Here is a 144,179-nt window from a genome sequence, read left to right on the forward strand (position 1 = left end):
CAGAATGCTGGATGGTGGCAGGTTACAGTGAGAAGGCAGCAGGCAGGGTCCGATGGTGGTTCCCCGACGCTGGGATGGCAGGGATGGGACACAGGCGGCGATCGTCCTTCTCGTCCGAACTCCGCGGGGGAAATGGGCCGAGGCCCAGCCTTCCGCTTCCTCTTCTGGCTGTTTGAATCTCGCGGGGCTTTACCTCTTCCCTCACGTCCCCTCCCCCTTGTCACCAGGGCCCAGTCAACAGGTATCTTAGCATGACAATGGGGAAAATTCCACAGAGGAAAAAAGGGAGAGAACCAACCCCCAACATTATCCACCCCGAATTTTCCCCTACCATCTTGCTAAATCAAATTAAAATCTTCAAATTATAGACATCCATACAGTTACAGATACAGGCACAGTATCATAGGTAGTTCACCCTAAAACAAGGTCTCCTTGGGGTATGCATCGGGTCTTTCCATCCCTTTGCATCACCCGCCAGGTACAACCTGGCCCTTGAGCAAAAACCACCCCCGGAATTGGATTGTCTTTGCTGGAGGCAGGGTTCACCCAAACAGTTTTTCCTAGCATGCCTCTCATATGCACCACTGGAACCTTGTCCCCATCTGGTGTTCTCAAGGACTCAGACTGGGCAGGGCCTGCTTGATTAGTGGAACCTCGGGTGTTCACTAACCATGTGGCCTTTGGTAGATTAATCTCCCAGTTCTTGAAAGTCCCCCCACCCAGTGCCTTTAAGGTGGTTTTAAGCAGCCCATTGCACCGTTCCACTTTCCCAGCCGCTGGTGCGTGATAAGGAATGTGGTACACCCACTTGATGCCGTGTTCTCTGGCCCAGGTGTTTATGAGGCTGTTCTTGAAATGAGTCCCATTGTCTGACTCAATTCTCTCAGGGGTACCATGTCTCCAAAGCACTTGTTTTTCCAGGCCCAGGATGGTGTTGCGGGCAGTGGCATGAGGCACAGGGTAGGTCTCCAACCATCCAGTGGTGACTTCCACCATGGTCAGCACGTAGCGCTTGCCTTGGCGTGTCTGAGGCAGTGTGATGTAGTCAATCTGCCAGGCCTCCCCATACTTTTATTGGACCACCGCCCCCCATACCAGAGGGGCTTCACTCGCTTGGCTTGCTTGATGGCAGCACACGTCTCACAGTGATGGATAACCTGGGAAATACTGTCCATGGTGAGATCCACCGCTTGGTCTCATGCCCACTTATAGGTAGCATCTCTGCCTTGGTGACCTGAGGCATCGTGGGCCCATCGAGCCAGGAACAACTCTCCCTTGTGTTGCCAGTCTAAGTCTATCTGTGACACCTCTATCCTTGCAGCCTGATCTACTTGCTCATTGTGTTGGTGCTCCTCATTAGCCCGACTCTTGGGGACATGGGCATCTACATGACGGACCTTTACGGGTAGCTTCTCTACCCAACTGGCAATGTCTTTCCACTCATCAGCAGCCCAGATTGGTTTTCCCCTACGTTGCCAGTTAGCTTTTTTCCATCTTTCCAGCCAGCCCCACAGAGCATTGGCTACCATCCACGAATCACTGTAAAGGTAAAGCTTTGGCCACTTCTCTCTTTCAGCAATGTCCAGGGCCAGCTGAACGGCTTTGAGTTCAGCAAATTGACTTGATCCACCTTCTCCTTCAGTAGCTTGTGCAACCTGTCGTGTGGGGCTCCATACGGCTGCTTTCCACTTCCGGTTCATCCCCACGATGCTACAGGAACCGTCAGTGAAAAGAGCGTAGCGAGTTTCATCTGCTGGCAGTTGGTTGTATGGCGGGGCTTCATCAGCCCGGGTCACTTGTTCTTGCTCCTCTTCATCGGCAAGACCAAAATTTTCACCTTCTGGCCAGTTTGTAATTATTTCCAAAATCCCAGGGCGATTTGGGTTTCCGATACGGGCGCGCTGTGTGATGAGGGCAATCCACTTGCTCCATGTGGCATCGGTGGCGTGGTGGGTAGAGGGGACCTTCCCTTTAAACATCCACCCCAGCACTGGTAGTCGGGGTGCCAGAAGGAGCTGTGCTTCTGTGCCAATCACTTCTGAGGCAGCTTGAACTCCTTCATAAGCAGCCAAGATCTCCTTCTCTGTTGGGGTGTAGTTGGCTTCAGACCCTCTGTAACTTCGGCTCCAGAATCCCAGAGGTCGGCCTCGGGTCTCACCAGGTACCTTCTGCCAAAGGCTCCAGGACAGGCCCTTGTTCCCGGCTGCAGAGTAGAGCACATTCTTCACCTCTGGTCCCATCCTGACTGGGCCGAGGGCTACAGCATGAGCGATCTCCTGCTTGATCTGGGCAAAGGCTTGCTGCTGCTCAGGGCCCCAGTGGAATTCGTTCTTCTTCCGGGTGACCAGGTAGAGAGGGCTGACGATCTGGCTGTACTCAGGAATGTGCATTCTCCAAAAGCCTATGGCACCTAGGAAAGCTTGTGTTTCCTTCTTGTTGGTTGGTGGAGACATCGCGGTGATCTTATTGATGACCTCAGTGGGGATTTGGTGCCTCCCGTCTTGCCACTTTACTCCCAGGAACTGGATCTCTCGGGCAGGACCTTTGACTGTGCTCCCCATGATGGGATGGCAGGGATGGGGCTGAGGCGGCGATCGTCCTTCTCGTCCGAACTCCGCGGGGGAAATGGGCCAAGGCCCAGCCTTCTGCTTCCTCTTCTGGCTGTTTGAATCTCGCGGGGCTTTACCTCTCCCCTCCCGTCCCCTCCCCCTTGTCACCAGGGCCCAGTCAACAGGTATCTTAGCATGACAATGGGGAAAATTCCACAGAGGGAAAAAAGGGAGAGAACCAACCCCCAACAGGTTTTTATTTTAAGGATTACAATGACAATTTTGGCTTTCATTAAATCAATGTCAAAACTCCTCTTGGCTGCAATAGACTGAGGGCTTCTCCCATATTCTTTTTCTTCTGTTTTCTGCTATCTTTTTACACTTAAAGGTGTTGGTGCAGCTGCCTAAAGTTCTCTGCTGTTACAAGCTTGAATGGTGTTTGAGAGGTCTCTAGTTTCCATGTGTTCCTGTGGTGGTTCTGTAGAGCTGAGTATCTTTTTTAGCCATGCATGTGTAAATCTAAGTAAGGTAATGGCTGGTTGGTCTCAATAAGCACCCTTTGACTTTAAAAATTGTTTTCTCTACAAGTCCAACAGAATCAACACAGTGTGAGCTTGAGGCAGGACCTTCCCCTGCATCTACCTGAGAAACAAGCTGTGGCCAGGGTGTGTGTTTACTTGCTGCAATGATGAAGTGAAAAATCCTTCCCCTTGCTTTGATTAATAAGGTACTGAACTATCTGAGGTTCACATGGACCCTGGAAGCATGCTTAAGCATACCTACACAAAGAAATGAAGCTCTCTCTGTTATAGTTTCCCAAATTTGTGAGGATACAGATAACCTTATTAAAGCAAGGAAAGAGTTGGCAAAAGAACACTGTTAAAAGAATGAACCTGTGAAAATTATGTCAAAGACATCTAGCAGCTGGGTTGTCAAGAGTCTGGCCCTACTGGATCCATGCTCTCACAGCTGCCTTGTATTTGGTGTACTTGGCCACTTTTCCGAAGATGAGGCACCAGTGTGACTTATCTGCTTTGGTTTTTTGGTATCTAGAGGATAAGCTTAAATTTTATGTTTAGAAATGTAGAAGAAACAGTTGGGATATGTTTCCAGTTTTAGTGCTGGAACAAACTCAGACCCAGCATCGTTCTGTAGAAGAGCAGTGTTCTCATTTCAGGTGGTGTGTATACTGTAATCCATTTCTGTTGATTTTGCTCTTTTGTACTGACATGTGAGTTATGATAGGGCTTAACTACTTAATTTTAAATGCCAGTAACTGCAGTTTTAGTTTCTTTGTGCTTTAGTAGTAAGTCAGTGCCAGAGTTTTTTTGCAGACTTGAGAAGGTGCTTTGGTCATGCCTTGCAGAATGTGTTGTGAAGTAGTGGAGAAGCCCTTCTCTCACATTTGGTGAGAGTGGTGCTGTGCAAATGAGTTTTGTAAGTGTGAATTTCTCATTAAACTCCAAGACAAGTGTTTCATTGTTGTTTATGAAAACCATTTAATTGCTGTAATAGTTAAGTGGATATGCTTTGATTGAAAACCTGGATTGAATGCTTTAACTCTGCCGAGAAGCAGTGCTTTTACAAAAGAGATGTCATCTCCCAAGAAAGTCAGGGGAAGCCTTGTGAAGTAGACAGATATTTCTTTGGTGGAGGACTAAATTACTGCATCTCATTGCAAGATCCAGCTCACTTTCCTCTTGCTTGTGTGCCTTGTTAGGAAAGGAGGAGGAATATGGGACCTGGAATTGCTCCCACTCCTGTGTCTCTGAGTTGTCTGTGGTGGAAAGAAAGGTCTGTTCAGGTAGCTCCTGCTGCAGCCTGCTCCTGGGGCTGGACCAACCTTGCCTGAAGGAGTCAGGCTATAAATACTTCTTCAGGGATTTGTATAAAAATTGAATTACTTTCTCAAAGTATTTTTCTGCATGTAAGTGTTCTAGAATGGATTGCAAGATCTTTGTAGGAAAAGAAGTAATTAAATAGGTCCTGTAATATATTTGGCTTCACACAGTGACAATTTTAAAGTAAACTGATACATGGTTTAGTAGCAAAACAGCAAGAAGAAATGTGTTGAAATGGAGCAACATGAAACAAGAATATCTGAAGGCAGGATAGGACTCTGGAGATTAATGATAGGATCTGGTGTGAAATAACTGTTTCTGATGTCAGGTGTGATAACTTTACAGCATCAAAAATAATATTCCACTATTACTTTCTGTGTTATCTCCTAATCATCTACTGTAATACAGAGTTTAATGCTCTTTTTGGATAATTTGAGATTTTCCAGTTGAATCACTTAATTGTTTGGGCAGATACAAGCTAGCTGCCAATTTGCCTTCCTTTTGTAAAATCTTTGCTTAAATGACCATGACTTTAATTTTCTAGAGTGTTTTAAGGCGTGAGCTGTATATTTTTTTATTATTATTATTATGTACACATGGGCTTTCCACTGTCTTTTTCCTTCTAGACAAGGACTTGTGAAATTCTCTCTTGTGCTTTTATATTATATAATGCAATTAGTTTAAGATGTTTCTCTGTCCTTAGTGAACCCAAGTTAACATTTTTTAGAAAGGAGGAGTATGGCTACAGTTTAGCTTGACCTTTTTCCCCCAAACAGCAGCTGATTAAGTGAGAAACATTTCCACAGAATATCTCCCTTGTTTTGCGTAGTTAGGGCAAAGAAAACATGAAAGCTGTGTGGCTGTATACTTTCTCTGACTCAGGGGTCCAGAGGGCATAGAGATGGTTTGGGAGTTGTGGCCCCAAGTGCCCATGTGAAAGAAATTGTTCTGTGCTCTTGTGCACCAGGCAGGTGTCAGCTAAGAACCCATTGGAACAGAATGTGGTGGTCTTCAGAGACTTACCCTATTCCTATCTCCCCAGAATAGCCATCAACTGATTACTCAACAGAACAAAGGGCTTTGCACAAGTACAATAATTTAAAAAAAATTGTTTTAATAACAACAGTAGAAACACCAACTGCAATAATAATAATAATAATAATAATAATAATAATAATAGTAGTAGTAGTAGTAGTAGTAGTAATAATAATGGTGCTTATAGTAGTGCAAAACCCAAAGAGAAATAGGAGAAAACACTTCACAGCTCTAACACTGCAGGCCACTAAAAACAGGAGTGTTATCAGTGTTTGGGGATGACTGACATGTTTGCTCTTAATACTTAACTCATAACGTTGTTTACATCTGTTCTTACAGGAACAGTCCCATCTGAGGAAGATTTTGTGCTTGAAACCAGCCTTTGCCTCTTAATCCCAGTTCATTAGATTAATCTGCATTGAAGAGGAAAACACATGTAGAATTTGCATTGTTATGAGTGACATGAAAGTTGTCCTTGGGGAAGGCAGGCCAAGATGTGATGTTGTGGTGGGTGGCAGGAGTCACACTGTAGTGAAGTGTTTGGCTTATAATGAACAGGGTAAGGACAGTCAGAGGCATAAGTGTGGTTTTCAGTCACAGAAATATCTGTGCCAATGTTGTGCTTTGTTTTTTACAAGATTTGTTATGGAGCTGGTGGAGTCAGTGGTGTGGTAACTGTTTTGAAGGGAACAGGGAAGGTATCTTTGGAAATATGGCTCAGATATTCTTCTGTAGCATGTTTTCTGCCAGATGTTGGGACAATTCTGCCTTATTTAGAACAACTGTGGCAGTCAGGAATTCTGCTGTAGCACACTGTCCTCCTCCTCAAGGAAATGCAGCTTGGTCTAAATTTCCTCCCTCAGACTTGTCAGACAGTTGTTATTGTTTGCTGCTTCTTAGATCCCTTTCCTGTTATTTTTTGAAGCTATTGTATGACAGGTTTTTCTTGGCTGGTTGCTTTCTATTTACTGTAAAGAAACCTACAGACAGATACCTAGGAACTAGTGTTCTTTGAAATCATTAGTAGAATTGAGTTGGTGCTTCTTTTTGAAAACTAAGTTAAAGGTAACTTAAATCACTTCTTCACTTCTGCTTTTTTTTTTTTTTTTTTAACCAGAACTTGCTTTTGTAAACAAGGAAATTTGTGTTCAGGTTATTCTGATACATTTTAAATAGAAAGCCAATTATATTTGTGTGGGGTAGCATGAAAGGATTTGCTTGAAATACATTATTTAAAAGGCATTTTTAAAAATCAGCTTTGCTTTTGCAGGCATAAAAACGGTGTTATTTCTAAGTGGAAGTGGGAAACTTCAGATTTGTCATTGTATCAGAGCCTCTGTGTAGCAGGGTGATAAAGGTTACAATGAACTTGGACCTGGACTGTATGTCAGTGGGTCTTTTCAAGATGAGAAATTCACTAGATGTTTCAGAATGCACTTTTCATTTTTCAGGGACAGGTGACTATACATGCAAAATTTGACAAAGACATGTACCTCCCAGAGGATGCCGAATTTTACTTTGTTTATGATGGATCCCTGAAGAGACACATAATGTTTGCTGAGCGAGTTAGTGACAACACTCTTCAGTCAATAGCTCCAGGTGAGCCTTAGTTCATGTTTATATTTTTCCACTCTTTACTCTTCCCCAACCCCATTTCAAAGCTGGGCATGACTGGGCAGTTTAATCTAACTGTTTGATGTCTCTGTAATGGAGAAAATGCAGGGATTTAAATGATGGCCTTTAGGATCCAGGCTGGGTTTGTCTCTCCATTGGTGATCCTGCCTTTTGTAGCTATCCATGCCGATACAATATCAAATTAAGCTTTACTGGACTTGCACCACTGGGGGTGCAGTCTTCAGGGATGGCATAATTTTAAATGTGATTTGATTCTATGCCACAACTGTTTGCCTCTGGTAATCCTAATATCTGCAAAAGTCCTGTTTTTTCTGAGCTTTCTGTTGGTGCAGCTGTCAGCCTGTCTTGCAAGGCCCTCCTGCTTGTGGTGCTCGGAGCTCTGCTGGATCTGCACATGGGAAAGAAGTGTCTGGGAAACTTCAGGGTTCCTCACTGCAAACAAGGCACATACATGTTTTCTCCCAGCTGGCTCTCTGCCTTGGGCTTCTCTCCCTCATGGATGTAACATAAACCCTGCTTGTCACCTTTACTGTGTGACCTTTTTATTTATGTGAGTAGGAGGCTAGAAGACATGGTGTACCTGTGCAATAGGATCTCCTTGTTTTCTCTATTGTTCTAAAAGGGATTTAGAGTCTGAAAATAAGTGCAGAGTATGAAAAAGAGAAGTTAATTGCTGTTACAGGGTGGCTTCTGTGAACCCATAAATGCTAAATAATCATCAAGGATTACAACTGGAGAAAATTAAATTCTAGGCTGGTTCCAAGTTGGTTTTAATTTTATTTTAAGATCTTAGCATATTCTGTAACACTATTAAATGGTTGCTTCTGGGGTAATAACAAAATCAGAAGGCAACATTTAATCATGACAAAAGGTATGAACATATGAAAATAAAATGTGAAGTTAAACTATATCCCTGTTGATGTTAGTGCTATTTTATGGTAGCTAAATTACACATGAGGGGACACAGAGCACTTTAAAAACAACTACAGCTGTGGTAAGTACATGCTGCCTTCTGCAGCTACTAGATTGCACATATACTTGTAGCTTTTCAGAGCACATTGGAAAATTTCGACTTGCGCACCTAGTTCATCACGGTTAACTCTCCAGTGAGAAGTACAGCTTGCACGCCTTTTAGGCATCTTATTTTAGTCATCCACCCTCCCTTAGATGTCAAAGGAGTAGGAGGGAAAGACCAAGTGTTGAAGAGGTTAAAGGGACAAACTCCCTTGGGACTTTGAGGGTCCCAGCTGTAAGTTAGAGAATTGATACAGCATTTAATTAGGTTTGCCAAGAGCCTGAAGAGTGCATTAGTTAAAGGTTTTTGGGTTTTGGCCTGGGTAAATACAAAATTTGTTTTAATAAATAGATGCATTACTCAGAATTCATTTTTCAGGCCAGAACCCCACTCTTTTCATAAGCATATAATTCTTTTTAATTCTTATCCAAGAATCTTCAATTCTTTCCACTGTGGTGAACCCTCACCTAAAAAGACTGGTTCTAGAATTAATTGAGTTGGTATAATTGGGAGGACTGTCAGTTCAAGTCTAGTTGAATCCAAGTTCATCAGTATAAATGCTTGGTGGATATCCTAAGACACATAAATGTAATGAAAGGGAACAATAAAATAATTCTGAATGAGGAGTCACAGCTCTTAGAGGCGGATGAGAATGAAAAATAACTAATGTATTTTCTGAACATAGATGATGTTAGTGATTAATTTACATTATAATTACAGGCCATGGATACCAAGAAGCAGTTTCTGTATCTGTGTTGATGTACACAGTGGGTTTCTCACCTGTGGTCCTCGGCAGCTGTCCCATCACTTACAGAGAGAATCTGTCATGCAAGTTATCTCGCTTTCTGGTGGATCACGCAGAATGTGTCACTACCACTAGTCACAAGATGTTGCTGGATAAGTTTGGGCTAAGGATCAAAGATCTGCAATCACTGGATAACGAGTTGATGATGGCTGTTGCTTATGAAAAGTTGCCTTCAACCTGGAACATCCTTGGAAGCTGCCCAGCAGGTGGTAGAGTTTTATTGCAGTTACAGAGCTTTTAACAGTGGTTTGGTGCACAGTTCAGGGCAGAATATCTCACTGTTTTGTCCATTTTCTCATGTGCTTTTTTTGTGGTTAATATGAAAAGTTTTTCAAGTGTGAGAGGGGTAATCAGAGATTTGGTTTGTGCCTAGAGACTCAAAAAGTATAATGATGGTTATCGCAAGTGTCTCCTTAGAAGGTTTTTCTGTCTTTACTCGCTGTGAAGGCAGTTCTTTATTTGTAAATAGAGCGGTCTGATTAAAAAAAAACCAAGAACTGTATCATGAGGCTTTGCAGCCATAATTCTAACCAAGTGATATATTTTATCTTGGGAGAAAAAAGTGGTAGTCAGAGAAAAATATTTTACCGTAGGCATTCTGATGTGCAGAGTAGACATAATTTTTAGCATTGTTCTGTCAGTGTTTATCCTTTATTATGACTATGGTCATTCTGTGGGGAAAATATCATTAAACAAGTTTTTAAGTGTTTTTTTTAATTGTAGAGGAAGTGGGATGAAAATACATGTGAAACTTTACATTAGGGTATGCTACTGAAAATCTTCAAAACAAAATCAGGTGAGATTTTCCTAGTTTCAGATTTCATTGCAAACAAGAAGCAGTAGTTAGGGCTTGATGAAGAGTATATATTTTTTGCAGAGTCAGCTGAGTTATAGCTGGGGGTGGAAACTGTGTTATACTTGATAGCTTCACATGTTTTCATTAGAAATTTGGTAGTTTTGGCTGTTTTCCTTTTAGTACTTTAAATTGCTGAAAATTAGAAGACAGGCAGCTTCCATGTGAGCCAAACTGAAAGTGATGCATGCAAGCTCTTGGGAAATAAAACCACATCAGTTAAGCTCATTTCTTTGGGTAAGGGCTTTTTTCACATCTTAAATCTTTCTAATTCTTAATGACAGATAACTTAAAATCTGAAGGATGTTTTTTGTCTGTCTGTTGTAAACAACCCCTTTAACAGGTGTAAAAACAAACACCAAGTCTTATTCAAATATTGGCTAGACAGGAGAGGAAAAAAAGAAGACTGTTACTTGTTTCATTTTGATGTGTTCAACTTCTTGAAAAACTGTTGAATTTTAGAAGTGAAGACCTTGTATCAGAGCCTGAAGAGGTCAGCTGTGGTTTTGTTCACAGGCTTATTTATGCTTTTCACCAGCTGAAACCCAACCCAGAAGCATCAGCAGGATGCCAGAGATACTGAGAAATGTTTGGGCATAGCCAGCTGCGTACCTGCTTGCTTGAAATGTGGGAAAAGGTTATCCTGGGTGTGTTTTAGGTCCAGAGAGTTAGAGATCATCTCAGTTGGTATCAGAGTAAGCTCTGCCAGGGCAACTGTTATCCACATAGCAAAGTTCTTTAATTTTCAGTTGTGCTAATGGCTAATTTTCAGGTCTACTGCAGTGTTTATACAGAAAAATAATATGTTGCCCTTACAAGACTTTTATAGATCTGGTATGTTTTGTTTCTATGTATTTTTCATAGTTTATTCACTTCTCAGATTAAAATACTATACATAAACAAAATTTCAGTGCAGCCAAAAAAGCTGGGATGTGTGTCTCCATTGCCATACAGAGTCTGTGTGAACATTTGAAGTGTTAGACCTCAGTGTACTGTAGTGGGGCTGCCTCATGGGTACTGTTGCTCTTCAAGATGTGACATCTCCTTTTGTACAACAGATTCTGCTCTTAAATGAAACCAGGGTCTTTTTGCCTGATTTCTGAATAAACAAAACAAATTCCTGGGACCTGGTAGCAATGCTCATTTACAGTGGGATCTGTCAGTGCAGTCCTGCTTGGGCAGTGCTTGGGGCCGCCCTCAATAGGAGACTCCTGAAAGCTTTCTGGACAGCTTTTCCTGCAGCCCAAGGGAGGCTAGTCTTCACTTTGTCTCCCTCTGAGGTCCAGGCTTGGGCTGGGCCTGATATCTATTCTGCTCTCTAGGCAGTTTGTACAATTTTTCTTTAACTTCTGTATCCTTTCTCTCTCCTTTCTGAAACTGCAGTTTTGATCCTCTCTCCTGACTCTGAGAAGAGCTGACAGGAATTGCTTCCTTGTGCTGTCCCCATAACTGTGTTTTTGTCCCCAAAGCCAGGAAAACCAAGCAAAGCTGAGGGTTGGCTGTGGCTGAGGGAGGCCTGTCCATGGAGGGGAAGGAGAAGGAGGGAAAAGGGGATGGACTGAGACAGTAGAGATCTTCTGGTCTCTCAGCACATGAGAAGTCCTTCATCTTCAACTGTGAGGTGATCTAGGGTTATCCCTGTACTCTTCTACATAGTCTGAAAGATCAAAATGGGTGAAAAACAGGATTTAGAAATTTATGATTATTTTAGAAGTAGAATGAGAACTTCTTTCTCTACCTGCTGTCCCTACAACTCCTTGTATCAAAGACTGGAGCTGTCTTGACACTTGACATTGTCAAGATGCTCATTTTAATATGAATATTATGAAAAATGTGGGTGCTATCATCCATCACTACTTAGGACTTTATGGTTTTGTAATTCTGTCAGTTTTCAGAGCTGCAGGGATATTTTTGTTGGAAAAAATTGCTTTGGAGTGACATGTTTTTGGAGAAAACAATTGCACCATCTGATGTTTTTTGACCTAATTCGATTTTATGAGGATTTAGAAATGTAAGGGTTGATGGAAAGATAGAAGAATGCACTTCTTCTATGAAGAAAACTTCATAGGAATTTTGGTATTCGGGAAAAATGTTTGTATTCTTTTTATAAGGTTTAAGAAGGATTGGATAAAGAGAGCCAAGAGATTGTCTAGGGAGCATTGCAAATTCAGGAATTTAACACAGTTGTACAGGTCAGGAGTTATTTGCCACATTATAGGAAGTTTCACAAAATAAACAAGAAAGCATGGCCCTTTCAGTAATCCACACTTGTAATAGATGCCTATGTGACAGCTATGACAGGAGCTAGTCACTCCAACAGAGTGGTCAGATGTTGAGATCAGCATCTTGCTGCTAAAGAAAACTGGGGACTCAACAGAAGTGCTATGCTTAAACATTTATTTGTTGGTGGGTTTCAGGAAAGGGAAAGAGGGGTAGGGAGGAGGGATAGAGAGAATCTGATTTTCTTGTTTGTTGCACCTTGATAAAGGATATTTTCCTTCTGAATTGGATTGTTAAATTTATGGAGACAATCAGTATTAACTAATAAACTAAATAAATTGTTAGTGCTGCTAGAAAAAAAGAAGAGAATTTTCCCATAGTATTTTTGTTTACCTAAAAAAGGGGGAAAAAAAAGGGAAAGATGCCAAGAAGGAAGGGAGGAAAGAAAGACTAAAACAGAGGAAAAGAGAGAAAGAAGAAATTAATCTGAATGAGAAAAGTGTTTCCAAATAACTCTGTTTCTTAACACCATCAGGTTATGGCAGCCTTCCAGTACTGGTAATCCCAAGAACCATCAGATTCAGTGTCTTCCCTGCAGCTTTTTTATCCTTGACACACACAGATTTACTTTTCTCAGCTGGTGAATGGGGACATAGGAGGGCACTTTGCAGATAGTGCACTTTATGGACAAGAGGAGGAGGGCATCTCAGTTTCTGGTTGTTTTAGGGGTGCTGCCAAGAGAGTGAGTTCGTGTTGTCTGGGTTACTTAACTTTGCTGGTAAACAAAGAATAACAGTTACTGCCAGCTTTACCACCATTTACAGTTATTTTCAAGAGGAAGATTGCTCTTTTAGGGTTTTTCTATTAAAAGAAGTCATAACCTTACAGCCTGAATTAAGAAAACTAATTGTAGATCACAGAGAAGGAAACTGTGTTTAGTTAGTTTTCGTGAACCAGGAGATTTTCCATTTTATTTCATAAATGCATTGTAATTGTTTTCTAGGAATAGGTCTTGTGGAATGAACTGAGCTACCAAACCATGCTGCTTTATAGCCTGCCTTAGGGGGACACTTTCTATTTTCTGTGTCACTTTTTACTTTATAGCCCTCACCCTGCCCTTTTCTTTGTAATTAACATTAATCTTTTCACTTGGTATTACGCACATTCCTTCTAAAGTGCAAAGGGTCAAACCTGACTGATACATGTCAGGGTTTTGATGTAAATGAAAGAAAATTTTGTCTGTGTCTTCAGCTGGAATTTCATACTACTTTTTTCCTGTGGGAGGAAATGGAGAGGAGTGCAAAGTATCTGCTTTCCTTCACAGAATTAGAAGAACACTGGGAACAGTGGATAAGTGTGTCTAGGTTTGGTCAGATTAGTGGGGAGAGGCAATTGTATTTTGGTCAGAGAATTCAGGGAGTTACAGAAACAGTTAAATCTTTGGCCTAGTTGGAGTTTGTGTACCTGGCAGAGGGAAACTGTGCCTGGCAGAGGGAGGAGGATGCTAGCCTCTGTGTTGTGAAGCAGATGTGTGTCTTCTAGAGCCTGCCACTGACCCAGAAACCTGCATGGGGCAAGATATGGTCAAGCATGTTTAAGCTATAGGTTTCCAGCAAGTGTATGATTCATATCTCCTGGTCAGTGGTAATAATGGCAAAGAGGAGGTATTTGAGATCTCTTTGAACATGAAGGGGCTTTTTGGGAAAAGCACTGAGCACTTAGAAATATGTAGAGTGACAGGAGAATGAGTACTGTAAGAGGTGCAGGAGATAAAGTTTCCTGTTGAAGGCAGTATAAAAGTGGTGGGGCTCTGGGGCCACTCTGCTGCCGAAGAGACCAGATACGAAGCAGTGGTCTGACCCAGACCTCAGCTTTCAATTGGCACTGGGCTGGAGAGCCCTGCTCTTCTCCTGCCTGAAAGGGTGTCCTGGCTGGTATGGTGCACTTGGGTGATGCTCAATAAACAAGTGTCTTACACCAGACAACTTGAGGGAGTGTTTGGCTGCAGTACTGAAGGATGAGGAATATCTCTCCCAGAACAGACACCATCTCCTGCAGTGTTAGCATCATAGTTGGGGTCATCCAGTAAGCAGAGCCAGCTGGAACTTCACCTGAGGTGTAGGTGTGGGTGTGGCACCATGATGCATGGGGCTGGTGGATGGGAACCTTGTCTAACCCTCCTGGTGCTAAAACTGCTGGGGCAAGACTGCCTTTGCTATGGACGTTTACCTTCTCTCATCTCCTTTTCCTCTGTAGCATTGATGGCAGACTCTGGCAGATGGTTCATGTAGGTATGCTCTCAGATGGTCTGTCACACACCTGACTTCATGCATTGAAGCCTGATGTCCCTTCATAAAATCACTTGTGTGGGTTTTTGCAGCAGTGGGGTATACTGAAGACAGCTTTATAAATAATCTCATTCCTAATGGAGAAACAAAAAATATTAGCAGTAATGTATAAAAGTATGAAGCCAGGAAAAAAATGGAATTTTTCAACTAGTTTTGATGTTTCCCCCTGCTTTTCAGTCTTGAGGTTTTTTAGTCTCCTTCCAGGAAATGAATGAAATTCAGAGCCCAGAAAGGGCTTAGTCATTTCTGTCGGAGAGAAATATTTGGTTTTAGTTTGTTTTTTTTGGACATAGGAAGGGATTCAGGTGCAAGGAAGAGCTAAAAGATATTTTTAATGTTTAAAACAGACTGTTTGGCTCAGCTCTGTGTAACCCAAACAGAATGTTTTGGCTGGAGAACTGGGATGCAATGCAAAACAAAGCCTTGATAGTGCATATCATTTACATCACCACCTGCCTTGCAGTAGCTGACCCTGTCTGAATCAGCCAGTAGTGTGTCCTTGAAATAATAGGAGCTGTTTTGTGCATTGATGTGTTTATGCATTGATGGAAAATGGCATTTTATACAATTTTAATTAAATGGTATTTTATGCCATTTAAATATGAATATGTTCAAGCATCTTTGTGTTTCCCTTTTTTTCCTTATTTTGTTCCAGCTTGCTACAGAATACAGTTGAATTATGTTGGTTTTTTTTCCACAATATATGTCTGTGTGTATGTGTGTATGTTTATTTTTGGATAGTTTTCTTTCTGTTATGTTTGCTTTGTGGTTCCCCCCTCCCTGATGTTATGCCACACTTGAATTCTTCCCCAAGGGAATGGGGATATAAAGTGGGAAGTGTGGGAGATTGCCATTTGTTCTGCCACTATGAGGAAGTATAAGAGAAGGGGGTAAAAGAAGTGAACTGAAACTATAAATTATTCTTAAGGGAAAGAATTGCTAACCCCCTGTTGCTTCAGAACTTTACCATCTTTGAATATTTTTTTTTGTGGGCAGGTATGTCTAAAAAAATCTTATTATCAGTCATCTTTCTTTGTTGTTGTTGTCTTTTTTTTTGTTTTGTTTTATTTTGGTATTGCTGATTCTGGAATAGAACAACAACAGGTTTTGGATGTAAGTGTCCCTGGAGGTGACCTGGTCCTGCCCTACACTTGGAGCAGGGCTAGCTTGGGAATTGTTGCTAAGGTTGCTAAGAATCAGGTTTTGATAACCTGCAAGGACAGACCGTTTGTAACCTCTCTGGGCCACCTGTCCCAGTACTTTACTGTCTGTGAGGTAAAAAATCCTTGTACTAAAGAGCATACTTACCTTTCCATTTTTCCTTCTGACTAGACAGTTCAAACCTCATATTTTCCTGTCATGAAGGCATTAGTAATTGCTTTATGTCATCAGTTTCTGTCCACTCCTCAGCAAGACATGTGGGACTACTAAGAAGAGAGTAGCCCAGCAAGCACATCATCTAGAGAGGTAAAGGATGGGGAGGAATGTGAGTGCTGTTTCTAAGTGCGTCAGGGCTGAAAGCAAGCGGTGAACCTGCTGGGTGGTTCAGCTGCCATGTGCATTCAAGTTGGCCATGAACAAATTTAGCATAAGGTTAGATGGAGGTTGTTAGGTTTGACAGATAAAGATCAGTTACTAGACTATTTGTGGTGAGATAGTAGAAGTTATTGTTTTTAGATGGTGGTTTCTGAAGACAAAGATTAATTACTGTTATTTTTAAAACTGCTTTTTTTGCAGCAGGCTTTTTCTGCTTGTTTGTTTGCATTGTTTGTAAGATTTGGCTGCCAGAATAGTAACTTTATTTGCTGCAGTGTCGTAGCAGAGAGGCTATTCCTCACAAGGGAGAGGGCTTCCAAAGGGCTCCCTTTTTATTGAGTGGGCAAGTCTTAATCTTATCATCCTCAGAGCAAGCTTATCTGGCTTTTTTTTTGCATTGTTACAGTATACATTGAACCCTAGTTGCCACAGGCAGACATTCAGAGTAAAGCTTGCCTTTTGTTTCAATGCATTTAATCCGAGGATTGGGGTTGCATCTACAGCTATTTAGTGTGCTGAAAACGGGTTTTGTTTTTTTTTCCTGTTAATGTGTAATGTTTGTTCAGGGTATACATTTTGGACCATGTAATTTCTTGGATATTTAAACTTGAACTCCCTGATATACATACAAACAGTCCAAGCAAGGTGCTCTGCTGGGGTCTGGACAGGTGTCACAGCATTCAGTCTGCTGTCCTTGCTCTCCTTGCAGGGGATACTCTCTGAAGTACATAAATAGCACTGGGGCCAGTGCTGTCCATGCAAAGCACAGATTATGTTATCAATTCTATTCAGAAATACAGCTAGGGAAAAGGAAGATACTGGCACACATTTTCATACTGTGTCTGAATTGTTAGGTCATTCTCTGAGCAAGGGAGAGACCTGGGCTCCAAGCATTGTTTTCCAGTATGATGAAAAAGGCATCCACGTCTAAACAGCAGAGACTTCTCCTAGCTTATTGTTGCATTGTATAGTCAGTCTGCTGTTTTCTTGGTCTTCTGGCCTGCATCCCCTGGATTTCCCTCTGCACCATGCCCTGTTTTCAATTACTCTTAAGTGGAGGAAACTGGGTATGCTTCCATCTGATGAATGATCACAGGAAATTTGAAGCTGTGTGTGTTCAAATTGCATCTGGCTGAGGGGCAAGTTGTGCTGTGGTGTCTAGTTTTTGAAGTAACACATCAGCCACAGATTTTGGGAAGCCTTACCCCTGCTTATTTAAATGTTCCTCCACAGAAGAACATTTAAATGTTCCTCCTCAGATCCAGGCAGACCAAGGTGTTTGATGAATAGTATTTTGATTGGGGTTTGAAACTGAGTTTCAGTCAGACCTTCTGGGCTGAGTTGTTCAAGACCACATTAGATGGTGCTTTGAGAAACTTCCTCTAGTGGAAGCTGCTCCTGTCCATGGCAGGGTCTTTGGACTAGGCAGTCTTTGAAGTTTCCTTCTGATTCAGGCCTTTCTGTGGTTCCATGTTGCTTATGGTTCCATTTAGCAAAGCAGTCTGCAAATGCTTGAGTTGAATTCAGTGACATAAAGGTTGCAGGTGCTTGCAAATTTTGAAACATTCATGCTGTCTCCTTTCACAGATGTGTTAATGCTATAGTTCACATTAATGTTGGTAAGGAAAATGTAGCAATGATCATGGTTTCCAAAGACCTAAATTAGAAATACTTTGTTGACCTTGGAGGAAGAAGACATCCCCTGTGGCCCTGAATCCTACAGGAGATCCTGTGCCTAGATGGACATATATTTTCCCATAATCTGAAATGGGAAGGCCAAAATGTGTGGAGAAAGTTGTTGCATAGGCAGGCTAATGCACCAGGTCACATGTTGGCTAACCACAGTATGATGAAGTTTGAACATGATTTTTTTTACAAATAGTGGTATGACATTTTATATGTGTGTTCCACAAATACTTAGGTACATATTAGGTAAATGTTTAGTGATATTCTGGTCTAAAGAATTTTCCCTGTGTCTTGTTAATGTGTCCACTTTTGTTAGAACTGCAATGAAAATTAGTTTTCAGACACTACATGCAGGTGTGCTGGCTGTTACAGTGCTAGAGTCTGTGTCCTTTTACTCTGATGCCTGGAATTCCTTTCATTTATTAAAGGAAGCATGGTGTGTTTTTCTGGGATTTGACTGTCTGGAAGCTTTGATTCCATTTGAAATGGAAGGGTAAAAAGTCTTGATGGCTTGCCACTAAATACTCAATACCAAATATTCAGACCAAAAGCTGTACCGCCAGTAGAGATCCTACAGTGATTTTCCCTGTCTAGTGATAAGGAAAGTTCCTTAAGTTCCTTGCCATTCTATCTCTATGAGATGTAGAGATAAAAATATTTTTTGGAATATAATAACACTCTTAAGTCCACCATCTTCAAAAGAGACTAATGACTTTTCTCCCTATTGTCCCCAGAGAAGATATTCAGCTTCGTAGAAGGCAACTCTCCTGTTAAAATGGCCAGAGAGGTGTACTTGCCTGAGACATTACACCAGTTATGTAAATTACTGTAATTACTTCAATTATCTAAAAGGAAGCTGTGAAAGGAAAGAAATGGAAATTTCAGTGACATTTCTTAAATCACTTGATACCTAACATATTTTAGCTGATTGTTCTGAAGTCTGTAGAGCAATGGTCCCTAAATACTTGACCCTCATGGAAAAATGCTTATGTTTAAATTTGTACTGAAATATCAGTGTAAGAAACTGGTTGAGTGGCACTTGATAATATTGTATTTATAGCATTCAAATTTCAGAGACTTTTTGTTTGAGAATATATATATTAAGGGAGATAAATTCTTCCCTGAAGACAGGCCAGGGAGTGGTGTGAATGATGATTCAGCATCTAGTGACTAAGTCATGTGTATTCTTTTATTTTAAACTTCGTTCCATTGAACTTGATGATTATGTGCTAGAAAGGGGAGAGGAGAGGAAGGGTTGGCACATGAGGTCACCTTTTGAGAACAGAGAAGCAGGAATTATATGGCATATTCTACATATGTGTATTTCATAGCTTATAAGATTATAGTTTATATGGATCTCTTACTGTCCTGACAAGCAACCCGCCTTGAGAAATCATATCCCCTTTTTTTTTTTCTCTTTTTTTGATTTTTTAGTTTAGATACTTGGCTGTGCTGCTGAGGAAAGGCAAATTTCAGGAAAGTTGCTTTTTAACTATCTTTTTCCCTGGGGCATTTACTAGTTCTGAATGCTATATTACATACAGAGAATGAGAGAAAAAATATGATTATCTAATTCCATTTTCTTTGATGGAAGAAATTAGATATCCTTTAGCTCTGTATATGCAATTAAGTATGTAACTGCTGTTTACAGTGAAAGACCTAAAGTCTGCTGCCAAAAGAATTTTGTAGGTGTGAACCTGAGCTGTGTTATGTCTGCAGATGATAATAAGTGTCTTTTGATGCTTACTACCAAGTAAAATGCTGAAGTTTGCTACTGATGATTTTAATCTGCTTGCTTGTGTTTTTTTAAGAGCCTGACCAAAAAGAAACTCTTCTCCACCTTGTGATGAAGTTGGGCTTGGTTAAACTTTCCCTGTTCTTGGCAGCCCAGCCTGGAGGGTCATCAGCATTAGCATTACCTAATGAGGATGGAGCAACACCGTTAGATTTGGCTTTACAAAATGGGCATTCCAAACTTGTTGAGGTCTTTACAAAGTGAGTATAATGGTTTGGTCTTTTTCTAGGAAAATGTCTTGTCATTTACGGGATGTGGGAAGTTATTTATCTGGAAAGAATTGCCTATTTTGTGCTGGTTTCTGCTGCTATTTGCCAGTATTATAATTTTGAATGGTAAATTTGCATTTACAATTGGAGGAAGTTGATTATTTGTGTCCTTCATTACATCTGAAATCAATTAATAGTCAGTTAAACGATAGAGGACCAGCTGCACTATCAGGTACTACTCCCAACACTATATCAGCTGACACACTAAAAACAAGTAAAGACCAAGAGCTGGCTTCCACAAGACCTCAGCAGACTTTGTGACCCCTCTAAAGCTCAACTTTGAACAAATAAATAAGGGAGAACCAATAATGAAGACAGTGCTGCAGTTGCAACTCTGTTTTGCTGGAGAGCTGCAACACTGACAAATGACTTAAAGAGCAAGTGTTTTCTGGCACCTTTCAGCTGTCTGGACTTCTGTCTGGACAGTCCTGAGAAGCTGCACAGGGTGTATGTATGTGTCTTGGTATACCAAATGGTAAGCACCAGACACCCCTTCTTAGTTTTGGCTTTAAGAATTGGGCTACATTTTTATTTTGGTATGTAGATCTTTCAGTTCCATGCAGTCTGTAGTTTATGTGAGACTTACCCGTATTAGCTTAAAAAAAAAAATACAACATGGGTAAAGTACATTATGTTATGACTGTCTCATTTGTTTGTTATGTCCAAACAATACTGTGTTCCCTTGAGATATGCTCTGTTTTTCACTCTTGTAGAATAACAAATCTGCTAGCTGCCAGTTGTGTCCTACTGCTATATATGGCAACATTGACCGGAAAAGGTACTATTGCTCATTTACAGCAATAAGGAGAAATAGGTATTGTCACAGCTTGCTCGTTCTGGGCTCTTTTAGTAGTGAGTAACTGTCTGGAGCTAATGTTGTTTTTCCCAGTTGATAGCTAGAAGTAGCTCTGTGTTCTTAAGGCTGAAAAGAATCATTGGTACATTTTTGTTTGCCCAGCTGTGTTTTCAGTGGGTTTCTGCCCCTGGTTTTTGCAGTGGGTGCATTGGGGTCTTGACAGGTTGTGCTGACGGCGAGCAGGAACTCTGCAGGTCGCTGTGACCGTGCTTTCATTCTACCTGTGCAGAGACCATCTGCTTTGGCTAAAAGAGTGTGTCATTTCAGCTTCCAGGGCAGTCAGTCGCTTGACATTTCAAGAGCGGAGATCGGCGAGGGTGCCTGCATACAGTTTGTTCATTCATCTGGAGCTCTGACGCTGACATTCAGCCACACTGCGCAGCACTTGCTGGAGTCAGACATTAAGCTCTTCAGAAAATACTTCTGGGACAGACCTCTACTTTACCAGGTACCACAGATTTTTTTCATAGTTTCCAGCAGTAGACTTCTCAGGTTGGATTTGCCTTTAAATTTAAGTTGCTGTGTTACTGATCACCAGCATAATTTCATGATTAGTGTTGTGGTTTCTACTTTGTGTAAATGTAACACATTGTGTGTCTGAAAGTGGAGCATAAGAGGTGTTGAGAATTTTGTCAAAGCTTCTTTTGCCTCCCAAGTTGTTTTTTAATCATTTTGGACTCTAAAGAGAGTATATTTCCCTAAAATCTCTGTGTCTTCAATTACATCGTAATTGTATTCATATTTGTACTTTGAAATATTTAATTTAGTTTCATTCTTCTGGTAGTGTGAAGCCTGGGAGCCTTTTTCAAGAGCCTACCCTGGCCTATTATTTATAGAAGAAGAACAGACTTTTTTTACAGAGTTTAGTTTAGTTTTTCTTATTTTAATGTAAAATGTCTGAAGCACTGTTGTTATATCCTTCAGGACATCTCTTGATTCAATAAAATAAAAACAATGCTTGAATGTATGAGTTCTTTAATAGCAATGCAGATGCTTACCCGTGTGTTTAGACTGAGACTGCACAACATACATAAAACTGGTGAGATAAAAATACACTAAAAGTAGACATTTTTCTGGTAATTCAGCTTTTCTTTTCCATTCTTAGCTTCAGGTTTTATCATTTGTGCACTGATTTTCCTTGCATTACCTTTATTGAATGCTGCATTTTTAACTCAGAAAATTATTTATATGTTTTGTTTAATACAGAAACTTAAGGTGTGGCATACTGTATAGTCCTTATGTATTATCTCATGTAACTATATTGTTGAGATTTTGCTTTGTTTCAATACAAGAAAGTTACTATCTGTAACTTGCAGAATCCCTGCAATCTGTGTGTGGCTTTTCCATTGAGACAATAATGAACTCAAAAGGAAATCCAAGACTATAATCAAGAATGCATTGTTATTTATATGGTTGGCTTTTGCACTCACGAAGTCCTTGTTTTCCATTCAGTCTTTGAAATAGAAAAAGAAAGTGTGGTATGTTAGGTATTCTGAAATACAAAGACTATGAAAGGCTGCAAAATTCTACATTTGGTGTTTTCAGGAAAAAACCTACTGTCCTGGGTTTTTGGTTCCCCTTTTGCCATTCCTCTCTTTGCAGCAGTCTAGGTTCTGTTGTGGGGACCTTATTCCCCTCCTGATCAGGATCAGTGTTGCAGCACTTTCAATCAAGCAGAAATAGACCAGAATAATTGGGAAAAGCACATGATTTATTTAGTTAATTTCTTATACACAAGCTGTTGTTATTAGACTATGTATTATGTCCAAAAGGAAAGGTAAATGTTGCCAATAAGAATTTTGAGCTCTTCAGTTGCATCCAGAGCATTGGGAGACAATTAGGAATCTTTGGTAAGTATTAGAGGTTTCACAGTACATAGTCTTTTTAAAATAGAGATAGAATTCACTGCTGTCCTGGAGTATTCATTTCATCTACAGCACAGTAAGGCTGAACATTTGGTGTCTTTAAACTGTATAAATGACCACATTGCTACGTTATGTTTGAGTCAGAAAGTCATGAACTGAAGAAAGGGAGCTTTGTCTCAGTTATGGTGGCATGTAGTGTTGGATTTGTGGATTTGCATGAAATGATTGCCTCAGACAGCAGCACATCTATTAATGCAAGAAAAGCATAATCTTTCTGAAGTATATTCTTTATTCTTTGCTGTGTTGGTTCTTTCAGTTCCTGTTCTGTTCCTTAGAAGCCTAAGAAAGTAATAGAAAGGTAAAATAAGCTGTCAGTAAGCTAAAGTCACTTGTGTGGGAGCCATGCCTCCAATAAGCATTTCATAAAGTGGAAACTCACAGGTTTTGTGGCCATGCTAGGCAACAGAGGAGGGGGAGATACCTGAAATTACTGAGAAAGAATGTGGTATTGATTAAATTCTCTGTAACCTTCTTGGGGCAGAGATTGCTCTGTGGTAGTGATGCTTGTCAGTGGGATGATGTGGTTGGTTCATTCTGCACCTCCAGTGGAGACCTAGACAGCACAAGAAGATGATCCACGAGGCTGTCTCAGCTGCTGGAGGCAGGACAGCCAGTGCAGGGCAGAGGTCCTCTGTTGAGAGGAAGAGAGATCTGGGGACTGATGGACACATTTTTAATGTGTCAGAGTAATGAAAGAAACCAGAAAGGGCAAGCCAGAATAATCAGCCAAAATGACTAAGATTGTTTATGATCACATAAGTATTTTTTTTTTTTTTTGCCTGGTGATGGACAGATTTAATAGTTTCTCAACTTTCTTTTGACTTTTTCTGCCTGAGGGTGTTGGAGTGGGAAACAGCAAGAGATAAGCAGAGAAAAATGCAACTTGCACCACTGAGGTGGGCCTTCATGGCTTTCAAATTAGTTTGGCTGCAGTATTCAGTCCAGAGTTATCCCTGGCTTTTTCTTTCTTGTTCAGGTTACCACGTCTTTTCTCCATTTGCAGCTCTTGGTAGTTGGCAAATACACAGGCAATCTACTAGAGGGAAAGACAAGAAGTGAGCAGAGTTGTAGCTGAAAGGACACAAAATAATCCATTCTTTCTTCCTCCTACTTTGTTTTTCATTTCTGAAAGTAACTTCTAAAATAGGAGACTGTATCCCAGCCCCCTCTTCCTTTTGAGCAGGAGTGATATAGTTGGTATGTATCTGAGTGAGGGAGCAGCCTGGCCAGGGACCACAAACATGGGGAGTGTCTCCTGGCTTCCAGACTATGTTTATCATGTAGTTAGTGTTTAGTCCTAGTTTTTTTCTCTTTGTATTACCTATTCATCAAAATTGCTTGCCTTACAAGGATGCTTTCAACATAAATTTGTCTTCTGAATAGAGCTGTTGTGCAAAACTGCTGTGCTCCCTTTCTCATAGTGAAGGTTGTAAGCAGTGAAGTGCAAAAGGTAAATCTGTCCCTTTAGATCTTTTGTGTGTTGTAAGCAGGAGGTGATTTCTCTCTGTAGTTAAAAATATTTTGTTGGTTTCCCTCTTGAGTGATTGCTGTCAGTTTCCTCTGGAAGGTAGCCAATAAAATATTTCTTCTGGAATCTCTCAGTCATTTTAGTAATGCTTATAATATAAGTGTTTGCTAGTTTTCAATATTGTTCTTGAGTTTTCAGATAAATGTGATGGGTTTTATGTACAGTTACTATAATTTTGATTTTTTTTTTTAATAGAGTATTAATTCAAATGAAGTTGAGACAGTGGAAGGTCCAAAAATGCCCTGCAGTACAACACATTCTGTAGAAGGTACAGTTTTTTATTCCATAATGTGCAGTCTTTCAAAGCTCTAGAAAGTTGGCACAGATTTGTACACTATTTGCTCATTCAGAAAGACCATGTTTCATATGGTTTTAGAGACCTGTCGGTAGAGAACAGTGGAATAGGTAAGTCATACATTACAAGAGTTTTGTAAGTCATGATGCTCCTTACGGAGTGTCAGTTTTCCAATATCAGACTGAAACCGTTCACAAAATATTACAACGTTTATAGTGCCTGGAAATGCCTTAACCGATTCCATTTTAAGAGCTAGAAAAATGTCAGGTGGTTCCAAGAGAGGGCAGTGTTCAACTGAATAAACTCTCCTGCAAATTCCAGTAAAGCCTAATGAGTTAATAACGGTAGGATAATGATTTGTATGGGTAGTTTTGGGATCCAGCCTAGACTTCTTAATGTGGCAAACTCCTCATTTTTTTCCATTAAACATTCACTATTTTGGTGAGCAGTTTACATCTGCAAGGGTTGTGGGACTGTGCTTTGGGTGAGAAAGCTCTTTCATTACCAAAATACCTCCCTGTGTACCTCCGAACAAGTATGTCTTAGAGCTGAAGAGAAAATCACAAAAAAGGATCATTCTCCAGCATCAGAAGTATGAGGCTTGGGGACTTCTATGTGATTCTTAGGAATGAATTAAAAGTTTATATCACTTGTCCATTTGCTTCTGAGGCTGCCATGCTATGTTTGGATAAAGCAACAAGCTGAAAACTGAGAGCTCTGTGAGAGGCTTGGTCATGATCTTAAGAGTCTGCTGGAGACAACCTTACTTGAGGGCAGCAGAAATGTGAGCACCTGCATGAACTCTTGACAGGACCAGGACCAGAAGCAGGGAAAGGATGGGGACTAGTTCAGGGGGCATCAGCTAGTAACTTCAAGTGAGTGGGTAAAATAGGGACACAGACATGTCTTTAAATGTGTATGCTGCCATTGCTAATGCTGATAAAACAGTTTTATACCCAGCTTTTCTGTTGGTCTTCAGGCAACGGGTGTTATTCTATTAGAAGCTAAATTTGCAGAGAAATAATAAGCAGTTGTTAGCAGTTACAAGCTATATATCTGTTATTGTAAGTGCAAATGAGAATTTATTACATGGAGTTTGTGAATGACTTTGGTGACACAGTGTGAAAATGCATTTACTCTGGGTGTTCACCTGAGTGCTGTACTCTGATCAGGATGACCTTTATGCTGCTCCTTGGGGATAGAAAGTGAATAGCCTTCATTGGCAGCACTATATGTGGCAGTCACTTGGCCAGTGTGACTTGCTGGTGATGATTACTTTGATATTTTTCACAAAAAACAGTTTTAACTTGGTCTTACTTGCACAAGCAAGAATGCAAGCATCAATGGGTATTCTTAGCCCAGAGAGAGTGAGGGACAGTTCAGGACATCTATTCTCATTTTGGATTTTGATAAACAGCAGAGATATTTGGCATAGGCACACCTAGCTATTTGTGTTTTCCATGGAAGCTATATGCCTTTGTGTCTTCATGCATCAGAGTTACTTTTCATCTGTTTCTTAAAAAAAAATAATTTCATTTCAATACCTGGAAGAGCATGTCACATTTTGTAAGTAATCAGGACTAACAGAAACAGGTTGTAGTAAATATACTTGCATGTTTTATGCTCTGTGATACCTACTTGTAGACATGAGAAGTCTGTAACTACTGTTGGTACAGTGTTAGGCAACAAAGCTTTTTTATCTTCTTATGTTTCAATATTCAGTTGGTTATCATATTCCTGTAAGGAAGACAGTTTATTAACCAAGTCAAAAAAAAAGACAAATCACTGAATGGTGGTTACTGGTGGCTAGTGGCTTGTCTTAAAATTTCTATTTGCCAGCATTCAGGAGATCAAAAGAACTTTGTTAGTGATTGAGTTGAAATTGTTGCTGCTGGAAGCAAAAATTATATGAAATGATTGTGCTTTGTACTACATTCTGAGTTCCATGCACTGAACTCCTTTATAAACTGTTTGCTAAGTTCAGGACTTTAGTTTGGCACACTCATATCATGAAAGTATCCCCCTCAGATTTTAAAACTGCTGCCACTCCAAGAAGTAGTAGCAACTCACTTCTAAAGTCAAGATCAACAGACCTTTAAAACCCAGTGCTATCAGAAGCCCTGAGCTGTTAAGGAGAGGTGGTTGATACAGTCGTGTGTTGCCACTTGTTAAATGCCATCATATGAAAGCAGTGGGTCAGTGTTAGGTGATGCTGCTAGTTTGATCTCCTGTAGCAACTTAAATTCAAGTATATGAGTGATACATTATCCTGACAGGATGCAGAGTAAGAAGTGAAAAGGTGGTATTTTGGCTAATTTTATACTTTGTGATTTTCTTTTTTTCTTTTCTGACTTTTAAATTCCATGCTCATGGGTTGACTGAATACTGTTACAGGGAAGATAAGCCAGTTGTTGCTACAGTGCATATCATCTAGAGAAGATGGGGTTTTATTTCTGAGAATTGTGGAACTGAAAAATAATAATGCCGTGTGTATGTCAGTACTGTAAAAAAGTTTCCTCATGGAATCTTTAAAGTAGGTGTCTGCACTTCCAGTTACAGAAGAAATAGTGTATTCCTACTAGCTGAAAGGTGATGTCTGGAATGTTTAGTTTCACAGCACCAGGGATTTTGTGCTCTGATTGCGCTGTATTAGAATGCAAGGGTAGATATGTATGTGAGTGTTGCAGGAGGTTAATTAAAGAAGTGGATTAATTCAAAATGAATTATCATGGTACTGATCAACATGGACCCAGTCCTAAGTCCTGCCAGTGTCCAGTGCTGAGGTCAGTGACAACAGGTTGCAGTGGGCCCATAACTGCATTCCAGAACCTCATGTCCAAGAGACCTGCAGGTCAGGTGGGTTTCTTTTTTGCTGAGGGTTGTGTGATTTACGTAATGGGCAGCTGTCTTTGAATTGGTTTTCCCAAGATGTATTGATACAACCCGTTTTCTAAAAACTTGAGTGTATACTTTGTTCAGTGCCAGTGAAGGTCCCCAAAATCCATATGTCTCAAGGTACCCAGTGCTGACTGTTGGAGCATACTTAGTTTAACTGTTTGCTGGAGCTGGAGAAATGAAGAGGGTATCTGGGAATAGATATGAATCTAGAGTTGAAAGATTCAATATAAGATGAAGCATATTTACCATAATGACTCTGTCTATATAATTTCAGTTTAATTTTATTTAAAAATGTATTTGCTAAATAATAACATTCCTGGAAGCATGAATGATGCTTGTGTTTATTTACACTTCTGTATCCAAATTACTCTTTGCTGTTTCACAGTAGTCCTTCAGGCTCCATTTGGGCAAAACTTGAAAAGTGTGGGAGGTGTATTTTTTTCTGGTTTTTTGGTATTGCTCTGTCCTTCTTCACATCCCTTGGAAGAAAGATAAAATAAAACCCCAAACAAACAAACAAAAAAGAGCAACAGAAGGGAAGATTTTTTTTTACTTTTTTTTTTTTTTACTTTTTGGGTTAAAAATGCAAGGTCAAATGTCAGAAAATGCATGACATCAATGCAAAAGAAAAGCTCTGTGGCATTGGTGTGAGGCACAGTCCTGGAACTGTTGATTTTCTGAGCATGTGAGGGTTAATCAGTGTGAACATAACTGTGACAATAACATAGCACTTGTTGTGCATCCAGCTTGCATGCTGCCCACGGGATCGCTGCTGCAGGGAGATGCATGGGCTGCTCATGTCCATTGTTCTGGCTTGCTTGCCTGCCTGCCTTCTTGCGTCCCCTTTCCTACTTGAAAAAGGAGACAGACCAGCAGCAGAAACCAAAGCAGACCAAAACTGAATTTCCTTGTTATTGAAGGCAGCAATCTTTGCTCTTGCAGGTCCTGTGAGCTTGGCATCTGAAGAGCTGTCCCAGGATAATACAGAGGTACAGATTTCTCCTTTTACCAATAGCTAAGCTTTATTTAGGCTGAGAAGCAGCAATCTCTGCATGCCTATCTTAGCACCTACCAGAGCTAAGAAATAAATTCTAGCCTGCCAGGCAACATTTCTTGCTATTTCTATGCTGCAGGAGTAGTTATGTGTGTAGATGATTATAATTTGAAAGAGCCTATTATGTAGTTGTGGGCTGGAAATCCAGGTTGCAGAAGCAAGCTCTGCTTTTGGACCAGAAACTTCTTGTATTTCTGGTGAAGCTTACTGCTTTTAGGGAGCTTACAGCTGCCAATTTGGGGTTAGCACCACACTTAACATCTAGCATAAGTTTCATCCTTGAGACAGCATGGTTCATTACATCTGAGGAGTTAGTCTCTGAGAGAGACCTCCATTAGACTGCACTAATGGGAATAATGCCTAATGCAAAAAACACTGAAAGTTCCCATTGTCATCTACTTGGAGGTATCTAAACAGCTTTTTGGAGAGACCAAAGTATGTGACAAATACCATTACAACTGCATTTCTCTCAGTTGTATTTGATCTCTAGTCTTACATTCTGCTTTTTATTTATATGTATTTGGTGACAAAATTGGAAAAATCTTTGTTTTGGTATTCCTTAAGCACCTTTTAAAACAGGAGCTTGATTAATACCTCAGTGCGTATGCAGCTAAAATAGTAATTTAGATTGAGAGAAACAATAGCTGGTCAAACCAGGTAAATCTGGTAAAGGTGATATCAATACCAAGTGACTACTGTTTGTTTTGGATTCTTTTAATAAGATTTGAATGTAGTGGAACATTGCTGAGGTGGCACATTAGGTAATTTTTATAAATGTGGTGACCTCTTAAAGCTTTTATTTTGGTTGCTTGTATTTTTAAAATTTTTATTACCAGCTGTGCAGAAGATTGTTTGGAAATCACATGTTGGTACTGTAATCTGACATCTCAGAATTAAATCTTCAGTATGCACACATTTTTGAGTTTATGTTGAAAGTGTGTGTTGAAACAGAGTGTTGCAGCTCATGAGTCTTGCTGGGGGAAAAGATTCTGTTGCTGTATTGACTGTCTGTTGTTTTGATCTAGCAGAAAGGCTATGATGAATCTATAATGACTGAACTGAACTGTGACATTTCTGCAGGTGTGAATAGCTCAGGCATTAGAAATATTTCTAATCTTGGAAAATATTGCTGTTTTGTCCAGAGCACTTTATATTGGCTAGTCAGAGCACAATTAAACTTTGTAAGAGGAAAATAGTCTGAAAACTGAAGTTAGCATGGGAAGTAAGATATGGTTTGGTCTCTTCTTTAGTTACGGTTAGGATTTGAGTCCTTAGGGTTCATTTGCATATAGAAGTAGCATGCCATATCAGTTACATTTATGGGAATGGCAAAATTGCTTGACAGTGCTTGAACTGAATTCTGAAAACCTACAGCATAGTTTGCAACTAAGCATAAACACAACTATTTGTCTTCAGAGATGCAGCTCAATTTTTCTTTTTCTAGCCTTTCCGAGACTTTGGGGTTCCTTCTAAAGAAAATGAAGATTGTGTCTTGTTGGGCATAGGTAAGAAAGAATTAAAAACTTTGATTTCCCAAAAGCTACTGATAGATGGTGTCATGTCAGTTACACAGAAGGCAGTTTCTTTAAAAGAGTTAAAGGTAATTGACATTGCAGAATAATTTGCTGAAAGATCAGCCAGCTGTATCTATGTCAGAGAGGGAACCTCTTTTGTCTCTAGCAGACATAAGTGGTATATCCAACAGTGTTGTGATACCAGAACTTTTCAGTAATGTTTTAGCTGTTGTAGGAACAACTGCCTTGAAAATATCCCCTGAAAGAGCCAACACATGTGACTGAAGCCATGTATGTGACTGAAGGTGGAATGAAATCTGTAGAAATGTTTAAATGTCCCAGTGAATTGTGAGCCTGGTAGGAGAATATAGCCAATTGTGCTACACAGCATATTTAGAGACTGAAACTCCACTGGAGAGGTATTTTCAAGATTTGTGGAAAGCTACAAGAGCAATATGAAAACATGGGCTTGTGGTAAGCACAGCAAGTTGGAAAATGTGATGAGTAGCTAAGCTCTGCAAGTGCTGCTGACTCAGGTAGAGACTGCCAGTCTGACTGACATCACTGGCCTCTGGTCCAGTGCTGTGCTCAAAAGAGCAGCCCCAATGGAGACATTCTGTATGCAGACTTTGGTGCTGCAAAGTGAAGATTCACTTGGACTGTGCAGAAATAAACGGGAGAGATGTGTGTGCATAGAGGGGATATATATTAGAAGGAAATGAGCTGAAATAAACTCAGAAACAGTTCTAAGATAAGATTATTTTATTACCTCCCACTAAATCAGCATCTAGTTATCTATTGTTTTAGTTACTATTATGCCAAATACCTGTATTTCAACTACTTAATGGTGTCTGTTTCACTGTCCCATACAAGGAATGCAAGAGCTCCATAAAGGAATTGGGGCTAGTAGCAAAAACCCTAGTATTCACAGTCATTCGAACTTAAGTATTTTTGGGAATCGGACACTGTAATACTCTTTGCCTCGCTCAAAAATACAAGATATGTGGGATATTAGCGCCCATGTGTTCAAATCTGTTTTGTCAAGCAAGACCAAAGTATTGGACTGTATCTCACTGTAGGAGTGTGTGGAGTCACTGGGGAATGATTATGATTTATTAGTATGAAAGCCACATTTGCTCTGATCTGTGTTCCAGTTATACCATCTGGACAGAACATAAAATAATTTAGAAGCTGCCATAGTAGAAGTTCTCCACGCTGAAATGATAGCTGGTATTTACTTTTCTTACTCCTGAAATGCTTTTTCCTTCTAAGGCTCATTTACACAGCATTGCTTGAGACAGCTGAAATAGAAGGCAGGTCCTCTGGCTTCAGACCTGCTCATTCTCTGATGCTTGATTGGGCAGCTACATCAGATCCTGAGTCCTCTTGGAGGAACAAATGACTTTGGCCATGGTTCCTACTGTTAGGAGTGTTAGTAGTGCAGATTTCTAGAGGAGCTAGGAGGGTGAAAAGAGTGGTGAATTTACATACAGTTTGGACAAGTTTTAAGTGCTTGCTTAGGTGATTTTTCTTAGGCATCTTATTTGCATATAAAGTAAAATTGTAATGGGTAGATATACATATATGTGTGTTCATACATGTGTGGATGTGAAGTGTTTCCTGATCACAGGATCATCTTATATTAAACTAAGAAAAATTCCTTGTTGTGATGCCTATGTGAGAAAAACCAACTCTGTCACCCCCTATATCTTAATTACTTTAGAGCACATTTAAGAAGTTGAGTTCTTTGTGGAAAAGCTGCTGTGAAATCAGTTCTACTTTCTTTAGAAGTGCCTGTGACAGAGAGTTTGGTTGCCCTGTGTAAGGACTGGAACATGGACTTGCTGCTGGCCACACTGTGGGTTGTCTTTGCCCATCTTTAGGTTGTACACTCATGTTTGCTGGAGCACTCAACTCATAGAAATCCAATAGGATTTTGCCGTTGAACTCAGCAGGGCCTGAAAGGCTTCCAGTGAGCACCATGTATGAGATCTGATGGGGCTGAATTGCAGGCAAGGGAATGAGAGGACTGTTGGGTGTGCAATAAAAAGTGGAAGTGGGGAGGAATGAAGAAGTATGAAAATAGAGTTTGGTGACAGCCAGAAATTTGTAAGTTGACCAAAGCTTTGTTTATTGGTTTATTTGAATGTTAAAATCAGCATATGTTCTAACCTGACTCATTTAACCATATTGTTAAATATCATATTTTTCTTACCCTGAATTGTTTTAAACTATTCTAAAAAAAAATATTTGCTTGGCAGTGTTGTTAAATGGCAGTGGTTTTGGCAGGAGAAGCACACAGTGGGGGATAAGAAGAGAAATTCAAATAGTTGTCAGTGGGGGAGAGGGAAACAGCTAAGGGGGATTAAATGAAAAAGAATGAATAGAAACAAGCAAACTCGGGAATCTCACTAGTAGCCGGATGTGTAAATCAAAGAGGACTTGTAAGAGGGAGAATGTGTGTGCTCTTTGAATGGGGGTACAAAGTCCCCCACTACTGCTTCTCACTTCTTTTTCTATGTGGCTCTTACTTTAGAAATCTCTACCAAAAATTGGTGTTGTCATGGAATGGTTTTGATTGGAAGGGACCTCTGAAGTAGCCGTGGCTACTGGAAAGGCTCTCCTGTTCCTGTTCTCTGTGTTTTTCCTCAGATGTCCTTTTCAATTATAATGATGGGTCTTTCTCCACAAAGTTTGGGAAGTGCCTTTGCAAAGTGGTTTCAGCATTTGGTAGGATGCTAAAAGGGCACCAACTGTCTTTCCTCCCTGTTTTCTTCATCTTTGGGTTGGGACTTGGCTGCCTTAGGCACCAGGTCTAGTAGTGAGTCTTGTAGTTTGGTTTTGAGAATTGTAGTTCAATTTTTTTTGTGCAAAATGTTTCTCAGCCTCCAGGATCTCTGGAAAGCTCCAGGGATATCGGTCCAGGGAATGTGATGGGCCAGAAAGAAGCCAAGAAGAGGATGAGTTTTGGGTTTGCACTATTTTAGAATGGAAAGACTAGGATTAAGGTACAACAGGATGCAAGACCATGCTTAACAGGAGGCTGTAGGGAGACACTCCACTGCTAGTCACACCTACTAGTGTTCTTTTTCCTCTTTCTGTCTCCTTTGGGAATTGTTAGAGATCTGATTTATGTTTACATGAGAAAAAGCTGTTAAACTAAACCCAAAGCCAACCAACCAAACACCCGCGCCCCCCATGCTCTTTTAAATATATTTTCATTGAAGGTAAATGTGCTGGAAATATTGAGAGAAAACAAATACTGGTTGGGAAGAACAAATAGAAGAAATAAATGCAAAGCAACATTTTTTTTTTCTTTCAATATTATGCCTGTGTTTTATTGCCAGGCATTCTTATCCTCAGAATCAGCAACACCATCAGTGCCACTACAATCAGTATATTTTGGGAAGAAAATCCAGGAGGTAACAGCTGTATGCTGTTACTGTTGGACATGTAGCAGTGTGAGTGGGGCATGGGTTTTTAAACATTTATGATTTCTTCCTGTTTTGCATAGCTGATTGGGAAAGATATTGTTCACAGGGCCATTTATAAAGCTGCAAAAGTTTCTCTTTTCCATTAAGAAAAGTAACCCAAACACCCAGTTTTTCTTCCAAGGATATACAGCTTTCCCCCCACCCCCCAGACTTCAGGAAAGGATGATGATAATAATTTTTCAAAGTAGTTTTCATTATCTCCTCCTTATATTGCCAGCAACCTAGTGGTGCCTGTCTCTTCTATTCTTTTTGCTCTACCAGTGATGAAAAACTCTTGGAAGCCATATTGTTTTACATTACTGATGCAAAATTTTTGGCAGTTCACTCTGTGACCAGGAAGCTACAAAATATTTTTACTGGAGTCTGCCCTTTGATTTTCATGATTCCACAGAAATCTCATTTAACCACAGATCAGTTTAAGGAACAGAACATAATTGCCATAAGGATCTTCTTTTCTGTAAACCAGTGGGCCTGTACTGAAATCTGCAGAAAAATCTGGTTTCAGAGTTGCTGTTTTGTTCTTTTATTTGATTAAGAAAGACTTAATCAAGTGGTGGGTAAGACTTAAAAGTGGTAGAATTTTTTTTCTTTCAAGATAACAAAAAGCATGGTCCTGCTGTCTGGAGTTCTATCTTTGTGCAGTTTTTGTTATGTCTGTAAAATTATTTTTTTTTTTTTTGTACTTGCTATGGTCATATCTTTTGCTCCTTTTTTGTGTTTGTTTGCCTCTGGCTTTTTTTAGGGTAGTATGTTTGCATTTGGAAGCGTTTGGAGTCAAGAATGTCTTTTGACACTAGAAGTACAGGAAATAATTTTATGGTTACTGATAGGTCAGAGTGGAAGTTATGTGTTAAATGTTGCCTATTTGAGTTACTTACAGGACTCCTCAGATTCAGGCTGTGCAGGTCTTTTCTGTTTGCAGTTATTTTTATATTTTTTTCTGTCAGCTTTCCAATCTATCTTTGCTTTATGTATGGTTTGAGAGGGGAAGAGTGATCCAGCATAGCATTTCTAGTCCAGGGCCTACAGACTTCTGCTTCAGTTTCCCTCCCTAACAGATTTCTAACAAGACTTTGGGCATATTGCTTATCTTTTCTCTGCAACTCATTTTTTCCTGAAAGAAAGAAGACTGTAGAGAGAAAGGTGGTAAGGGGCACTATAGCTGAGGGATGCCAATACTCTGACTGCACCAAATAAGTTGTTTGTGGTAACAGGAGATTTAAAACCCCTAATTTTTAGTCAAAAGGTAGATGATTTGAAAGTTGCAGAGACGAATAAAGAATGAAGAAGACTACACAGTTACCACTGTAGTTAATGATGGTGGCAATTGCATTATGGGATTTTGGGCTGCAGCTTTGACATCTTCCACTTTGCAAAATCTTTGCATAGTTCCTTGCACTAGAGGCATACCTTGGGGTTGGTCTGTCACACTACAGCCAGCAGCAACCTTTAAACAGCATTTAAACATCACAGTAACTTATTTCAGTAGATAAAAGTACTCACATTTGTTTGGAGTGTCTATAAACAATGCAATATTGAAGACTGCAGAATACTTAGGAGCTGCAGAAGATGCAGGAAGTCAAATTTTCCGGGGATGTGAGCCTGAACTGAGTTTAATTAAAAAGCTAGGAAGAAATCTGGAAGAAGCAGCATTAGACATTGTAATAAGCTTTTTCTTGTTGCTTCCACAAGTGGAGTTTCCTCCACTCTTCATTTTCTGAGACATTATAATTCAAGTTAACCTCAAAAGGAAGAAAGAAAGAAACAAAAATCAACAAGCTACAAATATATGTTTTCTGGTGTCCCAGAACTTGTTCTTTTCGTCTGTCTAAAATCCCAAACAAATTTAACAATTTAACAACAAAATAACCCTTCATAAAGGCGCCTTTTAAAATTTTATGTTTAAATAACATTTTTTTCCAGTCTGCCTTCTGCCCAGTTTCATTTCATGCTAACATAAATGGGCAATCTGGGATTTATCTAATGTCAAGCTACTCTTTAAACATGAAATATAACCCAGAAATACACTGTGAAGAAAACAACTGTAGTCTTGAGAGTGCACACAAGAAAACATTTTCTCAGCTTTCTTCCTCCTTAAGAGACAGACTTCCCTTAAAGTCTTCTCTGAAACACAGAAAATCAGATTTTTAGTGAGGTGGGTCTTTGGTGAACTTTGTGGCATCACAGTCTGCCAGTGTGACTGGCAGTGTGAGTGTAGACTCAATAACCAAGTAATTGGCACAATTTCAGTAGAACTGAGGTTCAGGTCAGACATTGGCTTACTTTCACATGAGCCAATATGCACGCTCCTTGTTCCTGCTGTCACTGGCCTCCATGGAGCTGAAAGAAGGAAGACCAATCCCTTAGTCCTCATGCTTTTCCAAACAATCTTATTTTCATCAGGGTGCTTTTCATCAGGATACTGGACAAAAAAGCCATGAACTTTCCACCCACATTTGTTCTGTACTTCCCAGCTAGTCTTTTGATCTGAAAGGATCCTGGACAAGAACATAATTTAGGCAAATTATATATGCTTTGCTTACTGGTTGTTTCAAGAGTCAGGGCATACTGACTCCTGCCATGTGAAAGTAGTATTAATGAGCTTCTTATCCTAAACCTAGCTTGCTCGTTACCCTAGAGTGATCTTGATGTTTTTAAAAAGGATAAAAAAGTAAATACCTACCATCAGTCATGAGCCAGACATCAGAAAGGTCTGATTTGGAGGAATGCTGTGAAATCCTAACAGCATGTGAGTGAACTGGACAACATGAAGAGTTTTAGACAAAACCCAAGATGATACAGAGTGTGTACCCATGGGCACTTTGGAGCTGTGTTGAGTCAGTATTAGGCACAGGTCATGTTCTTACATAAGTTTTGTAAAAATATTGAGCCCTTCTGTGTCCCAGTCTGGTGGGTGTTTTCAAAGGATCTTGGAGTGCTTGTACAGTTTGTGCAAAGCTGTTTCTTTTAAATTTGTGAAGGTACATTGTTTTTCAGTTTATCAAAGAAATAAGCCTGAAGTGCCACCACTTACAAGCAGTTGCTCTTCAAAAGAGGTACCTATGGTTAAGACTTGTTTGTAGGAGAATGCATCATTCAATGAATACCACAAGCATCATATTTTTATAATTTATAACAGTGTTATTCTTGCTGTAGGTGTTCTAAGTGTAGTTGTCACCCTGCTTTCAAAGAGAAAGTTAAAAAAATAGCCTCAGCATGTAATTTAGTAATTCACATTAGAATTAGAAATGTATCTGCTGGGGAATGGTAAGCATTTAAGTAGCATGTTGGCAATTTAGATAGCATGGTCTTCTCTCAGTCTGGATGGTTTGCTGCAACACAGTGATTCCATGTACCTTGTCTGGGAATGATAAAAAGATAGATCCATTTGGAAATAAATGCAGTCAAGCATAAAAATTCTTGAACAGGCAGTCCAGCTTAAAGCAATCCAGAAAGCAATGCACACAAATTTCTTCTGCTTTTCCTGTAGCCTGCCATAATTGCAGAGTGTTTCAGTAAACTTGTTGTGTCTTAGAACAGTGTTTTTGGAGATGGATAGGGTGCTCTGCTGTGCTCAGCAGAGTGTCTGTGAAGGCAGCAGCTGTTCCGTGTTCCTTTTCAGGCTAGTGTCCAAAACTGGCACAAAAAAGTACATGAAAAAATGGACCAAATTTCTAGTACTATATAGTTATCTTATATTTTTCATTATTATTTCTATTATCTGTTTACACAACATCTACAGAAGATCTAATCGTTATGGTAAACAAGGTCCCTATTATGGACAAGTTTTGTCATCAGTCATCAGCTGTTTGAATGAAAGGGTGAAGAACAGACCATGAAGGGGACATGTGAGTGAGAAGTTTGTGGGCTGGGTGTCAGGGCCATTTAATCTCATGTCACAACATGGCTAGTTTTGATACCCAATTCACCTAGGACTGCACTATCCTGGGAGTGCAAATTCTGCTGCTTTAAACTTGTAGTGGAGGAAGAGGCTCTATGAAGCTGAATGGTTATGATCCTTCAGCCTGTTGAAACCTGTGGCTTCATCAGGGTTGAAGCATGGAAAATAGGCATGTACCTCATTAATATGTATAAATTATGAAAGGGTGGCTGTCGAGAGGATGGACCATGCTCTTATCAGTGGTGCCAGGCAACTGGACAAGAGGCAGTGGGGCAGAAACTGATGCAGAGGAATTTCCACCTGAACTTGAGGAAGAACTTTACTGTGTGGATGATTGTGCACCGGAACAGATTGCCTTCACTGGGGATACTCAAGGACCATCTGTGCACAATCCTGTGCCATGTGCTCTGGGCTGACTCTGCCTGAGCCGGGAGATTGGACTGGGTGACCATTGTGGTCCCTCCCAACCTGACCTATCCTGGGGTTCTGTGATTCTGTTTGCAAAAAAGGCATGCAGTGCAAGAAACTGTGTTATTCCTTCCCCTGCCCTGTACCCTCCCTGCCCTTCCCAGCTCTGATCCCCTCTGGGTGATGTAGTGTGGGTAGGCTGCCACAGTGTGCTGGAAAGGGAGATGGAATTTACCAAATAGTGCCATAACATTGGGTAGTGATGATGGACAGTGACTGCCTGCCTGGACCATTTGAAATCCACTGCGGAACAGTTTAAATCCCAAGCTGCTGTGTTACTTGTGGGAGACCTCTGTTTGCAAAATAAGAAAATAATGGGCCAGTTCCTTAAACCAGTTGCCAGAATCTCCCATCAGAAACATAGCAATAAGGAGGATTGTGAAAACAGGTGGAAGAGATTATCAGCTAAGAAATCAAGGATCTGGACTTGGTTCTTTGTTCTTCAGTGATCAGTTCATAAAAGATTTGGGAAAGGGAGAGGGAGAGAATATCAGTGTGGCAAAGATTTTCCAAGGATTCCTGTACAAACTTCCGTAAGAAAGATCCCAGTCTTTAGTAAAAAAAGAGAAATGATAAAATTAATGTCTGTGACAAGTCATCCTTCATGACCTATGAAGATGTTGACAGCCACAGTCTGCATTGCATCATTGTTGTGGGCAAATACAGTGTTACAGTTGGAGAGTACTTGGTGCTTGGCATCTTGTTGGTAATGTTTTCCTTTTAGTTGCCTTTAATTCATATTTCCTGAGTCTTGTTAAGTCTAATGCAGGGTAAAGCAGATAGTTTGACTAGGATCCTCTCTGTGGGAAGATATACTCTAATTAGTATGAACAATGAAATGAAGAAGGTAGGGAAGCCACGTGTGCCTGTGGATCACAGAGACCAGTGGGAAAGATCACCTAACCCTTTCTACACCATTTTATCTTGTCAGATGCTTTGATGTACTTTGGGAAAGGATTGCAGGCTCTGTTGGGCCTAGGGCGGTATCAAGCTGGGGGGAATCAATTTCATTGCTGATATCAGGGGAGACTCTTCCTGGAGCTAAGTGAACAGGATGTTTTTGGTAGAGCTTCTGTTCTGGCAGCTCTCATCCTACCTGTGTCCAAAAGTGACCCATTCCAGCTCTGTTTGTGGAATTATTAACCACATTTTCAATCCCGTATATGTCCCTTCTCCATCAGAGGAGGGGACGGTGGCTCAGAGTTGTCCACTTCTGCTCTGCCTGAGACAGAGAACTGCCATCTGTGGCTTAGCAGTGTTTGGGGAGAGGCAGCCCACCCACTTGGTACCACAATGCTGTTCACTGCGTGTGCGGGGAGGCAACGGTGCTCTTGCATGGAGTCTGTGGATGTGGTGACATTCCTTTGCTTCCTTCCGTCTTGCCTTGAGCCACAGGAATGGTCAGACAATAGACAATACACTGTACTATCTCTGAAAAACATTTAGATTTATGAATGCATTTTGGTAAGCATTGGTTGAAAGAATTTAATTACATTATTTATCAAAAATGTTAACCTTAGATAATATGGATAAACCCCCACAGCTGTTCTTTATCTTCACATCTGTACCTTGGTATATATAATGAAAAATATTTTTTTCAGTGGAAAGTAAGGTTAATATTTTCCAGCTAAAAGCACTATTTATCTCGTAAGCAGCCAGATCTCTGAGGTAGCTGCCTGGAAATGCCACTACTTTGGAAAGTAAGAGTGGCGGGTAAAAAGTGTGTTGAATCATCCTAAAAAGTACAAGAAACAAAATATTTTTAGTCAGAGACTGTAGTGCAAAGCCTTTCTTTGTGGCAAAGAACAGCACCACATCTTTCATGATTGCATAAAGGAGTTTTACAAATAAAAAAAAAGAAGAAGCCTTTCACAAGGCCCAAAAAGAGCAAGTAGTGTGAGTGATATTCAATTAACCCTCCAAAATCAGGGGTTAAGGTTGATAATTTATCTGCACTTTCAGACTGCGATTGACAAATTCCCATGCGAGATACTATTCAGGCAAGGTTGCAGTATGCCAGTGAAAAGCCAAAGACAAAAAAAGAGATGATAAACAGCAGGGATGCATGATCAGGGTTTTATCACTGCAGAAATTTAGTTGCTGGATTCTCTGAGAATTATGTAATAGGGCTGCTGTTGAAAAATTATTTAATCTTAATTGCTTATTTGTGTTAGAATGTTAAATGAATGTGGCTTGTTTAAGGCAGGGAGGACAGGCAATAACTGAGCAGTCAGGGCAAACATTTCTGCAGTGTACAGAGGTCATTCAGGAAAGTAAATGTCTTGGCATGTAAAATATTTTAATGCCATTAAATACATTGGCTGCATTTCCTCATGGTGAATGTTTTGTTCAGCTCTAGTTACCCCTACCTGGACTAAATGGAAGTCCAGGAAGACCAATGAGAGTGAGTTATTTTAGCTGAATCTGTAAGTGAAAAAAGCCAGATTTGCAGAAAAGATGCACAAGTAGAGATATCATAGAAGTAAGCAAAATTTACCATTTCTCATAATATAGAACAAAAGAATAATCAATGAAATTAAGGGTGAGAAATTTTAAAAGAGCTCTCTATATTTAAACTGCTCTTTGTCCATGGAACACTGCCATTTGTGCATATGTGAAATGAAAACTTTTATTCTGGTTGGCATTAAATATATCCAATGAGCCAGCCAGCACAGTTGTGTTGGGAGAATTGCTATGTAGAGGGGAAATCTTCTCTGCTGGAGCAGTTGGGAAGGCTTTCCTTGAAATGCTCTGTCCTTTTCTCAAACCATGGCCATGGTGGGAGGCAGGCAAGTGCCCTGGGTTGTGTGCAGGTGGGAAGGAGTACGTCAGTGCCTGCATTCCTGTATGCCCAGGGGATTTATCAGTGCAACTTGAACCTGACATTCCAGGGAGTGGAGATATTTTGAAGTGGATGATTAAAGCATGGATTTATATCCTCCCTGTATTTTCCATTGTCTGTTGTAATTCCCTGGGGCTGTTAATTATACATATAAATCAAACAAAGTCTCTCTGAGTGTCTAATATTTAAAGTGAAAGTCTAAGGCTTCCCGCGTCTGGGGTGAATTATTCTTTTCAGGCCTAACAAAGCTGGCAGAACTTCAGTTAAGGGAAGGGCAGAACAATGATGTGTTTCAACTGTGTTTTATGTAATTTGTGCATTTTATGAAGGGCTTGTATAATTATTTTATCCCTGAAAATATGATGGATATTTTTCTAATGGGTTTTGAATTAAATTTGCATTTGAATTGCGTTATTTTCTTCAACAAATACATTGTTATCTCTGACTGAAATGTGGATCAAAGAATCACTTGAAACATAATACAGAAGTAGCACTGCAGACCCTAGCAGCCTGAAAAATAATTGAAGTGAACTAAGGAATGTTAACAAGCTCAAATGTCATTATCTTCCAAAACCTGACATTGAAGCTGATCCACATTCCCTCTCCTCCTTTATGTGGAATACAAAACCACATACATTATGGGGTAACTAAAAGAAATGTTTGCTAGAGTTGGTTAAGAAACAGTAGACATACTATTTTTGTATTAGCTCTTGTGTAGCCACATATAAGTCTGTTTGAAAAAAATTTAGTTTGTGTAGCGTAAACATATTGGGGGAAGGGATAATGAGTTCCTACTGAATACTAATTGCCTGTGAGTTGTTCAGGGAGACTGTATAAGAATGGAAGATTTGTTGTAAATTAGTCACTAGCTGTATTGTGCATTGCAGTGAGGTTAGACCAGAGCTGTAAAGGTGCCAGGTCTACAAAATCCTGATGATTCACTGTCTAACTTGGTGACTGTGTTAAGGAGAAATTACTGTGCAGACTAAATATTATTGGAAAAAATGTGCCTCTAATGACACTGTAATCTTTCTTCATGACACTTAAGCTTTAAGCTCATTTGAGCTAGAAAGATGGGAGTGACAGATTTTGACTGGGTTATCACTGCTTTTCCAGCTGCAACATCCCAGGGTCTGCCAAAATTGTAAAACCTGAGAGGAGGGGTATTTCTCTGGAGTGATACAGAGCTCAGCAGATTGATTAGTGCTCATAGCTTGGTGTTCATCTTTGGCTTCTTTAGTTCCAGCATTTTGCCTGACCTTAAATTGAGATCATCTAACCCCCACTTTTAAAATGGAAACTAAGCTTTGCTATAGTTTATTTGCTGTTGAGAAGTATTTTCTCATTCCTTACCCGGCTCCTATTGTTTTCATTTGCATCAAAATGGAAAGGTGAGTTAATGATTCATTGGCACACAGTGACCTTTCAAATAGCTCTGGACCACGATGCAGCAGCTCAGCTCGAAGCTCTCATACTTTAACCTTCTTGCTTCTGCTTTAATATTTGCAGCCTGATCTGTCTACATGCCTGGACGCCTGAAGAGAGCAAACATTTACAGCTTCTCCCTCCCCTGTGTTTAGTGGGCAATTCGATCCTTCTTTGTCCATTCGTTTATTCCACATTACTCTTAGGCTTGCTATTGTGAACAACAAAGAGCATCTTTGGGAATCTGCTCTCTGTTGATTTAGCACAAAAATGGACTCAGACTCTGATTCACCTTTTAATTACTCTTGGCCTTCCTTACCTAAAATGAGGATTCGAAGAAGGGCATCCAAACCAGGTAGAAAAAGCTATCTTCTCTTAAATGATTCTTGCTTTACAGCTCTTCCTCCTTTTCATTTTCTGCTTCTGTGAAGGTGGCTCTATAAACAGCTTGTGTGAGGAAGATTTTCTTTCTATCAAAAGTCCACCTCACTGTTTTTTAGATAATGGAGTTTGAATTCTTTAAGTAAAAAGAAAGTATTTTTTCTCCAGATTATGTACTGTTCTTTGCAATTGTTTTTATTTCTTTACTCTCTTGAGGATTTTTTTTTTCCTTCTTGATGTATGTGTAGCCCTCACTGAACAACTCTGACACCCTGGAGCTGCATGGCAAGGCAGCAGCTGCAAAAGTTCTGCTGGTTGCTGTTGTTTTCATTTAGGGAGATTTTGGCAATTCAACTATGCCTCAACAGCTAACAGGTTTATATTTTTTTTTCAATTGTGAAAAAAATCATACCAGAATGAAGAGAAAAATCTTTTTCTGCAAAAGAAAATGTCTTTGCACAGTTAGACATTATCCTTGTTTGTGGAAAAATCTTTGGGAGGTAGGGATTATAAATGCTGTCAGTATGAGAAAGGGTGGTTTTAAGGAGGCTCAAAGACACTGACTGGTGAGTTTATGTAAGGAAGAATTATGATCAGAAGCTTTAATGAGGAAAGAAAAGTTTTTACTACATATAAAAGCAAAAGAATGAAGACAAGGAATGGCAAAAAAGATATGATTTCTGCTTTCTTTCATAGAATTGGGAATTTATTGTGTTTCAGAAGGAGAAAAAATGAAATCAGAGAAGTAAGATGCATTAGTGTCATTAAATTCAGCAAGCCAAGAAAATAATTTTTACACAGACTGAGACTTTGACCTAGTTTAGAGTAAGAAATGTGAACAGAACAGATGTTTTAATGTGCAAGACACTTCCTCAACTGTTTCCTTCTTTTCATGAGGAAATCCAGTATTTCCCAACTACACAGGAGTTTTTGCAGTCTGTGTGGATGCACATGCAATTTGCAGAGACTAAATGAGTTGCAAGTTGCACAGTATGTGTTTACTCCATCTCAAAAGAGGACTCATCTGTAAATGTTGGAGCTGTGTACCTGTATGTCATTCGCTTTTTTTTAGACAGACTTTTTAAAAATGCTCCACCAGTTGTAAAGCACTGGATACAGACATGGTGTTTGTATGTTACAGTTTTGTGCCTTGTTTTCCATCCCTGCTAGTAGTATACCGACACGTGTGGCTTGTACACACAGCTGACCTGGGGTCAGCCTATTGGTCAGCCCTCCAATACACAGGGTTGTTGGAGCAAGAAGGTGATTTTGGGTACCTGTGCATATTTCAGTGGTAAAGTTCAAGGGTTCTTTTGTGCTTGGGGAATTGTAATTCTGTGTGTTGATGTAGTGGGAGGAGTGCCTTTGCAAGGGGAGAGCAAGCTCGTGATCGAAGGTCATGATCTGTGTTTCTTTCTGCAAGTGATTGAACATGACCAGTTGATCCTGGCATGCAGGTGTGGGGCACCTAGCTCATGGCTGCATTTCTTTCCTAGTGGGATTCAGGTCTCAGTGAAAGAGACTTGAAGTGCCTGGCAGGAAACAGGGTTCTTCCAGCCACTCCACAAATCACGAAATCATGTAACCTGCTCCAGCTGTTCTGGACCATGAAATTTCAACTGCCACCCTTCCCCTCTGAAACATCAGGCTGTTGGTATCCTGACCTAGGGTTGCTCCTCTTGGGAGGCTGGGGAGCTGTGCAGAATGTCCCACTCTTTGGAATGGAGAGTCAAAGTTATCACACACCACTGCCCCCCTTGCACATCAGTGTCTTCACATTTTAAGGCCCAAAGTCAGTCTTCATCACTGCTCAGGAGCCTTTCAGAATGGGTATGCAGTCACTGAACAACTTGAGTCTGCCCGGAGCCAAGTGCAGACTTCCTTTGAGACATTCATTGCAGACTCTCCCCTCCTGCTGGAGCTGCTGGGCTTGGCATTTTAAAAGGGTAATGAGGCTATGCAGAGAATGTGAACATGATTCTGTCTTAGTGAGTGGTCTGGGGAGGGGATCTAGGGTTTTTTCCTTGCTGCAAGACTCCAAAGGTATTTATTATTTTATTTTCTTTTATGTGAAATTGTCACAAGGTACAGTCCTTACTCTCCACAGTCCTACCTGCTCAGAGACAGTGACTCTCTCAGCCTTTTTGGGAGCTTTAAAAACCATCAGGGGTGCTGTGTCTGATGAGTCTGTCCTACTACACTGGGAGCAGGGAGTTACACACTCAGCCCACTCATGCAGAGGTGTGAAGTGAAACCAAACATCCCATATCACAGGAAAATACTCTTTTTTTTGAGTACTGTTCTGTAAAATTAATTACTAACTTATTTCTGTTTGTTTATTCATTTGTTTAGTAGGTAAGGTGCCTTCTTCAAGGGAGGGAGTCAGGACTGTGAATCCCATGTTGAAAACAGATGCTTTCTTACAGCCCACATTTAGGTTACCAAGACCAAAGTCAGACTGACTAGTGCTTTTATTCTTAGTGGCTACTTTAGGACTATATCTTGAATATGTTGGCATTATTTTCCAGTATCTATATGCCTGATCTTCCCTGCTCAGTGTGTAGGTAACACAGTGCTTTTGTTTCCACTTTGTAAATTCAAGACAGTTAGATGTTCATCTATGACAACAGCACTTCAAAGCCTGCATCATTTACTGTCTATGAAAGGTTATTCTCGATTAATACCTCTTAATTTTGTTGTCATGAGTAATTGTGCTGTCTGAGTGAAGACCTAAGACACCTCAATTAAGGGTGCAGTTCTCCCCCTGAAATTGGTTGGATGGTTCATATCTACAGATGTGTGTGTTGTTTCAGTTGGACCCATGCTAGGAACTTCTTTCTTAAAATTCAGGTGGTCTGGGCAGTATATCTGCAGTCCTGCATGACCCATGTGCTTAGCTATCTGTATTTTTCACTGAGTTCCAATTATACATTAACCCCTGCTCAGACTGCTGGGGGTAAATGTGATGAGCTGTCTGGAAACTATTCCTTGTATCTAGAGAAGGGAATTTATAATTTCTTTCCTGGCTCTTGGCTTGCTCATGTTGATGTATTTAACTGCTCTTTTGCTGTGTGTTCTCCCATGAAAAAACAAGTTTTGATTTTTGTGAAAAACCCTGTCAGTGCTGTGTTCTTGACATTTTCTGACACAGGCCATTCAAGGCTATACATTTTCTTACACCAACATAAAACATATTTTTAAATACTGCTATGATGACAATGTGTGGGGTTTTTTTTTAAGATGTAGTATTTGTATAAGCTTTGTGGTTGGTAAAATATGCAGCCCTTGCTGTATAACTTTACAATGTTAGAGAAGATGTAGAAAACTTGTGCCTAGTTGCTCTTTGATCAAGGTCTTTTATTTTAACTTTGTTTGGAGATTATTCTTCCCAGCATGACATTTAAATAACATATAGATTTATCTTGACTGTTTATCAGGCAGATGGCAGAGAGCCACAGGCTCTTCTAAAGGAGGCATGTCTTTATTCTTTTTCTGTGAACCAAAGGGTTTTTGGCAGAAGGATTAGCTTATTGAGCTGTGCTTACTAGGTTGTTTCAGTAGCAAAGCCAATTCTCCTCTGTTCTATTCAAGTTCTTACTTTAGTTAGCATCTTGAAATCCATTTCCACTATGTTACAGAACCTGAACTCTTCTGGGGACACCTTTGCCAGTTTGGTCTGGCAGTCCTGTCTTTTCACAAATGATGCTAAATTTTTGCATCTACGATGTAAATAACCTTTTTGAATGCCTAGATTTTTGAGGCATTTTATTTGAAAATGGAAAGCCTTGCTTCACATTACTGCTGGTACCCAACACAGTGAGTTTTTACTGCTGCCATGTTAACCTGCAGGGAAAGATCTGCTGATAGTCCCTGTAAGACCAAGCCAGGCAGGCTGAAGGCAGTTAATGAAGCTGTAGGAATGAAGTGTGTGATTTGGACATTTGCAATGATTTTGTCACTTTTTAAACTATATGGGCCTTTGCGATGGAAATAAGTTACTAGCACAGTAAATGTGTAATTAATATTGCTCCCCCCACCCCCCCAGCAAGGCTTTAAACTTCTCATGTTACAAAGTTAGTTTGATGTTGTCATTCCTTGACATGCTTGAAATTGAGGGGGGGAGGGGGCAAAATGGAGTCATACTGCCATTGCACTCAATTATCTCAAAGGTCTTTTCCAACGTACATAATTCTATGATTTTATGAAGCCTGAAATAATTTGTTACAATTTAAAATCCCAATGAATATTTATTTAGTCATCTCACACTTACTAACAGACTAACTTGAACATCTCTGGGAAAGCATATGGCATTTAACAGGAATAATCAATAAAGGCTTCTGGACCAAAGATACTTCAGGTAGCATATTCTGCTGTAGTTTGTATTTGCAGCATCTTTCTCCAGAATTTGTTATGTAGGTTGTTACTCTTGTACAGAATTTTAAAATAATCTAACATTTTATTAGAAGAGGGGTTTGGGTTCTTTCTGGTTTGGGATGTGCAGTCCACTAAGTGACTGTGAAGACTCCCATATGACATCCCACTCTGAAGGGGAAGAGATAACCCAAGATGCTCAGAGGTGCTCATAGTCAAAATGAATGGCAAAAGAGAGTCCACAAAAGCTTGCAAAATTTTAGTAGTAAATTGCAACATGGCATAGAAATTGTTAGAAGGTAGTTCCTGATGTCCTCCTCACAACAGTGAGGTTTTGGTTAAAGAGGTGGATTAAAAGGTAAGAGAGAGAGAGGGAGGTGTATTAAAGCGGGAGAGAGAGAAAGAAAGGAAGATTACCAGTCCCAGCTTCAGTGTCAATCCAGATAGTGGGGTATCCAGGGTCCTGGGGCTCATGTACAGCCCAGCTTTGGAGGAGTATGTTTATTTGGATATATTTTTTTCACACCCTGGAGTTAAGTTTCTTGCTTCCCATACAAATGAATTATCATGCACAGTCCATTTTTTTTAGACCATTCTGGAGCTGGGTCAGAGGGCTTTGTTGGTCTTGGGTTGTCTTGACTCCTCCCCTACAGTCTATGCCTACTTCTTGACCTCATTCCTGCACTTGAGCTGTATGGTGTTGTGCTTATCTCCAGGATCTAGAAGAAGGACATTTGCCTCAGAAAAGTGCTGCCCTACCTCTTGAGCCACATCCTGTTCCTTCTCACAGTGTGTCATTACTGACAATGCTTGGCTGGCTCCACAGCTACCTGTCCATCGGTGTTTGAGATGTACACATCAGACTCCTTGATCTTTGAGGTTTCTGCACCCCAGCAGTGGGGACTATTGCTGAAGTAAAGAAACTGACTTCTTAGGCTCAGGTTTACACTGTGATGTGGGAATTCCTAATGCCTGGGCTTTTTTTGGGGGGTATGTGTCGAACCTTTGCCAGCCCAGTACTGGAGATGTACACCACCCTTGCCTGTTGTACCCCACAGGTTTATATACAAGAGGGAGTGCAGGCTGGGGAAAGTAATAAGCATACAAGAAGAAATGAAAAGTCTGACACTTAGTCTTTTGCCTGGTTGTTGGTTTAAGACCAACCCTTGGAAATTTTTATTTGCCAGAAGAAAGTACTGCCAATTTTGCCAGATCACATTTCCATATAATGTGAGCTGCCAGAGTTTGATGAGCTGCTGCAGAAAACAATGCTTTTATGTTATTTATAAACAAAGGCTTTGGGATCTTGTCAGACATAAGGAAATGGTTTGCAGCTTTAGCAGTTCTCGATATGACAGCCACTAAAATCATGTTAAAATTCTTGCAGGATGGAGAAATAAAATGAGATGGGTAAGGATATTTTAATGAGATATAAGGATGTTTTTATGAGATCCCACCAGGGCTGACAGGACTTGAAACCAAATATTCATAGTGTGCCATTTCTGAATGGGAATTTTTATCTTTCTCTTAATATATAGGTTACTGTTCTTAGGCTTTGAGATAGCATTTTAAAATTCTATGAAAGATGTGGTGAATCACTGCAGATTTGGCAGTGGTCTGGGACTTTTTTTTTTTTTGAAACAACAAATTCACCAGACCTTAACAAGTGTTGTTTCTAATCCAGTTGTATTTTTTCATCAGGAATTTTCTTGCAATCTAATGCCTATAAGCATCTTTGATAAACTTTGAGCAACCTGATCTAATGAAAGATGTCCCTGGGCATGGCAGGGGCTGGACTACATAACCTTTAAATATCTCTTTCAACCCAAACCATGCCTTATGGCTCTGTGACCTTCCAAAAGCAGTTATGTTGCTTTATTAATATAGTATGAGGAAAGTCTTTAGTGGTATCTTTTCCTTTACATCTCTGTAGAAAATAAATTTCTGATGCAACATATAAAAGATTTTAAAAATAATATTCAATAACAGATAAATTAAATTTATTGAATGGTCTGATTTTGTATATTTTGTTGGGTGGACTAGTTTCCTCTATCACACCATTCTTGCGCTACTGTGTCTCCATTCACTTCCAATGGCAATGCTTGACTTAGAGCATTTTAAGGAAAACTACATTATGACTGGGGTTTTTTTAGCCCGTTTTCACACAGTCTACAACAAACTTGTTTTATTAAATTTGTCTTGTTTTACCTTCAGAAGATAGCCCAGCTCATATGCTGGACTGGTATGTGGTCTTCATTCATATAGCTGGCTTTAAGAGAAGTGGTCTGCAAGACGGGATTTCTGCTGCTCAGAGGCATAAAATACACAGCCCATCCAGCTTTCTTTAATATTTTTAGTCATGGGTCTACTTTTGAAAACTAAACTCTGGACTTCTGTTAATGATTTCTGCTGAAATTGGTCAAAAGTAGATCAGATGCAGTATTCATCCTAAACATCCTGTTCATGGATCAAGCCTTGCTTGATTGCTGTCACTCTGTAAAGGCAGTATTAGTGGTATTTCATTTATATCCCTTTTACAGTTTTATTGGTTTTTTTTTTTATTTGGTTATTTGTATGTTTGTTTGGTTTTGTTTTAAAAATAGTAATCTGATTTCGTGGGTTAAGATTAGTATTTATGTGGCTGCCAGTGGGTAGAATGCTTTACGAGAATCATTGTTTGACTGCAATTAGCCAGTATTTCATTTATTTAATGTATCAGATATGAGGCATTTAATGTGTAGGCAGAATCATGCATGATTCTTCCCAGCCCATAAATCTTGTTCAGTGTTCTTCTGCAACCACAAATCTCTGCAAAGTTCTATCTTTGGTGGCAAATAGATTTTGCTAAGCAAGACACAGGAACATTTATTTTTTAGTTATATGAATGGTTCTGTGGTACCCTTGAGAGTCTTGTCAGCTATAGGCTTCCTGGAACATATAGCAAATACTGGGCAGTTATGAAATGAGCATGTTTTGGTGCCGTCGCACAAATATTACTCAAATTGTAATGCTAAGATTTGGTGCTTAATGCTTAACTTTGCCATTTTTATGGTAGCTTATGTACATGAGAAAGAAAATCTTAAAAATTTAATGACAATTTCCCCATACTTTTTATTTTCCAGAGCACAGACACTCTACCCTTGATGTTCTTAGGAAATTGAAGTCTCCCCCTACTTTCTTTGCTGCAACCAGGCTTTCTCCCATGCTGAGTGGAAGTGATGAAGTATATGCAAACTGCATGGTAGTAGATCAAGTAAGCTTATATTTGAATTTCTGGGTAATTTTTCTTCATCTTCTGTTATTTTATTGGCATGATAGTAGGATCTTCTGCATCTCTCAGCAGTTGTGTACTGTCGATTAATAAAATTCTAAATTAAAACCAGTAATATCTTACTCTTCTCAGCTATATTTTGTAACCTTTTTATGAGGTCTCTTTTAACAGATTCAGTCAGTTATAATAATTATTCTCTCTAGTCTGCATGAAGAACTCTAAGGCAGGTATTACTATCTCCTCTGTATGTTTGTGAAGTTAAATTATAAGCTCACAAAGAGACTTAGAGGCTCAACAAAAGCAACATGCTGGTAAAAAGGTGAAGTTGATATCCTACAGTTGTCATGGAACATTCTGATATTGGAGATCATGATTAGTATTCCCATTTCTGATTTGTAACCAACACTGGAGATGATCTAAAGTGTCCATACCAAATTATATTTTGTATCCCTGTGTTGAACCTGGAATCTATCCTCCCTGGTAACACTCAGAGACCATAATTCACTCCAGGGGCATGAGTCTGACTAGTCACAACATGGATGTGGTGGCTGGGTCTAGCTAAACAGGTGCCAGATTCTCATGGTGTATAGCTATTTTTCAGTGATGCTTTAAGTGATTTATTTCTTTGTAACCTGCTTTGGACTCTCCCTTGCCTGAAAGTTGGAATATAGGAGTAAGAAATTATCAAATAATGTTAGAAGACTGAGATTTTGCTAGAGGGATTTCCCCCCCTTTCTTTGCCTCCTGCCTGTCCCCTTCCCTGAAACACTTCACCCTCTGCATTCACTGCAGATCCAGTTCATGTGACAGCTGAGATGAAAGTTTAAGTCAGAGGCTATGTGTTCAAAATGCACTTAAGAGATGTAATACGTATTACAAATGAATGTAAGAGATGAATGTATGTAATAATGACCCATGAGTGAGCAGCTGCCAGGGGACTATAAAATGCAGTCTTTGAGCCCTTGAACAATATCAAGGCTGGAGGGATAGAGCTGCAGGACTGCATCTCCATTACAGATGGAGATGTTACACAAGTATATTGCTCAGGGGGCCTTTGTCTTGGATTGGTAACCTTTGCTCAGTATGTGACCACATTCTACTTTTTAAAATTGTTGACTGGGGCCAAATTCTCCTTTAAGCACCACTCAGCAGGAGCCAGAGTGGCTGCTGGAGAAAGTCCCTCTGGTGCTGAGGAGGAACACTGCCCAGACAGGAATATCTTTTCAGGGAGGAACAGCTGCATAAGACCTGGGAAAAGCATTTTACCTTCGTGCATGTCATGTGCACAGTACAACAGAAGTATTTCCAGACTTGCAAGTGCAGTATCTTTGAATGCAAATGTAAGCTGCTGTAAAAATGCCAGCAGTTCTTCCTGTCTTTACTAAAAGAAACATAATTAAGATGGAGGTGAAAGCACATCTGAAGAGGAACTGTAAAAGAGGAAGTCAGCAGTCAGAAAGACCAGGGCTTTGGAGATGCTTGCAATCCTTCCTTTGCTCTTGCTTTTATACAGGTGCTTTTTGGAGATTAAGTGTTTTAACTGGTAATGTGACTTTTCAGTATTGTTCAGTATCTAATTACATGACTGTTGCCTCTTGCTAAAAGACTAACAGTGAACTGTGTTTTAGTATCTTCTGGAGAGTCAACAGGGAATTCAAAGAATTATTTTGTGACTAGAGTCTAAATCCTGATCCCTGTACCTGAGAAAATAGAATTCCCAAATCCATTCCTGTCTTTGTGAAAAGGAGAGGTGTTTCAGTCCCTGAGTTGCTTAATGGCAAAGAATAAGAGTCCTTTCCCTTCCTCCCCTCAAGAAACTCTGTTCCAGGTCATATATATTTATCTCAAAGCTTAGGAAACTGAAACTGGTGCTGAAAAATTAAAAGCACATGATGTGTAGGCTGATTTTTTCCAAATTAAATTGCACAATGTTTGAATTCTCTTCCCTATGTCTCCCACACTAATGTATTATGAATGTTTTTTGCTCAACTCAAGGGTAGTTTTTAGTAAAATATATAAATATTGTATCAGTACATATAATAAAAGGTATAAATATGAATGAGAAATTCTGTAGACTTGGAAATACTAATTCATTGCTGCTATAATTAAGGAAAAAAAGTAATGCCAAGTCTAGCATCTCTTAGTCATGTAAATTGCCTTAAATTCATGTGGTGTAGAAAGTAATAGGAAAAAACCCCACAAAACATGTAGCTATAAATAAAATGGCAAGCTTCTCAGGTCCTTGTATCCTGACAATATGTCTTGTTGTTGCCTCTTACCAGCACTCACTTTTTACCAGCAGGCTGGAGACTTAAAGACTAACTACATTCATGGAGATGGTGTCAGCAGTGAATTGTGTCTGAATACCACCAACTCAATCCTGATGGCTAAGAGCTCTTCATCTCCCTCCCTTGAGGAGAATGATCAGTTTATGGATCTCTCAAATGAAGAAAGTCAAAGGCCAGTAAAAAAAGAAGAAAATGCAGGATTAAGACATAGCATTTCACCTTCTCATCTGTATGTAGCAGATTCATATCTTCCATTCAAGAGCCATGGATTCATGAAGGATCGGGGCCAAATTTATGCTGACATGAAAAGAAGAAGGTATGAAATTGACTTGATGCTATGGCCTTAATAAGGAATATTTATAGCCACCTTTTGTTTAAAAAGGTGAAGAAGAATCTGAAATGATAAATAGTATTACTGGGGTGAAATCTCTGTTTTTCATCCCTAGTATTTATTGCCCTAATAATCTGATTTCATAAAATATCTGTGAAGACATTTTTAACACATCAAAATGTCTTCTCATTAAATGGATACTTCTATACCTTTATTTCTTGTATGCAAATACTCTTTACAAAATAAAAAAAAAAAAAGAATCAGCTCTTCAGTGTCACTGCCATTGGGGCATTTTTGAAAGATAACAGAATTTCACTGTGGTTCTCCTCAGTTATATTTTCCATTAAGAAATTAGTCAAAAATCTGTTGAAGTCTCTGGGAATCTTTCAGGTCTTTAAATATTATTTATTTATTGTTCCTGATTGTGTAGGTATTTATCTTAAAAGATGTAATGCAGAGTTTACCTGCTGTTTATGACATGTTCAGATTGTTTTCTTCTCCATTGCTGGTACACAAGGTTTGCTGCCATTTATCTGAAGACCCTCCTCCAAATAGTTTCAGAAATGCAGAAAGCTTTGAAGATAGAACTGTAGTTTTGCTCATTAAAATTAGATTTTTAACAAATAATTTAAAAATTAAACAATTTAACAATAAATTTTCTTGCTGAAAAGGTTTTATTGGTTCTTTGAATAGATGAGACTCCTCCTTATGCAGGAGGAAATCTGAATCTTGCTCCCACCTTTGAAGGGTATTAGGATTATCTAGAGGTAGAACATCAGATCTCTGTAAAAACTGTAAGGAAGAGAAGGGTCAGCCAGTTATTATTTAAAGTGGGCAATAAAATTTTCCCTATCTTATTTTTAATATCTTATGCAAGTGTGAAGTCTCACTTGGAGGAAGTATATAATAAATGGAGATATTATAATAAGGAGATAATATAATAAATGTCAGACAGAGTTTTTCTTTCACAACCCTTTTTTTTGGTGTTGTTTTTTTGGTGGTGTTTTTGTTTTTTTGGTTTTTTTTTTGTGGGGGGGAGGGTTTTGTTTGTTTGTTTTCTTGCTAACTATAGTGGTGTCATGTAGAATGCTGTGCCTCTAGTCAGATTATCCTATATAAATTTTAGATAGTCCCACCTTTTTAAGATCTTGGTTAGATACCTAAATGAGAACTTTGAGAGTGTATATAAATTTTCAGAGATATGTGATTTGCCTTAATATGTCATATGACATATGTAAGTGATCCAAATATTACACAGCAAATAAGACTAGTAGTATGTAATTCTATTTTTAAAGCAGGTTTTTATGTCAGAAAAGTTCCCTGGAGAAGTTACAACAATAAGTAATGGCTACTTGTCTGCTGACATAGACATGCATTATTTTTCCAATTTTAACATATGACAGTAACTGATAATGCATTAATATACTTGTTTCTTAGATACCATGTGGGCTGTTATTCAGAAACATTGCAAAATGTTGGCTCTAGAATTATAATAAGGAAGTAGTTTCAGACAGTAGCGATAGATTTGTGCTTCTAAAAAGTACTGGTGTGTGAAGGAATTTTTATGCTATTATCCCTGGTAGGAATTCTGGCTATTTAGAAATACCACACATAATTTAAAGTTTTATGTTGTAAGGCTGGAATGTTATTGCAAGCAGTCAACCATTCCTTCCAGTCACTCTGATGAAGAGACCATGAACTTGCTCTTGCAAGTAACAGGACTCATCCTGGGAAACTCTAATACCTCTGAGCAACCTTAGTGCATTCTCCTATTTGGGAACCTTTGCCAATATAATAGGCTCTATGTATTTGACATATTGATTTAGCCAGAGATTTTTCAGTCTGCTTGTGGTCTTCTATGTTTTTAAATGTTTATCTTTTGAGCTGAACCTCATAAATTGTCTCAGGACTCTCCTTAATCTCTTCTTGGTGTTCTTCTCTTCCATCTTCTGTCATGAAGTCACAAGTTGTAGATAAAAATGTCTGCGAACAGCCATGTCATATCTTTCAAATACACACACATAATAAATCTATACCCACATATCTTGATACTGAAATCTGAGGTAGTTCAGTCAGTTACGCTTATTGTATCAGTTATTATCTTCTTTGAAACAAGACAGGTTTATGTGTGGGACAAAAAAAAAATCTCATTTTTCGGGGATACTGAACATGTGTCTAAAAGTCATGATCCAGAGGTGGCTGGTTGTGGTGGGAGTGTGCAGATCATGGGTCATGCAGATATCTGCTGCAGATCCATGAGACTGTGTCAGAGTGGTCCTGGACAGAGAAACTGAGTACCTTGACCAGGTGACAGAAACCCAAGAGAGGCCTCAGTGCATGGTTCACCTAACATAATCATGGTGGTTTGGGCTGCCGTTGTTTGGAGGATTCAGCTCTATCTTTGCTTGCTGCATTAAGGCTGAAGTAAATTGCTATGAGGAATTCAGGGAAATTAAAGACTTTGTTGTCTTCTTCAGTTCAAGTCTCGATGACCTCGAAGTAGACAACGGAAGTGGAGGTATGTCGGACAGATCCCATGTTCACTACCCTCCCCTCAGCTCTTCAGAGGCCATGGCTTCTAGCAGAGATGGATTGGACTTGCCTACCAGACTGCAGCCCAAGGTACTTGATCCTACCTTGGTTTGAACTGTTTTCTTTTTAAGTAAATCACTGAAACTATGCAAGAAACATCTGAACCTGAAGAGGAAAGATAAATTCCCAGTTGGCAGTGCTAGTCCTTTCACAGGCCACTCACACTGAGTTGTAAGGCTGGAGCAAACTGAGTGTGGCAGGGCTGGACAGCAGCCATGGAAAGAAGTGTCCATCAGAGATTTGCCTCAGCTTTAAAAAATACACCATTTACCAGAAGTGTTTCATCAGGTTCAGTGAACTGGCATTTTTAAACCAAAATATATTCAGTGAGAAGATGTTTAACCAGCTCTAGTTATGTGAAAGAGTAATGCTTTGTAAAGTATAAAACTGGCCTGCTACCTCTTTTAAAACAATTTCTAAACTGTTTTGAACTAAAAACTCAGGGAATTCAGTTGGGATGTCCACTGATTGATGTAAATCTCTTCATTATGGTTTTCTGAAGTATCCTGTCTACATCAGTTTTCGTTAGACCATGGTGCCATTTCTGAGATATTCAGACACATACATAGATTTATTTCTTGTTTGCAGAGATTCTTTATGATTTTTTAGATGCACTTGTTGCCATTGTAGAACTTTATCTGATCTTCACCAGATGATTACATGAAGGGAGGAAAGAGTTCAGCGAAACATGAATTCTGGTAGGGCTACTTTAAAAAAACAATAAGGTAAACACTTTACAGGAGTTTTAGGAATAGTCTCCATTGAAGTGTAAATGATGTATCAAAAATTAGGGGGTTTTCTTTCAAGTGTTACTGTTGAGATATTTGGTAACTGGAAGACATTTTCAAATATAATGATGATAAAAATCAAAAAACAACATAGAGAAAAGAGAAAGAGGTCAACTCCTTTCTTTGTAAACTGTCCTAGCAGTAATTACCAAGGCATGGACAAGATCTCCATGGAATGTTCTAGAAGTATTAAAGTACTAAGACTATTGCCTTCCTTGGTAAAAGAAGATTGCTTGGTCATCAGAAATAATGGCCAACAATACTGTGTAGATGTTGCCTGTTGCCAAATTGGAGAAGTATGTAAGCTTTCTTTTAGTCTCTTAGTCTAACTTGCACCCACAACTTATTTCCAGAGGTATACAAAAATTTATCATGGTGGAAGTATGACAGACTTCCTAAGAATTCACATTAAGCTGTCAAAAAGTTGATTTGGAGCCAAGAAAATTTATGCGAGTCATCAGCTGTTCCTGATGTTTTTCAAAGTGACACAAAGTTTCATTTGCTGCAATTTCTCCCAGGAATGCACAGTGTTCGGCATTCGGTCACGCTCCTATTCCTGCTCCTCACCCAAAGGTTTGGTAGGAAGACCTCGCATTCCTCAGAACTTAGCAGTTTCGAAGGATTCAAATGGAGGTCAGTTCTCTGGCTTTGTGTTACTCAATACCTGCTTGCTTCAGTCCCAGTGCTGATGACATTACTTTACAGAGCTCACCAGTGTGTATGTTTGGTAGCCTTCAGGTAGCCCTACCTTCATCCCTCAATTTTGTCCCATCTACAGACCTGTCATGCCTCTGCCATGCCTCCATCATGCCTGTGATACAGCCACTGATCTTGAGAGGGCACAAAAAAGAATGCAGGCAAGGGCAGTAATCCTCTTTTTGGGAGATCCTACTCCTAGCCTCCTGCTAAGCATCTGGCAGAGGCCAGGAGGAAGCTCAGGATGACACAGAAGGGGCATCAAAGTGGACCAATGGTTCCAGCTTCCCACAGATCCTAGGGAATCTCTGAAACACAAGGTGGGCTGTGGTATGTCTACAGGCTGGGAAGCAAAACCCACCCACTTCATCAAGTGGAGTCAGATGTTTCTGCAGGAAGCTTGTAATTTGTAATGACTTGTTTGTGACATGCTTTATTTCTAGACACATAATTTCATATTTAGAAGACAATACACACTTTTCTCAGTGAGGGTATGGGTTATATTTGAAAACCATGCAAAGTGTGAAGTACATATACTGCACTTTTCAAACAGCTCACATCACTTTAAAAGCACCTGCATTTCAAGAGACTTGACCTCTGTCTCTGTAAGCCTGTCCATTGCCATACTCCCAGATTGTTTCTCACTCCAGTATATTTTCAGTTTTTCACTAGCCCAAAACAAGGGACAGGACATGTAAGCCACAGTGAACAAGATGGATTGGGCACCCAAGAGAAGTTGTGGATAATCTGAAGCTGTATCATTGGAAGTGTTCAAGGCCAGATTTCAAGGGGCTTTGAGCAACCTTGTCTAGTGGTGTTATCTCTGCCCATGGCAGTGGGGGTTGGAATGAGATAGAATAATGGAATTAAGGTGGAAAATTACTCCAAGATCATTGAGTCCAGCCTTTGACTGAATACCATCACGTAAACTAAACCACAGCCCTAAATACATCCGGCTGTTCCTTGAACACTTCAGGTGACTCTACCACCAACCTGGGGGGCCCATTCCAATGCTTGACTACCCATTCAATGAGGAAATTCTTCCTGACATCCAACCTGAACTTCCCTTGGAGCAGTTTGAGGCTGTTTTCTCGTGTTCTTGTTGACTGAGAAGAGGCCAACCCCCACATGGCTGCACACTCCTTTCAATCCCCCTGAGCTCCAAGCTAAAAAACCCCTGCTTCCTCAGCCACTCCTCATAGGACTTGCTCTCTAGACCCTTCACCAGCTCTGTTGTCCTTCTCTGGGTATGCTCCAGCACTTCAGTGTCCTTGGAGTGAGGGCCCTAAAACTGGACACAGGATTTGATGTGTGGCCTCACCCATTCTGAGTACAAGGGGACAATCCCTGCCCTGCTCCTGCTGCCCACACTATTGCTGATCCAGCCCAGGATGCCATTGGCCTTCTTGGCCACCTGGGCACACCCTGGCTCATCTTCAGCTGCTGTCACCAGCACCCCCAGGTCCTTTCCAGCCACTCTATCCCAGCTTGTGACAGTGCCTGGGGTTGTTGTGACCCAAGGGCAGGACCCAGCACTGGGGCTTGTTGAATCTCCCACCACTGGCCCTGGGCCATGATCCAGCCTGTCCAGATCCCTCTGCAGAGCCTTCCTGCCCTCCAGCAGATCAGCACTCCAACCCAGCTTGGTGTCATCTGTGAGCTGACTGAGGGTGCATTCAATGTCCTCATTCAGATCAGTTTTAAAGATGAAAACACAACTGGCCTTAATACTGCCCCTGAGGACCAGCATTGGTGACAGACTGAAAACTGGAGGTTTTCATTCACTGCCACTCTCTGGGCCCAGCCATTCAGACAGTTTTTTAACTAGCAGAATGAACCTCTCCAAGCAATAAACTGCCAGCTTCTTCAGGAGATGCTGACTGGGCTTGATGCCCTGGTTGCCCTGTATGTGCTGATCAAGATGATGATGAAGATACTCTATTCCATAACCTTCCCCAGCATTGAGGTCACCAAGGTCAGGCTGACAGGCCATTGTTCCTTCTTCTGACCCTTCATGTAGGTGGGCATCACGCTTGCAAATCTCCAGTTATCTGGGGTGTCCCTGGTTAAACTAGAATGTATAATTGATGCAGAGTGGCTTAGCAAGCTCTTCTGCCAGCTGCCTCAGTACTCAAGTGATCTTTGAGATCCTTTCCAACCCTAACCATTCTGATTCTTTGACATTCAATATGACATTCATATGTAAACATACAAAAATGTGGAAATACTATCATTAACTTTGAAAGTGTTAAACAACTTCAAAAATTGTTGTGAGGATGAGAGATACAATGTCTCCAGGCTTCTTTTTTCCTAAGAAACTGAATTAAACAGTGCAGCAAATAACTTCTTTGATGTTGCTCGAATTCACTGTAAGATTTCATGTCCCCTTGTAAGGAGGAGTAAACATTGCAGCCTGCAGCATGCTGCTTGTTGTATTTTATTCCATCTCCTAAAGTATTTGTAAGCATTTATATTCCACACATCAGGTGAGAAGTCTTTGAAAAAATAAGGCAGAAGAAAAAGCTAGAAGTATGTCACAGAATTAAAACACAACAGAAACTAAAGCCCTGTGTCATGATTAAAGTTAAAATGGAATTCCTCTGACACCACAGCTTGTTGTCCTGGTGTCACAACCCCTTAAGTTTCACCCAGACACCATTACCTGGCCTGGCTTGATGTGGGCTTGGGTGCATTTCCTTTTTATTCTTTCTCCCATTCTGGGGCAGTCACCGTTGGACCTTTACATATCTTGTGTAAAAGGCAGAAACCCATTCTTTTTTAGACTTTAGAAGCAGGGTGTTCTAGGCCTGCACCACAGATGGGGTGTAGTGCTGGGAGGGAGCATTAGTGGTGGTCTGCTGAGCTTCCTGCTGGCATACCCTTCCACCAGCACCTCCTGCAACGTGCCTCTTTTTGCCAGCATTTTGCAAGGATAGGAGCATCTAACACAGCACTTAGCAGCTGGCAGCGGTGATTATTTTGTGAGGTAGGCACACCTGTGCTTGCTTTGAGCAGTTTTATCCGGATCTAGCCCAGGTGCTCAGTCCGAGAAGCTGGCTCAGATAGTTCATCTCGATCTCTGTGGACTGTAGTGGGATTATGTCTGGGCCTGTGTGGGAGTCTGCACATGGAAAACCTGCCCCTTCACCTCTGCCCAGCTGCCAACACTTTGGACATCTTGCTCATGGCTTAGCTGTGCAAGAAGGAGGTGCAGCTAGCCTTGCACACTGCAACAAAATCTAAGCCAGAGCAGATGAATTCAGGATGACAACAGGATGGGTTTTTTCACACAAAATATGAGAAAAAGAGAGGCAAAACACCATCCTTTTCTTGTGGAAACTAAAATATGCTCAGATTTAAAACATACTACCTGCTTTTATTTGAGCAGGTATTACCAGGCTGTAGCAGTAAAGGATTTGTATCTGCTCTGTAGATGTTATGCTCACGAGCAGTGGTCCATTCCTGCTCTAGATCATTACAGTGTCTCTATGTCAGTGTCTCAGCTCCACAGTTCTGTTTTACATGAGATTGTCTTCCTCTCCCATGGATACATGGCTTTGGTTTCTTACAGAATCATCCTGTGGCACAGGTTCTGCCTAACAACTAACTGAAATGCCCTTTTTGTTTTGCTGCCTCTTTGGTAAATATTCTAGCTCTTGCTAACCTGATTTCCACATTTGTCTGAAGAGATGCTGGTTCAACAAAGGGTGTTTTAGCCTGTATCTAACTTCAAAGAAAGCAGTCTGGTGCTTTGACTTTGGCAAACACTTACCTTTCTGGGCCATACCTGTGGTAGGTTTGCTAAAAATGTCTGCAAAAGGGAGTGGCTTTTAATTTGAAAATGGTAGTGTTCTCTATAGTTTTGGGCTTACTTTCTTCTGAAACAACCCAATTGCATTATTTATATTTTATTTTGCTTTTCAGAGAGTTTATGAGGAGTATCTCCTTTAGTCATCTGTTTATAGGATCACAGAATTGCGGAAGATACAAATTTTTGGCACATTAAACATGTTGGGCAGTACTTAGAGTAGTGCTATTCCACTTTATGTAGAAGGATTTAATTTTTTTTAATAGATGAAGCTGCATAAGATGTGTAACTGCAAATTAGAAGAATGTCATTAAGATATTTTACAGCAAATTATGCAAAAAGCAAAATGAAGGGTGAGTCCTTCAAGTCTGTGTTGTTAGGAAAAACAAAATAAATAATTTTTGTTATTCTTAAAAACAGGCTATTTGCAGAGACTGGCATTCAGTGATACCCTTCTCAGTTCTGGCAGATCCTGTCAACTAAAAGCTTAGTAGGAAGTGGCCTTAACCTAGAAAAAGCTGTTTCTAATGTATGTTTTTGCCTCTCCAATTTTCAAACGACCTTGCAAACCCTTAAGGGTAAACTTACTGCTTGGTGTAGGTGGCATGTTTCCAATAAACCTGATGACCAGCCTTGCAATGTGAGTGCCCTGTGGCTGTTTGTGTCTTGCAGAGCGAGCATACAGCCTGCCTGAGCAGTCCCGGGAGCAAAGGTACGGGTGCGTGTCACGGAGAGCTGGGAGCAGATCTGTGCAAGAATGCCATCTAGGGAGCCGGATGGGGAAGAGACCTTCTACCCAGGCTTTGAGCAGCTCTGTAGAGACCCATGGCTTCTGTGAACCCATAACTAAACCGTATGCCAAGCTCAAGCCAGCTCTCACCACACACATCCTGCAGCAGGGATTTACTGTGGGACATGCAAAGTAGGGCTCCTGCCTGCTGCTGGGGCTTCTGCCCACTGTAGGAATGTCCAAACCACTGCAGTAAAAGCAGGGGAGCTTTTGAGACCAACTGTGATCTCAGCAAGCTTGTTATACATTGCACAAGCAGAGCGCTTGTTGGCAAGTGTTACTTCTTTTTATATAGGGATAGCAATCCTTTCCATAATGTGGTAAACCCACAACAAAGCATGTCACTGTAAATGTTAGATGAAACAAGCACTGTCCAGATTTTGCTGTATGTTAATTAAAGGGGTGTTGCCACTGGAATAAGGCACGTTTTTTTACTGGTCTCTATTTTAGGATTCAGGAAGAGGAATGGAATAAATATGTTGTACCCTCAAAAAATGAGTCTGAAAAATATAACTTGAGTCGGACTTTCAGCTTTCTGATGAATAGGATGACCAGCACACGGAATAAATGCAAGGTGATTTGGGATTTATGTCCACATCATTATGTGTTTTTATGTCACTGTAATTAAATGAATTATAGATGGAAGCTAAATTTTTTTGTAAAGATAAATTGTTTATTGCAAAAGCAGAAAAAATCATAGGAAGATGATTTTCACTTTCTTTTTTAATTTAATTTAAAACTTATTCAGGTTAGCCTGAAATGGCCTTTGTATTAAAAACCAGCTTTCATTTGATGTCATTAGGAATGATGTTTGGTGATTTAGCCTACATTTAAGTGTACGAATTACATTAAGGAAATATTTTCTTGGTTAAATAAAATTAAGATATATGGGCCCATTCTTGAAATTGCTCTCAAAAAGTAATTGAGTGTGTAAACTTCTGCATTAGGGTGTAATTAGTTGAATTTGCCTCATTTGAAGTTAATGGGACTTCTTGCATAAGTAAACACTACTTAATGTTAAAGAGTTTGAGATTTGAGATTTGAGACCTGCACATTCAAACAGGCCCACTATGGAAGGCAGATTACAACATTGTAGTTTAATTATAACACATTTTAATTTTAAACGAATGGCATCAATTAGCAGCTTGAAAGACAGGTTTGGTCTACAGGCTCTTTCCAGGTGGCCTTTTGATGGCTTTCCAGGCTCCCTAGTGTGCCGTCCTGTGCCCCAGGACATCCTAATGTGCATGGATGTGAAGGTGTTTGAGGTGGTACCTTCAAGAGTGTCAGAAGTGACCATGAACATGTATGTCTGCACCAGGTCATGCAGCCTGTCTCTGTGTGTTCTCCTAAAGAATAACAGTCAGTACCTACAAATATAAGCTATATCTACAGTTGTGCCAACAAGGGTACTAAAAAGCTAGGCAGAATTTATTAAATTTTTGACCAGTCATTCAAAATAGGTTGTTTCTAATGTCTTCTAAAACCTAAAGACAGCTTGTCTAATTTGCGTAACTGCACCTTTATCTGCAAAGGAATGAGCTGTATACATGTAGAGGATGTAGACACTGATAGCAGTGTATGCAATAATAAACAACACTTGTTAAATTTTGTTTCCTGTCCCTCCCCTTTTTGTAGATTTCTAAACGTATTTCTGCCTGTCTTCTTTGATAATGCTTCCAGGCCTAGCTGTCAGTAAAAACAATGCCTATATGATTTTAGGGCTTCACTAATATTGAGTGTAAGACTACAGTATGCTGTTGCAAGTTTTCCAGGACATGGATTAAATATTCTAGAATAATTTGGTTTTATAAAGGAATATTTTATTGTTTTTAAGATTGAATAACTTTATCTTAATTGTTTGTTTGCTTTTTTTCCTGCCTCTGTTTTTGGGGATGAAGACAAAAAATAAAGATACCAAAGATAAGGAGAAACCAACCAGGCACAATTTTACAAATGGGACTTTCCCAGGAGTTATCCCATGTATGGTCTGTGAAAAGGCCCTCCTAGGAAAGGAGTCACTGCAGTGTTCTTGTAAGTAGCTGCTGGCTTTTATATGTGAATTTCCAGTGCTCTGAATACAGTTCTGACATCCTGGTTCAGTATCGTTGAAACTTTGTCTACATTTGGGTGTACCTGCTTTATATAATGAGCTGAGATTGATAAGGGAGAGGGAGGAAGGACAGTATGTAACAGATTCAGAAAGGACCTCATCCATCGCCTAGCCCTAGCACATTAGGCAGAAACTTCCTTCTAGCCTGATCTGTACATCAAAGTATCCTGAGGATTACTTCAGTAAGTGAACCCAAAAAAGGGAAAACTGAAGCCTCGGACTATATTTTCTGCAGAATGGGGACCCTGTTTGGTGCCAGGCTTTGAAACATACCTTCTCTTTCAGATTGCAGTGTGATTGTGCATAAAAGCTGCAAGGAGTGTGCTCCTGTGTGCACCAAGGTAACCTCCTACACTGACCTTACTAGAGCATACTTGCTTTCCAAGAGGCTGGAAACATGATGAAGGAAAAAAAAGAAAATACAGACTGCCCAGACCCAGCCTGTGTGTGCAAAGGGTTGCAAGGGTGTCAGAATGGCTAATGTGAGCAACAGAGGCAACCAGGGCAATTGTTTGAAAAACTATTTTTAGTAGAGGGTTGAAAATGAGTTTCAAGAAATACTTATGTTTTTGAATGGTTGCAAGCTCAGACTGTGCAATGGTGTGCCTGGAGGTTTACAGAACAGATTGATTCTCAAAACCCCAGAGGGAAAGAACCCTTGTGTACTGAGGGGCTTCCATATATTTGGAATAATGGAAACCAGAGATGGAAGGGGTCTGGCAGGTGTCCTCACCCACCTCCTCACCCTCATGGGCAGGCTCATTTCTAAATAACAATTTGGGCAGATGTTTGTTTCACCCATTCTGGAAAATCTCTGGAGGAGGAGACTCCACAGCTGCCTGCCTAGGCAATTGCTCCCAATATTTAGCTGCATCTTAGCAGGGCAAAATCAGCACTAGAGCTGATGGATACTACCTTAACTGTTAAGAAAGAGTGCATGCATGGTGAGGTTATCATAACAAAGACATAATCTTGAAAAACAGATGTGTAAGGCTACTGCCGTCAAGAAATAAAATGAGACTTGAGGAGAAATGTGCCACAGTGATCCAGGTAATTTTTCACATTAATGGAGCATGTCTTTCTGGTGTAGCTGGGTATTGTATCATGGTGGCTTCCAAGGAGAGCATGATTCCATGGTGATTCTTTAGCATAAGCAAGCCTTAAACTGTACATAAGTCAAATGGGTTTAATTGTATTTATAATTTTCATGTCATGGTCTTGCACTAATTTCTGGGAAACTTGAGGCATTAAGAGTGCTGAACTGACAGCTTTGGTTCCTGGGGCTGGTGGGTTATTTGCAGGAGGAGACGAGAGCCCCCAGCTCATCTCAGCAAGAATGCAGCACAGGAAATGTCCACTGACACACCTGAAGTGAAGTATATGCACAAGCACAGCAGGGTTTTGCTACGGTTTTTGCATAAATCATCTTCAGAACGGGAAGTGGTTCTGCCTGTGGTACCCATGCTTCTACCACAAATGCTATGATCTTATTTGAGTATAAAGCCCTGAACATGTACTTTTCTTGCAGCCTTTGCAGGCAGTACTCATGTAGAGAAAGTAGAATGTTGTAACTCAGTCTGCATAGAATAGGTAGTTTTGTATTGTAGTATAAATAGTATTCTACTTTGAATATTATTATCTACCCATAACTAATAAAATTAGTGATTGGAAGAAATTAATACCATAATGTAGGGCTACTTTCTTGTAGCTTTTTGTGTGTTAGTGTATGTGAATATGTTACTGAATTGACTGTTAAGTATTTTATCAGGTATGTTATTTCAAAAAATTCTTCTTTTTTTCAGAAATCCCAGGAGAGATACCATAATAAAAACAAGCTCCAAGTTGGTGTAACAAGTAAGTTAGGTATAAACCTAGCATTTTTGAGGTAGGCCTTGATTAAAAATCATGGCATGGACAGCATGAACTTTCCCAGGTCATTTCTCTGTTTTTAATTTTTGTTTCAGTGTCTGTATGAAAGGGTGTGTGTCTCTAATAAAACTGGAATTTTATTTTGAGATATTACTGTTGAATTAACTCTTCCTCTGTTAAAATGAGTGTGAATTTTCTATGTTTTCAGTGAAAATGAAATAAAAAGTAGTCAGTATTTCTGTCTGTGTCATTTATCTTGTGCACATGGATTTGCACACCTATAGAGCATGTATGATTTCAGATTATTTTCTTACCAAATGATAGCCACTCTGGGGCTATTCTACATTTCCTACAGACTAATTTTTATATTTTGTGAGAGAGCATTGTGGTCATGTACCTTGGCAAGTGAACATTCCTGATGCCTGGTGTAGATCAATATGAGGACCAGATATACTGAGAAATGCTAAGTGTGCTGTTGATAACATACTCTGTCAAACATTGTTTGTTAAAATGTTGTGTTGTGCTTTGCCTCACAGATTCCCTGCCTGGAGACATTTCACAGATGGTGCTATCCTCAGTGCATCCTTCTTTCTCAGTGCCTATTGGACTATCTCCTGGAAAGAGGGAAGCCTCACAACAGTCCTACCTCTTGTCCAAAAGTGTCCCCAGTGCCAGTTTGGAAAGGTAGAGGGGCACTTGCCAATGGACTATTCTAAATACATCCTTCAGTATTTCTAGGAAAAATTTAAACCATGAACTAAATGTGGTATTTTTTTGTTTCTGCTGTAGAAGAGCTACACAATTTTCTGAACAAGACTCTGAGACTAGCACCTGGAGGTCCAAGTCACAGTCTGAAGAGATGTTACAAGCATTAGGGACCTTTTCTTCAATGGATACTTTTATGATGGAAGGTGAGAATATTGCACAGATGTTGCATCTTATAGCTGGTATTGGAAAGTGAAAACCAGAAATGCTGCTTTGGTGATTTAGGAAGATATTTCATCTTCTCAGAGAAGAGCACTGTTTATAATAATTACTATTGCATCCCTATTTAAAACAATGAAATAAAATACATTAGTCTTAAAAGAGAACTTTTCCTTTCTTTCTTGTAACTAACTATTTTATAACTTTCAGAATACTTTCGTGTGCTATTATAATTTTAAAGCAACAGGGATAAATGTACTTGGCATCCTTGCATAAGCAGAACAGTAATACACTTTTCTTTTGTCCTTATCCCGTCGACTCTGTTTACAATGTCTATTGCAATCTGTAAACCTGTAACACTTGTATTTCCTCAGTAGCCTAAATTCTTAATTCTTACTGGTGAGCTGTGCTCTTACAATAGCTACATAGCCTTATGAAGCAAATAGAAATAGATTTTTTCTGTAGCTAGGTGTGAGACTGAATTTGAAAGCTGAAGGGCTTTCACTTAGGTAGGATGGTGCACATACCACTCCCTAGATCTACTAGTGGAAATGTTGAATTTTATTTTTAAATTTAATTTTAATTTTAAAAGGTTTCTTCAAGCTAAGAGTTATAAAAAGAATTTAATCTGAGGAAAGAAGAGTGGGGTTTTTCTTCCTATTCTCCTCCCCTTCTGTCACAAAAACATTTCAACTCTTTGGTAATAATATTGGCATCTTTGCTGTACTAAAGACAGTGCCAGCCTTTGCAGAAGTCTTACCTATAGTTCATCTCTGTGATGTGTTTCCCTTACTATATGAATAGATCTGCAAGTACCAAGGGTACTTACTCTTTATATGTGTGGTGTTAAAGAAATATAAATTTTGTCATAGATGATGTGGATTTGTCTCAGTGGACTGATCTCTGCACAGATGCAGAAGAGTTTGAGGCAGAGTCCTGGAGTCTTGTTGTGGATCCGATGTTTTGTAGCAAGCAAGAAAAGGATGTCATCAAGCGGCAGGATGTCATTTTTGGTCAGTATTCAAAGCTGTGTGCAGGTTTAAATGCAATTTGGTATATTGAAGAGAGAGGGAACCTACATGGTTTATGTCCAGAAGAATGAATGCTTCAACTCAAAACAACAAGGAGGTTCAAAGAACATTTTTATCACAAATTACAATGTCTCCTAGAATTGAGGAAATGGATAGTAGTGGCTACCAGAGGCATGCCTAGCCTGTTCACAGAATAGCTGAAATTGGAAGGGGCCTCATCTGATACCCAGCTCAAGCAATTATAACCACATAACCAGCTTGTTCAGTGGGATACAGAGACAATTGTGTCAGAGCTAGTTAAATTAAGTCTTCGTACTGGCATAATCTATTAGGTTTGAGGCTCACACAGAAAAAAGAATTATGACTGTGTATTTGACAAACTAAAGTCTTAGAAGTCTTTCTTAAAGTCTTATTTTAGAAGGTGTGCAAAATATTCAGGTGATTACTACACTGTGCTCTTTTCATTTATACCACAGAGCTGATGCAAACAGAAGTACATCACATCCATACCCTGTTCATTATGTCTGAAATATTCAGGAAAGGGATGAAGGAAGAACTGCAGCTTGACCACAGCATGGTGGACAAAATATTCCCCTGTTTAGATGAGCTACTGGAGATGCATAAGCAATTCTTCTGCAGAATGAAGGACAGACGGCAGGAATCATGTGAAGCAGGGAGTGAGCGCAATTTTGTCATCAGCAGAATTGGAGACATCCTTGTGCAGCAGGTAGAAGCATCAGCTCTGTTAGTCCTTTAAGTGCTCAGGGTTCCAAATGGAAACAATTTTTTTACTCCAAAACTTCTGTGGGCAAGAAGACAGTTATGGTTGCCTCAAAAATATTCAAAACCTGTCTTCCCCTGATTATTTCAGGATGAAATAGCAATGCAAAAAAATATCATTATTGTCAGGTAACTGTGATGAACTTGGGGTGGACTTCTCACTATGTGGTATGAGTGACAAGGGAAGTGATGAACTTTGTCATGTTTGCAGTAGAAGGCTGCTGTCTGCAGGAGGACTGCAAAAAATGGAAGCAATAGATTCTCTTTTTTATCAGCTGAGCAGAGTTGTGAAGAACTGATGATGGAAAAGGAACTACCCGTCAATTTCTTATAGTGATCTGGCATCCCAGTATACTGCTCATGGGGAAGGGGTGGTTGGAAGGTGTTTCCTGTGGCCAAAGAATAACTAACTGATGGCTTGTCATTCACACCTCAGTCCTTTGTGAAAGGGAGATGTAACTTTTCACCTTTGGTCAGTCTATTTTCACTCCACTGAAATAAAGAGCTGAGCTGTTACCTTGTCTAGAAGCAATGTGGAGATCAGACAAAAGCAGATAAACCTCAGAGGGCTGTATTTGAAAAAAAGTGAAGGAAATGCTGTTATAATGTTCTAGCTGTTACTGGCAGGACTACAGTGGAGGTTGCTTGTGGTCTCTCCAGCCTGCAGTCCTCTTTTTGCTCCTAAAAACAGCTAGCCTACTTTCATTCTGTACTGACAGGCCTTGTTAGTGAAATTCAGAGAACTTGATAAACCAGTAATGTAAAATTTCCCTATTCGTACAAAATTCACCAGTTAAAGGTATACACTTTACTGTCAGATAAAATGCTGAGCACAATTCACTTATTAATTTCTTCAGTTTTCAGAGGAAAATGCATTTAAAATGGAGAAAATATACGGAGAGTTTTGTAGCCATCAGAAAGAAGCTGTTAATCTCTTCAAAGAGCTGCAACAAAACAAGAAGTTCCAGAATTTTATTAAAGTAAGTTAATATGGAATCACGAGCACCATTAACAAAAATGCTCAGGAAAAATATCCATAGCTATTACTTAGATTTAGGCTTGGAATTGTATTCGGTAACTCACTTTTAATAGGTAATAAAAAAGGCAAAAGTTTTTCCTCCTTAACTGGTGAGCTGATAAATCACAATTTTCTTTCAAATTTTAGAATGCTTTGGCATCCAGTGTGTATTACACACACGTTCCTGTTATAGTACACCTCATCCCTCAGCACAGCAACTGTTCCTTGGGGATGGTTCAGATTACCCAGCATTTGTTTTAACTTATTCTAATGCTTTTAGATCATATTTCTTATTAGTCAGTTGGTGGTTTAATATGCATTTACTACTTAAGCTATATATTTGTATGTTTGCAGCTGAGAAATAGTAACCTGTTGGCAAGACGCCGAGGAATCCCTGAATGCATTCTGCTTGTCACCCAGCGAATCACCAAATACCCTGTTCTGGTTGAAAGGATATTGCAATACTCAAAAGGTGAATAAATGCTGAAGTGTTGCTTCATGTTTGAAATCCTAGCACATTTCTAACATAAGGAATTTGCACAGCTACAGTATCACAAAAGATTAAATTCCACTCTGTTGAGCAGAGCAGAAATCAACTGCTCTGTGGAGATACAATCAGAGCAACATAAATACCTACTGTTTAGGCAAATGTCACCTAAACAGGGCTGTCTGGTCTATATAGGCCTTGTCATGGCTGAGTTGTAAAGATTTCTGATATTCCAGCCAGGTAGGCCATAAGAAGTCCAGAAAAGCATACTTGTTTTGAGAAAAGACCTTGACTAAAGTATGTGAACTAGCTCAGATGCACATCTGTACCTTTGGAGTTAATTCTGAAGGAGTCTTTTCTAAGTAGGGCTACATAAACGTTTTGTAAATTACTCTCTGTTTTTTCAGGCAAAGCGTGAATGCCCTCTGGAACTTAGTAGAACATTTTACAGTTACTATTAACTCACAGATATTGCCCTCCAAATGGGGAGTAAGTGAGCACTGTAGAAAGTTGCTTATACAATGCAAATCCTTTGTACTTGCCATGCTGTTTCGAGGGTTCTTTTGCTCAGCCATAAAAATAGTGTACTATATGATTTGCTTAGTTGCTAAATTTTTTTTAAGTGGTGGCACCTCATAAACATGTCAGAAACTATTCAGTGTGTTGTTTTGGCTAATGAATAAATCTGAGGTACAGGTCATCTTTTCATAGGTGGGTCAAACAAAGGTATATACCTCTATTAATTCTAGTAAGATGGTTGCCAGGTTCAACTTAAATTAACCAATTGATCAGTTTAAGTTTTGCATCATGCTGATTGTTTCCAGAAAGTAAGGTATTATATCTTCTCTTGAACATGCTGACTAGTGTCATGTTGTTTATTTTTTTGTTTCATACAGAAGGAACAGAAGAACATAAAGACCTGTGCAAAGCCCTTCGCCTAATTAAGGATGTAATAGCAGCAGTAGATTTGAAAGTTAATGAGTACGAGAAAAAGCAAAAGCTGTTGGAAATTCTCTGTAGAACTGAAAACAAAACATATACAAAGCTGAAAAATGGCTACATTTTTAGGAAGCAAGACTTGATGAGGAAGGAGAGGATACTTCTTCACGAAGGTTTAGTGTACTGGAAGACAGCTACTGGTCGGTTCAAAGGTATCTCATCTGAGCAGTAAAGTCCTTTAAGTCTTTATTTGCAAATAACATTCTAAAACTCATTAAAGAATGAACATGTTTTCTTGTGGTATATTGCAAATATGAATATCTGAGGTAATGGTATTGCAAATGTCCCACTAATTTCTTGATGATCAGTTCCAGAAGCAGCCATGGTTTGTGAGTAATCTGTGTGAGAACACAAGTTCACATACAGTGCCACCTGCATTTCTCCTTCCAATCCCTTCCTTCTTGTTTTTCACTTTCATTTCATGATACAGTGTTTTGACTTGTACATTTTTATTGTCCACAGTATTTGCCACTGAAAATAGTTCATTAACAATTCAGTGGTAATGAGACATCCATAGTAGAAAAGAAATTCTGAAGCCACACTTGGCTGGAACACAATTTTTACATGCAAGCTCAGATTTTGATTTTTGGTGTTAATTGTGTATTAGGGATTGGGGGTTTTTTTAAGCCTACTAGTTTTTGCTGTGCAACTTTATAAAGCTGTCTATTGATCATCATTCTAGAAATGCTTTTTCCAGTGTAATACTGTGCTGTGAGTGTACGTTGCAGCACAGCCAAAGCAAGGTTATGTGAGATAGTCTTTGCCAGGTTAATGGCTTAGGGAAGCTGTACTGCCATTGGTACAAGGATTTCTTCTTTCCCTGGGCCGTGCTCCAGCATGGTGCATTTTCCTGGGAGATACAAAGCAGGTATGTGCAAGTGCTTCATGCAGACCATAGGCTAATTCAGATTTAGTTTTTACTGTAAGTTTCTATAAGATATTTCTTCACCAGGTCTTATCCCTTCATAAACATAAAGTAATAATTTAACTGCACTGATTTTAATTAAAAGACGTTTTCCTTTTCTCATTTTAAGACACCTTAGCTCTGCTTCTAACTGATGTACTACTGTTCTTACAAGAAAAGGATCAAAAATACATCTTTGCAGCTGTTGTGAGTATATTATCAGATATTTGAACACATATATTGCACATTTATTTGTATATTTCTCAAAAACTAGGTCCTTATGTAGCTCATTCCCACATAACATTTTTTTCCTGAAATCCTGGTAATTGTGTTCAGAGCTGTAATATGTAAGTATATAGAAAATTAAGTTTGTTTTCAAAAGTAAATAATTTTTAAGGGAGCAGGATAAAAATTACAGAATTATATCTTTAATGTTGTACATTACATGGCTGTGAAGTTGGGAAGTAGTGCAGGCTCTTTTAGTTGTATAATATAAATTTTAATATTTTTGTTCCATAAAACAAAGAGAACAATTAGTCAAAATATAGTACTCAGCACACATAAAAGATATGAAAAGTCATGTAAATAAGTCCCTAAACTATATAAATATAAACATTATATGAATATTGTGTCTCATTTAGTATCATTTAGCCTCTGAGATTTTCTTTTTAGCACATATCTAGAGCTTAATTTGTTAACACTGTAACATATTTTAAGGAATAGTTTGAAAGGATATCTGATAACTGAAAACTTTCAATAGTCTGACTATACCAGGACTAGTGTTAGTCAAATGAATTGAAAAATCACATTCTTCCTAGAGTGTGATTTTTTATAAGAAAGTAATTTATTATGCATGTGCTTTGACTGTTTCCTTCAGGACCAGAAGCCTTCAGTTATTTCCCTTCAGAAGCTCATAGTAAGAGAAGTAGCCAATGAAGAAAGAGGGATGTTTCTTATCAGTGCCTCATCTGCAGGGCCTGAGATGTATGAAGTTCATGCCAGCTCCAAAGAAGAACGTAACAACTGGATGAGGCATATTCAAGAGGCGGTGGAAAGGTAGAGAAAAAGGGGTTTGGTTTTTGTGCTGGTAGTCCAAAGTGGATGGAAGATTGATTTGGATATTCATGGCAGCATGGTCTTTGTTCTGCATTGCACTGTGTCCATCTATGAGTTTGGGTTTTCCTCTGAGCTCAAGGTGCCAAAGCCTCTTCATCACTCTTGCCACACTTCTCATACTCCTCCTGCTTTCCCACTGAATTAGCAGACCCTTTCTGTTCCTCATGAGACATCCTTACCAGCCATTGTATCAGCCTTCCCTCACCTTTGCCTTTGGCACTGGCTGCCTCCAGAGTCCTCAGGTGTCCATGCAACCTGTTCTAGTTTGAAAGACAAGTGTTTGCTAAGAAAAGAAGCCTCCCTTTGAACTGAAAAATGTGATCCTTCCTTCTTACAGATTATAATGATTCTGAAATTAAGGGAGCTCTCAGGCAAAGATATGGGGGTAGGAATAACAGTTCTTTACTAGTACATCTAACAAGACAAACAAGAACAACAACAGCTATGAAATTACCCACAAACAGAACAGTAACTCAGTCCCAGTGTTTTTTGGCTGCAGGCACCTTTTCCCTGAGCTGCAGTTCCCGGTGCTGGGGGCGGGCGGGTCCCGCAGAGCCGCAGGAGGGCTGGGGGTGATGGCAGAGCTGTCCCAGGGGGAGAGAGAGATGGAGAGAGAGCCCTCCGCTCACGGTGTGGGTCCTGGTGCTCAGCAGAGTGCTGGATGGTGGCAGGTTACAGTGAGAAGGCAGCAGGGCAGGGTCTGACAGCAGTGAGGATGGCTCCTGGCGCTGGGATGGCAGGAATGGGGCTGAGGCACCGATCGTCCTTCTCGTCCGAACTCCACGGGGGAAATGGGGCCGAGCCAGAGCCTTCCGTCTGCTCTTCTGGATGTTTGGATATCGAGGGGTTTCCCTCTTCTCTCCCCTCCCCCTTGTCACCAGGCCCAGTCAACAGGTATCTTAGCATGACCATGGGGAAAATTCCACAGAGGGAAAAGGGAAAGAACCAACCCCCAACACAACCATTTTGAGGAAATCACAAATCATGCCTGTTATCTTGGCATCAGCTCATTAAGAATGGTAGGGAAAACATTGCTTCTGATGGGGCCCAAGCTTATGTTTGGGACAGCAGACCTGTATGTGTGTGCCAGCCATTTTCTCCCTGCACAGTGCAGCCTTACTAGAGTAAAAGGGAGTCCTTCAGTCTGCTTGATGTCCACTTACTGCTTCTTAACGAGGCAGACAAGTGGCATGTTTCTGGATTGTTGCAAAAGGTGCTGGTGCTGTGTTATGTTTGTCGTGAACATAACATTGTTTTGAAAATGAATAGATGATGTGCAGATTTTGCTTTACCCACCTTTGTCTTTTATCTTTGAAGTTGTCCAGAGGAAGAAGAAGAAGTAAAAATGAGCGAATCTGATGAGGACAGACGTATTGCTGAGGCCAAGGCATACAGAATTCAGAAATATCAAGGTGTGGTACATTTACTGTCACTTTGAGAGCTCTGGCATCCTCAGAATTCAGGTTGAATTAGTTATGCATGCATAATACCTGGTGCATTCCAAGTGGCTCCAGAGGCAGAGCCATAGCAGAGACAGGTAAGGTGGTCTGACAGTATAATGTGAGTGTAGTGAAAGAGAAGCATATTTTTTCCAAACACTTTAGGGGTTTTGATACATTACTATAGCTAAAAAAGAAAAATAAAAATGCATGTTTAAAAAAAAATACTGAATGTCACAGTTTAGCATCAGGACCAAGTAGTTCTGAGTTTGTGAAAATATCTTGAATCTTCAAAGTTGTGTGGCTTTGTGCTTGTGTATGACACTTTGTTCTTTGCTGCTATTATTTTTATCTGCAAATATAGCTAATAAAGATAAATTCTACTTCCTTGGTGTCCCTACACCTGACTCCCACATCTTCATACTGCAGTGAAGAGAGAAATTGCAGCAATGTCTGCCCTGTTGAGAGCCACAGGGAAGGCCATCCTCTGCTGAAAGTAGGTTCTTTGATGTTGAGGCCCTGAATTGTTAGTACACATGAACCAAGTGCTTTTCCAGGAGGTAGAACTGACAGGTCATGAGTGCATCAGGAGTAATGAGGGCCAGAGAGGGCAGCCAAAACCACCCCATCAGGGTAGGGCTTTGGCCTAGACTCTACCAGGGTGTGTGTTAGCTTTCATTTCGACAGACTATGCTATGAACTTGGATGAATTTGGGTCCTGGCCACTTTAAAGAAGCTTAACTTGAATTAGCACTTTCTACAGAGCATAAAGATCAGAAAGGTGAATGGGGAGCATGCTTTCCCCACAGGTTAAAAAATGTTCAATTTTGGTTCACAGAATCACTGAGTAACCAGGACCAGCAAATCTGCAGTTATTTAGAAGAAAAGTTGCGCATCTATGCAGAACTGGGAGATATGTGTGGGTTTGATGATGTCCATGTGGAACCTCACTTACTTATCAAACCTGATTCTGGAGAAACTCCACAAGCTGCTTCACTGCTGACAGCAGCACTCAGAGAAGGTGAGTTTACATGGGAAGAGTGGGTTGGTGGCTCTTCATGTGGGCAGATATTTTAAGGTAACCAAGTGTAGCCATGTTGCCTTGTGCTGCAATTCTGTCAAGTCTCAAGAAGTGGCATGTCAAAAATTGCCAAAGGGCAAAGAAGAAAAATCTGTCACATTCATTTTTGTCAGATACAGGAGAGGGTACCTGCCAGGTTGTAAAATAACATATATGTTTAGGGCACATCATTAAATATAAGCAGGCAGGGGCATGGTGTTAGGTTGTTAGCTGTCCTTATAGTACAACCCCATGAAGCATAGCATGGGTTGCAGTATGATATTACACCTGGTCCCAGACCTTCACCTACCTTGGCTGATTTTGATGTCAGATCTGAATCCTGTATGATCACATACAGAGCCAAATAAAATTTCTACCAAGAAACAATTCTGCCAGAATTGTTGTAGGAGCCCTGTTTTTTCTGCCTGCTGTCAAACAGGGAGTTGGTAGATGGCTGCACCATCTATAGTGCTGTCCTACAGAGAAGGGAAGGGAATGGTATTTGTAGATAACTTGCCTAGCTAGACCTTAAACTAAACTTCTCCTAAACTCAGTGGAAAAGGGACCTGGTAAAATGGGTCCTGATTTTAGCATCACGTAAATTGAGAACTGAGTGCTACTAAGAGCATTTCAACCTAAAAAACCTTGTGTGTCCTGGTTTAAGGCAAATTTGGAAGGAAACTCCTAAATGGGTCCCCCTAGAAAGCAGATTCAGGCTCCTCCCCCTACCGGTTTGGGAAAAGCTTTCCTTGGAGAAAAGTGGAAAAGAACCTGTTTATTTAACAAGCAAAGTATTCACAAGCACTGAAAAATGAATAATATTACATAGTAAAACCTCTCGCTGTTCTGAAGAGGTGACAAATTCAGAAAATCCTTATTGTGGGGTGTAGCTTGGCTCACTCAGTCTCTTCTCAGTCCTTCCTTTTATGGAAAATGCCACATCCTCTGCCCTAGTGGGTCACAGGTGCAAGCTCCCAGTGTTTTTCTGTTTTCAGTCCAGAGCATGTTTGAACAGTCCCAAGAAAAAGAAAAACTACAGTCTGGAGAACTTCTCTATCTCAGCTAGCTAAAACACTAACTAAAAAGCAACGGAGCTCTCTCTCTCACTGTCTGTGCTGCAGACAACACAGTCTGTGAGAAGGAAAGCTAAAGCTCTTATCTCTGTTTTGAATACATCTGCCTCAGACTTTCCACCTCTTCTTCTCTCCCCTCCACCCTTCACTTTCAGATCTAGTTTTAAAGGTGAAAAACTTATTTCTGGACTAAGCAGACAAATGGAAACACAATTCAGCATCATAAAGTCACCCCAGGACACTTGGTTTTCATCATTATAAAATCAAAGAGCATTTTATTGATAAAAATTGATTAAACTTGTGTAGGATACTGTAAGTCAGTGATAAACCAGAAAATACTTAAAATGGAAGACTATACTTATTACACACCTTATTCTGCCAACTTCATTATTTTTCACTTTCTCTCATGCTGTTGTTGACTTGTATTTCAGTACTCTACAACACTCTGAGGGACCTTACAGTTGCTTACATTGTAGACAATTCGTGGGGATCATTTTCCAGGATGGAAATACTAAGTCCCTGAGCTAATAGCAGACTCTGTCGGAATAAGGCATTGCTCGGAGTAGGGAAGGACAGAATTACATAGTCCTTAAGCAAATTAGATCTACATAAATCCATGAGGTGAGATGGGATCAATCCAAGGCTGCTCAGCAAGCTGGCCAATGTAACTGTGAGGCTGTCAACTTTGAAAGTCACAGTGATCAGGAGAGCTTCCTGATGACTTGAAGAAAGCAAATCTCACACTCCAAGAAGGAATATATGGAGAACTAAAAAACAGTCAGTCTCACCATCATCTCTGAGATAATCCTCCTGGAAGGCATTTCCAAGAACCTGAAAGACAGGAAGATGGTTTGGAACAGCTGTCATGGATTAATTAGGGCAAGTTGTATCTGACTAACCTGACAGGTTTTACGGTAAGAGAAGAGTACATGTTGGTTACCTTGACATCTCTCAGACCTTGAACACTGTTTGCACTGGCTATAACATCCTTAAATGTGAATTGATATAAATTGCTTAACTGGGTGGAAGAAAGGCTGGACTGCTGGGCTGAAGGCGTCAGTCATATGATGTCCAGTTGGTATCATGTTATTAGGGGATTCTCTTAGGGGTGTTTATTGAGACCAGTAGTGTTCAACATACTTATTAATGCAGTTAACCTCAGGATTGAGTACACTCTCAGCAAGATCATGACTGTCATTGAGTGAGGTGGAGCATTCAGTGAGCTGGAGAGACCTCTACAGACTGGGAATATTGGCTAAGAGGAACACCTAGACATTTAACAAAAGACAAATGCAAAGTCATGCATCTCAGGTGATGCAATCCCATGTGTTGGTACAGGCTGGACACTGATTAGGCAGAAAATACCTTTGCAGAAGTGGACCTGGGAGTCCTACTCAACAGTAGGTTCACTATGAGGCAGCAGTTGCCCTTGTGGCAAAGATGGCCAACTGCTTCCTGGGCTGCTGCAGTAGGAGGAGAGTTGCCAGCAAGTTGAGGGAGGTGATTCTTCCTCTGCTTAACCCTGGTGAGTCCTATCTGGACTGCCGAATGCTGCACTTCCCCTGGGCAAGAGAGACATTGACAAAGTGAAAGGCACCAAGATGACTAGAGGGCTGGAGGACACAACATCTGAAGAGAAGCTGAGGTAGCTGGTTTGGTGGAATCTCATTACTGTCCACAGCAGTTTAATGGGAGGATATAGAGAAACCCGATTTTTTGCAGAGGCACATGACAATAAAAGAACACATGGACAAGAGACAATAGCCCTGTGGTGAAATGCAGGCAATTCCGTTAACTGAAATGAAAAATTAAATGCCATGAGAGTGTTAAAAATTGAAACAAGTTGCTCAGGGAGACTTTGAAGTTTCCGTCTTTGGAGGCGTTAAAGGCTTGTGTGTGCAAAGCTCTGAGCAGCACAATTTGACCATGGTCAAGACTGACCAGGTTTGAGGGAAGTGTAGGTGACCCTCTGAAAGTCCCTTACAAGCTAAATTATTCCATGGTCAATCAATTCTATCTCACTGATTCATGCACTAAGGAACTATTTAAGGGGCCTGTGTAATTCTGCATGTCTTCCTCTTTAGTTGAAAGTCTCCATGTCGCTGTAACAACATCACAAGTGAACGAAACAGACAGATCGCCAGAGGGAAGTACTGAGGAATTAAGTGTAAAGCTTAGATTCACTGCCAGTGAAATAGTGGAATCTGTTCCAGGTGGTGAGTAAAATTTGATGCTTTTTCATCTTCAGATTGCTAAAATAATTGATACTGGATTGGTTTTTTGGAAAGCCTACATGGTCTAGGACAGAATCAATAGAAAATAATGTAATGAAAATCGTCTTTGGGCTCAGGTAGTGTAAATTGTTATATAACTTCTTTGAAAATACATTTTATTGTCGTTGTTCAGCTCTGCATCAAGTTTATACTGCAGTATAGGCCATTTCCCTTTTTGTCAGGAGGCTTGAAAACTGGGATTGATATTCCAATAATTTCAGCTGCAAAAGGAAGCATTAATTTATCACAACAAAATTGCAAACAAAGTTGTGTAAAAAACATTGCGACTGAGAATTTTTAGTGTTATGGTTACATTTATCTCCAACCTTTCATAAATGAAATAGTGCTAATTTGTATGACTGGATTGTGCCACATGTGTCGTCCTGACTTGCAAATTGATTTTTCCCCACCCTAGGATCCATTATGTAACTACAGACTATAAAAATCACTTTCTCATCATCCTCAGTAGCTGAAAAAAAACATTCTCTTTCTTTTTTAGTCAGGATATGAATTGATATATTTCTTTTGCATTTTCTTGGGGCTTTATTTGCTAGATGCAGAAAGAAAAGAAATTGAAGAATCATCAGAAATCAATGTCAGTGTTGAAAATGAAATGGCAGGTGTCAATCTTGAGGATAAGGTATGGTAACCATTTTTTCTTCCTGCATTGTACACAGCAGTCTGGGCACTGTGCATGTACTTGCTATTCAAATTTTTTATGGGGAATTTCACTCAGATCCAGGTAATTCAGTCTAATAGAGGTCACTGCAATTAACAAGAAAATTTTAAAAAGCACTCATAAATAATCCAAGCATAGAATGATTTTCCTGCAAGGCTTAAGATCAGTGAATTGTAATAACAGGCAGTGTTTTCAAACCACTTATATGGCCCACTTATGAGCGTGGGTCTCTGCTGTCATCACTTAATAGATGCCTATCTATGGAGCTGACAGTAGTATTCCCTCTACTCCCTCCTTCTGTTCACACGATGATGAAAGTCTCCTGCAGTGATAGAGTCCTCAGCTAATGCAAGGAAGACTTGTGCATTGGAAGAATTTCGTCCTGAGAACAAGCACATAAGATAGGATGGGTATTTTTAAACCAGCTTGCTTCAGAATTTTGAATCAAAACAAAATGAAACAATTAGAGAATGGAAAAGAAAGTGCTCATTTTGCAAAGTCCTATAGCTGATAAGCAAATCTGGGGAGAAAAGCAGAACCAAAAATCAGTTCTGGACAAAACTAGGAATGACAAATTTCATGTAGCAACAGAGTGTTGGAGGAAGCAACGTGAATTACTGTGTGGAGTAATAGTGTACTTCTTAGGTGGAGAATAAGAGTCACAAGAGTAATAAAGGGGAGAATATAAGATACCGAACTTGAAATGGAAAGAAAACTTTGCTCAAAAGTCTAGCATTAAGATATCGTCTTTGCATCAGGCCTGAAAGAGGGCTTCTGTGCCTGAAATGTTTTGTTGGTTTGTCTTCTATATTGGGAATACTTTTGCTAATACACTAATCTCTCTATAACCTCACCTTATGCTTAGCACTAGATCATCTTATTTATCCAACTACTGATAGAAGGAAGCAGGAGGAAGAATGTGAGTGGAAAAAATTGTTTGAGAGCAAAAGTCCAAATGAGGGAGCAGAGAAGCTAGGTGAAGTGGAATAGAACCTAGAGAGGGTAGAGGAGCTCAGATGTATATATAGCCCATTAAAAAATTGCAGTAGCTCCACATGAAAACTTTGCCGTTGAGTTATAGAGAAGGTGGAGCTGGGCTTTTCTCAGAGGTGCACAGCAAAATGATGAGTATCAAAGATTACAAGTTGCAGCAACGGAATTTCTGAGTGTATACAAAGGAAAAGATTCAGTGCAAGGATGATCAAGGGGCAATGTTTGTCCAAAGAGGTTGTGGGGGTCTCTACCCTTGGAGGTTTCCTGGATTTCACTGGATTTGACTGGAGAAGGCCTTCGGCAACCTCCTCTAACTTTGAAGCTATGCCTACTCATAAAGCTGGAATGAGCAGCACCTTCTGGTCCCTCAGCAAGTCTTCCACCCTAAGTCATTATCCTATTATGTATGGCCTATTATTTGGGCAAGGCATACAGCACATCTTCTGATACTATGTCAGAATCAGACTTACCAGGAGGTGGCAGAGTGAGCAAAGAAAAGAGGCAAGGCAAGGGCATTCCAGGGAGGTGGGTGTGCAGTCCCAGGGCTGTGGGGTGCCAGCTCTTGACTCCACAACTTGCTTGGGAAAACAGGAGATGGACAGGTGGGCAGGAGCTCCCAGCTTGGAGGTTAGATACTGAGTAGATACTGGAAGGACGAGCATTGTCCCTGCAACATGAGGAGTCCCCTATGATGGCTGTGAGAGGTGATCTCCACCTTGTCTCCCGTCCTCCTGCCTTTTAAGTGTATCACTGTGGGTGTAGTCCAAAGCACAGTGCAGCCTGCCCTGGAATCTGACTATCCTCATCTCTCTGAACCAAGGTGATCAGGAACAGTGGCAGAGAAGTGGTGGTGGCCTTCAGCACAGCTAAACACCTGAAATCACTGCTTCACTCCTAGCTGGACTTGCAGGGCATGTGCCAATTCAGCTAAACCTATCTCAGCCTCATGTTCCAGCACTCAAGTGGTGTTGCAATGAGGGGCCATGGACACTGGGACTGGCTACTTGAAACTCCTTGGTCAAGCCAATTCCAGATAAACCTTCCCCCTGTGCGAATCTGTTTTCAAGTTAAAAAGGGCTTAAAAACCTGAAAGAAACCCTGATCTTGTTCAGTGTGCAGGCTCTCCTTTGTACACTTTTCCTCACCCTTCCAGCATTACCTTCTTTGTCTCACTCTTGGCCCTGTGCTGCCTCCTTACCTGAGGCTCACCACCCAGCTGAGGAAAAGCAGAGCTATCTCGAGTCTATCCTTGTGCTGCACAGAGTTGTCTGTGCAAAATCCACTGCTTTTACAGCAGAGCTGAGCTTTTCTATGGCTTGTGGATGCAGTGAGGAGGAAGAGGAGGTGAAGATGTGGAGGGGGAATGGAAGGAAATACTGAAGAGAGATAACGAAAGAAAGAGTAGTGGAGGAAATGATGCAGCTGGTATTCCCTTTGCCCCATGGGTGTCTGTGTTGGGTTGTGTTTATAGGGCTGGTCTTTCTCATTTTCAGCTATTGTGTCTAAATGTAACAGATGCTTTGCTCTCTGTGGTGGAAAATGAGACTCAGTAGAGAAGAGAATCAGAGAGAAAACAAATATTCCCCAAACTCTCCTTTGCTTCTTTGGAAAAGAAGAAGAGAAAAATCATACAGGAAATCTTTCCAGCATAGTCTCAAAAGGGATTGTGTTTGAAACAGTCCCCACCATTTCACCTTATCTTTCTCAGAGGACCTGTTCTTCATGCTGAAGGGATTATGGGTGGCTTCACCGCATAAGTTCAGAGAACTTCTTAGGAAAAGGGAGCAGGATGGAAAGTGTGGAGTGGCTGTGCCTTGCTGCAGAGGACAGTATAGTGAACCATGCTGGTGCCTCTTTTAGAGTATATTGGACACAACATCTCACAGGGCACCTGAGGTATTTTTTGTGATCCACTAGCATGACTTCTTGCTAGTTTCTTAGAACATTATTATCTCTATTTCTGAAGAGTCTTATGCCATTTCATCCTACTGTAAGTAATCGAAACCCACTGTGCTGTATATACAGAAATCTGGTTACTGTGTTTCAAAACTATCAAGTAATTAAAGAATGAATTGAAATGTCTTTTCTGTGTAGCATTACTCACAAGGAATTAAAATTGTGGATGAAATAGTTTTACTTGTACAGTTGTGTTCAGAATCTCTAGTAATTTCCATGGAAGCTCCATTATTGATGAATTATAAGTCTTCATAGGTTGTTGCTTCTGTCTTTGCTAATATACCCACACAAAGGGTTGACTCATACAGGTTTCCTAGCTAAATGTCCCCTCTACCTAGATGATACAATTTTAAAATTTAAACAACTTTTTAAAGCTACATCTGTTTATTTTAGGGAGCAAGTATGAATTTTTCAGGATCTACAGGGACAGAGGTGAGTTAATTTAAAACTCAGACAGAACATAGTAACTATTTAGTTAACAGTGATAAAACCTTTGAAAATCCTTCTCTTTTATTTTCTAGATTGTACAAGCAATCCAGAACTTAACCCGTCTCTTATACAGCATGCAGGTGACTACTCCACTACTAAATTCATAGAGTAATTAATTTGTCCTAATAATGTGCTTTTAAAGATTTGTTTTCATGTTATCCTTCTTTTAGACATTACATTATTTGATACTGGTCTCAGTACTGACTATTGCATAGGTTGTCACAGAATAGAGTTTTATTCTACATCAGGGGTATGTTTCTTTTAAGAACTGAATACAGTCCAAAAATCTAGCAGGAAAGTGAAATGATGTCACTCCACATACGGATTTCTGAAATTATAGTTCAAAAAATTGAAAAAAAATTGTATTTTGATTAGACTGTTCTCCTGGCTAGTAGTAAGCAGTAACTTTGCCAGGTAGCTCAGGTAGCAAACTCAGCCCATTTTAGATGTTTAAATCTCACTTTGTATATTCTGTAAGGCCTACTTCTTAGTATGAAGTATTTGTCTCTTTTATGCTAAGTTTGAATGTCTTAACGTACTTCTTCTTATTTAGTTGCAGTTTTATAATTCTATTTTTAAATGTTTCATTTAAGTATACTTAATTTATAGACCCTATTGACCGTAGCATATTTCATAAAAATCCTGGACACCTTGGGCTTAGAAGTTAAGTGTATTGAAGCAATGCAAAAGCAAAACAAAAATCCTGTAATTCAGGCAAAAAATTTTGAATAATTGAAAAACAAATAGGGACAGTAAAGTAAGGTTTAGGATCATGCCTTTAGTTGCTCAGACCATGAATGGGCAGTCAGGTGCCAAGAAACAAGCAGAGGATCTTGTCCTGTTTACAAATCACTGGAACTGACACAATACTGGAGGAAGAGCCAAGAAAAGTGCAGATGGCACATTGCATGAAGTTAAAAACTTTCTAGGGTGGACAGCATAGGATAGTGGATCTACGTGAATTCTCTGTGAATGTCACCTGAAATAGATTCCCATGTCAGCTCTTGAACATAGGCAGTGCAATAAGTGTCTCAGCAGATCTAGGATTTTCTTGCTTTTCTTTCTTTTTAATCCCAGATATTTGTTTTTGCATTATTGGAGAATGCCACAACTTTTAATGCAAACAATGTCACCACATTGTTATGAAGGATGGAATATAGAGCTCTCGGCTGTAAAACAGGAACATCAAACCTGAAACCACCACTATGCTGCAGGTTTATGCAGGTTTATGCTTGCACTGAGGCCTTGGTCAGGTGTGTGTAGCAGTGCAGTCCTGGTGACATGGCTGTGTTGGCAGGTGCCTGTAGGATGATGTTAAGTGGACTGTGATGTTGCAGTTAGCAAGGAGAGCCTTCAAGTCAGAGTGAGCTCTGCTGGAAACAATACAGTTTTATGTGTGTAAGTCACAGCTGTGTTAGGAATACTTGGGTGAGTATAGCATTCCCAATGCCTTATTGCCCTCTTCAACCATGAAATATCGTTTTTCCTGTGCGTCTTTACATCCTCTGACAGAACACGACCCCAGCTGTAACTGGAGTGCATATGCACAGCTGTAACATAATCATGTATATTTATATAAGTGTAAACCAGAAGCTTTGTTAATAGTGCTCAAAATAGTTGAGTTTTATTTTAGAAATACCTCTATGTAAAGGCATTATCACAAAATTTTCTCTATTTGCTTGAAGAATAACCTCCCAAAAGAGTGGAAGTGTTTTTACATAATGATTCTACGTGAAAAAAAAACAGACATGGATTTATGCTGATATTTAAACATTTGTGTCTGATTTTGTTGTGGTGCCTAGGCAGCACTGACTATCCAGGACAGCCACAAAGAGCTCCATAGGTTACTACTGCAAGAGAATGAGAAGACCAGTCGGAGCCATGGTTCTTGGCTAAACCTCATTTTGGAACAGGAGAAATATTGGAATCTGGAAAAACAAAGGGTGGAACTGGCCGACATAGACAAACTGAAGCAGCAGTTTCAGCAAGAGCAGCAGCGGTGGCTGCGTGAGTGTGAGCAGAGGCAGCGGGAGCAGGAGGAGAGGGAAAGACGGCTGGGGCAGCGGGAACAGGAGTGCAAGTGTGAGGAGGAGCTGCTGGAGCAGAGCCGACAGGGACTGGCGCTGCAGCTGCAGGAGTACCAGCAGAGTCTGGAGAGGCTCCAAGAGGGCCAGAAAATGGTGGAGAGAGAAAGAGACAATGTGAAAATGCAGAAGAAACTTGTGTGGCACTGGAAGAATGGCCAGCAAAACAGCCTGTTTTCACGCACAGGGGACTATGAGGTTTGTGCTTTCCCGTTGTAAATATATCCCTGACTGCATTCCTAGAGACTTGCCTTGATGAATAGACCAGGATGTCTGGGTTTTGTTGGTTCTTAGTATAATGACTGAGCATGTGGGAAGCTGAGATTCAGATATATCCAAGCATTTTCTTTGAATCTCATTAAGTTTAAGCAGGGAAAATGAAAAGTCCTGCCCCTGGGAAGGCACAACCCCATAGGTAGATACTGGGGATTACCAGCTGGAAATCAGCTTGACTCTCTGCAGATTCCTGAAAGGAGGTTGTAGCAAGATGGGAGTCAGCCTCTTTTCCCCACCCAGCCAAAGGACAAAAGGAAATGGCCTCAAGCTGTGACTGGGAAGGTTTGGTGTGGATGTTGGGAAGAAAGGGTGGTCAGGCACTGAAAAGGGCTGCCTAGGGAGGTGGTGGAGTCACCATCCCGGGAAGTGTTCAGAAATCGGCTGGACATGATAGTTAGTTCTATGATTTAGTTGATGTGATGGTATTGTGCTGGGTCAAAGATTGGACTTAATGATCTTGGAATCTTTTCCAGCCTTTATGATTCTATGATTATGTGAAAAGGACCTGGGAGTCCTGGTGTAGAACATGAGCAAATAATGTGCCCTTCTGCAAAGGTAGCACATAGTCTCCAGGGCTTCACTGGGCAAAGTATTGGTAGTAGGTCAAATTAAGGGATCCTTCCTCTCTGCTCTGGACACACCTGGAGTCTGGCTCCCCCAGTACCAGAAAGGCATAAAGCTGTGGGATGGAGAGGAGGTAGAGACAGAAGGATGGATGTCTGGTGAAGTGCCTGTTTTGAGAAGCAGGAACATCTGTCCAGTAAGGAAAGGCTGAGACTGTTCAGCTGGAGAAGAAATGGTTCTTATTGATGGGGACTCCTTTTAATGTATAAATATACTGAAATGGAGGTTCTAAAGGTGATGGAGCCAGGCACTTTCCATTAGCAACCAGTGACAGAAACAGAGGCAATGGGCACAAACAGAAACACAGAAGGTTTGTTTTTAAATGTCAGAAAACTCTTTTTCTTCTTGTGAGGGTGATGGAGCCCTGGCATAGGTTGCTCAGGGAAGTTGTGGACTCTCCATCATTGGAGATATTGAAAAGCCACCTAGACATGGTCTTTGGAAACTGTCTCTATGTGGCCCTGCTTCAGCGGGGTGGTTGGTCCTTGTCCTGGTTTGAAAGACAGGTGTTTGCTAAGAAAGGCAGAAGCCTCCCTTTGAACTGAAAAATGTGATCCTTCCTTCCTACAAATTATTATGATTCTGAAATTAAGGGAGCTCTCAGGCAAAGATATGGGGGTAGGAATAACAGTTCTTTACTAATACATCTAACAGGACAAACAAGAACAACAACAGCTATGAAATTACCCACAAACAGACAGTAACTCAGTCCCAGTGTTTTTTGGCTGCAGGCACCTTTTCCCTGAGCTGCAGTTCCCGGTGCTGGGGGCGGGCAGGTCCCGCAGAGCCGCAGGAGGGCTGGGGGTGATGGCAGCGCTGTCCCAGGGGGAGAGAGAGATGGAGAGAGGGCCCTCCGCTCACGGTGTGGGTCCTGGTGCTCAGCAGAGTGCTGGATGGTGGCAGGTTACAGTGAGAAGGCAGCAGGGCAGGGTTTGACAGCAGTGAGGATGGCTCCCGGTACTGGGATGGAAGAGATGGACCGAGGCGGCGATCGTCCTTCTCGTCCAAACTCCACAGGGGAAAAATGGGGTGAGGCCCAGTCTTTCACTTCCTCTTCTGGATGTTTGAATCTCGCGGGGTTTCTCTCACTCTCCCCTCCCCCTTGTCACCAGGGCCCAGTCAACAGGTATTTTAGCATGACAATGGGGAACATTCCACAGAGGGAAAAGGGAGAGAACCAACCCCCAACATTATCCACCCCGAATTTTCCCCTACCATCTTGCTAAATCAAATTAAAATCTTCAAATTATAGACATCCATACAGTTACAGATACAGGCACAGTATCATAGGTAGTTCACCCTAAAACAAGGTCTCCTTGGGGTATGCATCCGGTCTTTCCATCCCTTTGCATCACCTACCAGGTACAACCTGGCCCTTGAGCAAAAACCACCCCCCGAATTGGATTGTCTTTGCTGGAGGCAGAGTTCACCCAAACAGTTTTTCCTAGCATACCTCTCATATGCACCACTGGAACCTTGTCCCCATCTGGTGTTCTCAAGGGCTCAGACTGGGCAGGGCCTGCTCGATTAGTGGAACCTCGGGTGTTCACTAACCATGTGGCCTTTGGTAGATTAATCTCCCAGTTTTTGAAAGTCCCCCCACCAGTACCTTCAAGGTGGTTTTAAGCAGCCCATTGCACCGTTCCACTTTCCCAGCCACTGGTGCATGATAAGGAATGTGGTACACCCACTCGATGCCGTGTTCTCTGGCCCAGGTTTTTATAAGGCTGTTCTTGAAATGAGTCCCATTGTCTGACTCAATTCTCTCAGGGGTACCATGTCTCCAAAGGACTTGTTTTTCCAGGCCCAGGATGGTGTTGCGGGCAGTGGCGTGAGGCACAGGGTAGGTCTCCAACCATCCAGTGGTGGCTTCCACCATGGTCAGCACGTAGCGCTTGCCTTGGCGTGTCTGAGGCAGTGTGATGTAGTCAATCTGCCAGGCCTCCCCATACTTATATTTGGACCACCGCCCCCCATACCAGAGGGGCTTCACTCGCTTGGCTTGCTTGATGGCAGCACACATCTCACAGTCATGGATAACGTGGGAAATACTGTCCATGGTGAGATCCACCCCTTGGTCTCGTGCCCACTTATAGGTAGCATCTCTGCCTTGGTGACCTGAGGCATCGTGGGCCCATCAAGCCAGAAACAACTCTCCCTTGTGTTGCCAGTCTAAGTCTATCTGTGACACCTCTATCCTTGCAGCCTGATCTACTTGCTCATTGTGTTGGTGCTCCTCATTAGCCCGACTCTTGGGGACATGGGCATCTACATGATGGACCTTTACGGTTAGCTTCTCTACGTGACTGGCAATGTCTTTCCACTCATCAGCAGCCCAGATTGGTCTTCCCTTACATTGCCAGTTAGTCTTTTTCCATCTTTCCAGCCAACCCCACAGAGCATTGGCTACCATCCATGAATCACTGTAAAGGTAAATCTTTGGCCACTTCTCTCTTTCAGCAATGTCCAGGGCCAGCTGAATGGCTTTGATTTCAGCAAGTTGACTTGATCCACCTTCTCCTTCGGTAGCTTGTGCAACCTGTCGTGTGGGGCTCCATATGGCTGCTTTCCACTTCCGGTTCATCCCCACGATGCTACAGGAACCGTCAGTGAAAAGAGCATAGCGAGTTTCATCTGCTGGCAGTTGGTTGTATGGCGGGGCTTCATCAGCCCGGGTCACGTGTTCCTGCTCCTCTTCATTGGCAAGACCAAAATTTTCACCTTCTGGCCAGTTTGTAATTATTTCCAAAATCCCAGGGTGATTTGGGTTTCTGATATGGGCACGCTGTGTGATGAGTATGATCCACTTGCTCCATGTGGCATCGGTAGCATGGTGGGTAGAGGGGACCTTCCCTTTAAACAGCCACCCCAGCACTGGTACTTGGGGTGCCAGGAGGAGCTGTGCTTCTGTGCCAGTCACCTCTGAGGCAGCTTGAACTCCTTCATAAGCAGCCAAGATCTCCTTCTCTGTTGAGGTGTAGTTGGCTTCAGACCCTCTGTAACTTCGGCTCCAGAATCCCAGAGGTCGGCCTCGGGTCTCACCAGGTACCTTCTGCCAATGGCTCCAGGACAAGCCCTTGTTCCCAGCTGCAGAGTAGAGCACATTCTTCACCTCTGGTCCCGTCCTGACTGGGCCGAGGGCTACCACATGAGCGATCTCCTACTTGATCTGGGCAAAGGCTTGCTGCTGCTCAGGGCCCCAGTGGAAATCGTTCTTCTTCCGGGTGACCAGGTAGAGAGGGCTGACGATCTGGCTGTACTCAGGAATGTGCATTCTCCAAAAGCCTATGGCACCTAGGAAAACTTGTGTTTCCTTCTTGTTGGTTGGTGGAGACATCACAGTGATCTTATTGATGACCTCAGTGGGGATTTGGCACCTCCCATCTTGCCACTTTGCTCCCAGGAACTGGATCTCTCGGGCAGGACCTTTGACTTTGCTCCCCTTGATGGCGAAACCGGCTCCCAGCAGAATCTGGATGATCTTCTCTCCTTTCTCAAATACTTCCATTGCCGTGTTCCCCCACACAATGATGTCATCAATGTATTGCAGATGTTCTGGAGCTTCACCCTTTTCCAGTGCAGCCTGGATCAGTCCATGGCAGACGGTGGGGCTGTGTTTCCACCCCTGGGGCAGTCGGTTCCAGGTGTACTGCACGCCCCTCCAGGTGAAAGCAAACTGAGGCCTGCACTCTGCTGCCAGAGGAATGGAGAAAAATGCATTGGCAATGTCAATGGTGGCGTACCACTTTGCTGCCTTGGACTCCAGCTCGTACTGGAGTTCCAGCATGTCCGGCACGGCAGCGCTCAGCGGTGGAGTCACTTCATTCAATGCACGATAGTCCACAGTCAATCTCCATTCTCCGTCAGACTTGCGCACAGGCCAGATGGGGCTGTTGAAGGGTGAGTGGGTTTTGCTGACCACCCCTTGGCCCTCCAGCTCACGGATCATCTTGTGGATGGGGATCACGGCATCTCGATTTGTCCTGTACTGCCTGTGGTGCACTGTCGAGGTGGCAATTGGCACTTGCTGCTCCTTCACCTGCAGGAGTCCCACTGCAGATGAGCTCTCTGACAGTCCAAGCAAGGTGTTCAATTGCTTAATGTTTTCTGCCTCTACAGCAGCTATTCCAAAAGCCCACCTGAGTCCCTTTGGGTCTTTGTAATAGCCATTCCTCAGGAAGTCTATTCCTAGAATACACGGTGCCTCTGGGCCAGTCACAATTGGATGTTTCTGCCACTCCTTCCCAATCAGGCTCACCTCAGCCTCCAGCAAAGTCAATTCCTGTGATCCCCCCGTCACCCCAGCAATAGAAACAGGCTCCTCCCCCACATGTTCTGATGGTATTAGGGTGACCTGTGAACCAGTGTCAACTAATGCCCTATGTTTTTGTGACTCTGATGTGCCAGGCCATCGGATCCACATGGTCCAAAAGACCCGGTTTTCCCATGCCTCTCCCTGGCTAGAGGCAGGTCCCCTCTAGCACTGGTTATTATTTCCTTCCTGGGCATACATATTGGAGGTTCCCTCAAGGGGATCTGACAAATCATCCTCTCTTTTGTAACACCCTGCATCTTGGTTATGGGAAGTTGAGGCTAACTTCACTTTAGTGGAGCTCCCTTGGTTAGTGTTTCCCTCCCTGAGTTGACGCACCCGTGCTGCCAGGGCAGAAGTGGGTTTCCCATCCCACCTTCTCATGTCTTCCCCATGGTCACGCAGAAAGAACCACAGGTCAGCTCGTGGGGTGTACCCTCACTCCCTAGCTGGGGGACGTTGGGCTCTAAGTCTGGCATCTGTGACTTGCACTGGTGCTGCATTGACCTTCCTCATCTCCTCCCTCACCCCTCTTATCTCCTCCTTGAACTCCTCTCTGAGTTCCCTAAGCACGGCAGAGACCTGAGCCTGCATTGGGCCATTCATTATACTCTCAAAATTTCTGAGCCTATTGGCAACAGAACCCACTGTCTCGTGGTTGGTGTCAGCATTAATGGCTGCAATGAATGTGGTGTATTGAGATGGCTCCAGGTGTGCCAGATTCCACAACATCTGCCCTGTGCACCTGACCTTGTCGGGGTCATTGTCATGTTGTCCACCCCTCCCAAAGAGTATCTCCAGTACTGTCACTTCTCTCAGCTGTTGGATCCCCTCCTCAGCGGTGTTCCAGCGCATTCTATGGTGGTGCTCCTGCATTCTCTCTCTATGGACAAACCTCTCTCTTACACTCATTAAAAGCCGCTCCCAGAGGGAAAGGGGGCCTGGTGCCCTTACGAATATGTGATCCACACCTGAGTCCTGGGTCAGGGGTCCCAAATTCCTTGCCTCAGTACCATCCAGCTGCACACCTGTACCCATAAGGTCCCAGACCCGCAGTAACCACGTTGTAAAAGCCTCATGGCCCCTTCGCACAACATCTTTACGAAGATTACGGAGACTCTCGTATGACAAGGACTCTGTGACGATCTCAATCTCTGGCTCCCCTGCTGGTTGTGAGGGCCCTGCTTTCTGGTCCTTATTATCCAGGTGCTTTGTTTTCACCTTAGACTTTCTAGTTTCCACGGGGGCAACTGCTGCTGGCTGTGAGTGCCCTTGCAGTTCAGCTGGAGCCTGGAGAGATGTAACATTTGTGGGTTCCACTGCTGCACCATCAGGTTCTCCCTCTTTAAGGCAGAGGGAGAGTTTCTCAAGAGCTGGGGAAAGGTACTCCTTCAGCATCTGGCCCATCTCCTTCACTAGAAACCTCACCCATTCTGGATGGTTCCTTTCTGAGGTGGGCTCTGGGACAGAGTCAGGCTCAGGGGCAACATCCTTAACCTCTGGGGCAGGGTCAGGCTCTGGGGCAGAATCCTTAGTCTCTGGGGCAGGGGCAGAATCCTTAGTCTCTGGGGCAGGGGCAGAATCCTTAGTCTCTGGGGCAGAATCCTTAGTCTCTGGGGCAGGGCCAGGCTCTGGTGCAGAATCCCTACTTCTTGGGGGACATATCAGGGTTGTCATCCAAGTCAATCTCCCCTCATCTCGGAATGTTAAATAGAACAGGTTTACAAGGCCTATTAGCAATGTCAGCCACTGTATGATATCATTACCACTTAGAAGAGATTTGAATCCTTCAAAAACTGGTGTAGCAGGCCCAAAAAAATGTGTAAGGGGTTGGGACAAAATTTTTCCTGGTGTCATATCCTCATAGTATGTACCATTATTAAAGTAACCCCAAAAACATACAGTTAGAGTGTGATAGCCCTGAATCCATGTACCCACCTTCCAGAGGAAGTTAAAAATCCATTAATTTCTCATGTTATCAACCCACAAAAGGAACTGGATAATAGTTACAGTAGCCTGAGTTATAGGACCCACGTTCAAGTAAGGGATTGCAAATGGGAGAGATAAAGCTGTGGCCACATGGAGCCCAAACCACGGTAAGCTGGACAACATGATGCCACCTAACACAAAACTGAGGTAACTCAAGAACTGTTATTCCTTTTTCACCCTTTTCTCTCAATGCCCTCGGGCCCCACGTTGGGTGGCCAAAATCTCTCCTGGTTTGAAAGACAGGTGTTTGCTAAGGAAAGCAGAAGCTTCTCTTTGGACTGAAAAATGTGATCCTTCCTTCCTACAGATTGTTATGATTTTGAAATTAAGGGAGCTCTCAGGCAAAGATATGGGGGTAGGAATAACAGTTCTTTACTAGTATATCTAACAAGACAAACAAGAACAACAACAGCTATGAAATTACCCACAAACAGAACAGTAACTCAGTCCCAGTGTTTTTTGGCTGCAGGCACCTTTTCCCTGAGCTGCAGTTCCCGGTGCTGGGGGCGGGCGGGTCCCGCAGAGCCGCAGGAGGGCTGGGGGTGATGGCAGCGCTGTCCCAGGGGGAGAGAGAGATGGAGAGAGAGCCCTCCGCTCACGGTGTGGGTCCTGGTGCTCAGCAGAGTGCTGGATGGTGGCAGGTTACAGTGAGAAGGCAGCAGGGCAGGGTCTGACAGCAGTGAGGATGGCTCCTGGCGCTGGGATGGCAGGGATGGGGCTGAGGCACCGATCGTCCTTCTCGTCCGAACTCCGCGGGGGAAATGGGCTGAGCCAGAGCCTTCTGTCTGCTCTTCTGGATGTTTGGATATCGAGGGGTTTCCCTCTTCTCTCTCCTCCCCCTTGCCACCAGGGCCCAGTCAACAGGTATCTTAGCATGACAATGGGGAAAATTCCACAGAGGGAAAAGGGAAAGAACCAACCCCCAACAGTCCTCTACAACCTCAACCATTTTGTGATTTTAAGCTGGATGCCCTACAAAACCCAAACTTCTGCAGACATTTATTAAATTGAGAAGCCAGAAATTACAAATATGAGCATCTGTGACTTATTCTGCTATTCTACTGTGTTTGTAAGATACATTGTATCTCTGCATCTTGTAGGAAAATTAAATTATTGTAATGCTTAAGCATATAAAGCATTTTATGAAGTTTTTGGTTCTGTTTTTTTTTTCCTGGGCCACTATCTCCAGGGAGGAAGAGGAGTAACAGGAACTAACAAACAACAGACTCTTGTGAACCCCACATATCAGGCCCTGCTGCCCCATTCCCTGTAACAACCAGCTCCCTAGGGGGAGAGTTTTGTGTTTGGCTCCATCCCTGATAGTGTAAATCCTTGGAGATGCTTATTATTTGGAGGTGCAACTTTAAGTAGTACTGAAGCTGCTTAAGTGTTTAATACTAAAAATGATTAAGCTTTTGTTAAGGATGAAGGATGCAATCTGGGTCTGAACTCAGCTGTCTGGGTGCTCACCTACCAGGTAGGTCTTCATCTCTAATACCTGCATGAGGGGTGTGGTCTTGATTTCCATAACTGTTCTCTAAAGCACCTGAAAACTGAAACATTTTGTCTGACTCTTTCACATATGAAAAGCTCACTGACCCAAACAGCTTTTTTTCCCCCTCAGGTTCTTGTTTTCACAAGAAAATCTGTAGAGCCTTTCTTCAAGCCATCACCTCCACAGTTTTTCAGCTGGCAACTCACCCATAACAGGCAGAGACCATTTGGCATCTAAGATTGTGCCTGCATGAGGGGGTAAAGGATTGGCCTCTGACCTCCCCCTTTTCATCTGGCTTTTGTGAGCACCGTGTGAACCATATATGCTTGCTAGCCCAAATGAAGATACTTTCTACTAGCATAGCATGTGCTGCGGTTTTGACTTGCTTGGCAATGCTTAAGAAGCACTGATAAAACCAAATTAAGTGCTTAAGAACCAATGATAAAACCGAAGCTGAAGTTGCCCATCAGCTTTGATGGATGTGACTTCTGAAATCTTTTGAGGAGGTGAAGCTGAAGGATAATAGTCTGGTAGAAGGATATAGGATTGCACAGGGAGGCAAAATAATTAAATGCTGAGTGCCAGAGAGTAGTAGTTTTCGTAATCTAATATTTCACTTGTAAGGCTACTTGTATTTTTTTCCAGTAGACTACATGGCTCTGAATCCATCAAGACCTTAAGATTGTCTTTCTCCCGTGTTTCCACTACCATACTCCTTGCAGCAGTGGAACAATTTGAGTGATTTTCAGTCAGCTGGTATCCCAAGCCCAGTGTTTTTGTATTACACTCAACCTAGATTCATGTGACCAAACAAAAATGCTCTAATATTCCCGCTTTTTGTGTGTGTGTGTGTGTGTGTGTGTGTACGTGTGAGATTGGCCTTAATAAACACCTGCAGACAAAGAGTCTGCAAGAGTTGCATTTTCCATTTTCCACCCTTGGGAGCCATGGCCTGCTTGCTAAAGCTGTTTGCCATCCCCAGTTTGACTGCCACAGCCCTGTTCTCTGTGATTGCCTGTCTATGTGAGGTACAGTGTTATTTTTGGATTGTAGACTACACAGATTTATATATGGGAAGTAGTACCTTGTTGAATCATGAGGCAAAATATTAATTCTCTGGAAGTAGTCAGCAGAGCTCAATGCATCCCAGATAGTGGTCCATTTTTATCTGTTACTTTTCAGTTATTACTTCTTTTTAGGTGAGCTAAGACCAGATCTGCTAGGTTATTGCTGTTTATTCCTGAATGCATATCAAATTTAATGTGTTTTGAGGTTAGCTTCTGGCAGATTAGATGACTGCTATGAACCCCCATTCTGTCTGGCAGTTAATTTTCTGCACACTGTTATAAGGATTCTTCTGGATGATGCTCATAGTCATACACTTTAGTTTTACATAGTGAGAAGCAGGACATTGGATTCCATGATTCTTATGCGTCCCTTCCAACTTGACATTCTCTGTGATTCTCTGGTTCTCTTACTTGACAAAGGTAAAAATACAATTCTCTATTTTGTTTTTTGTTGTCTTTTTTTCTTCTTCTGCAAATAATGGGACATAATCAATTGGACAACTTACATGGTGAAAATGCATTATACTTCAATGAAGCTGTAGTGTGTATGTCTCTAAGCAGAATTAATAGATCAGATTCTTCTCTTATTTATGAGGATGGTGTGTATGGAATGTATATATCAGGTTCTGATGTAGCAGGGACTAATGAAAATCAGGTGGACATCAAAATGGACACTTCTTGTCAGCCAGCATTAACTAGTGCACTGTGGAAATCTATTAGTCCTTACCAGCAGATGTCTTTTTTCCTGCAAAAGCAACAAGGATTCCTTTAATAATGGTAAAAAATGCTTTATTCAATTAAGAAGTAGTACAGGCAGTTAGCCCCCATTCTGGCTGAACAGTCCTAGGAACAAAGACAGCTTGGTAGTGGTGGAAGCAAGAGATTCTGATAAAAGAGTTGCATGCTTTTTTGCAAGATTTTAGATCATAGGTGAGAAAATAAGCAGAACTGTATAAAATTACTGAAAAGCCCCACAAAACTTCTTTTTTTCTGCATAATAGTACTCAGAATGTGTTTTTCTCTTAGTCTTTTCCCAATGCTTTTTGACCTTCTTTTTTGAGAGCAGAAATCACTCTTTTTCAAGTGCATTTTATTGACTGAATGAGAATATGTGTGCATTACTTTATGATTTCTGGTTAGAACAGCTTTTCATTTAACGCCTTAGAATGATAATCAGTGTTCAAAAACCCGTTTCTTTCTTCATTGAGGAATGAAAATATCTTGAGAGATCTGTAGATAGACAATTGTATCACTTCTAAGCAATAATATAAACTTTGAAATAGGTTACATTACTAGCTCTTACTGCATTAACTTTCTTTACTCTTGCACTTAACTAGTAGTCCCAAAGATACGTAGGCTGCATGCAGTTACTGATGGTGGCTACCAAAATGAGTGGAAGAGGCTGCCTATCTGAGCACTGAATGCACTGAAAATTCCTCAAAGGTCTTAAAAACTTATGACAAACTCTGAATTGTCTGGGGTGTATGTCTCATTTTGCACAATATTAGTTTTGATCTAACTTCTTTCATTAGTGAGTTGTAAAGCAGGATGTAAAAACACAACAACTAAAAGTCTTGGGGGCCAACTGTGCACTTTTGGCAAAACAGATCAAAGAATCTGGTGGGGTTTTCTGAACAGTTGTAATTTCAGGAGACATGGCATGTCAACACTGCAGCAATGCTTGAGCTCCCATTTTTCTACAGTTGGCAGTGCTGAATAACTTCTCTTCTCACACCAGCTTCATGCAGGTCAGGTACATCAAAGACCAGTGGGCATGAGAATTAGGATTTGAAAACATACACAGGTACAATGGTTAATTGTCTTACATGTGTGATTAAGGAACCAGTATAGCTTTACTAGTCATTAGTATGTGGATTGCCAAAATAGCATGTTATCAAAGGTAGGGCAGGCTAGTCACATCACCACAATTAGCAAACCACGCTGAATACTAAAAGAGATTAATATTTCTAAAAGTGCCTAAATAAGTAGCCTGGTGAAACTTATTCTAGTTTGACTGTGGCTGTCATTTTAGTTATAGGTTAGCTAAGCTAATGCAAATTTGAAGAGGAACACATATGTGGGTTTAAACATATCAAAAGCAGCTTAGCTTGCACTGGCAAACATAGATAGAAGCTAACCAGGATACTTTCATTTAAGCCCACATGAGAGCATCTTTTTAAATTAAACTGGCTTGTACTAGTTTAATTGCACTGATTCTAAGATAAGCTGTGGAGCTTGTGTGTCTCAAGACACAACAGACCAGCTTTGTGTTCAGCTGTTTTAAACTCATACTGTATAGACATCCTTATCTTGCCCTGGTAACAGGGCACCAGGGCAGTCCCAGCACTCTTGGGGATAAGCTCTGGCTAAAGAGCCTGCCCAAGAGGCCAGTGTAAGTCTCTCTGTGTTGGCAACATGTGCAGTTACTGCCTGGGTGGTGCCACAAGACACCTTATGCAAAGGTGGGAAGCAAATCCTTGCAGCATCGTGATGGTTCAGATGATGCTGTGAAGCCTACCACTGCATTGCTGGAGCAGGGCAGGGCTGGAAGCCTCCCCCCAGAGAGACATGACATATTCCATGGTTGCATTTCTGATTCAGAAGGTGACAAGAATTGTATGCTCTGATCATGCAGTGCATGAGTCTGCGTGATTCAGACTTGCTTCTGTCTTGCATCTGTCACTGTACAGGGAGGGACTGGGGAATGAAAAGAGTTCTGAACTTCCCCAAGGGACTCTGCACATGGAAATTATGCAAATCTCTTGTTCCTAAGTGATGTCAATCAAATCGAACAATGCAAACATTTCATACTAGGAAACTGATTTTCTTTTTATTGAGTATTTTTGTCATGTTTTCTTCGCCAGAGAATTTTGCAGAGTTTTAGAAAATCTCCAACCTTGTGCCTCCACTTTCTGACACCTCTGCAGGATACAGTCCAGTCACCTTGAAGGAAAACTTAAATGCAATGAGGGAAAGAACTTAAAAGTTAGTTGAAATCTTCAGTATTTTCATGTGGATGAATATTTCGTGGCATTCTGATGCATTTTCCAACTAGCTTTTTGTATAAAGTCTCATAATCATATTTCAAAAAATATCCTTAAATAATTAGTTAACATAGAACTAAGAAACAAATACTGAGTATGGTTTACTGCTTATAGCCATGTACCACATACATACAGGGCGAGACCTAACATATAGTCGAAGTTCTGTGTGTATACAAAAGGAATTTCTTGGGTTTGATTAACTTTCCCAGAATTATTAGGCATTTTGTAAAAAGCCTGCTCTACCAAAAAAAACCCCCTTAAATTATTTAAAGAGTAGCACCATCTAAGGTAATTTCCAAGGAGTTAATCACACTGTATTGTACCATATATTAAGAATTATTCAATTAAGCTTTGTAAATATACAGAAATGAAAAGGGCTACATTACTCCAGTGCATAATTTTCCATTCATATTTCCTAAGGTAAGACATAGATCACATCACATAGCTAACATCATGATTATATATCATTGTTTTATGTGTATGGGAGGGAACTTTAGTGAAGACCTTCAGGCAAGTTCCCACAAAACTGAAACTGGCATAAGTAACCTCAGTAGAAAAGGTGTGTCAGTCAACAGGAGGAAAATATGATTGAAAGAAAAATGTGTTAATGCTTTACAGTAATGGTGATGAAATTACCTACATGAAAGAAGCAAGTACTTTGGCTAATTAGGAAGGAGGGGAAGTATAGGTTTTGTGTCAGGCTAGACTGAGAATTGAATAAATTAGTCTTGCATTTAATTGACATGTCAGGTTCACAAGTCAAAGTAATGCCTAAGGATTTACCTATGGATTCACCTCTTTGATTTCAGAAATCAATGCAATTTAAATTCTTTTTAAGCTTTGAAGCAAACAGCATTGTTTGCTGCTGCTGCTACCTTAACCACATTTATTCAGACGTATCCATAAAAATAGAATTGAAAAGTGATAGATCTGGAAAACCACTGAAACTTGAATGTGGGAAAATTTTACCTCAGACATTTAGTATGAAGGATCTATACATGTGATGCAGTGAAAAACAGTTTAAATCTTTGGGGGGAGCATAGAAAAGCCTGTTCATAAACAGCCAGATGCAAACCCAAGGAACAAAAATAGGGCTCTATATAAATCTTTTTATGAAGGACAGAAGTTTGTACATATATGCATATAAGCAAATTAGTTTGATTTTGGAAAAAAAATTTAGAGTGGCTTTCATCAAAGTAAGTGGTTTCTAGAGATGTAGAATATTTAATTTGCAACAGACAAACCAAAAATTCCAGAAACAATGTGCAACATCCTGTAATTCCTTATAGTTTATATGAAATACCCTTCCTATTCCTTAAGGTGGATTACGCTAATTATAATTACTTTGTTGAACCTGTTCTTAAAACTGTATATCAGATTAATTTCCTTTGGTTTCCCTTTGTTAATTTAGATGGCATTTAGAACAGTGCATTTTTTGTCTAATGTAGGGTTAACTTTCCTCACAGCTGCTAGTTTGGGGCAGTGTTTTGTATTTGTGCTGAACACAGGGTTGGTAATACAGAGATGTTTTTGTTATTGCTGAGCAGGGCTTGCACAGAGACAAAGTCTGTTCTGCTTTTGGTACTGCCACACTGGTGAGGGGACTGGGGGTGCTTGGGAGGAGAGAGAGCCAGGACAGGTGACCCAAACTGACCAAAGGGATATTCCAGACCATGTGGCACCAAACTCAGTGTATAAAGTGGGGGAAAGAAGCAGGAAAGAGGGGGACATTTGTGGAGATGTCATTTGTCTTCCCAAGTAACCAAGTCAGCTGGGGATGGTGGGGCCTGGCTCTCCTGGAGCTGGCTGAACACCTGCCTGCCCATGGGAAGCACTGAATTAATTCCTTGGGTTGTTTTGCTTGTGTTCACAGCCTTCGCTGATCCCCTTCTGATCCCCTTCTGATTTTCTCCCCAGTCTTTTCAGTAGGTGAGTGAGCAAGGGGCTGTATGGGGCTTGGTTTTTGGCTGGAGTTAAACCACCACTAAGGCCACCTTAACTAACATAAGTTGTGGCCTAATGAAATTGCATAAAACTACCTGCTCTATGTTTGCATCAGGGAGGTTGAGAACAGTAGTCCTGGCTCTTTTCTCGTAATTGTGCTAAGGTGAACTTGTTGCAGTCAGGAGAGATATACAATGTAAAACTGATGCAAATGTGATAAAAAGCAGGTGAAAAATGCTTTGCACTATGGTGTTAAAAAGCCACCTCAACTGGTTCAGTCTGTTTGTCTATGCTTCCGTCTCAAGACTGGATTTTGGCAAGGATCACATCTCAGTAACTCAGAGCCTTATTCAGATAGCAGAGCTACTGCTGCCAGTGCTGGAGGTGGGATCCCATGTCGAAGATTTGTTGAGTAAGATTGCTTTCATCACTTGGAACCTGGTAAATAATGATTAGCAACACCCCCAAAAAAGTCACCACATTTCCACATATGTGATCACTGTGAGTTGATTTTCATATTATTGTTGCTGAAAGAACTCCTTCTGACTACATGTGATTTTTCTGAGCTGGAATGTAAGTGTGTCCTATAGATCACACACTTTATAACAGCATCCTTTGGAGTCAGTGACAGGCCACTCTCTTACCACCTGCTGAATTGCATATGAAGATATGTTTCAACCTATTATTTTGGTATGTCTAATAATATTTCTAATAGTGCCATTTTTTTCACTGTCCCATACAGTAAGCAAGTCCTTTCTGTTTTTTCTTCACTCGGGAAGATGAAAATTTCTAAAAAGCAAAGGATGATATGACCCATGGAACTCCCAGTTTGTCAGGGAGCCTCCTGAGCAGGTGTGATATTTTGTGCTTCTTTAAATTTTTTGTCTTTTTAAATAGAGTAGATACCACATTGAGAACAATTCCAAATTGATTTTTCTGTGTTCAACATACCCCTACTACTCTTAGCATGGATGGCTACATAGGTAAGCACAGCCCAGTGCTCAGTGTAAGTTATAATGAGAATAAAATTAAATGGAAATATATTAAGAATATGAAGTTGAGTAACATCAGCACCAGCATCTTCCAAGTTCAGTATCTCATTGTTTTATTAGAACAATTAATCTCGTACTTTTGACTCTGTGACAGACAAGAGCAAATTTGCCTCTTCTGCATACCACAAAATACTGATTTTCTTGCTCTGCTGAAAGAGTTCTGTGTCTCTGAGATACTTGGTGGAAATGAATCAGAGGAAGTATTTTTTTTCCCACTTGGGAATAATGCTGCTGTTCATTTAAAGCAAATGGCCAAATGGATTAAATCACATGTCAGTGTGATACTGAAGTGAAAAATATATCATTAGATGTCATGTACAATTAGTATATTTTGAGTAACACTTGCTTTTCACCTCTCTAGCTGTCAGATTTTGTTGTTCTGTTCTGTTGATTTTTCTCATCTCAAAACACTTCAGTCATTTCTGAAAATAACCACAGTAAATGCAGCACTATAACATAACCCTTTAATTAAGGTAGCTAATGATATTCTGGTTTTATTTTGTACATTAATGTAAGTAATGTCTATCCTGTCTAATGCCTGCCTCATTTTATTCTTTCTATTATCTTCTCCGTTAGAGTTCATTCATTTGTGGAGGGAAGTTCAAAAGAGCACACATCTTTAAGGTTATGAATGGTTTAAAAGAGATTGCCTGCCTCTGTCTTTTGAGGCTGGTGTTGGTGTAAATCTGCACACCAAATTCAGGCTCTCATTGACTGCAGACTTAATAAACAGGAACAGGATGATGGCTGAATCTTTCTCATTTTTGAGAAAATGACGCACTTATGGTTTCACCAACTTCAGTGTAGTAGTTTATGGAGTCAGTGGAACTAGTTGTGTCAAGGAAATTGAAATTGTGTGGATGATCACCCTTATATGCAGATTTATTCTTTACTTAGATTGGGTTTTTCCAGTAGGTAGAGGTTTCAGGGAAGTAGAGGGATGAAAGGAGAACATTTCAAAGCAGAAAACCATGGGCAGAGGGGTTTTTAGCCAGACAGCTGATTTATAGTGAGTTGGATCCTGTGCTCCAACGCAGGGATGTGCAGAGATATGACTTGGATAGCAAGACTGCAGAGAAAGAGGTGATCTCCCAGGAAAAGGGCCACAAAACAACAGCCTTGCTGGTTGTTTGATGCCAAGAAGATTCCTTGGGAGGTCTTTGTTTTCCTTGGGAAATGCTTTCTGTGGGTGGAGACCTGACTGCAGTGCCCTGCTTTTGCACATTAAAATATTTTGTATATATTTTGTAATGAAGTTAGAGCCTGAAATAGATGCACTAGTGTAAATAAGTAATTCATCCTAATAGCCAGGAGAAGCTGTTTATGAATGATCAAATTTTGCAAGATATTGAATATGCAAACACACCCTGAAAAACCTTGTAGTTGAATCACCAAGTGTATCTGTCTGGCTTATTTTGAAAAGTACAGTCTCATTTTAATTATTTAGTATAATACTTTACATATTCCAAGAAATGGCCTGTAGCATGTTGTGTAAAAATAATGAAGTGTTAGTAATATGAAACTCCTCAGCATCATCTGCTGTTAAATATTTATTAAGACATTGGGGAAGATTGTCTGTCTTCTGCTGGTATTCATCACAGGAGTGCCCAACTGCCTTATAATAAATTTCATTGGCTGTTGTCAAGCTGTTAGAGGAGATTTCATGGATTGTCTTGTTCCCCACTGTCATATGCTGTAGAAAACTTTCTTTTGGGTGTAAATTTTTAGTGGGGCAATAGAGAAGAGGAACCTTGGTGTTGGCGTGGAAGTGGTTATAGTTTAATCAAATAGGAAGACTCAACAGTCACCTGCTGAGATTCCTTGAGTGTTCCTCAGAAGTCCAATCTAGAACTGGATCATAAATGACAAAAAATATATATGATTTTTCTGTATTTGTTCAGGGTCTGTTGAAGAAAAATCAACCCATGTACTTTAAAAGTCATTGAATATATTCTATGATAAAAAAATATGTGACAGGCAGGGAAAGCAGGGTATTTGGAAAGGATGAAGAGATTGGGGTTTTTTGTCTTTATTAATTGAACTTGAAAATTGAAGGCTAATTGTTGCTGACAGAAAAACTGCAGGGAAGCTGTATTCCATGCAGAGCAACTTGTCATTAAAGCACAGTGCCACTGGGCAGGGGATGAAGGTCTGAGGAAGGCTCCTGCATTAAACACAAGCAGTTTAGAGCTGAAAGTGAAAATGAATACAGGCAGGTGTTTTATAACTTGTAGTAAAGGTGATGTAAAAGGAGGAGGTGATGAATTTGAGCGTAAGGGTATGATCAGTGTTACTCATACAAGGGAGAAGTGGGAGCAGAAGTGAGGAAAGTGGATCCAAGCGCTCTCCATGCACTCATGGAAAGCACTTGACTGGAGGGATGGATGCACATGATTATTTTATTGTGGGGGTTTATGGCTTTGATGTACAATTTTTCCTTTACCTTTTATGCAGACTGTTTCCACAGCAGTTGCATTTTCATAGAGCTTTTAGCAAACAGTTAAAATGGGTATTAATTTCAAAATATTCAATCACACTGAAAATTCCTAAACTTACAATGCAAAATTTGGGGAATGTGCAATTTTCTAGTTTTTTCTTGATTTTTCCAAGGATTCCAAGAAGAAAACATGAGGGCATATACTTCCTGTAAAAATGAATAAAAATGGCTGTGATAATACTCAATGCACAATTAAAAATTAGTGAATGTTTCCCTCAGTTTTGAGCTCGGGAGAGAATAAGTATCTCTGTGACTATGAGTAAGAGGCATCTCTCAGATGTTCACTCTTTTAGTAATGTCCATATTTTTTTCTGTATTAATCAACAACAGCAGCTTCTATGAGAGGGTAAGATTAGCATGCAATTGATTTGGAGCAGGTGCTTTTCCTGCTTTTTTTCTTCAGCAGCAATTCTATATATTGACTTAGTGTTCTTACGCTGGTCTCTTTGAGTTTTGATCTCGTCAGCTTTTATGAGTAAGAAGTGGTGGATCTGGTCTGTTGTTGGGAAACTGCCGTATAAAACTAAAGTGCTTAGGAGGAGACTTGAGTGTTTTATAAATTACCTCCCCCTTTTGGCTTTTGTAACAAACCTGTGCCCTTCTGCTACTCAAGAAATAGTTTGCCAAAGTCCAGAGCACACTTCTTTATGTTGCACCTGAAAGACTGGCCAAATGCTGGGAACTAAGCTGATTTTTTGCCAAGGTCTTTGATTTTATGTTTATTTCAAAATGAAGAAAAAGCAAAAACCAAAACAACCCACAATCAAAGAGCAACGATAAAATATGAGGCATAGCTAATCAGCACACTAACATCTGTCTGTGGTAACAGCTCAGAAGAAGAGTTTGATGTGTAAATGTCCCCTTTTGTTTCAAAGGGAATGACTTCATGTTCCAGAGACTGTTTCTTCAGGGTTAACGCTAGCTGTTTCTCTCTCTCTCCTTTTTTTTCCTTTTTTTTCTTTTTTTCCTTTTTCTGGAGGGAAGGAGATAAAGCCTCACTGCAGTGTTCTATCTTCACGGTTCGAATTGGGACAGTGGGTGAGGGAAGTGTGGGGATGTGCTGGCTGACAGCAGAAAGGGAAGCTGGTTCATTGTCCCTTGAGTCCTTGGAAGTGCTGTTTGGGTCTGTAACTTTATGGGGTTTGTTTCTCCATCGAACATTCAAGCAGGAGTGTTCCTTACTGCTGGCAGTTGGTTTTGGCTTCAGCCTGCTGGCCAAATGACTTCAGCAGATAATGGGCTAGGAGGAAATGGTTGCAGCCCGCTTTGTTCACGCCCGCATTGGACACCTGAAAGAGGAGGATGTGGGGATTTCCTATGCTTCCCCAGCACTGTTGTCTCCCCCTGGAGAGGTGCTCTGTGTGGGTGTGCTGCTGCCCTGGGTGGGGCGGTGGCCCCGCGGCGGCAGCTGGTCACGTTCCTTATGATCCTGAGTAGGAGGAGTGTTCTTGGGGCTTTATAGCTCTTTCCTCTTGATCATTTGAGTGCAGCTGTGTTTAATGAGCTGGAAAAGAAGTAGGTCAATAAAACATGTGTTCATTGTTAGCAGAATACCTGTCAGACCACGTGTTTGTCTGTAATTGACCATCTAAAGCTTCAAAGCTAGCACAAAGACAATTTAATAGGGAATTCATGCTTAAATAAATTAATATTAAGCAGAAGCAGACAGCTGTCAGGCAGTCTGCCCTGTCAAGGTGAGACTGTGGGTATTTAATGCACAAATTATGATTTCAAGTCAGACCTATTTTTAAGTCTCTCTTATTGATATGCATTAGAAAAACAGCATGCCAAAAATAGCTTAAAACCCATGTGCTTTGAAAACCAATACAACTGATAACCATGATACTAGGCTAAAATTTTAATCAACCGAATCAATTTTAATCAGCATGCTTTGAATATGGTGTCAAAGTGACACTGTCAGTATCTGAGCTTGAGCTAGTTTTAGAATCTTTTTTTGGTAAATCCCAGTGTTAGTATATTTACTGGGTCTTAATAAAAGAAAAATGACTGCATCATTGCATTACTCCAAAACCTGGAGTATGAGTTGGAACTTTTTGATAAATGATATTTCAGTGGAATAAATGTGTATTTTGTGTTTCTTGTGCCAAGAATTAGATCCAAATTGTCTAGACCAAACTTCTCTGAAGACTTACAAGGCAAAACCAGAAAACGGAACTGCATTATTTTACCTAAGACAGCATCTGCACAAAGAGCAGAAACATGCAGAATAATGGCAATCCCAGTAATTTTACCATGATTAAAAGTCCAGCATACAGATGTAGAGAAGGGTTATGTTATGAGGTATAGACTTTATTCATCATAGACTTTGAATTCCTTCTGTTCTCTGTAACAAAAAATGCACCAAAAGGTGCTAAAACTAATTGATGTAGGATCTCTTCTGAAATAATTCCTCATCTGCTTTTTGTGTAAAGGTCTCTTATTCATGAAGGTGGTTGTTTGCCTAAGAAATGCAGTGGCTGCTTTTTCATAGGGTTGGGCTGGCCAAAAGTAAATAACAGCATTACAATTCCCAGACTGAATTTCTTACCTTCCTCAGTCAGCTGGGAAATGGATTAGGTGCCTCTTTCCTTGGTAGCTTTAGGAAAAATATTTTTTCCCAGTGTTTTTTTGAGACCCATTACCAAATTCAGTTCCTGCTGTGAAATCAGCTTTGTTGAGCTGTGAAGGGCTTAGTTTGTTGATGGTGTGTGGGATCTCAACTGCTAGTGAAACTGCTGGGGTTTGTCCTCAAATCTTCAAGGCTTATACATGACTTTTCTATAGCAAGTGTTCTGTTCTGAAGTGGTAGCAGCAACATCTTGGTTGTTCCAGGGTGATGCCCTGGTGTTCCAGGTACCCAGTACCACTGCATGGTGCTCCCTTTCTTTCACCAGCTGTAAACAACAGAACCTGCAGTATAGCAAATCCATTGCCATTTGGAAAAGTCTAGTAGGCTTTAAAAAAAGCAATCAAAACTTGTCATGGCACCTATCATGGTGAGGAAAAGGAGAGAGGTGGAGGTTCTTGGGAGTTCCCTGGGGAATCGGCTGTCTGTTGCTAATGAATCTGCATGGAAACCATTGGGAGTATTATTAGAGACAAAAAGGTGCCCTGGGATTTGCCAGTGGGTTTTTCAGTGGAGCTCATGGGAGTTAGGCTGCTGTTGAACTGTGATGGCAAATGAGAGCCTGTTACCCTTGAATTCCTTTGAATATCCCAGACCTGGTAGACTTAGCACTGGTTTTTAGGTGGCTACTTGTGCTTTGCATTATGCATGAGTGCCAGTGTGGGGATTAAATAGAGCAGCTCTGCCATTTCAAATCGCTGTGGTCTGAAGCTGATGTGTCAGCTGTCAGTCCAAATGAACTTGGTACCAGTTGTTGTAAGTACATTACAAACTGAAATCTAATTGTGTTTATTATTTCAGAAGGTTAGTGCTTTAGTGACTCTTCAACATATTTGTTGCTAAAAGTGGCATAAATTGCTCTTCATTTATCAGTTTTATTTTGTAAAGAGGGTCGATGTGACAGATCTCGTACAGTCACCGCACTGTAATTGTCTGCAAAATCCATGTGGTGTGTTCCTCCCACCCCCACACACACTTTTATTTTTCTCCTTCCTGGCTTTTCTTTTTTAATCTTTTCTTGTTGTTTTTTTTTCCCCTGGCCTTTTTTTTTTTTTTTTTTTTGGTGTGTGTGTGTGCATGTTTTGGTGGTTTTTTTTGTTGTTTTGTTTTTTTAAGCTTTTTTAGTTTGTTCTTCCTTTTTAGAAAGGACTGAGAAGTTAAAAACTATTCAGCCTGGCCTGATCTCAAAGCTAACCCGGTTTTGAGGGGGAGTTTGAATCTGAGGCCTTCTGAGATCACTTCCTACTTCAATTATCCTACGATGCTGTGAAACCAGGGTCACAGCTGAAGGAGGAACACTAAGGGCTTTCTGTTCAAAACAGAGAGACCTGAGAGGTTTTTTTGCCTGGAGTGTTTCTTAGTGCCTTGGTTCTCCTGTCCTTTCCATAATCTTCAGTGTGGGCACGCCAGCCTTAACATCAAGAGCTCTGATCCGGAGGGAGAGGGAGGAGGGGTGAAGGGGGTGAAGGAGAAAATCTATGGCATTTTTTTGATGTGGAAGTGCTTACATCCTATGACAACAGAGAGGAGGTGAGAATCAGTGTGACTAATGAGTTGTTTACTTGGCTTTTGTATCCCTCGGGGCCCCCCCCTTCCCCCCTCAGGTACTTGGGCTGTGTTTGTTTTTATATGTATTGATTTCAGATTCATGCAAATACCATTCCTTTGTCCTTCACCTTGTCAGCAGTTTGTGAGACACTACTAATCCTGTGTGTCTTAGTGCTGTGGAAAAGGCAGGGTAGTCAGGACAGAGAATGCTACATTTTCCCCTTTCATTTCCCATACGACAGTACCATGTTTTCAGCCAGGAGCTGTCATTTCTCAGAGTTTGGACCCAGACCCTGTTTGGAAAACTGAGGTCCCCTTATAAACTCCCTTGAGAAGTGATCCCACATACGACAGGCCTGCCATCTGCCATTGCTGTTACTGAGGTGGTCTAAAACAGTATGGAAAGAGTAGAGTGCCTCTCTGCAGTTTCCTGATGCTTGTCCCCATGGAACCAGACCTAAACTCAAGGAAAATGGGGAAAAAATTGAATTTGTTTTTAGTGTTGAATTTTAACGAGATAGTAGTGTCTGTGTGAATGAGACAACTTGTGATTGGATCCAGAATTTGTTAGAAACAGCTTCTAACTCCTTTTGCAAACATTTTTGGGGAAGACTGCTGGGAATACCTGGAGTTTCTTTATTTAATGAAATGGTCTCAGCTGAGATTAAAAGAAGTAAAAGCTATACTTTAGGAGTATTTAATACTATTTAATAACAGGTGTGGCACAGGCTACAGGTCCCCAAAAGGCTGAAATGCTGTCACAGATTACCTAATATTAGGTCACCAGCCTCAAGCACACCCTTTTTTGCCTTAGGTGTTTGAACAACGCGACTTTGAAAGAGTGGATTTCTCTGGTCTGCTGTCACTTTTATCTGGGGTATCCATGATGCAGCTGCGGATCTGGCTTGTTCTTTGGAAAGAGTTAACCTGGAATATTGTAGGAGAAATATACTTTTAGTAAGTGAGAAACATGTAAAGGGGGTTTGCATATAAATTCTGGGGTTCAGGGTGCAGAGAGATGCTGACAGCTCTTGGCTGGTGTAGAAGTGGGAGGGAGCAGGAAGCTGTGTCAAGATTAGATTGTGGAAGGATCTGAGCTACAGCTGAGTTTTGTTAAAGCTTTGGAAATAGTCAGTATTTTCTGCGTTTATCTGACTAGAAAGAAAAACGGTGTAAATGACCAAGGGGATGGCTATGGCAGGTACAGTCCTTTTGTTTGTCCTGTCTGAGAGGGTGTGGGAGCAAGGCAGCCGGCAGAGCCCAGCTCGGGGAGGAAGGGTGTAGGCAGGGGGTGTACCCAGCTTTTGCCGGGTGCTGGTGATGTGGGCGCTGGTCTGCTGGGCGCGCTGTTGAGCCAAACACAGCCTGCCAGAGAGAACATCTGTCCGTAGCTTGAAGGGGAGCAGAGAAAAGGATCAGTAAATGCTGGATTTAAACAAAGGGGATAGCACAGAACTCATTTTATAGCTGATGTTGGCAGGTGAATTCCAATCATATTGAAGGATGTTCATAAAAGACCAATGGTCTGTACTTGTCTGACTCTTGGTCCATAGTGAATTTTGATGTTTGCCTCAGTGCAACAAAGAATGGGCCTGGAGAGGGACTTTGGAGCTCCACGGGTGTCCCAGCTGTCAGGGGAGCAAGGGAGAGGTTCTTGGATGTCACTTTCTGGTAGCAGGCCCTTTGCCTTGCTGCTTGCACAAATAATTGTTTTCCTTTTTTATTTTTAAGTATCCTCAGCTCTCAGAGTTTTCCAGTAAACAGCAGCTGATGTTTTCAAGTCTGATTTCCAAAGTTTTCTCCTTGTTTGGGGAAAGCATTTAAAAAATAAGATTTCTCCCACCTTTCTCCTGCTTGGTGACAAGGGCAACTCAGTTTCCCCATGCTGTACCACAGAGCTCAGGGCAGGCTTCTTGGCTGCTGTCACTGTTCTACATTATAAGAATCAAAGCTGACTGGCAGTTCCGTCCACTTTTCCCACTCTTCCTTCACCTAAAACTCTGTTATTACTATTTCTAGCACTACTTCCACACTTCACATGCATCTACTCTGGGGGCATGTCACGCTTCTCTGCCTGTGATACCAGCTGGCCTCCTGGCTCAGCTGCTTCCAGCAAGGCACTGGGCAGAGAGACAGCAGCCACCCTCCCCGATGGCAGGCTGAGTGTGTTGTCCTTGATGACACATTGTGCTTCTGTTTGGCAGAGTCTGTGTTGAGTGCCACCTGAAGTGCATCCAAAACCAGCCCCTTCCCTCTTCAGTTAGATTAAGCACAAACTTTCCAGCCTGAAGCCAGTCACCGCCCCAGCAACAGGTGTGCTCTTACATCCTGGGTGCTCTCCTGCTGTTCAGGTTTTCCAGATGCAAAGTATTCCGGGGGGAAAAAAAAAAAAGGCAGCTAAACTAGCTAGAAATCATTTATTTTGATAGTGACAGGATTTGATTTATTTTTCCAGAATGCTGATAGTTTCCACTGCTCAGCTCTGATACTTATAGTTTTGACAGTTAGTTATATTGAGAAATCATTTGGAAACAGCTACTGTTTTAATTGGTGAAGCAATTACTAGTTTAGTTTTGATGATGGAAAATAAATGTAAGGTGTAAGGTGTTCTTCTTTCTTTTATGTGCATTTTCAAATTTGTAATTAGGCTTCTCAAATTATGTACTTCATAAACTTTGGAAACAAATCTTTCAAATAAATGTTTACTCCCTGGTATTCTTATACACATAACTTGGTTAATGTCAATAGACTTACAGGACTTAAAAGGAATATTAATGTAGGTAAAGTTACCTCAAAATGTGAGTGTTTAGAAGTTGAGGAACTTCTGCTAGTAGGGCTCTTTTTAATAAATAAACAAACCAAATGTATCCAGTTTTCATAAGGACAAGCAGACATATTTTTGCTTTCTTCTGTGGGCTGCACATTGCAATCTCTCTAATATGACCATCAAAAAGAAATTAATACAGACACCATCTTCAAAGAATCAGAACTGTTTCACTAACTTAGGGAGTCAAGGAGTCATATTGGGAGTCATATTACTTAGGGAGTCATATTACACATAATTCACTTGCAGTCAAGACTTACTCTGGATTTTTATCAAGACTAAATATTAATCCAGTATAAACAGTAAAAGAAAGACAATTGAAGACTAATTTTTGTAGCATTCTGTGTCATTCCACTATGACTAAGCTTGTTTATAAATGCCTTGTTCTTGCCATTGACCCCGCATCTTGGCAGCAAGAGTAAGATGTATGTGGCTTATGCTGGGAGCTACAACCCCAAAGCCTGTTTGCTCCCCCCAGCTGTGTGAATACCAAAGAGGAGAAGATGCTGAAGGCACAGGCTGTGATATGGTGTGCTCCCACATGCCCATTGCATAGTCATCCCACAGTGCTCCACACCCCATGCCAGGAAGCAGCCTGAGAGCCTAGGTTTTCAGGGTGCCAGCAAGCTTGTTTTGCCTTGAACTCCTGCCTCAGTGAACAGGACTGGTGAAAGTCACATGTATTTGAGGAATGCCAAATGTGGGCAGGTGTCATTATGAACCAGTTAAATGACATGGTGTATAAAAACCCAAATAGATCCTTCATAATAAATTTCTGTTCCACATGCATGTGAGAACTAGGGACCAGAGCTAGTATGAAATGTCTTTTCAGCTCTGCATGAATGATGAAGGCTCAAAGAACCCCAGTTCTTGGTTTGCATTCTTCTGGCATTACCATGCTGTATGAGGAGTTCCAAGCTCCCTTTCTTTCTTCAGTCCTTTTTTGAGAAAGAATAATGAAAATTTAACCTTCCTGACATAATAGAAAAGTTGGTCAGGCTAAGATTACAGTGAATAGCATTGCAGCATATCCATTACAGATCTTTTTCATTGCTATGTATAAGGATACACATTCTTTGTTATGCAGGCAGCTTGTTTTTATGGTGAAGTTGCTTTGAAGAAATACAGATGTAGAAAAGCCATCTACTGAGACACAGCTGCTGAGGGCCCAAAGTGCTCCAGAATGCTGACTAGGGATAAAACCCAACCGTAGTCATGTTGTTTGGTTTTTTAAGCTATACATGGATCATCGTAGAAGTGTTCATTGTCAATGCTGGGAAACAAGTATCTGATTCTCTGCATTTGTGGGAGAAAATTGGAAAGATAACAAGGTCCTTGTGAAATAATGTTCTAGTGTTTGGATGCAAGTGTTTCTCTCCGTGTCACACCGAAAGGATTAAGACAGAATAGAGTAGGTAGTTTCTGCAAATAAGCACAAGTAAACTCGATAGAAAAAACTGAATGCAAGTGTCAGCCATGTAAACTTTTAACTTGGTTCACTTAATTCTTTTGAATCCATAAAAGGAAGGCTTACAGATAAAATTCTGTGTAATGATGAAAATTGTATTAATGTTATAACTGTATTATTACTAACAAAGGTACTCATATGCTGTGTGTTTCCCTCTGGCTCAATTTTGACCTCATTTATGTATTTCCATTATTGTGTGTCTGTTTAATAAAGTATGGCTACATATGTATCATCATTATTATTATTACTACTACTACTAGTAGTAGTAGTAGTAGTTGAATAGATTTCACTAACTCTGGGTAAGGTACCTCTCACCAGACTGTAGTATAATTTGTTCTAGAGTGGTGTTTTCATTTTTAGACAGATAACAGTAAACTAGAAAATGGTGCTAATGAAAAAGTCAAATTTTGTTCTTTTTGATGGCATGGGCATGGCAGAAAATGCATTGTCAGATGTCCTTCTCTTGTGTGTTACAGATCTGAATACATCACAGACCCAGGGTCCCCAGAAAAGCATTCCAAACCAGGGATCCATCCAGTCACCACAGGTAGAAGAACTGCTGCTGAACCACCAGCCTGAGAGCCTTCAGAATGCAGAAGATGGAGCCAGAGTAGAGGAAAAGATTGTTTACCACTGATAACTTGTTTTCTAATCTCCGTGGCACTATGGAAAGATAACTGTGTTTGCTTTTCTAAATTTCTGTAGTTGTTCTCTGCATGACCATCTGTCTTTAAGGGTAATATTTAATAGTAAATGCAAAATTTTCCCCATGATAAATACAGCAAGTAAGTTATTTTGAAAGCATTTCCTCTATAATCTTTAATTTATGATATTATTTCAAATGCTTTGCAAGAAGCAATGAGTAGCAGGGGAGAAAACATTTTGAAATTGTAAAGATGCCACCAAGGACTGAGAAAGCTTGTATTGATTTTCTTGAGTCCTCTTTTTACAAGGATTAGCTAAGAGAGGTGGGTCTGCTGCTTGAGATTTCAGAGTGTGTATCAGTAACCTTCTAACAGTTGTGATATAACATGAGAAGACAGCAGTGTAAGAATGATGACTCTAGTCTTTACTGAAATGTGCTATATACCCTTAGCTGTTGGCTCATTTTCCTTCTATTCTAGCTCAGGAACTGCTCAGAAGGGGATTTCTTTTATGGTCTGAGCATAATTGCAAAGTTGTGTTTTTTCATGTCCCAAAGCCGATTATCATTTTGATACTACTGCCAGTTTCTGTGCAGAGATGCACTAAATCAGTTATTGTATTATAACTGTTCCTCATTTCAGTAAGTGTCCTTACACATTAAAATTTACCAGATGAAACCATCTCACTGGTCAAAAAGAAAAAAAGGGGGATAAATAGCAGGCTCCAGTTAACTGAACTCTTCTGAAACTGCACCGCTTCCCTGTGTAGGAGTCAGACAGCTTTCTGCTTTCACATTCATGGGATTCTCTGTGTGTAAGGCAGTAAGAAACCTGCTTTGTGCCTTTTTGTGCCTTTTTGTCTTTTTGAAAAATTTGTACACTTCTGTCAAGCTGAATAAATGTTCTGTGCATTTCTGCAAAACTGGCTTTGATTCACTGTGAGATCCTCCAAAGAAATCAGAAAATGGGAGGGGAAAAAAAGGTGTCCAGACCTTCTTTGTACTGAGCTCTGCTCTAGATGTGTGTTCCTAGTCCAGCATAGCCAAAGCTATGTATTTCACCTGGGAAAACCAAGGATGTGCTTATCGCTGCTTAGCGTGACTGATGGCATTGGCAGAGGTGCAGCAGGAATGCAGCTGCACAGCTCCTGAATCAGGGCTGCCTCACATCTCACATCTTGGCTGCCCAGCTCAAGGAGCAGAGGAGCGCAGGGTTGCTCCCACCCATTTGTCTGGGTAAGCCCCAGGTGCCGAAAGTTTCCATTTTATCCTAAGCTTTGTGTTGTGCAATATCTTTCGTAGGGCGCAGAGTTTTAGGTGTGTGCATTTGTCAACAAGGGTCTCCTGACTGAGAAGGATTCTCTTCCAGGGACTTGGGTGCTATGGGGACTACCCGAAAGCAGAGCCTTCTGAGCTATGTGTTGCTGAACTCCAGAGTAGTTGATCAGTTGGTATACTGGGCAAAGAACTGAGCACCTGGCATGATGAGCAGGACGTGATTCTCAGCTGTATTAACTGATGTGCAAATGCCATCAGGGAAAGTCTGGACCCACAGATGTGGCTTCCAAAGTCTATGTCCAGCCTTCAAGACTCCTGCTAACCTGACACCACTTGAAAAATATGTCTCTTTATAAGAGAAAAAAAACCCCTCTCTTAGAATTTCTAAAATTTTCTAAAATCTAAATCTAAATTCTAAATCTTAGAATTTATAAATTCACAGTTAGACTAAAATTAAAATGCAGATCCATCTTCTCTTAAGGACCCTGCAGTAAGGACAGAGAGTCAGTTATGAATTCAGGGTTGCCACCTGAACAGCTTTTTCACAAATTGCTAAGAAGCCAGGCAAATTTCTTGGGATGCTATATCCCAGGATATGTGCCTTGCCTGGAGACCCATGGGAAACTGGGAAAAAAATTAGCAGTTTTCCCCACAGTTACTCTCTTTGCATTTTATTATGGCTTGGTTGAAACATCTGGTATTGGTTACTGACAAATCCAAGCTGCTGGATGGATAGCTGCTGTCCCAGCTTGGTGTGGGAATTCCCACATAAGCATCTTGCCACCGGGAGAGGAAGAGACGATACTGCTTCTCTCATCAGTTTTAACTGAGGGGCTGGGAGCTGACAAGTGGCTGGCCCAGACTTCAGCTGTTGTGCAAATTCCTCAAGTCCCTTAAAATCAGGCAGCATCTTATTTTGGTCACCTGTGTTTACAGTAAAACTTCTGGCATTTGAGAAAGGCAAAGGCAGGAAACAGGTGGCCTCTAGATTTAGGTATTTTAATTGTAGAAGGCCAGTATGGTCTCCACAGGTGCTCTTTATAACAAGATGTATTGTGTACCCCTGAACTCTGTCCATTATTTAGGCATTTCTTAATACTTAGCAGAATTTAAACACATCCCCAGTGAGTGACAGCACTTTTAGCAGTCTGTGTTTTCAGTTATTGTCAGGCATATATTAATACTGCATCTTCTTTTTTAATTAGAAAAATGCATTCAGAAATTCTCTTCACCTTTTTTATATTATTTTGACGCTGGCTTGTTTGCAAAGCCTGTTGTTTTTCACTCATCCTATATATTGTGTTTTCTTTTTGCTATGCTTCTCAAAGCATCTTGCCTCTGAAAGCTCAGAATCTAATTAGTCATTAATTTCAGTGTTTAAATTAAAGGAGCAGTTGCTGTACTACAACTGTCTATGGCACCAGGATGAGCTTTCTGTTTATTTTTTCTTATTTTAATTTTTTTTCTCCATCTTTTAACAAAGAACGGATTTCTTTGCTGTAATACCTTGACTTTTCCAGCATTTTCTCCTTAATGTTGTATGCTGGTAAATTTGTCATATCAAGCAACTTTAAAAAACTTTTAAGGGAAACTTGCAACAAATCTTTCCTTCAGCAAGTCTATAGTAATGGTAGAGAAGAAATTAATTAAGAGCTTGAGCTTACAGTGTGCTGGATCCAGACCCCTGGGGTTGTACATTTGGTCATTTGTAGAATGAGGCCAAAATGGAGCAAATTCTTTGCTTGGATGCTGTTTGAGTATTAAGGTAAACAACACACGTAGCTGCATTTCTAAGAGATTTTTCACAAAGATCATCTGTGTCATTTTCAAATTACTAAATTAAATGCAGATTAGGCTATCAGCAAAACTCCCCAGTGTTTGTTTACTGAAATGACTGAAAAAACGTATGTTAATGTTCCATGTAAGGAACACAAATCATTTTACTAAGAGAGCCCTGTTAGCTGCATTAATTTATAGGCCACCCACTTATTTAAAAAAAATCAGAATGATTTTTTGCTGCATCTTAATCAAGTAGGCACCAATTTTGTAAAGTGCCATATTGCTGCTAAAAACATTTTTGCAGTGTGATGATGTTCATTCGAAGAAAAGAGACTGTGCTATGGTAAGTAACATGTCCAACTTGCTTAGGTTGTTTTGAAAGTGATGTAGCAATTTTTCTTGTGCATTTGATGACAAAATGGGGCAATAGTGTGATTGTTTGGATACCTTCTACTGAATATACTGTTTGACAAGAATTCCAACCCCAAATCCTTCCTATCCAAAACCTTCACTGTGTTCTATATATTACAGAAGGAGAAACAGCAGAGGTTGTGGAGCATTAGCATAGTGAAACAGGTTGGATGTCTGCTTTTACAGAATTGTGGAACTGCAGTTGATTTCTTCCATTTTTCCAAGGCAAAGTGATACATTTGTTGTTTTCTCATCCCTAGTAAAGATTTGTATGTAGAAGCACTGCAGAAGTAGCTATGAATATTCTTGATGATCTTAGTCATAAAGACAGCTACATGTTAGCCTCCAAAAAGATTTTTCTGTCTTGCTGTAAAATAGTGAGATAAGTCTGTAAGGATTTCCTGAATTCAATGCCTTGAATTTTGCATTAAGGTTCCCTTTGGCAGGCTGATGTCAAAAAGTGTTTCATTTCTTCAATATAAAGGAAAACCCTTAGAGGATAACCTTTGAGGCATTATTCTAAAGTGAAGCTGGCATTATTCTAAAGTTTTGTCATCAATCAAGCCCTTTGCTCTGAAAAAGAGCATCCGAAAATAATCTACTAGAAAATAATCTCCCGATGAGGAGCTCATCAAAAGCTACATGGATTGTGGAAGAACTTGCCAGGGTTTTGCAAGTTGTGGAGGTGAAATGATGCAGGTATTTCACCTGGGAATGTCAATATTTTTCCCTGACATGCAGAGCAGTGTTGGAAGCAGCTCTCTTCAAGTTGGTAGTTGGGTCCCAAATTCCCAGAGAACTGTTTCTTATTTCATGGGTCATCCACACTGAAGTTTCTTCCTCTTCTCCTCTCTCCATCTCAGGTCCAAATCAGGATGTTGCCACCTCTTACATGTTCTGTCACAGGGAGGTCTGCAGCACCCACCAAATTTTGGGTTTGAGTCTTGATATATTCTGGGTAGAGACCAGGAGAGAAGAGAAGCATGAAAAAGCTGCTCTGAGTGTAGAAAAGGCAGGAATAATTTCCATTCTAATTAGGTGTTTCTTAGCTCCTTCATGAAACAAGCTTTTTTATTCAGAGAAAAAAAAAAGTCTATTTATCATACTACTTATTGATTGATTTATAATTTGAGAACAGTTAGATGCCACGTTTTCTAATTCCAGTGCCAGAAAGAGCAAGTACCCTATATGTATGAAAGGGACAGTGAAGAAAGTAAAGTTCAAAGAAAGAATTTCTCCTGTGAAGGCTTAACAGACCCAAGGGAAATTTCTTATCAGATTTATGTAAAACTGCCAAACCATACTACAAGAGCTATGCAGATGCATGAACCTTCTACTCTTCTAGGTTGCCACTGCTAATAACAAAGACCGACATGGATAAACAATTGCATGAACTGAAGGCAGCTGGTAAAGATCAATTTGAGTTTTCCCATGCAAGTGAACAAACAGGATGTCTGCATTCCCTGCATCCAGCTCATTAAAGATGCTCAGACCAAGCTGCGAATCCACTTGTGCTCCTTTGGAGTAGCGCAAGAAACATAAGAAATTAGTGTTGCTCCTGGTTAAAGTAAATACTGTGTCATCTGAAGTGAAAACTATCCCCATTTTACTGCATGCACACAGCTATCCTAGCATTGCTGAATGAATGCAAAAACAAGCCATTACAGGTCAATTCCAGATACAAAGCAGCCAAGTGGACAAAAGTAACTTTAATGGCATTGACTGAGCATCTCCTGCTTTCAATGAGAGTGGGGTAACTATCCATATCCTCTGGGGTTTCTTTCCACCTTTTAATTAAGGAGCAAGTTTTCACAGTGACATACTCAAATTGTCAGTGAAAAGGGAAACATTAGGAGTGAAACTGCCTCTCTGCTGATGTTGCTTTCCTTCACAAAGTCCCACATGACCTGACTTGGTCTGATTTTAAACCCATATCCAGACACCAGGTAAACTGAGAAGGTGGCACAGACTTCGTAAAATTATCTCCAAGGGCCTGATACTTGGCAAAACAGCTTGTATCTGAGTTCAGGCAGTGAACTCAGGACAGTGGCAATGCTGCAGGTAAAGAAAGGACTTGGAGGATGCAAAGCTAAGGTGTGACCTCCTTTGAAGCACACATCAAATGAATGATGTACTCTGAGATGTGGCAGTACTCCATGGATGTCCTATGAACAGAAAAAGCTGGCACAGAGCTGTATCTATAAGACTCCCTTCCTTCTTCCAGACAGCTTGAAAATTCTATCCTACCATGGAAATGATGTCCTTACCTCAGCTGAAGGATATTTCACAAAAAGTAATTATTGACAGAAGGTAGCGTGTATCAGCTGTTTTACTGGAAATCACAATTTGCACAGCAGAAGTTCAATTTCTAAACCTGACTCCAGCTGTTTTAATTTAATTTACAGCATAATTCTTCAAAGGGACCTGGATAACAACTTTCAAGGACATGATATGGAACCACTAAAAGGTGAGGAAGAAGTTTTAGTTTATTGGTAAATGGTTGTTTACTTCTGCTTGTTCTACAAACAGGACCATGCTGGAGTCTCATGAACTGAAAACCTCATGAAATGGCATACTTCCAACATACTTCTCAAGGACACTGATCATATGTAACAGCATGGTTTGCAGACACCATACTTAAAATGTTCTTCTTTCTGGGAAACTTGGAGTTCAGAATACCTAGGCTATTGAAATTCACCAGAATGCAGTCGTTCCCTCTATAGTTTCAATTAACGTAAGTCAACTATGCTCACCTCTTAATTTCACAATTGCCTTTTGATAAGCAGAAACATTTCCCTAAACATTGGTCAGATGTTTCCAAACTATTATTTCTGCTACTACCATCAGCAATTCTGGCATAATTGTAGAGCTGGGCCTGAACACAAAAGAGATGTAGACCTGGATCCAAGCTTGACAGACTCAGAGAGAGTGCTTTACTTCTGCACAAAGTTAGGTTATGAACTGTCAGACAAAGTGATAGGAATGGAAAAATAAGTGACTAGAAATAAGCAGCACAAGCAATGGGGGAAACTGCTTCTTTTGTATAGTGTTCAGGGAGTCACTGACAAAAACACTTGTAGAGGTATTCTGTGGAATTTCTTTATTATAACAATAATGTCTTATTATTTGATTAGGGATTTTGTTAATGTGTGTTTAGTGTATAATTAACTACTGGGTAGCTCTAATGATGAAAGTAAAGCTGAGTAAGATGGACTGGGGTATAAAATTTTATGGCTGGGTAGCAGGAAGTATTTTCATGGATCAAGAAACCACAGTGGGCAGAGAAGGAGAATTAGTTCACATTGTCTAATCTCCTGGAGATTGTCTTGCCTTTCTCTGTCTACTGCTGTGTCATGATTGCCTCTCCAGCACAAAATCAGGATGCTCTGGGCCCTTTGCAGCAGGCATCTGGCCTGGGTTTGTCTCCGCATGGGCAGAGATATTAGGGTGTGGGGAGCCCACAGATGTGCCCCATCCTGGTAAGGATGGCTACCCCATGCTGCCAGCAGCCCCTCTATGCTAAAAGAGGGATTTTACTCTGTATTGCAGAGAAATTATGTGCTACACATATCACACACTCAGCCTCTCGTATATTTGGTGCTCTCTTTCATGTTGCCATTTAATAAAAGGCAATTGACAAGGATATGAAGTACTGCCTTCTAAAACTCAACATCTCTGTGAAAATTCAAAATGTGTTCTAATTTTTGCAAAGTAACAAGGGTCAAGTATGGTTATAATAATTAACAACATATGTGTTGTTTAATCTTCAAAGCAAGCTTTACCTTTAGATGTCCATAATTTACTCAGTAAATATTGTTCCTCTTACTTCAAAAGGAAGCAATAATTAGATTATGCCTGGACTCAGATTAACATTTAATTTGTGCATAGTTTCAGACCAACATAGTTGTCTGCATACAATAGCAAAATAATTCTTTTTAACTCTGTATGCTGTCACTGTTTAAAGTTGTAATTTAATACCCAGAGGAAAGATATGGCAGATTAAGAGACACAAATGCTCAGGGGTTTTCCAAGCCAAATTTCCCTCCATCCTCTTGTCATTTTGCACAGTCACAGACTAAAGTTGCCTGCTCCTGCCTCCTTCCCATCCACTGTTTTATCAAAATGCCTACTTGACTCAATTGCCATGGGGTTTTTTCCAGGCTTTTTCTGTTTGATTGGTTGGTTGGTTGGTTGGTTGGTTGGTTGGTTGATTTGTTGGTTGGGCTTTTTTAGTGGGTTTTTTGGGCTTTCTTTTAATGCCCTGCTCTATCCCCACCAAGGGAGCCTGGCCTACAGGCACAGGGGTCCTATGCTGGCCCCTTCCTATAGCTGTCCATGAGAAAAGGGCTAGCTGGGCATGCATGAAGTGAAAAACAGCTGAGACAGCAGTGCTTCCTGCTTTGAGGCTGGCCTAAGAGGATTTATCTCAACAGTCTTGCAGTGCTGCGCTGGCTATGGGAAAAGATGGCTTGTGAGCAATGGTTTGCAACTGACCTTTGGCCATCAGACCCCTAGGCAGAGCTGAGACAAGATTTTAATTTCTGGCAGGGAGTCCTGGCACTGTCATGGTGGAGAAATCCAATCCAGTGCCTTCTTCATCATGGCTGGGTACAAAAAAAAAAACCCAAGAATGGGGGCCCCTTTCCCACAGAATAACTGAAATAAGCAGGTCTTCCATTAGCTGAAACTCCAGCCTCTATTAACATCTAAACGATGTGGATCACACCTTGCCAAAACATGTGTTTGGAGCCTAAGCTGACAAGATAAGAGGTCTAGTGAGATAAGAAATACACCAAAGAAATTCTTATTTGCTACTAATATTTTCAAAATCACCTTTATGATATGAGTTGCAGGTGCGGCACTGCAAAATATTCCTTTTCATTTTATGAAGCCTGAAATTTTTTAAAACATAAAAATGTGGTAATGGACTTCTTTCTAGGCTTTGAAAAAGAGCGTGTCTGCTTTAATGTGACTTAGCTCAAGTGCTATTATACATTTTAATGAGGTAATGTATGAGGAGGGGTCAAGTAGAGCAAAGATTCATTCTGTTCACACCAGCACTGACACTACTTTGCTGGCACAGAAGTTCTCCAGCCACAATTTGAATAAAATATGGAATGTATAATGCTATTGAATATTCCAAATCAGGGTAGTCTGTGGAGTATTGTTGCCATGGGGACTGTGTGAAGGTTGGATTAATTAATGCCTGAGCAGATGCTCTGGAGTATGTGGTGTCATTTGTTCTTTCTGCTTGTAATTAACACGCATGTGTGCAGGGTGAGATGCAAGCAAAGAGAGAGATACCCAGCTTAATTTGTGTGTGACAGCTTTTCAGGTAAAATGAATTAATGGTGTATCAAAAGTGATGCCTCTACAAATGCAGATTAAAGAAGAAGGAAAAAAGGGATGATCAAAATCAACATTTAGCTGAGTTGCTATGTTTAGTATGAGAATGCCAGAATTGATGATACAAACTTCCCTCCTTGTTACTACAAGATCTAGGAATTCAAAAGAGACACTTCATCTCTGAAATAGATTAAGATGAAAGAGTAACTTTTAATGCTATCTTATAAAGTCAAAACATATCATAGCTTTGAGGGTATTTTCATGCATACAAAATTTTATGCATGCAAAGAGAGGGGATAGGGGGATAATTTATTCTAGGAGCATGTATGTAAAGTTTGGCTTCCTTTCTGGTTTTCTGGAGTCTATTTGAGCTGCTGAGCTCAAAGGAAGCAGTGAAATAAAATTTCAAATCACCTTCTCTGTGCTCAATAAGCATTTGCTATTATAGCAGGGCTTGAAACCTTTAAGACTATGTCAAATCTCTTCTGCTTTGCCTGATAGTGAGAGAGTAATGCCCAGTTCTTTACGAGTGCTTTAGCACATGCCTTGAGATTCACAGGGGATGTTTTTGGGGTATAAGGGATCACACATAGGAGCAACACCTTCTAAAGGGGGTGGTGAATATGGTGTTGGGCACCTACTCTTCCATGGCCATGCCTGTTCTGTCTCCACCTTTGCACAGGGACGTGGAGGTTCCAAATTTTTCAAAGCCGCATTCAAAAGCAAGAGAAAAGAAAAAATTCATAACTTATCCCATGAAAATATATTGGACGGACTTTTACTTTTGAGATTTTAGAATGGAAATATATTAGCTCAGAGGAACCACAGATGTTGTGTGACTACCTGGTGGCACTAGAACCACAGCTGCTAGGAAAAGAAATAGAAAAAAAAAGTGCCCACGCTCTTTTCTATGAGTATTCAATTGAAAAGAAGTCAACCTCTCAAAACTGCACACACTTTGAACAATGGAAGAAAAGTCATCACAGTGCTTCCAAGTGAAATTTTGAAGAAGTCCAACAGCTCCCTATTTTAGGAGGATGAGTTTCCAGCCTTTCATGATTAAAAGATGGGTTCCTACCATTCCTGGTAGTAAGAAAAAATTTAGAATTTTCATCTAAACACATAGGGGGGAAAAGCAAGAATATTCACTTGCTGAGAGCTATTAAATTAAATATTTTGGTTTTCAGAAAAAAAATCATTTTCTAGGGACTCCTGGCAAACTACTGTACCTGAGCCTGCTGCTCATATAGCAATCAGGGTCTTGAAATACTTTTTTTTAAATAAAAATTATTTGTAGTGTAAAACTCTCTGAATTACCTGTGTGACTGTGGAATGAAAAGTGATGGGTGTTCTTGTCCAGATTGTGAGAAAGAATAGTCAGCCTAATGAATGCTGAAGCATGTTTCTTTCCCAGGTGCTCAATCTTCTCTCTCTCTCTCTCTAATTTGCCTGCTAAATCTGCTGCATTTCCCTCTCATTTCTCAATGTTTAAGGATTATCTCATATTCTCTCTTGGGAAATGTGGCTTGCTTTGGGTTATGGAAGTAATTAGAAAAGATTGCAGCCTGCTTTTTGAATTAGTCTGGATTTATTTCTGTTTTTCTTTTTGCTAATGAGAGGCTTGCTTGTTCTTGCTTTGATTTAGAAAACTTCTTCACTTTTTCTTTTTTATTTAGAAAGAAAAGTACAGTCTAATCCACAACATGAAAAAGTACATGTTTGAAAGTTGAAAAATCCACAGAAACGGCTGGATGTTTCTGATCACATGAACATGTTTAAATTAAACATAGACATCCTTTTAAACAGAAAGGACTGGAATAGACTGGAGGTATTGATTCAGTTACCATGTCACTAGGAAAGTAAGAAGATAAGTGAACCATCTAGGAAGAATATCCCTAGATTTGCAATGAAATCCAAGTGAATTTAATTAGTTCAAGTAAATTTACACTTGTCTCTGCCCCAGTTGTGAACCCTGAAGCAAATGAAATCTGTACCCTCTCTATAAGTACACATAAACTTGTCTCTTTAGACACATAGAACAGTTCCATCCAGAGTACACTTTCCTGCTCCAGGCTTACCTTATGTGAATAGTTTCTGAACACATGTATTAAGTTACCGCCTACTTGATTTCAATGACAATTTAGAGGTTTTCTCAGTTTTAGGTAAATGTCCAAATAAAATTTTGCCCTGGACCCTGCTCCTTGACTCTGGGATTTTGTATGTTGTTGGCTGATCTTACAGATATTTGTCATTTTTTTCTGTAAAAAATTATTTTTCCCTTCCATTAGTAATACACAGTGGGATGCTGGTATGTTTTTCTAATATTTTCAGGAAAGCCTTCCTAGAGTTCATTATTAGATCACCCTCACATACTATTCTTCCTTCCTGGCCATTAGTCTGTATTTTCCCTGAGGTCCTTATTTGTCTGTCTTCCTTAATTAAACAGTAACTGAATGATAACTCTTGAAATTGTCTGTATCTGAAGGTCCTTGGAATATACCTACACCAACCAACCCCTTAAAAAGTATTAGAAGCCTTCAGCTAGGTATAACTCAGATATCTGGGAAACCAGACAAATTGTAGCTGTGACAATCTCAAGAGCCCTATGTGCCTTGGCAGGGAGAATGAGCTGTAGTGAGTGCCATACAGCTCTGCAGGCAGTGTTTGTGGTATCCAAACTAACTAGAACTAGAACTAGAGCTTGAATATTGGCAAGACATTTTGCATCTTACATGTAAAAAAAAGCCCAGGGATGTTTCAGGAATTGTTTGGTGCTAAAACTGTTAAATAGGGCAGGGGCAGGCATTCATGTTCTGTATTTATGCTTTGATTTCTTTGCCTGGCATTCATTACTAAATTTATGACTGGACTTACTTATCAAGGCTTCTGACATGACTTCTCATGTTACTCCTAAAATCAAAATGAATGGGGTATTTGTCAATACAGAAAAATTCAAAGCCTTACATCTGTGCTGGAATAATGCTGAACAGCAGCAAATATCTGAGATCCAGACCCAAGGGACCTGTAGACCAGTAAAAAAAATTGTAGGCCCCAATGGAGCAGCCAATAGGTCGAACAAAGAAATTATTTTGCCCCATTTGATATTTGTGATGCTATTTTAAGATACTATGTGCAACTAGGGGACCCAGCACAAGACAGTTACTGGAAACTGGAGCTCAGGAGCCAAGAGAAGGATGCAGTGGGTGCAATACAAGAAGAGTCTAAGGTAACCCCAATGGCTTGGTCCATGAACAGCAGAACTGGGCAGAACTGGATCTTACTGCTGTCATCACTTGCCTAATGGGGAACAGAGAGAAGGGGGAGCTAGGTGTCTCTCAGAGTTGCCCAGTGGAAGAACCAGAGGCAGCAGGTGGGAATAGCAGCAAGGGGAATTCCTACTGCATTTAAAAGGAAAACTTCACCAACAGAGAAATGGTGCCATCTCTATCCCTAGATATGTTCAAAATGTCTGTAGACAAGATCCTGGGTAGCAGGACTTAACCTGGAGTTAGCCATACTTTGAGAAGGAGGTTGGATCTATGCTTCTAGAGAACTCCTTCCACTAAGATTACGCTCTGATTTTGTGAGAATTGCGATTAAATTTAATCTGTCCCATCCCATGTACAATCATATCAAAGTTTTATTGTCTGTACTGCTGCATTACAGCCTTAAGTTTCCATTTTAGGGTTTTACCACCTGCCTAACTCTGATTCTGATTTAGAAGGCATTTAACATACATTTACTACTGTGAACAGATAAGTCTTTACACTCATTTCAAATTACATTCTCTGCAATTACGCAGAATTATTTTCTATCAATGCAATTCCAGTGGTCACCATTCTATATTCTGGATTTTATTATACACTCACTGGTCTCTGAAGAGGACAATATATAACTCTGTTACCTTAAATATAATGCCAAAATTGAGATTTGCTTCTCTGGATGGTTTGTTCAGTTTCACCTTCAGTTTTGCTAATCTTCTGAGGGCAGTAGATTCAGGAGCTGGACTGGAATATTTTCTCTTAAGATATCCTTTTTGGACTCAAGAACATAAGCCTTGGCTTCACATGCTATCTAGAAATAATACCCAAGGCAACCAAGGATCTGTAACATGATAAACATCAGTCTACATTGTTTCACAGAATAAAATCTTACCTAACACAGACTTTGTTGCTGAAAACCTGTGATCTTAATAGGTATTTTTGCATACCAGTTATAGTATATACTCAAAGTGATTTGTGTCTCTTTTTTATCATTTAAATCCTGCTAATTATTTTCAAAACAGAATGTTGTATTTCAAGTTCTTTCACTTGCACCAACAGGTAGTTTGAGGTTATGTAGGGTTTTCTTATAGCTTTTTAAGAAATCTAATGAAACAAAGGGGAAGAGTCACACTGGCTTGAATGAGCCCAGTACAAGTACCCTTGTGAGCTTTTGGGAAAGTGTCAGCCAGATACACAGGTGTCACTTTAATGACCAGGGACAGAAGCACTAGTGGTGCAAAAGCCATTGCCAGACCACACATCGGGGTGACAAAGACAGTAGGGACATTTGGTCCTTCTTCCATTGACCTCGATGGGCCTGCGTGGGATTGCTGTCTGCAGCCTCAGCTCAGGGATGAATTTCTGCCTCTCAGGAGCAGCATAGAGATCCCTAGCTCCCATATGGAGCTGCCAGAAGGGGATGAAGTCATGTTATTTAATGGCCAGCTAGCCAGAGTGTAAGGAATTAGTTTTTCAAGGAGGTTAAAGAATTTGGCCACTTCTGCTGGGGCCAGTTCAGAAAGACAGATCTTGACAGCTGGACCTAGCACCAGCAAAAGGAATGTCTGATCCTGCATGCTGAGCGCGGGGAGAAAATTTTCAGACTCCTCCTGCCACAGTATGTACCTTCTACACTGGAATTTAGCATGTAGCATTAGGAGATCCTGCTGAAGCTCAGGGCATGTGAGCAAAGACTCCAGCATTTGGGTTCTGCACTGTTCTTAGCTGAGGCTTAAGGATAGGATTTAGGAGTGGATACTACAGATTAGCAAACCATAGCAAACAGGAGATGACGAGCTGTTTGACAGACAGTGTGCAATTAGGAACCGTTTTTTGAAAATCAAATCACCTCAACTATTCTTTGGTATTAAGAGTAGGATGTCAGGGCTGCACTGACTTGAGATGATGTATTATTTGGCACTTTCAATATGTTTTTTCTCATTAATCATGAAATTTGGGTTTTTTCCAGCCTTGCTAAAGGGAAGAGCAAAGGCTAATGGGGGTATGTCTGGCCATCTGCCATGTCTGAAGATGATGTACCCATTTGTTCAGGTTCTTAAATGTTACCATTTCTTTTGATATTCTAGTATCAGAATCTGGGTGACTTTCCCTTTTGACAGCCAGGAACAATTATTTGGAAACAAAAGCAATTACAAACTTTAAAGATTCTTAGGAGTCTGGCCAACATAACTGCATGCCTCTTGCCTTGAAGCCCAAGTGGGCTGAGATGTAAGAAAGAGAGAAAATGGGAACTAGGGTTTAGAAGTGGGTTTACAAATATGGGACATCATGCTTCTTATCTTTCTGTGGTTGTAAGAGTCAGGAAGGGTTGCCTCATTCCTGACTCCTCCTGGGCATTCCTTGTGTGACCCTTCCCTCACCAGTTGTAGCTGTCTGTAGGAAATAGGGTGTATGATTATTCCTCCCTCGGGTTGTAGGTTGCAGACCTGGATGTCTTGCTGCAAAACCAAACTGCAGGAGCAAAAGAAACTAATTTTCACTTTATGCTTAAGAGTTCAAGAAGAACTGATTTACTAAACCAAGCAGTGACAAGGTTTTCAGTAGCCATGACTGATCTCAAAGGTCTGGTCCTATTTGTCACAGAGTAATGCAGCCACCACTTCCTAGCACAGAGCCACTGGGAGGCCATGAATGCTGTAAAAGCAAGAGCCTGGGAAAGTAGTAATGAAGTTCTTGAGGCCATTGAAGGGCTAACAGACAGGAAATCTTCTACATGGATTTCCCAAGGCTCTCCTATCTGCCTGATCACAGCCTAGCTCTTCAGCATGCCAGAACAGCAATTTTTCAGGAAGCACAGAGATAAGGTACACTCAGGGAAACAATTAATTTAAAGTCCTGTAGCTGTGTCGTTTCATACAAACAGGTGCATTTTACTAATAGAGAGGGAATGTGTAGAAACAAACAGACAAAAATAAAATCAGAAAAATACTGCAGCCAACAGTAAACCTCCTGTACTTCCACTAGCTGCAAGGGTTTTAACCTGCTATTTGCATAACAAAGCTGATACTTCTGCCTATAAGCATTTTCCCTTCTGCTGATTCAGATCAGTGTTGTACTGGTCAGCTGGACCTGCTGACAGAGAAGGCATGAAAATTCAGGTGTGTTGATTTCTCTCTCTCTCTCTCTCTCTCTCTCTCTCTCTCTCGCCCCCTGGTTCTCTCCACTCCCCTCTCTTTCCCTCTTCACCTCTGTATTTGCTTGTCTGACCATATTTCACTGGGCAGATATATGGGACCATTCCTGATTTATGCTGGTGTAAACCTCCTGTAACTCTATCTTTGACCTCCATGAGTTCATGCCCATCTATGTCTCTGGAGAGTGACACATTTGTTCCAATAATTTGACACTTCTCAAGCTACCTCCTGTCACCTCATGTGGGAGACATGAAAGAGCAGACTGGTGTCTCTGCTGTAGTGCTTTTGCTCCATAGGGTATCCCTTGGTGAATTTATCTCAGACTGCAGGAAAAAAAAAAAAGAAAAATATAATTGTTTCTGTTTCAGCAGTTTTTAGTTTTGTTGCCTTTGGACACTCCCTGGAAACAAATACCTTTATTCTTTATTTTCCTCTGGAGACTGTCAGGAGATCTGCTTTCAGTCGGTTTAATGAGAAACAAGCCCCTGTTGACAATGTTTAAGGAATGTGATTAATTGCTTGATTTGAGAGTTGCAGCATGCCTCCATCTAATACCTAGAAGAGCAGGAGTAAGGGACAGAAGCTGGCCTTTTCAGCAGTATATCTGTTCCTTGGTGCAAAATAAGCCCACAAATCCCCTCCTACACATCCCCAGGCTCTAAAATGTGATGCTGCAAACAGGTAATTGCTGTTTGGGTCCCATCCCCACATCTTTCTGTTGCAGATTTGCCACCTGGATATTTCTGTGCCTTGAAGACTCAGAGCTGTGCCTGCATACTGAATGTCCAGGGGAGGGTATGCCAGATGTGTTGCAGCAGTCTTGCCACAGGGAAGTTAACAGCAGCTTAAAAAATCCTGCCTTCATGGAGAATAGATGGGTCCTTGGCTTTCCCATCTCTGCTGAAAAGAAGCTCAGATCAAGGGCTGTAAATCTGCATGGGTTCGGGGATAAACTGAGTAAGCTCATGGTCCAGGACCACCAGGATGTGAGGCTGTGGTTCTGCTTGGGGCTGAAATCACCTGGCTGTGGGATCATTTCAGTTTCCTGCAAACAAGTACCATGCAAAGAAAGAAGGTTAGCACAAGCTTGCCCATCAGCAGGTCTCTTTAGAGACTAAAAAATCCTAGAAAATACTAACAGTGATTTGATGACCTTGGTACCAGCAGGCATCATTTCTAGTTTGCTTTTCTAGTACATGATGTTCCTGGTACTCCTGAGATGGAGGAGACCCTTAGAAAGGATCCTTGATATTTCAGAGGCCTGTTTCCTCCAGTTTCCTCCAGTTTCCTCCTTCCCCTCTTTCCATACAAAGATTTTACACACACAGAAGCTGAGTCAAAAGTTCTGGAGTATATCAGCAGCGTTTGAATGTTTTCTGACCCATCTGCTTAGAGCAGGGATGCACGCCCTGCACCTCAGCATTTTCTTTCCACACACATGAGCACTTTCAAAATTAATTTATCCATTTTTCCTCTCTTGTGACAGCATGGCAAAATGGCTTAGTGTTTATATCTGATTGATATCCTAGAAAATGGAGGGCCACTTATGATTCTTCTGGCCTAAGACAGATTGTCAGCAGAAACATTGCCACTCATTTCCATGGGGACTATGTCTTTGCCATTGCCTGAAAGGAAGTGATGAAGCTTTGAGCTGGGTCTTTGAGATCCTGGTTTTGCAAGCTGGTTTCCAGCCCCTCAAACCAGGCTGGATTTATTTCCACCTGAGGAAGTGTCCTTCTCTGTGCTGCTTTGGAGCTGGGACTGAATCACAGCACTGCTTTCTAAACAAGAAGTCACAAAGAACATATATAGATTGAAAAAATGGTAATTCCTTCTTGAAAAATTTGAGAGAGACACAGTTAGGGGACTAAGTCTCTAACAGTTTTCTGCACAATTTTGAATTATCATAAGGGATCAGGACATGAGTCCTTACCTCTAACATAACTCTCTTTAGTTTTCCTAGGGACAATCTGAAGTAATTTATTTCTTTTCACCAGATGTATTATGCTTGAGGGAAAATAAAAAAGCAAGAAACAAGTCTGCAAATATTCACTGGTTTTCATATTTGATTACTGGATGAGTAACATAATATAGTTCTTAAAATGGTGATTGACCAGTTTGGATTGGTAAAATATGTTGGAAAAAGAGCATCTGAAAAGGTAACATTTTCTCTCTTGCGGCCGCTGGCACATAATGACATGGAAAAGCAAGAACTGTTATGAGGGAAATGCAAAGGCTGACATCTGTCATGAGGTAAGCAGGGTGAAAAAACACTCCAAACACTGGGTGTGCAGGAGAGGTGTGTCTAACACCCTGTCTCTGTTGTGCTGGATTAACTCACCCTAGTGCATGTATTTTAAAATTAGAAATTATATTGCAAAAGTGCTACTGGAGCAGGCAGGAGTATTTTCAGAGCCAGGTGTAGAGTGTGCTTCATCCATGGGAATTCATTAGGACTTAGGCATGCAGTAATTCTTGGTTATTAATATGTGATTCATTCTTCTGGTTGTATCATACAGAGTTATTTACACTTTTAGGAATAGTAAGCTCTGGCTGTGAAACATGGAGAGGTTTTATATTAATTCTTTTCTTTCATTGCATAGGGACTGCAGAAAGCTCAGAAATCACATCCATTTATATATATATATATATGTGTGTGTGTGTGTGTGTGTGTGTGTGTGTGTGTGTATTATTTCTTTATTAATTTTGTCCCCTTTAAATGCTATGGCAGACTTGCAAAGCTTTGATTACTCATCCCACCCCAAGCTGAGAAACTGATGATCCCTGCAAAGGAAAAAAAAAGGGAAGACTTTGAAGTCTTCCAACATTGGCTTGTCATGGAGTGAATGAACTTGAAAGAGAAATGTAAGCCTATGCTTCTGATATAGCAGAGGACTGGCAAGTCCCTACAGATTTTTACTCCCAGATGACATCACTTTCTCTCCAGCAACTTGCAGCAAGTCTAGCACTGCCAGGTGTATACAGCCATGCCACATAGCACTCATCACCTCAGAAACCATCTTCGTGTCTTCCCATTCTGAATCCAGGATATCAACAAACTGCAGAGCAGACAGTGCATGAACCTGCAAGGGCAGATCTACAACCAGTGGGCACTGGCATATCTCCCATGTAGAAGAGACAAAAGTTATGCTGATTTATATCCTTTGAGATTATAGCCCAAGGCAATGGCATCTTCATTTCTGACTTCAGTAGGAGCAGGCACTGGTGTTGGGAGTGAGGCTTCCTTCCACTAGAGAAAAACACAGCTGGAAAATAAAGTTGAAGGAAGAATAGCACCAAAAAACTACCTCAACAGCAGCGGTTAGATTTAAACACTGTGCACACCTTTAATGTTCCTAAGAGCCAAGTTTCTGATATGTAAGTGCATTTTTTTTTTGTCTGATGCCAAGAAAACAGATGTGAGACTTATTTCCTAACAGCCAAAGGCATTGTCACATGATTAATTCAGCATCTTCCAAAACTGGGTGCCTGTCTAGGCATGTGATGGAAAGATGGGAGGAAATTGTCTGGCTGTGTGGATTCCTTGTGGTAAGGCAAATTTAGCTCAGTGAAGCCCATGACTAACAAATACCAAGCAATCAACTCTTCAAATTATAGAATCACAGCACCCTGAAACCCATTGATAAGCTTTCACAAAGCCTGGAATATTTGGGTGAAAGCAGAGCATTATAGGACTCAGAAAAGAGAATTTCATGGCAGCAAGTAGGTGTGTGCCTTAGATGTTCTCTTTTGGAATTAAGCCATAGCAAAATCCATTTGAGAAAGTAAATTCTCCAATTGTAACTGTTTTATGAAGTAATGTTAAAAACCAGCCACTTTCTGCAGGTTATTCTCTGTTTTGTAATTGATGTGAAACTCACGAGAAAGAATTTGATGGTACCATCTTCTGGCATGGAGTTGTGGGAGTCACTCTCAGAACAAACTCCTTCACAGACCATTAAGCTAAAGTTTTTAATTTTAAGAAAATATCTCAACATTAATGATGGAACTAGAATGTCCTCCTCTGATTACCTTGCACTTTGTCATTCTCTAATTGCCCAGTGAGGTACATCCTGCAGCTTCATCAACTCTCTGCAGCACTGTACATAGCTCTGCTGTTGGCTGCCTTCTTGTTCCTCGGCACCTCTTATCTCTGAGCATGCCCAGCCAGGAGCAAGAATTTAACCCCGTCAGCTCTACAATGTTTCCTGACCTATGTCTGTGCTGCAGACTCTTTCAGACCAAGCTAAAATTTTGACTAGAGCTCTTTAAAACTGTGCATGGTGCTGATCCACAGTGTATTCTTGTTTCTCTGCAGTCAGCACTTATTTCAATGTCTTTTGTCTCTTGTTTTTATGTTTGGATTGCCAGGTTTTTGTCATAAAGCTTGTGTGTGCTAGCTGTGTCCACCACACAGCTCTTGTATGAGGATTGCAACTTACCAGTGCTACAATATGCACAGATGACAAATAACCATAAATTAATATTTAGTTTGCAGTTGAAGCGTGTGTACCTAATCTGTGAGTCAAACACATAGCAAGCATGTTTTGTTGATTTACATTCAGGTAAAATGCAAGGTACTTTCCACTGAAACTTATACCCAAAAAGCCTAGCCTATGGAGATGCTTGTGTTATGCCCACAGGCATATGGTTAAAAATATCTCACCTTAATGCAAGGAAAGTTGAAAAATTAAAAGCTTTCCCTTTACTTTTTTTCTATCCCACTTTTTAATTTTTATTCTTACTTTTTGGTGTCTTTTCATTCCCATTCAATAAAAAGATATATATATTCACAAATCAAAAATTCCCCCCATGTGATCTGACAGATCACACTTTTAAGATGTTCCTGGGTTCATAAAAAAAATCCATTAAAACAGCTGGTAAAAACATTGCAGTGGCATCAACTATTTTCCAATAGATTACAAATTCAAGTCCCTGTAATAACATCTTTTGGTTAGCTAGCTATAGAACTACCTGCTGGTAAAATTTTATTTATTTATTTATGTTTTATTTATATCAGATAGGTTGTATAAGTCCCACACAGGAGGAAAATGTCTTGAGTCTATGATGTTTTATGAAAAAATGAAGTTAATACACTAACACTGGGCATTTGGAGGACCCACTTTGTAAGGCTGGTGGATCCTGACAAGTGCAATGACACATTTATACCTAGAATTGCTGTATTTTGCGCTTACTGAACAACCTGCACAGACACACAAGCTGAACTAGGTTTTCACCAGGACAAAAGTGATGGTGTGAACTCTCACCTACAGGAGAGGAAAGGCTTGGCGACAGTGCTTTACAAAATCTGGGGTGCGGTGGCCTTCCTGTTGCCTGAAGGAATAGAGAAAATAAAAAAAATCAACTTCAAGACAAAGAGAGACAACTAAAAACATCACTGTGAGGAGCACAGGGGAAGCTAAGGATACTGGGTCATAGTCAGGTCTGGGTCTGATGACCATAAAACTTGGCTTTGGCTATCCTTCTAAGCTGTAAAAGACACGGCCTTTTGGAGTCCCAGGGATCTTGGAGGAGAGAGTAGCTGGTTTGGGTTTTTTTTACTGTTTTTTGTAATGGTATCTGATACCTAGTGTTTTATTTTATAAGGAAATATAAAGGTATATTTACATAGTCTCTTGAAGGCTATTTATATCTGCAGGTCTGCTTCCTTCTCCCTGTCCAAGGCCTCACAGAGGTATTTTTCAGACAGAAGATTTAGCCTGTTGTGAGAGCATGCGCATATGCTCAAGAGCCAGGACTGCATCTGAGAAATAGAAAATAATGTTGGGCGGAGGCTGTATACCAGAGGCCTCTGGGTTAAAAGGAAGGTACCTAGACATGGCTGGACCCAGATGCTATCAGACACACTGGGAAACAGGGATTGGATCTCCTAGTACCTAGGTGATGAGCAGTAAAGACATTTGGACAGATGCCATCACAGGTGAATCATTACTTGCAAAGTTGAGATGTTACCGGTCTCATTTATAAAAGTGGCTATTTCAGGAGCATGTATAACTTCCCATTTAAAATTATCTATCTAAATAAATGAATCGGCACTTGAAAGAAATTGTAGCTGCTTATGTTTTTCCCTGCCACACAATTGTGTTAGATTAATATGCATGAATCTAGTAGTCACCTGTAAAGAAAGACTGTGCAGCTGGATCTGCAGCAGCTGTCCTCAGTAATTTTTTGCAAGAGAGGAGACCAAAAAGCAAAGCTCATCAAAGTAGAGAAGTGAACGCAGTGCTAACATCCTCCATGACTCCCTTCCCTGCCTTCTTCTAGATACCATGTGCTCAGAGCAGCCACATCAGTGTGGATCCTCTGCAAAGGATTGTAAGGTGGTCGTGGTGTCCCCTACAGCTCATAGCCCTCCATACCATTCTCAGAGCCCTGACAGGGAAACACCTCTTCTGCACAATAGCCAGACAGGTTGGCTAGTTTACTTCCTATTCTTTTAAACCCCTTTTAAAATATGGCATTGGGTGATAGAACAGTAACTCACATTTGTTGCAACCCTGATGGTTTAAAGGCATAAGCAAATTTTAGGAAAGATAACACAGTGAGCCTGTCTGTAGAAGACTTTGAAGTGAATGATAATTTTGATTAAACAGAGTTCACATCCCACTGGTCTTACCACTGTTTTAATACTGAAAAATAAGACGTACATTAATAAGCCTGTTAGTGTAACCAGCAGCACTTCTTGTATCTTGGTCCAAAGATGTATCATTCTCTTTCAAGAAAATGCCTTTTATTTTGGATGAAAACTTTGAGGTTTCTTTTAAAAGTACTGCAGTGCCCTTGTTTAGGTAGGAGATATTTTTCAAGCCGTGTGTTTCATGTTTTCATGCTGCTCTCATGCATAATTTTTCAAATTTTCCCTCATCAATTTGCCACAGTTTTAGGGGTCCTGGAGAGAGGAGTATAATCACTCACTCTAATTAAATGTTTCATATTTTATTAGACACCTCATGCAATAAGCTGCATGGGAGTTCTTATATAATGCCTGCCATATCTTTATGTATCTCTCACACATCCGATTGAATCAGTAAGTGCAAAGATTTATGTCCCTCATATCTTCTGTGTTGCAGAGATGATGTACTGTGTTGTGTCAGGGAGGCTTTGTCATACTAATTGGCAGCAGTCAAGGGTGGCCTCACGTGCTTCAGAACATGAGGCAAAGGGAGACAACATGAGGTCATGTTGTGAAGACAATAGCCTGTTCTTCTCTCTTTGTTTGAAAGACAGGTGTCTGCTAAGAAAGGCCGGAGGTACTCTTTGAAATGGAGAATATAAACCCCCTCCCTCCAAATTATTATAATTTCAAAATTAAGGGGCTCTCAGGCAAAGATATGGGAATAGGAATAACAGTTCTTCACTAGGAAAATTAAAATAGAAATACAGTAATACAAAGAACAAACCCAAAACACTGACAGAGTCAGAATACAACCTGACACCCCATCAGTCAGTCAGGGTGTTGGCAGCAGTCTGATTAAATGTTGGCTGCAGTCCTCCTGGAGTGACAGATGTGGTTCTGTTGAAGCCATGGTCCTGTAGAAGGGTGCAGTTTTCCTCAGAAGGTCCAGTGGTGATGCAGCAGGGTCTGGTTTTCCTCTGGGAACCCAGTGGAATAAAGGTAATGCTTGGCTCCTCCCCCTGGGGGAGCATTTCACAATAAGATGATGCAATTTTATCAGTCATACAGTGGGACTCAATGGCTCATTAACAGAAGGTACTACCTGGAGGAAGGATGGGTCATGGAAAAGATAGAAGAACACTGCCCCACCTGGTTTTAACAGATGGCCCATTAGCAGAGGCTATCTTCCACAGGGATAAGGGAGAAACCCCACCTGGTTTCCACAGATGGTGATAGAATACATACTTTGGGTCACATCCTGTATTGCAACCTAAGACATCTTAAGATGAAGAGATAAAAAAGGACTGAGTAGAGGCCCACAAAAGCACAGAGCTATATTGTGCATCTTGGTAAAACCAGCAGTCCTCAATTTGACTTAAGTTTTGAACATCTCTAAAATGAAGCACTATTCCTTCATCCAGGACTTGGTCAGCTAGGCTAAACAATTAAAATTGTCCCTGTAAATCTCAGAAAACTGTCGAGAAATTAAGAGTTTGGCATTAAATTATATTGCTGGGACGATTTTGTGGTCTCTGCTTTTAAAGCTGAAGTGTTGTTAGTGAATTTATAGGGTACTGTGGAAGGAAATTTTCATGGTTGTAACATAAATTACTGAGGAGCCTGAAAGAACTGGTTCAGAAATAAACTAAGAGCCCACAACCATCAACTCACAAAAAAGGAGAGTGATGCTGGCTATAAATGCCTCATCTCTTGTGCTAGTCCTGAAGGACCTGCCCAGGAGTTCCTGAGAAATGATGCTGTTGTTCCAGAGGGAATGAGGCCCTTCCCCACATTTATTTATCACTTTGGATGTTTTACTTGTTTCTCAGATATAGTTTTCTTTATCTTCCAAGGATAAAATAAGAAAGGAGAAACAAAATGAGAACCACATGAATTGTATTCCTTGAAACCATGATCTCCAGAGAGAGAGGAAACCATGCAAGCAGCCCTGTAAAAGAGAACAAAAGAAAATTTAATAAGTTGCAACAGAGCAGGAAGTTCAAATACATCAACAAGAGAAAAAAAGAGAAGAAAGAACTAAACTGTAAAACTCTGAATAAAAGCAAAGAAACAATATGAAATATTTATTCCAGAACAGAAGGAGTAAAAACAATAGAACAACAATAAAGGACGTATATTGTTAATTACCTTAAACATAATGATGGATATGTCTAGTTTGCTCAGGACCTTTGTTCTGTGACATCAGCACCTTAAGATCCAGATATTGCCTTGGAAAAACCCTGAGCTAGGGTTGTGTCCTCTGGCAACTGTGTCCACGTCATCACTCCTGAAGTCCTGAAGTCCAGACTAGGCAGTGAGAGGGCTAGTACCCTCCTCTTTCTGCATTGCCAAAGTTCTCAGCCCTTTGCAGCAGAGGAAGCAGTCATCATTTAATTACAGCTTGCTGTTTGAGTTACATGTTGCCATTGTTGTTAACAAGCTGCTTCCCCATGATACTAAAAAGTGTATTATTGAAGACAAGGCTGAATTGGGAAGCATGGAATCTGCCTGCTCTACCCAGGAATACCCTTGGCCTGTTATGGGATTATGGGTACATTTTACCAACTTCTTAGCAGGATATGTGTTGTGATTGTGCTATACGTAAAACACAAGGATATATATAAAAATGTGTTAGTGTGAATGCATATATATACACATATATGAATCCATGAAGTATAAATTTTTTTACCTTCTTTATGCTTAATACAGGTTGCTTCTATGAATGGAAAACCAAATTGCATTATCCAATGTAGTTTTTGACTTAGTAATTCTCTTAAAATCAGTAATACTCAGGAGACACCACACAGGTATAGGACATTTCTTAGATATTGTGAATCTCAGCAGCCATCAGATCATGCTCTCTGCAGTTCTGATCCATTCTGCTGGTTGGAGGAAATCTGCTGGCTGTCACACCTCAGCACTGATGCCCCATCCATGCCTCCACACCCGGGCAAAGCTGGGAGCAGAGATCAATTATTTCCATCAGTTACTTCTATCAATTACTTCATCCAGAGAAAGCAATTGAAAATGTCTTTCCTAGGTAAGAAATCCCATTTCCAGTGTCAGTTCCACAATCAGACAGGAGAAAAAATGATTGGTCATTTCAATGGTTATGCACCTGCCAATGTCACAGCTAGCAAATCCGCTGTAGCTAAGACAGGGGGTGGTGTTGGGAAAATTACTGGCTCAGCAGGTACTGATAAAATGCTAATTTTAACAGATGATATTTTTTTAAGCATTTGAAAAATACATTGTGGGCAGATGTTTCATGGTGAGAGGGTTTTAATAAAACCTAAAACTTTACAGTTTTTCTTTATTATTTGCTGACCAAGCTGAGACCCAGTTTGTCATGTTTGTTTCTGTACAATAAGCACCTAAACACTTATACAGTGGTTTGGAAACCTGAGTTGTCTTATAGTACAGCCCTGTTCAAAGCTTTCTAGGAGAATACAGGGCCAGCAATAGTGAGGCTGTACAAATAATACGAAAAATTTGTGGGTACCTTTCTTTCCTGTGTGTTTGTATCACAACACATGCACAGACAAGCAACCTTGCTAAAGCACATTATTAAGATTGTTCTATCAGTTAATCCAAATGTTCAAAATGCCAGAATGAAGGTTGCCTATATTCTCTTATTTCTGTTGCTCTTTTATGTTATGCAGTATGCACAATTTTGAGAATATCCTGTATTAATTTTCCCATATGCCTATGCCTCATTAAGTGCACAGGGTAGATGACTCCCTGAAGTGAGCAATTTTTCAGTGTTTTATTCCAGTCTTGCTATTTAATATGAGGTTTTGCACCTTATTTATTACTCATCCCTAAAAATTCTGCTGCAAGAATTAAGTTATTAACTTCTTTATAGCCTTTTCTGTGCTGCATACTATTATGAAGCCTGAATGTTTTGCAAACAATAATGAATATATTCTTCCACTGGCTCTGTAGAATAATAATGAGAGTTATCTCCATCTTAGGGTGGACAAGTTGAAGTACAGAATTAGTAATATCAGAACTATGCCCAAAGTTTATATGCTTAGTTTTGAGTATATGGGCTACTAGACTACTACAGACTTTCTGTGTTGTTATTGGAACAACATGTGTTTCACCCTTGAGGGTGAAATGTGCAAATTAGATACTGTTGGAAGAAATGTATTACCATGTACCTGAGGTTTGTAGTATGGTGTAGCTGCTGCCCAGATGGACAAAACAGAGTTCCTTACAGTCCACTGCTTTTTGCATTAGGTTTTTTATTTGGTCCCCTTACACAAAAGATTAATTCTAAATTAGAGGATGAACAGTGAACAATTCCAGTTCAGGGTTTAGACTGTGAGCCACTCATTCCACTTTTCCCTCACACTGAAATTCCAGTCTCTCTTTTTGAGGTCCTCATGCTAGCTGTCTTTTATCAGTTTACCAATATTGCTGCAGCCTACAAAGGCAGCCAAGAAATGTAGCTTCCTACCTAAGCAAGAAAATTACTGTTAAAAGGCAGCATTGGTGTGAGAACAAATATTTACCGATTTCCAACTAAGACATTTACACTATAATTTAAAGAAAGTTGCCTAAGTATCAGAATGATATGCAGTATGCTTTTATCCATAGAATGGGCAAAGAAAGGCTCTTTTAAGATGTAGATGAGCGAGTTTCCAGATGAGCAAATTTTGTTTGTGGTGTCTCCAAGGTCTGGGGTATCTTTTATTACTGAGCACTAGGCCTTTGCTCCTGCCTCAGCCAAAACAGGTTCCTTGGTCTCATCAGGTCCCTTCCATCCCATGCAAGGTGAGGGCAGATGCTAAAGTTGTGCATCTGGGTAGAGGTTGTCTTTTTTTGCTTGCATCTAGTGTTCAGGGTTCTAAGCCTGTGGTCATAGTGGGGAAAAGGAGAGCTTTGCTCCCTAACTGGTTTTGTCAGTCAGCCACTGAAGATGGATGGACACAGGACCCAAGAGCTCTGCAAGTGTGTATGATATGTGCAGGACAGTTTTTGCTTAAGTAGTCTTCAGAATTTCACAATAAATAAATAAAATTAAGGTCTCAATTTGGTAGGGGTGTTTTTTGTCAACTTACAAACTGGACAAATTTGGGAACAATTTCCCAAGAAGGTAGATGTGTAGAAAGACAGCAATATTATTCAATTTGGCAAATCTTGCGTAAAGGTTACAACACCTTGGTTGCTCAGAGCAAAGGGCTCAGAAAGTCTTTTTTAACAAATGCAAAGTAAGATATCTTCCTTAGTGTCATGGTTTAACCCCAGCTAGCAACCAAGCCCCACACTGCCCCTTGCTCACTTCCCCACCAGTGGGACTGGGTAGAGAATTTAAAGGGTAAAAGCTGGGAAATTCTTGGATTGGGAAAAACACAGTTTAATAGGGAAAGAAAAGGCTACACACACAAGCAAAGCAAAAAAAAAAAAATTAATTAATTCCTTCCCATGAGCTGGCAGGTGTTCAGCCAAGAGAGCAGGGCCCCATCACATATGATGATGATTTGGGAAGGCAAAAACCATTGCTTCAAATGTCCCCCCCTTACTCCTTTTTCTCCCCACTTTATACACTGAGTTTGGTGCCACATGGTCTGGAATATCCCTTTGGTCAGTTTGGGTCACCTGTCCTGGCTCTCTCTCCTCCCAAGCACCCCCAGTCCCCTCACCAGTGTGGCAGTACCAAAAGCAGAATAGACCTTGTCTCTGTGCAAGCCCTGCTCAGCAATAACAAAAACATCTCTGTATTACCAACCCTGTGTTCAGCACAAATCCAAAACACAGCCCCAAACTAGCAATGGTGAAGAAAATTAACTCTACCCCAGCTGAAATGAGCACACCTAGTCATGTAATTTTAAGCACCCATACTACAGCTTTCTGCAATTTATACAACTGCAGAAATCATTACTGCAGAAACCTGATACAAACATCTGGCATACATAAATGTCAATCCAGGCAGTCAACATTTGGTGTCCAAGGAATAGGAAAGAGGGTCTTAACAATATAAAATATCTGGTAATTTTAACAATGGGAGGGGTTACCAGCCATATCTGTAGTATTAAATTTCATTGCTTCAAAGCAGGTTGCAAGTGCTCTGTGTCCTTGCTGTATGTCTTGTCATGTTACACAGAATTAAGATCCCTCATTCTCTACATGATCAAGATGGTCATATAAAGATACACACTGTAATTAATTTTTGGGGTGTAATTTATCCAGTGGGGTTCACCAGCTGTGTACTGAATCATAGTTCTGTATGTACAGAAGGAAATGCATGTGCATATGCAGATACATCTGAGCATGTGTGCAAGGATGCTGGTGATACTTACCCATGACTGATTTCATTCCAGAGTTATGACTGTGTCTTGGCACTTGACGATGGATTTCAGAACAGAAGATTTCACTGTTCACTGTTGTTCCACTCCCCAGCAAATAAATATGTGCCCCTTGCTACTCAGGGCAGTTTCTTTGCAGTGCCCACCTATACCAAAGGTGGGGGCATGGCCTTGGAGTTCAGAAATCTCCCCCAAGCAAGGTGGCATTGTGTGGTCAAGGCAGCAGTGCACTGTGTGTGTCAGAGCCTGTCTTCACATCAGCTACAGTTTAGACAGTGCAGAGAGAATTTACAAGGTAGAGTGGCAATGGAATTACATTTGGGCATCAAAGACGTTGCATCAGAGATACAGAAGTGTGCAAATCTCTCCTGTGAGCTGCAGCAAAGGCAGAACAACAGCATAATTCAAAGTGATGTAATATCACAGCCAAGCGGATGACGCAGACTGCGTACCTCGGTGGGTGATTGTTTGTGTGGTTGCAGGGAAGGATGGGACCCAACCCCTGCCTGTATGGCCTCAAACTCTCACTTAGGTCTGGGGGCAAGGAGCTGCTGCTCTGCACACATCTGGGGCAGCAGCTGGGACATCTGCCTGGGCAGGCTAAGCATCACTGTGTGCACAAGTCCCTGCAAAGTGGTGGTGCCCCAGGCTCTCAGGCACGTTGTAGAAACCATCCCAAAGTGTGATCCCACATTTGTGATCCCACAGGCTCGCTGAGGGCCAAGTGGCAAAAGTATTCGTGCAGGAAGGGAGATGTTTAATAATTTCTTCACAGAGGTATGAACCTTCTCCACACCTCAGGAGACTGTCCCAACTAATGTTCTCACTCTAGGCTGTAGGAAAGCCAGTGATACTTTCCTCTCCCCTGTGCCTGGTGCAGCTGCAAGGAACACTGAGCCTCTCCTGATGAGCAAGAGAAGGGTTGTATGCTGAGGACTCAAGGAAAGAAAAATCCCAGCCTCCTCTGCCAGCATTGCCTCTATATTTCATCAATGGCTGATCAATGTAAAATGCAGAAATAATGCAAATTTTACTTAATTTATGCTTACTTAAACTACAACCCTGAAAGCTTTTACTGGATTTGTATCTGTTTCATATTGAAGATTCTGACCAGGTGGTGAATGGGAAAGGAATCTTTGACAATACCCTCTAAAGGCCTTTTCAAGATAAAGCTAATTTTTTCTGCAAGCAGAGCAAATTACTGGACTTTGTTTCTGGCATAATGACTATAAAAATAGCCTGACCCTCTCACTCTATAAACCTATAGCAAATGAGAAAAAGAATTGCTTTAAAGTAGATTTTTTTTTATAAATCATCTACTTGGGATGGCCTGAAATGAAAAGGAATTGCTTTATCTAATCTTGCCAGGAAAAGCATTTCAGCACAGAGGAGTATGAAAATGAGTACTTGACCCTCCTTGGAAGCCAGTTTCCATATGGGGTCAGGCAGAAAGACAGAACCTGATGATAGTTGATGATAAATCCAGGATAAAACATGGAGGCTGACTGAGAGTTCAGGCTTTGTGGTTTATGCTTAAGCCTTATCACAGCTGAAAGAAAATTGAAGTGATTATATAGTACTTTGAACGTAATGTAAAGAAGAAAGATAGTGAACAGTTGATTACATCTCTTCTTGAAGTCCTTCAAGTACAGGCCACTGCCCATTAAACTTCTACCAAGGCAGCTTTAGCTGGCAGCTAGATGGCTCAGGATCTTCTCTCTAGCTTTCCCTCGTAAAGATTAACTATATCATCTCACTTGCCTTCATCCTCAGAGCCAGTCAGAGCAAAAAAAGTGCTGCAGGAGATTTCTGCTCTTCTCTGTTGCCTTCAGTCAGGATGCAATGCAGGCTGCAATTAAAACAGTGGGACTCCCAAGCTCTTATGGGTTTGGGTCAACCTGATTCACAGTAACATAAGAACAATGCTTCCTACATTTCTATAAAACAAGTTGCAAGCTGTAAACTCCCCAAGTGTTCTTCAAGAACAAATTGCCAAGAACTACTGATGTTTTTCAAGAGACTCTCACATGGTGTTGAGGTCTAACTCATAATTGGGAATGTTCATGCTTGGCAGGATGCAGCATGCAAGGAGCAGCCAGAGACGTATATGTTGGGTACCCTGAGGTGCTCCAGGAATGTGTTGTCCTGGGACCTGATGTGAAGACATTGCTAGGAACAAAGATGACAAAGATGATGTTTCAGCCACTACTAACAATAAAATAACTTGTGCAAGTTACACTGCTGCCACTAATTCAGACATGACAGATTAAGAACTTGGATGTGATGGAATTTTGAGAGTCATAATAAAACTGTAGTAGAGTGGACAGATAGCAGAAAGAGAACAACTGATGATAGTGACATTGTGACTGTGATTAAATCACTGCACTTTCCTCCCCCAGGGTCACCATGTAGGGCCAGCTCATTGCCTAATAAAGGCTTCTATTGTCAGCATTAAGGTTGTCACTGAAGATGCTACAAATGGTTTCCAGTTTCCTGCATGGTTCTGCAGAAGTGTTGTAAGTGTCCACAGAAAAATGCTGTCCTGGGAGAAAATAAAACTGAAGTTTGCAGTAGAGTCCACATCACTAAGGGAAAAGGTACCCAGGATCCAAATGATAGTGAATAGAATAGCTTTGTACTGATGTAGACAGAACCCTAGTGCTAAAGCTGATGTATAGACAGGTATCAGAGCTTATTATGAGTGGCAATAGCAAAGACTTAAGCCTGTCAGTCAGAGACAGTATTAATGCCTCCACTTTCACACAAAAAAAATCAGAAGTACTGTTGATTTTGCTAACCTTAGGCTGTCCTGTTTATGAAAGACCTGATCTGGAGCTCATCTACCAGTCAGCCACGTCCTCTTGCCTCCTGTTTTAAAAAAGGGGCAAAATAATTTCTATATTTCATTTATAAAAAGAGTTGAAGTCAGGAATCTAGTGAGAACTTTATCATTCTTCCACTGCAGAAATACATTGAAAAGATTGCTGGCCTGCATATAAGTGACATTTATAAAAATACATATAATGAAGTTTAGCCACAGGAAACAAGCACTTTTTTTCTAATTCAGCCAACCAAGAATATACATATAGAACAAAATTCCTCTTCATTCAGAAATAGAAAAATCTCTTCCAAGTGTTGCATAATTGATCTGTTCCCACTAATAGTGGCATACATGGGAATTTTTTGGTGGAATAGGAAGAGTGGCTAGGAACTGTTTAAGTACACTAATTCTATCTTTGAAGGGAGTGTGATACCATTTTCTTTGCATGTTTACCATGTGGTTAGTTTGTGGCACGTTTCTGAGTTTCAGCGTATGCTAACAGCCTACCCTCACCTCAGAGCAGCACCACCAATTCCTCACAATCATGGTCTCCCAAAAGATTCCAGCTTCTTTTTCTGCCCTCCACTCACACACTCCCCATGCTCCCTTGTCAACTCCTTGCTACACCTCGCCAGCAGAAAGCCAGGGGCCTTGGTGCTTAGGAGAACACTAAGCTGGTTGCTAGAGGAATTGGTACACCTAAAAACATGCCTTTACTGAAGAAATGAATCTTCTTGTCTAAGTAGTTACTGCTTTTATCAAAACTAAGAGTTTCTGTCCCTCGTCAGATGTGATTTCAACGGACAATGAATTGAAAAGCTGAGACTAAAGACAATCCAAGAGAAAAGTAATGAAATCAAGCGTTCTTAGGAGGTAGGGGAAATAAAAATAACCAGTTTTCAAGCTCTTCAATTGTGGCCTGTTGTAGGCAGGCATACATTCTGATTTTTAGGTATTAAAAGAAGGCAGTTCTTAAACTAAGGTAGAAAAGGCATGTATATGTATGCGTGTACATAAGCACATATGAAAAAATGGTAGAACAACTTCAAAACAGAGTTTAAATAGTAAAGCCAAAGAACAAGATTTCTTAAGGCAAACTCAAATCTCAGCCCTACTTAGAATGTTATCTGGACTTTATGGAAAAAGTGATGCAGATCTAGGTTCATATTCAAATGCCCTAATGTAATGTAATGTGTAATGTGTTCAGTAATGAACTAAACATAGCTCACAGAGCCTGATATGCCTGATGGAATTTTACTACTCCTCCTCATATTTTACTCCAGATAGAAGTTGAAAGTCACAGCACTAAAACCATGGCTCATTTCTCATTATGAACTTAGTTTTACAGTCACATTTGCACTTCCAGAGAGCATTCACCT

The 144,179-nt window shown here is 40.6% G+C and overlaps 1 protein-coding gene across 1 annotated transcript; it reads left to right on the forward strand.

Moving 5' to 3' along the window:
- Positions 1 to 5,975: 5,975 nt before the first annotated feature.
- On the forward strand, positions 5,976 to 111,793 carry ARHGEF28 (Rho guanine nucleotide exchange factor 28). The gene is given in 36 exon segments (XM_062513955.1): positions 5,976 to 5,984; positions 6,877 to 7,024; positions 8,796 to 9,086; positions 19,335 to 19,518; positions 20,711 to 20,891; positions 24,092 to 24,164; positions 28,032 to 28,078; positions 29,588 to 29,648; positions 49,662 to 49,792; positions 52,113 to 52,414; positions 54,907 to 55,051; positions 56,328 to 56,442; positions 60,986 to 61,064; positions 61,554 to 61,677; positions 63,005 to 63,137; positions 63,502 to 63,557; positions 65,019 to 65,070; positions 65,622 to 65,769; positions 65,875 to 65,996; positions 66,882 to 67,022; positions 67,517 to 67,767; positions 68,678 to 68,800; positions 69,193 to 69,310; positions 70,222 to 70,476; positions 71,359 to 71,435; positions 72,106 to 72,284; positions 73,662 to 73,756; positions 74,622 to 74,804; positions 78,001 to 78,132; positions 78,744 to 78,829; positions 82,211 to 82,249; positions 82,339 to 82,386; positions 84,109 to 84,586; positions 94,627 to 94,892; positions 94,894 to 94,930; positions 111,633 to 111,793. Coding segments are annotated over 36 exon segments (5,070 nt in total).
- The last annotated feature ends 32,386 nt before the right edge of the window (positions 111,794 to 144,179 follow it).

Source organism: Cinclus cinclus, chromosome Z, assembly GCF_963662255.1.
Source record: "Cinclus cinclus chromosome Z, bCinCin1.1, whole genome shotgun sequence".
Taxonomy (NCBI): domain Eukaryota; kingdom Metazoa; phylum Chordata; class Aves; order Passeriformes; family Cinclidae; genus Cinclus; species Cinclus cinclus.